Source organism: Panthera tigris, chromosome C2, assembly GCF_018350195.1.
Source record: "Panthera tigris isolate Pti1 chromosome C2, P.tigris_Pti1_mat1.1, whole genome shotgun sequence".
NCBI classification, from domain to species: domain Eukaryota; kingdom Metazoa; phylum Chordata; class Mammalia; order Carnivora; family Felidae; genus Panthera; species Panthera tigris.
In genome coordinates, this window is record NC_056668.1 from 33,816,733 (window position 1) to 33,960,911 (window position 144,179).

Consider the following 144,179-nt stretch of genomic DNA (forward strand, 5'->3'; position numbering starts at 1 on the left):
CTTTCACAAAGAAAATAGCAATAATAATAAAATATTAATACTCTTATTCCCATATATAATAGATTTCAAATATTCCCTTACACAGTAACATGAGTGGTTACAATTTAGAGTATATGCCACCTTAGTGAGATATCTAGCACCATCGTAAGAGATTTAAGATATTTTGGAACACACAATTTTTTAAGGATCTAAGAAAAAATAATAAAGAGAATACAAAATAAGATGTCACAAAATCTGGCTTGTCTATACATCTATATTTATTAGATATTTGGCTGTGAACAAGAAATATACATCCCTTAACTGAGTTTTGCCTTTTTAAAAATGCTATTAACCTCTACAAGGAACAAATGAGATAATATGAAGGAAAGTGTTTTGTGGATTATAAAATAGCCCATTATATTAGGTATTATTGTTATGACAGCAATCACTGAAAAGCACCTACTATAATAGAAAATTTTCTTTATATCAAGTATGTCATAAAAGAAAAAAATATATAATATGCTGAGCATGCTATCAAGTATTGTATATTGCTCAAGGGACATTTCTATGAGAACCTGGCATTGCTATTCTTTCGGTGTCAAATGCATCATTGTGGCTGCATTATACAGCATCATTATTTGGGGCATCCTTCACAAATTTCACATATAATGAATATGTATAATTTTCTTTTTTTGAAGCAAAAATAAAGAGTGTGGTTCTTATGATTGATAAGGATTATAATTTATTGTAGAAATAAATGCTTATCAAGGGCTGGGTGCCCTTGTTTCAATAAGCCTTAAAAGCCCAGCTCAAGTATATTTCTTAATGGCTGATAAACTGTACAAAAGCATACTGTACATGGGGAAAAATCTGGGGTTAGTCATAATGTGCAAATATACATGTACCGATCCTATTATGCAGATGGATTTTTTTTCCTAGTTCTCCTGGAATGCATCCAGAATATTATGTCTTATACACAAATCTAGGGCTCCAGCCCAGGGCAATCTTTTCATTGTCAAGAACCAGTGTCAAAACACTGACATCGTATCAGTAAAATGTAGACAACAAAGCTACATTTTAACCACTCAAAGAATGCCAGATTGACTACATAGATGTTACTTTTGTAAGATATTACTTAGAGTGAATGACTCATTTTCATATTCCAGACAAAATTTTAGAATTTAATTTTCAAGGGTTTGCATATGTAAACATTACATATATACAGGGACTTGTGAAGTGTATATGTATGTATCATTACATATATGAGCATATATATGCTTATATTTGTACAAATAACATGCATACATGTGTATATTAAACATTAAATATATTTATACATAATTATTATTACAGTTTTAGGTGGAAAATCTATCTTATTCTTACCTCTATCTAACTACACATACACAAAAATAAGGACTATTACTGGGTTTTGTTTTTTTTTTTTTGCCTTCATTTTCCTGCTGCTGCCTGTATTTACAAAAGTGACAAAGGATATATGACCTAATACTCTATTATATAAGAAGTAACATACCATCACATTGTTCTGCAACTTGCTTTCTCATTTAGTAACAGATTATTAATACTTACATTCCTCATAATTTTATATGGGTACATAAATTCTACTTATAGTGATCCATAATATATTTAACTAGCTCCTTCTTGACAGACAATAGCATATTAAGTATCATTTAATGTTCAAAAATTACTCCAATGGGAACCTTCAACATGGTATTTATTTCCTAAGAGTGCAAGTAGACATATTGGTCAACCTAGAAAACCAAGAAACCTAGGGTTTTTTTCTAGAACAACCTAGAATAAATGTATAAATTCCTAGAAACACACAACTTAGCAAAACTGAATGAGGAAGAAATACATCTGAATGACAAATGTCAAGTAAAAAATTGAATCAGTTTGCAAAAACCTCCCAACAAATAAAAGCCCAGGACTGGATGTCTTCATTGATAAATTCTACCAAACATTTAAAGAAGAATTAGAGGTTCCTGGGTGGCTCAGCTAGTTGAGTATCTGACTTCAGCTCAGGTCATGATCTCACTGTTCATGAAGTCAAGCCCCACATCAAGCTCTGTGCTGACAGGTCAGAGCCTGGAGCCTGTTCAAGTTCTGTGTCTTCCTCTCTGTTCCTCCCCAAAGACATTCTCTCTCTCTTTCTCTCTATCCCCAAAATAAATAAACATTAAAAAAATTAAAGAAGAATTGATATCAGTGCTTCACAAATTCTTCCAAAACTTGAAGTGAAGGAACCACTCTCAATCTCATTTTATGAGGCCAGAAATACTGTGATATTAAATCCAGCTAAGGACACTATAAGAAAACAAAACTACAGGTCAATGGATATAGATACAAAAATTCTCAACAAGATACTAGCAACCTAATTCAACAATACATTAAAGGGATCATATACTATGATCAAGGAGAATTCATTTTTGGTTTGCAAAGATGGTTTGATATACCCAAATCAATAAATGTGGTATGTCGCATTAATAGAGTAAAAGATAAAAGTCATATAATCATCTCATCTCAATAGATGAGAAAACGTATTTGATAAAATTAAACATCAATTTATGATAAAAGTCTCAACAAATTAGGTATAGAAGAAATGTATCTCAACATAATAAAGGCCATATGTGACAAGCCTATAGCTAACATCACACACTCAATCACTAAAGGTTTAAACCTTTTTCTCTAAGACAAGAATTTACATTCACACCACTCTTATTCAGCATAGCATTGGAACTCCTAGCCAGAGCATCAGGCAAGAAAAACAAATAAAATTGGAATGGAAAAAGTAAAATTTTCTCTATTTGTTCATGAAATGATTTTATATATAGGAATTGCTAAAGACTCCACTAAAAAACTATTTGATCCTTCCATTCCTGAAATCATTATTACACTACATGTTAACTAACTTGGATTTAAATTTTAAAAAATAAAATAAATAAAAATGTTTTAAAAAGCAAGCAAACTATTGATCTAATCAATGGGTACAGTAAAATTTCAAGATACAGAATCAACATATGAAAAACAATAATGTTTCTATACACTAATAGTGAACTATCAGAAAAAGGTAAAGAAAACAATCCTTTTTATAATAGCATAAAAATAATAAAAATACTTAGGAATAAATTTAAGATAGGAGGCGAGAGATCCCTATAGTGAAAACTACAAAACAATGAAGACAGAAATTGAAGACAAAAATAAATGGAAAGACTTCCTGTGTTCATAAATTGGAAGAATTAATATTGTTAAAATGCCCATACTATACAAAGCCATCTGTAGATTCAATGCAATCCTTATCAAGATTCCAGTGGGACATTTTACAGAAAAAAAAATTCCAAAATTTATATAGAACCACAAAAGACCCTAAATAGTCAAAGCAATCTTGACAAAGAACAAAGCTAGAGGCATCATACATCCTGATTTCAAATTATATTGCAAAATTAGTAATGAAAACAGTATGATGCTGGCATAGAAACAGAACATGGACCAACAGAACGGAGTTGAAAGCCAGAAATAAACCCATGCATATATGGTCAAATAACATTTATTTTTTTTTTTAATGTGAAATTTATTGCCAAATTGGTTTCCATACAACACCCAGTGCTCATCCCAACAGGTGCCCTCCTCAATGTCTATCACCAACTTTCCCCTCCCTCCCATCCCCCATCAACCCTCAGTTTATTCTGTTTTTAACAGTCTCTTATGATTTGGCTCCCTCCCTCTCTAACTCAACTAACATTTAATAAGCAAGCCAAGAGTACCCAGTGGAGAAAAGACAATTTCTTCTATAAATAATGCTGTGAAGATTGGATAGTCACATGCAAAAAAAAGGAAACTAGACACCATTCTTGTATTACAAAAATTAATTCAAAATAGATCAAAGATTGAAATGTAGGACTTGAAACCACAAAACATCTAGAAAAAAAAAACATAAGGAAGAATCTTCTTAACATGGGTTGTGGCAATGGTTGTTTGGATATAACGTCTAAAGCACGAGGAACAAAATAGGAAATTGCTACTGCACAGGAAAAGAAATAATTAACAAAATGAAAAGCAACCTACAGAAAAAGGGAAAATATTTATTAGCACACATGTGATAAGGGGTTAATATCCAAAATATGGAAGGAACTCATACAGCTTAATAGTAAATAATAATAATAATAATAATAATAATCCAAATTTTAAAAAAATGGATAAAGGACCTGAATAGACATTTTCCCAAAAAGATATACAGATGGCCAACAGGTATGTTGTTGGTGTTCTCAATATCAGTAATAATTAGGAAAATACAAATCCAAACCACAAATCTATCACCTCACACCTATTAGAATGGCTGTTATCAAAAAGCCAAGAGATAACAAATACTGAAGAGGATGTGGACAATAGGAAATTTTGTGCACCATTGGTGGGAATGTAAATTAGTACAACCATTATGGAAAATAGTATGGATGTCCCTTTAAAAATTAAAAATAGAAATATCATATAATCCAGAAATTCTACTTCTTGGTATATACCTAAAGGAAACAAAATCAATATCCCAAAAAGCTATTTGCACTCCCATATTCATTGCAGCATTATATACAATAGCCAGGACATGGAAACAACCTAAGTGTCCACTGGTGGATGAATGGATAAAGAAAATGTGCTATGTTCTTCATTCATAAAGGGAAAGAAGTCCTGCCATTTGTGACAAAATGGATGGAAACTGAGGGCATTAAGCTAAGTGAAATAAGTCAGAGAAAGACAAAATGTCTATATGATTTCACTTTTATGTGGAATATAAAAACAACAACAACAACAACAACAAAACCCTCATAAAAACAGAAATCAGATTTGCCACAGGTAGAGAGTGAGGAAGTGAGAGAAATGTGTGAAGGTGGTCAAATGGTATAAACTTTCAGTTATAAGTCCTGAGGATGTAATGTACAATATGCTGGCTATAGTTAACAATGCTGTATGTGTATTTGGAAGTTGCTTAAGAGAGTAAATCTTAAGTTTTTATCACAAGAAAAAAATTGTAACTATGTGAGGTGATGGGAAGTTAACTAAACCTACCGTCGTCTTCAATTCAATATATATAAACTCATCATGTTGTGTACCTAAAAGTAATAGTGTTATATGCCAATTATATCTTGATAAAATTAGAGAGCAGAAATAAAGTGAAATTAAAATGAAAAAAATGAATATACATATTTTCCATCATGAGATTTTCAAAACATATAGTTAATATTATTATAATTAAAAATGTTTTTTCCAAATCCCTATGTAAAGAGGTACCACAGAAATAACCTCCATGATACAACTTCATCTTAAATCTTCCATACCAGCAGAAAATTCTCTTAAAGATTTCTGAAAATTCATTTAATTTTTTTACGTATTTTCTTAAATTTTTATTTTAATTCCAATTATTTAACATACAGTGTTAGATTAGTTTCAGATGTATGATACAGTGATTCAACACTTCCATGCAATACCCCACGCTAATCACAAGTGCCCTCCTTCATCACCATCACCTATTTAACTCAGACCCCTACCCACCCTTTCTCTGGTAACCATCAGTTTGCTGTCTATAGTTAAGAGTATGTTTCCTGGTTTGTCTCTCTTACTCTTTTTCTCTTTTCTCATTTGTTTTGTTTCTTAAATTCCACATATGAGTGAAATTATATGGTATTTGTCTTTCTCTGACTGACTTATTTCGCTTAGCATTATACTCTCTAGTTCCAGCCTTGTCATTGCAAATGGCAAGATTTTATTCTTTTTTTATGGCTAAATAACATTCTATAATATATATATATATATATATATATATATATATATATATATATATATATATATATGCCACATCTTTATCCAGTCATCAATCGATGGATACTTGGGCTGCTTTCATATCTTGTCTATTGTAAATAATGTTGCTATAAACATATGGGCACATGTATACCTTTGAATTAGTGTTTTTGTATTCTTTGGGTAAATACCCGGTAGTGCAATTGCTGGACATAGGGTAGTTCTATTTTTAAATTCGGAGAAACTTCCAAACTCTTTTCCACAGTGGTTGAACCAATTTGCATTCCCACCAACAGTGCAAAAGGGTTCCCTTTTCTCCCCATCCTCACCAATACCTGTTTCTTGTGCTGTTGATTGTAATCATTCATACAGGTGTGAGATGATATCTCATTGTAGTTTCGATTTGTATCTCCTTGATAATAAGTAACGATGAGCATCTTTTCATGTGACCATCTATACGTCTTCTTTGGAAAAATATCTGTTCATGTCTTCTGTCCATTTTTTAATTGGATTGTTTTTAGGGTGTTGAGGTACTTATACCTCTTTATATATTTTAGATACTAACCCTTTATTGAATATGTCATTGACAACTATTTTCTCCCATTAGGTAGTTTGCCTTTTAGTTTTGTTGATGGTTTCCTTCACTGTTGAAAGGTTTTTATTTTGATATAGTCCCAATAGTTTATTTTTTGCTTTGTTTCCCTTGTCTTAAGGGATCTTTCTAGAAAATAAGTTACTACAGCTGATGTCAGAGAAGTTACTGCGTGTGGTCTCTTCTAGGATTTTTATAGTTTCAGGTCTCACATTCAGGTCTTTGATTCATTTTGAATTTATTTTTGTGTATGGTGTAAGAAAGTGGTCTAGTTTCCTTCTTTTACATGTTGCTGTCCTGTTTTCCCAACGCCATTTGTTGAAGAGACTATCTTTCTCCCCACTGACTATTCTTTCTTGCTTTGTCAAAGATGAATTGACCATATAATTATGGGTTTATTGCTGGGTTTCCTATGCTGTTCTAATGATATATGTGTCTATTTTTGTGCCAGTACCATACTGTTTTGATTACTACAGCTTTGTAATATAACCTGAAGTCCAAAATTGTGATGCCTTCAGCTTTGCTTTTCTTTTTCAATATTGTTTTGGCTTTTTTTGTGTGTGTGTGGTTCCATACAAATTTTAGGATTGTTTATTCTAGTTCTGTGAAAAGTGCTATGTTTTTTTTAAATATTGAAAGGAAATCTAATTCTAAAATCATTCACATATAAGTCACACATTATTAAAACATCAAGAAATATACGTAATTTTGTCTTCATTGACTCAGACCTCTATAATAGAATACCATAACCTGGGTGGCTTATACACAACAGAAATTTATTTCTCACAGTTCTGGATGCTGGAAGTCCATGATCAGAGTGCCAGCATGGTCAGGTTCTGGTGAGAGCCCTCTTCTAGGTTTCATACTGTCATGGCAAAGAGCAAGAGAGTTCTCTGGTTTCTCTTTTATAAAAGCACTAATCCAATTCATGAGGGTTCCACCCATATGACCTAATCACCTCCCAAAGGATCTACTTCCAAATACCATCACATTGGGTATTATGCTTCAACATGAATTTTAGAGGAACACAAACATTAAGTCTATAGCAAACCCACAAGTAAAATAACACTTAATTAGCTATCTTCAATACTTGAAATATATCTTTCAAATGTTTTTATTAATTAAAAAAAATTGTTGTTAAACTATAGAAATAGTTTCACACTTACTTGAGCATACATGGGTAAGCAGAAAAAAAAGAGATGTGAAAAAGTAAATTCAATGTCACTGGATAGTTCACAGAATCATAAGGAAATCTGAATATAACCAGATCTCCAAAAGTACAGAATTTTGAATTTTATAAACAGAAATGCTCATTTTCCAGTTCTTTAAATTTAAATACCACTCTGAGATTTTTATTCTAGAAAGAGAAAGTCATACCGCTTTAGATTTTATTTTGCTTATTAACATGTCAGTTCTCACCCTCATGCCCCCAGTGCTATGAAAAAGTAAACAACTAGGAAAGAGCGTAACCACCGTGAAAGAGTGGTTATATCACCAAAAGAAAAGCAAGTGCTGCTGATGACTGTTAATGTATTTTTAGAAAACCTTTTAAAATAGTAATTTGTAATTAATAATTTTACTTATATATAAATATACGAAAATGTTGCAACTTATATTTCAGACATGTATGATTTTCATTTTGGTTCATTTCTCAAAACAATGTTGTACAATTACTTCACCAAAAGTAAGGAATAATAAAAGCATTTTTCATCCTTTTTCTGGGAGGAAGTGCTTGCTTTCACATTTTTCAGGTATATGAAAGACAACCACAAGATAAATTTTCCCACCTTCTGTTGGCATTCAGGAAAATTTTTGTGCCATCTCTTTAAGTTTTTCACAACATGGTATCTGTTATTAAAACTTAAAAGATAATGTCTTTATATTTCCTAATATGTTATATCCACTTAAAACTTGTTTTTACTAAACATGTAAAACATCAGCAGCCATGGGGCGCCTGGGTGGCTCAGTCGGCTAAGCGTCCGACTTCAGCTCAGGTCACGATCTCACAGTTCATGGGTTCGAGCCCCGCTGTCGGGCTCTGTGCTGACAGCTCAGAGCCTGGAGCCTGTTTCAGACTCTGTGTCTCCCTCTCTCTCTGACCCTCCCCAGTTCATGCTCTATCTCTCTCTGTCTCAAAAATAAATAAACGTTAAAAAAAAAATTAAAAAAAAAAAAAACATCAGCAGCCAAACTGACACAATGACATTTGTTTTTAGAAAACAAGGTGGTAGGAAATTATAAATATATTGGCATAATATGCATATCCCAAATGTGATTCTAGAAATATATTAAAGAGTGATGATTATAAGAAGAATATTGAATAAAAACCATCAGAGTGACTTCTTATCAAATAATTCACCACTCTGGTGCATGGCTCTGTTTAAAAGCCATTGCTAAAAGGTTAATGGTTATAGACACAATTCAAACTATTTTATCATCATTTAATTCACCATTCTGAATACAGTACAAGACGCTGAGAATAAAATGGAGCAGAGACTACATTAAAAGCCTACATTTTTAATAAGCTTTATATAAAATAACTAATTAAATACATTAACTGCAAGGTTAATGTTAAGGCCCCACTGTCAAATGCTGGAAATATAGCTTATATGTTCTAATTAAAAACCCTTTCAGTCACAGTTATTTCTTTAATATAAAGTTTAATTTTATAGAGTAGTATAAGGAACTAAAATTAGAATTCTGATCTCGTACACATACACACAGGAGTCAATCATATACACCTTATTAGTAACTCGGGTTTCTCATAACTCTACACCATTAATACTAAGGCAACTTTATTGTGAAAATTCAACAACATGATCACAAAACTCATTTTCCCAAGAAAAAAAAATGGCTAGGATAAATATCAAGCTATACATTATGAAGCAACAATGTTTATGAAACAATAAAATCAGAAATTACTATTATGACTTTTATATGCAAAGACTTAATCCTTAAATATGTTATGACATCTCTGTATGTTAAGGTTTATTTACTAGCATTCTTGGCAGAAAGTGACTGGGGACCGTGCATTGTACTGGTGAGAAACCCAACTCAGACTAGCTGAAGCCAAAGACAAAGTGTGGTATCATGAACTAGTGGCCAGAATGTAGCTCAGTCTCACAAATACACAATCAGGTTCTGGAATGCCACTGATATTCGCCCTTTCATCTCCGATTCTCTCTGCTTTAGCTCTAGACCAGTTCCCTCTAACTAGAAAGTAAACATGACTTTTAGCAGTTCCTGAGTTTCAGATTTTATAGTTTGAATAATCTGTAAAAAGAATAATATGCTCTAGCTCCAAGTGTAGAAATCTCATAGAATGAATTCATTGCCCAGTATAAAGCCAATGGATATCCATCCTTTGGTCAATCAACTAACTACGCCTTGGGTGGGGCAGGGAGCATCTAACTCTGGCTAGGGAACAGATCATATTAAATTTGCAATGTCCACAATAATCATGTGATTGAGAAGGAAGCAATCCCTAATCTTAGTACAGCAATTACAAATAAATTAGGAAACTTGAATTAATCTGTTTCAGTTGCCCAGTTAAGGAACTTTTCTCTGGAAGATTCCCAACAATAGTCCCCTTGACATGTCTGACAAATTCCTATAATGAAGAATTTATTAATTTGTTAATTATTTTGTACAAAATGGAAGCAGGCCAACTTGAGTCCCAATTATGAGTTTACCTCATTTTCCACGTGTGAAATTTTACAAAAGTTTAACCTACATCATCTCAGTTTCATCATTATAGTTTGGGTTTATCATACCTTCCTGGCAGCAATGTTATAAGGGTTAAGTAGAATAATTGTAGCAGAACACCAAGCTGCTATATGGACAAAATTTCTAAAATTGTTAACTCGTATTTTGCCAAAAAGTCCTCTCATGTTCTGCTACAAACTACCTTCATCTTTTGTTCAGTCTCCTATTTCTGTCTTTGCGATCTGTGCAAACTACATCAAACTTCTTTTCTACATAAAAAGCCCTCACATATTGTTAATATGTTAATTTTTAATAGGTTCTCTTTAATCGTACTTGGTAGTTTTTAAATCGAATGCACAATTTTATGTGCATGTAAAATTTTATCCTGCTGTAGTTGAATTCTTATTCCAGTCTGTCAGGAATCTAACTGTGGATCATGGTGTGCAGAACACTAGCTGTCAGTCTCAGCTTTGTGTATTTGATAACCCTAACTTCCATATCATTATCACACTGATTAGTAATAAATATTTAAAAGTGTGGAACCAGGACAGACTCTGATCTTTTCACTGTAGAACTATATCAAGCTTACCATCAATCAATACTCTTTGGATAAATATATTTAATCAGAAATCCACCTCTTTGTTTTATATTCTAGCCCACAGCTTTTCATCTTGTCCAAAAGTTGTAAGAAAAGACTTAGCAGGGTTTTTATGCACCAAGATTTATAGGAAAACAAATGTAATGTTGGTAAATCTAACTCTGTCATGGCAGGCAAGTCCCTTAGCATCTCAGGAATTCAGTCTAAATAAAATCAATAATGTATTATTTGCCTAATAATCAGAATTACGGTGAATATCACAGAGCTCAAGAGCTAAAAAAGATAAGAGGTAGTATTATCAGGCAAATTCCATTTGTCTCAGATGAAATAACTACCAAAAAAAGTAAATAAGGCTGGTTTGCCCCAACTAGTACTCACTGAATTCATGTTGTATCCTAGCAATCATTCCTCGCTGGTCCATCTCTTCCCGCAACCTAATTCCTTCGAATTCTTTAGCAAATTTTGGAAGTTAATATTATTTCCTTTAGAAACGAAGTTATAAATAATACTTAAGTTCACAAGTTAGCCTTCAGAGGCCTAATTATCTGAAATGTTGATATTTCTACCTTTGCTTATCTTTCTCTTTACCTTTGCTGGATATTAAGATCCCCTGAGGAGCTTAAGATAATTCTAATGATCAAGCACTTGAATGCAAACCAATTGAGTCACAGTCTCTGTGGAGATAATTTTTAAAGTTCTCAAAATTGGTTCTAATGTACAGTCTGACTTGAAAACTACTAACACCATCATTTCCTAGACTCTAATGCCAGAAAGACAGGAAGAACATTCTTCCACAGCCTAAGATAAATTGATTTAATAGGAAAAGTCTATCATTGACTTTCAACCACCCTTTTTCCAAACTCTTTTTTCCCCCTTCCCTTGGTGGTATTATCTCAGGTATGCAGTCTTCATGCCTCTTCACAGCATGGCTTTTTTTTTTTTCCCTACAGGTAGTGCTTTTTTTCAGAGATATTTATTTTATTCTTCCTCCTCTACATTCAAAATTCTTATACTCTCTTAACCCCCAACGTATGTGCTTTGAAAGAAGCTTCTCTGTGAATTGGGTGTTAATTAAAGTAAGGAGTTTGGGTCAGAATATAAATCTATTGTGTCATTAAGAACACCCTTTAGTCCACCTGTCATTCTTTTAACAACTTTCTCCATGAAAAAAGATGGACATTTATTTAGATCCTTGTACAAGTTTCTTATCTCATTGCAGAAAAATACTTTCCAGACTGCTACAGGTCCACAGCCCCCTGTGTTATAGCATAACTAACGGTTAGCTACTTAAACATGGTCTGTAACCAGCAGCAGAGTCTCCAGCATATCTGAATCAGAATCTGAATTTTAACAAGAATTGCAGAGTCTCCAGCATATCTGAATCAGAATCTGAATTTTAACAAGATCCCCAAGAGATTCATATGTGCAATGAATTTTGAGGATCAGTGATCTACAGTATACCATAAAAAGTAAACAAGCTGATAAGAAAATCTGTACATACATTGCTGGCTGACATGCTAACAGAGGAATTATATTTCTTAAATGTACTAGACTAATGCATAATGTTAGGAATATGAACAGAGTACCATTTTGATACATGAAACATACCAACTGTTCTACTTATTGACTATGTGACATTTGGCTAGTAATTCAATCATTAGGAGCTTTATTTTCTGTCTTATAAAAGGAAGTTGACATTACTTCTAGTAGATTTTACTTCAAACTAGATATTAGTTCTAGTTTGCCATTTGCCCAGCAGGCTGATCTATGATCATGGACCTAAATTTCCAATGCCTTAATTCTCTCATTTATAAAAAGAGACTTTAAAGCAAACAAATTTCATATCATTTAATATTTACACTTTTTGAATCTTATACTGAAGCAATAATTTACCTCTTTAATGATATCAGTAGTTCTTTCAATATGTTAAATTATATTAAATTTGATATCAAAGAGTTAAAATTATATAAAATGGCTAGAAACCTATAAAATGATTCTCTTAATCCATAATTTTGGTATACTCCTTTTCTGTAGGAACATTATATCTACGTGATAGGAATGATATAGCCAAGTATTGAATGTATTGTTTTCATTGCTCTGTCATATCAATATTACACACTTATCAAAGCAGTGGGAAATCCCTCCCTTTTCCTTCATATTTTGACCTTAAAAACCTCTGTTCAGTGTCTTTGTTGACTTTTTTTTTTTCAATATACAACATATTCCTAGCTTTTGCTTTTCTGAGACTTTCCTACCAATGTTAGTGCCTCTTCTTATGTCTATGGAACACAAGATGGCTTTTCATAAGTTCTACCTTCATTTTCTCTGAGAAGAGACTTTTTCAACCTGCTGTATTACCTTGCTGTCATGGGGGAGGAAAAGTAATTGTCCCTCTATTCTTCTGAGTTCTTGGCTGAAACCTTTGTAATAAAAGCTTAGTAAGAGAAAAATAGTTTATTAACATGTATATTTCATGTATATATGGGACATACCCTGGGAAAAATGAATAAGTCTCTGAGGTGGCCTAAGATACTAGCTTAAATGCCATCTTCAGCTGAAGACAAAAGAAGTTGTAGCAAGGCCAGTTATGGTAAGGTTACCAGGAAAAGTAAGATTTTTCTGGTAAGGTAATGGTAAGTTTTCTTATGCAGATTTAAGCAGGGGCTTCTCCATTGTTAAGATTTTCTTATGATTTACAGTTGTCTTCTCTTCCTGGTACAGAGAGAGATAGGCTTACAAATGGAGATCTCCTTTATAAATGTACATCTCCCTACAAAAGGGTAATTTCTATTTTGTTTTCGGAACTTCTTCTATTGTCTGTTTTTCCTCAAAATAATACTTATGCCAAAAGGGCATATTTTGGGGGGGGGCATATTCTGGTACCCTTTACCGTATTTTTCCTATATTACCCACAGGCACTGTCTGCAGATTCTTTTCTAATCCCCAAGAATTAGCAACTATCATGAACTGAAAGCAATAATAGGGCTACATTTTTTTTTAGACTCTAGAAAACGGGGTGTTGGAGGAGACTTTGAATGACTTTAAACTGAAGTATGCTGTAGATATTTATTTTTACCAGGTATAGAGAGCAAGATGCAGTCACTCCTGTCAAACAGAGGCCTTTGTCAAGCAATGATGCAAGTAGTTAAGGATACTGCAGTTACCAGATATCGCCAAGACCAGCACCAGCTGACGATACCTCAGAACTAATAACTAGCAGAAGCAGAGTAGGTCTGCAAGGGCCCACAACTGATTAATTGCCTTTAATAAGGGTAGATTTTTGCAGCAAACTGTAGACTCCTCAGACACTGACCCCTCTATGTCTGAGCAACTCAGAAAGGCAGCTGTCACAGAAGTCTCAGCCTGATCCATCTCCGAAAAGAACTGAGATCCTTCATTACTTGAATATAATAAACAAGTGCCAAAAGCTGATCCAGACCAAACTGAGGCCTTATCTCAACTGCGCACCACAGACTGACTTCGTGTTTGGATCCTTAACTTCCTACCCCCTGTGTTATATTGTTTGTTCTGTGACTTGTCTTGTGTTCTGCTTCGTGTTCCACACAAGAACCCATGTTAACCGTGTAGTGAAATGTCATTGTGCTTGGAATCCTGAACATACTTTATAATTATGTTAACCTTGTTTTATGACTGAATAAAACGGACATAGTGGAAAGACACAACTCGTGTGTGCACCTTCATAGTGTGCTCATGACAACTCACAAGGTCTCTAAAATCTTCTCATCAGGATGCATAAGCCATGGATGCATGCTCATCATCCTATTGACCTAAGCAAGTCACATGACCAAGACCAAACAAAATGGAAGAAAGGACAAAATAATATCTAATAGGCTAGCATCTATGAGAGCCACAAAGGGTCGTGACTCTAAGAGTAAAAAGGAAATATAGCAGGATTAGTAATGCATATGGAAATAGTGAAAACTGAGTCTAAGGGATCTATTTTTACTACAATTCTAGACCATTTGTCATTAATGATATTTCATTACACTATGCATAAGTTTAGAAATTTGATGACTAATAGAAAATGTGAAACTCTTCTACTCTACTACATTTTTTAATGCACTTGATTTATTTTGTGTTTTCATTAGATCATAACAATTTATATTGCCCTGGTACTGCATTTCTCTGTTAAAAATAATGATGATGCATTTCTCTGTTAAAAATAATGATGATGTGTTAAAAATATATTAAGCATATATTTGTAATATTTGTATGTATCTAGCAGAATAATTCCAAGCATCATATTATATTTAGCTAATGATTGTAAGCTTGGCTTATGGCTTTTCTGTAAATATAAACTTCACTTATTATTTTTCCTTTTATTATTTGGTATGAATACAGCACATTTGGGAAATATTTCCAGTGCAATTTTGGACACTTTAAAATCTTTATCCTCTCTTGAGGGCAGCTCAATATCATCCAATTTTTTTTTTTTATATCTCATCATGTGGCACAAACCCCATACATATTAGAAGTTTAATAAATATTTGTTGAATGACTAAATAGATTAACGAATATCATCTAAATTCTTATGATAATGGAGAAAGAATATGGGGCTGAAAGTAATTAAGAGATGTGCCCTTGTTGCCTAAATCACAATGATGACAGGGAAATTGTAGTTCAGAATTTTTTCTACTACTACAGTGACCTAGATCTAGAATGAATGCTACCATAATGAATAATGAGTAAAGAGGTAAACATAGGAATAGGAAAGTCTACAGAATATATCATTAGTGAAAAATCTAGTATCACTTACAGCTTATTTTATATGTAATAGTCTTGAAAAGATCATCTCCTATATTGACTTAAATTTCTCAAGAAGTGTCATCACCTACCCTCTGCTAGTGGGAGAAACAGGAAAACCAGTGGCAAAATTTAGTCCAAGTCTGAAGGCCCAAGAACCTGGAGGCCAATGGTTCAAGTCCTATTTCAAGATTGAAGGCCTAAGAACTGGAGGGCTGCTAGTTAGTATAAGTCTCAGATTTCAAAGTTCCAAGAACCAGGAGCTTTGACATCCAGGGGCAGGAAAAGATAGAGAGAGAATTCACCTTTCTTTTGACTTTTTATTCTATTCCAGCCCTCAGTGGATTGGGTGCTGCCGCCCCCCACCCACCACTAGTAATGGGAGATATTCTTTACTCAGTCTACTGATGCAAATGCTAACCTCTTCCAAAAACACCCTTGCAGACACATGCAGAAGTAATGTTTTACCAGCCCTCTGGGCATCCCTTAGCCCAGTTAGGTAGACACATAAAATTAACCATCATACTTCCCAAACTACTAAAATCAGCCTCATGACACAGCCTCAGAGATGCTACCACAAGGTCATCTCCCTGAAAGTCTGAGCTGCAGCCTCATAGAGCTATACCTCCAAATTTCTAGTTTCCTTATTCACCGATTTAAGGCAAACTTCAAGTAGGAAATGTGAGTTTATTGGTTGAGATGAAGAGACAACGATAAATAATGTTAAATGAGAGAAAGTGCAAAACAAAAGACAAAAAACAAGCAAACAAACAAAAAAACAAGCCTTAGAGTTCTGTTCTCAGAGTGTTTACAGTTGCCTAAAGGTACTGATGTTCCTTATAAGGCACACATAAATTACTTATATTTTCCAAAAATTTTTTGATTGAGTAGATCACAACTTGTAACATAAACAATATTAGCCAAATGCAGGTGAAAATTCTGTTTTTAAAGTAATATGAGGCTTTAAAAATCTATAAACAAGAAATAATGTGTGTGTGTGTGTGTGTGTGTGTGTGTGTGTACACACATATACTTATATATATCTCCATCCAATTCCAACACCAATTCTGATGTGTGTGTTTGCTCCCACATCACGAAGCAATCCTCCAACATCAGTTGGATGTCCTACAAGCTAACTCAATTTTGACACTATCTACCTGGAGACAGGTACAAATCCCAGAGGTTAAGGACTCAGTCTTACAAGACTGATCCCTCAATCCTACTTCAGTTGCCAATCGCCAGTCCAGGTTGTCACTTGTGATTCTAACCAAACCACCTATAGATCAGAGGTGCCAATGAACTCCTTGAGTGTGATTAATTTGCTACAGCAACTCACAGAACTCAAACATTTTACTTAATGGATTACTGTTTATTATAAAAGGATAAATTGGGAACAAGACAGATAGAATTCTAAGATATATAGGGTAAGGAGTGTTGAAAGGGGTGTGTAGCTTCTATGCCCTCTCCAAGCAGGCCACTCTCCCAGATCCTTCACCTGCTCACAAGCCCAGAAGCTCTCCAAACCACATCTTTTTGGGTTTTTATGGAGGCTTCATTACATAGTCATGACTGATTTAATTCACTGGCCATTGCTGATTGAACTAAACCTTTCCACCCCTCTCCCCTCCCCAGAGTTGGGGATAAGAATGAAAGTTCCAATCCTCTAATCACATGGTTGGCTACAGTGTCAATCAACCCCCTTATTAAAATGACAAAAGATACTTTTACACCTCACACCATCCAGGAAATTCCTGGGGTTTTAAGTGTTATTTACCAGAAACAGTGGATGAAGACCAAATATATATTTCTTATTATCAATCACAATATGACAATATGATATATATAATATTGATAGGACATTAAAATATAATATATAATATTGACTCCATTTACATATTTGGCTATCTATTTCCATTATGACTGTGTTCTGCTAGGTCAGGAATCATGCTTTATTTATCTTTTCCTGAAACACTGACATGTAGCTGGCCTTCAAAAGATGTTTGATTAATGAGCAAATAACTAAAAAATAAGTTGCTTTAGGGCCATTGGCTGAGTATATTGACAAAGTATGTATAGTGAAAACTCCACACAAGTACTATATAAGGTTTTCCATGCTTCATAGTTCGGTTTTTCTTTAAGTGATTTTCCATTTACACAGCGTTGCTGCTACCATTCCCAAACTAGGAATTTGGGCCTAGTAATTTGTTCAGGGGAAAAAAGGACTAAGAAATAAATAGGAAAGGGATTGGTTCATGTGAGCACCTCTATGGGAAATGTGCTTTATTTTAACTATTAAATTGTAAATGTACTAGCTATTTATTACATTCTTGTATTCTTTTCCAGAACTATTTCTTATTTCGTGTGATTTTTTTCACCCAATTCTTCGAATGCTAAAACACGAGATACTGTGGATTTGATCTAGGTTTACTCCATGAACCACAGTGATTATTCTAAGAATACAGTAAAAAGTACATAAAAGAGCCAACAAAAACACTTTTTTATGATCCCTCTAAATGCTGGGAAAGTAGAGTCTTTATGTTTTCTGAGGTCAAGAAATGTAAAAACTGCATATTTCTGGATGTATTTATGGTCATATTTTTGGCATGTGAAGAGAACTTTCAAGAAAATGAAGCACAACAGACCAAAGACCCACGGTAAGAAACAGAAAAGAGAGAGAGAAAAAGTGTAGTGAAAAGGAAGGTTTCTAATATTATTTGATCACTTGGATATAGTGATGCCTGAATTTACCTACTCACTTCCAAGACTAGACCATTAAGTGACTTTACAAATTTCTTTTGGGATTAAGCTGGTTTGAGTTTATTTATGAGTCTTGATCATACCTTCTCTTGTTTCTTTTTATTAGTACTATTTTTTTAGAAGTAACAAAACTGGTATGACCTCACCTTCTAGAACACAGTTATTAACATTGAAGATTTTTTTAATCCATAACTCAAGGTTCACTCCAGACAGACTAAACATTATTTATTAACCACTAAATTTCCTTGGAATCTATAGGTAAAGGAAGCTTGATATCTTCTAGTCTACTCTTGGAACAAAGGCAACAATTTCACAGATACCTTCATGAGATGGATGGTCAGCTTATGTCTTTATCATCAAGTGGGAGCTCCCAACTACACAGTGTAGACCGCTAATGATAAAGAGAGCATAGAAACTTATGTGTATATCAACTCCAAATCTGCATTCTTATAATTTTTGATTTCAGAATAATACTAAGCATCTTCTTTCTAACATTTGAAAACTCTTCACATACTCAGACACAGCTCTTTTCTTTTTTCTTGTGTCTTCTTATTTCTGAGTTAAACTCACCTCATTTCCTCAACTACTCCTCTTAAATAAAATCTGGACTGTCTACTCTTTTCCTTTCTTTCCATGGATGCTCTCTGTTTTGATTAGGTCATTTCCCCCCTAAAATGTGTTACCTTGACTCAAAATCAATTTGCAAAATGCTTTTGTGCCTAGTTTAGCATGTAATGAAAACATTCCTAACCATGACTAGGATACAACATAATTATTGGTGCAGTCTCAGTCTGTGTTATATTTTAGAATGTTTTTGAGTACTATTGAGCTGTGGTGAACTAAAACGCACAGATCATTTGCACGCAAATTGCTGCAAACATTGAGCTTTACTCACATGATGATGTTAGAGAATTAAGTAACCCACATACTATTTGCTTCTCTGTATGTTTTCTTATTAAATAGTATAGGCCAGGGGCACCTGGGTGGCTCAGTCAGTTAAGTGTCCGACTTCAGCTCAGGTCATGATTTCACAATCTGTGAGTTTAAGCCTCGCATCAGGCTCTGTGCTGACAGCTCAGAGCCTGGAGCCTGCTTTGGATTCTGTGTTTCCCTCTCTCTCTGCCCCTCCCTTGCTCATGCTCTATCTCTCTCTCTGTCTCAAAAATAAATAAAAACATTAAAAAATTAGTAAAAAAATAAATAGTATAGGCCAAATAATCATAAAGTATTTAGCACTTTTAGTTTGAAGGCCTTTAGCAGAGTATTTTACAAAAACAATTTAATCTAATTGGACTGAAATACTTATCATTAACATACAGTATTCATACAAATGGCTAGTGAATTGCCTTTCATTCTTAACTAAACTGTGCAGTTCTGTTTATTTCATTAAGTGAATCAAATAAGTTAATACCTTTGTAGATCCCAAATATCATATTATATCATATTCTGAGAGCTAAAGTTTCATTAACATATTTTATATGTTTTCTGATTGTAAAATTTAAATATCTTATTTTACAAAATTTGGAAGGGACAACCAAAGAAGTAAATTGTTCATAATTAACAGAGTAGAATTTCCTATGTTTTAGCAATCAGTCACTAAGAGTTTAAGGACTTAAAAAAAAAAAAATATATATATATATATATATATATGTGTGTGTATATATATATATATATATATATATGTGTGTGTGTGTGTGTGTGTGTGTGTGTGTGTGTGTATATATATATATATAATTTCAAGTAAACCCAAGGGGGCTGTAAAACAAGACTTGTGGCTGCTCTTAGGGCCTGTTAGTATAATTCCAAAAATGTCTGGATAACAGATCTTTTTGTCTGTCTCGTTCTTGGGTGAAGTTCAGGAAAGTCCTTGGATCTTTTGTTAGTCAGTGGGAGCTGAGAGTGATAAATGCAGGCTGACTTCATGCCTGTGTGCACTGTACTTCGTGGTACTCTGTAGTCCTAATGTATATCTCATAATGCCAAGATTTATGAGGTGTACCTGGACCAGCTGAGGTAGTTCCTGGCACAAAACCAGATCCATCCTTCTGCTGAATTCCATCAACCTAATGCATACCAGGTTGAACCTGGATGATAGCAGTGGAGCGTCCAGATGGCCTGAAATCATCTTAATGTCTTAGACCATGATCCACAAGCTTGTATCTCATGGTCATGCTATGTCAGGGGCCAAAAATTGACACCTCCTTTGGAGAATGTTTCTGATCATGCTGCTGTGTCTCCTGACTGTGCTGACTTCCTTGTGACTCTTTATGTATTTAAACCTTATTTTATTTATACCTGTGGACTCTACATCTCTTCCATATATTAATATAAGCCCATGATGAACATTTTCTATGCAGTAGTCATGCATTTGTACCCTAAAAAGTGCAGCATGAAAGAGAAAGAAAAGAAGTCTTTGTTTCTCATACAAATATCAATCACTAACTCCATCATACAGAGATGGCAAATTATGGAATAAATAGAATATGATTTCTCTTTTTTTCTTTGTTTTAGATTTTACTTTTTATTTTAAGTAGTCTTTGTCTAGAATGGGGATTTCTGTTGTTTTTGGCCAGATGACAGGAAAATGTTTAAAATTTCTTAATAAAAGGACACAAAGCACTACACATTTGAAGTGCCAAGACCCTTCTAATACCAGAATATTCTGTGCTATTTGAAAGGCAATTAAGTATCGGAGAAATATATATTTCCCAGAATAAAGTTAAAAAACCTTGCACAAAAATGGCAGCCTTTGGGTGAGGTGTGGCTTCCCAAACATGCCATCTGGTAAGGCTTTGACTGATAGGGAATATGTTCTTGACTATCAAAGCTTATATATTTTTTATCATAAATAATGAATCAGATGAGTATACTACATTGCAACTACATTGTCACAACCTCTAAACCTCTCGGTCTCTCTGTTCTCTTTCTGGCTTCTAATGTTGTGTTTACATTTGAGACTAGCCTGATTCTTCTTCCTTTAGATTTTTTTTAAATGTTTATTCTAGTTGAATTGTATTTTATTTGTGCTTGAAATTCATATTTTATATCTGAACCTCAACTTTACCTTACACTTGGCAATCCCATTTTATATTCAGAATCTAGAATTTCATAAGTACAGAAATATTGTCTTTTACTATATATTTGAGTTTGTTTAACTTCTCTCTTCTTTTTTTTTTAATTTTTTTTTAACGTTTATTTATTTTTGAGACAGAGAGAGACAGAGCATGAACGGGGGAGGGGCAGAGAGAGAGAGAGACACAGAATTGGAAGCAGGCTCCAGGCTCTGAGCCATCAGCCCAGAGTCCGACGCGGGGCTCGAACTCACGGACCCCGTGAGTTGGATGCTTAACCGACTGAGCCACCCAGGCGCCCCTCAACTTCTCTCTTCTTTAGACATGAATACTAATTGTAAACTTGGGATTTCTGTTTTCCTTTAGAGATCTTTATCATCTCTTTTATTGTTATTTTTAATTCTTATCTTTTCCCCATCTTTGGTTTTTAATAACATTTCTCTGTTTTATTTCTTTTAATGTAAATATCAATTATGCTACTCATTTGTAGTTTTCTTACCCTTTTTTATCTCATCTATCTTCAATTTTATTTTTTCCCAATAGCTAGAACTTTCTCCAATTTTTTTGGCCCCATTCTCTTTGGTCTATGAGTCTAATTGACAACATAAAGTAGATGCTTTATAAATATTTTGCTGTTGTTACTCTTCAACTTGAATATTATTTTCTCCTTTTCTGATACATAACATGTTCAGAGATCTCACTCTTACTTATTTTCAGTGTCCTAGTACTTCAGCCACAAAGATCTCTCCTACTCAGGACAGATCTCCCACTCAGGAGAGTACTCAGGGTTTTGTCCATAAACAGGGTGAAATGTTTTCCTTTTCTAATTGTATATTTTGATATTAGAAAGTACTACCTAATGTAATAGCCTGGACAATTGGTAGACATGTACAACTCATCACTAAATTCCAAGTAGGAAGAGTTATTTAATATTGTGTAGTTGTTGGATTAAATAATATTGGTTTTTGTTTTTGTTTTTGGTTTTTTTTTTGGACTTTCTGGCTATCTTGAACAGTCTGATTTCCTTCTGTTAAAGTGAGAGAGGGAGAGGGAGAGAGAGGGAGAGAAAATATGAATGATAATCAAGATCTCTCAGCAACCAGCTTTCCAACAAATTTTCCCCACATACATTCTTTACACTACTCAATTTGTATGCTTTATGTAAAATTGCAAGGCCTATTCATTTATACCCTGGATCTGTAGTATTTCTAAGAGAGGATGGGAAAAATAATGTTATGGTTGTGTATAAATGGGGAAAAACAAAATGTAGGTCATAGATAGTAGCTCCCAATACTAAAGTGGCACTTTTCTAGTTGGTTATAGACCAGGAGTTTTTTACTTTTAAAGAAGTATCGAATTTGGTATCCATAGTTCTTTCAGATTTATTTTTTATGTGAATGTTTTTAGACAGGCTATTTACTTGCTTTATATATGAGCCCAACTTTCCCTATGGATGAAAATAGAGTCTGATTTCCATGTTTATGATGCCTACCTGCCTCTAGCAGGCATTTGAATTTACAGTCATAGGATAGATCTCGTGCCTACAAAAGAGGGCCAGCAAGTTTAATTATGATCCATCCATGATCAGCACACTCTGTACATTTGGATAAATTTTAGTTTGTAATTAGTGGAAGTGTCTCACAAATTTTAGCAATAGTGTGGCTCAAATATTATCCTATGGTTTGTCTTATGCTGAGGTACTATAGGTAATTCAGTTGGAAATTAATCTAATCATAAAATCAGAAACATATTTACACTTTTTTATACAATAAAATGATTTGATTCCTAGACAGAGCCTTCAAGAATATTCAGCCTAATCTCTTCCTTTTATAGATGCATTTCAAGAATTTGAGGGGTGCGTGGATGGCTCAGTCGGTTAAGCATCTGACTTCGGCTCAGGTCATGATCTCACACTCTGCAAGTTCGAGCTCCTCGTCAGGTTCTGTGCTGAGAGCTCGGAGCCTGAAGCTTACTTCAGATTTTGTGTCTCCCTCTCTCTGACCCTCCCCCGTTTATGCTCTGTCTCTCTCTGTCTCAAAAATAAATAAACATTAAAAAATAATTTTGAAATTACTTTGTGAAGGTTATATGGCTTATTTATGGTAGACTTCAAACTAGAAGCCAATATTCTTTCTACACTTCTTTGCACACTTTAGATATTTCATATTGAATTGTTATTTTGCCAATCTTGTCCAGGATGTCTACTTTTAAGTTCCTTTAACCTCTTTTTTTTCTTGTTCTAAGGGAATATGTGAAAACCATCATTTGAAAATTCATGTAATTCTGATAAAATAAAACAATTTTAGACAGTCTTTTTTTTTTTTTAATTTTTAGATTCAATTTCTAAAGCACCAATGACAACCACTTTTATTTACTTATTTTACCTAAAGGACCATACAATCAATAACTTTGTGATCATTAAGACTTTTTGTGGGGCTCCTGGGTGGCTCAGTCAGTTAAGTGGCCCACTTCGGTTTAGGTTATGATCTCACAGTCCGTGAGTTCGAGCCCCACGTCGGGCTCTGTGCTGACAGCTCAGAGCCTGGAGCCTGCTTCAGATTCTGTGTCTCCCTCTCTCTCTGACCCCCCCTCGTTCATGCTCTGTCTCTCTCTGTCTCAAAAATAAATAAACGTTAAAAACAAATAAACAAAAAAAGAATTTTTGTGGGTCATGAAATATACTTGTCTAAATCATATTAACTTTACTCTTAATTTATTTTTAACTCAGAGAATTTTGAATACTTGTTTGTTTGTTCTTTTCCTGATGTAGAAAGTCCTCACTATTTGTGTGTGATTTTCAAAACTTAGCCATTTACTTTATTACCTTAAGTGATCTACAGAATATTTGCAGCCACCCATGGTTAAATTTGTGAAGTTGGAGCCATAGGAATGAATCAATCTATATTGGTTTTTTGCTGTCCTTAATTTTTATAGAAACTTTACTGGGCTTCCCTTTAAGCATTGAAAATTAGCATTAGTTATAGACATTGTAAACTAATTTGTATTCCCAATACATCTTTGTTAACAGCAACACAGTAATTGAGATATTATCCCCATGAAATGAAAAATACACACACACACACACACGCACACACACACACACACACACACACACACACACGATAATTAAAAAGCAATCCTCGAGTTTTATAAGTTAATCCTTTCCTTTTATATGTGTATAAATGACATTGTTTTGTCTCCTAATGTTACTTACAGAGAAAATTATGGGCAATGACTGTATCTTGAAAAGGGACAATTTTGATGCTTTCAAGAGTAGAGGCACCTGAATGGCTCCGTAGGTTAAGCATCTGACTCTTGAGCTTTGCTTAGGTCACAATCTCACGGTTTGTGGGTTCATGCCTCACATCAGGTTCTGCAGAACCTGCTTGGGATTTTCTTCTCTCTACCACCCCTCTCTTCCCATCCTGTACTCTCTCTCTCTCTCAAAATAAGTAAATAAACTTAAAAAAAAGAGTACTCATCAACTTTATTTAGGGGTTTGATACTTGAATAATCTTTTAAGTCTATCTATTTATTTTGAGACACAGAGAGTGCACACAAGTGAGTGGGAGAGACGCAGGGAGAGAGAAAATCCCAAGCAGACTCCACACTGTCAGCACAGCCTGACCCAGGGCTTGATCCTTCAAACCATGAGATCATGACCTGAGCAGAAATCAAGAGTCAGACACCCAACCAACTGAGCCACCCAAGCACCATGAATTATCTTTCATATTTAGAGCTAGTGTCATTTGGCTAGCCCTTTGTTTACTGCTTAAATACCTTCTTTTAAGCAGATAGTTTCAATCTCTTTGTAAGCTCATTGAAGGTTATGTCTTATGTTCAATCTTTTAACACAGTAGTGAAAAACTCCACAATACATGCTCAAATATATACTTATTTTTATTGAGATTTGTATTTACGAAAATGACTTTAGAATTAATCAGCATACACTCTAGTTCCACTAAAGAGATATCTGGTTTATCCTAACTAACCTTAAAGAAGATGTTAGTATTTTATATCATATGGAAATACCCATTGACTATTCAATCATTATGATAATGAGTACCATAACTCTTAAATCTATACACATCCTAGGTCTACGAATATTTCAACATGGATTCAATTTTGAGTGGGTAAGATTTGGACAATATCCCTGAACTGTTTATCACATCTATCTTTTTCACTTATGACTTCCTTTCAGCTACTAGATGTATCAAGGTGACAAGATCAAATTCTTAAATACACGCCATGGTTGGTAGTAAAAGATGACTATCAGAAAATAGTCATCAGAAAAAGATGACTATTTATTAATACACAGTTTACACCAGGGGTCAGGATAGAAATTACAATAGTGGGCTCAAAGTACTCTATTTTAAATTTATTTACATTTAAATTTCTTTTTTATTCTTGTTATTTGCTAATGCTTATAAGTAATGAACTTTTAGTAAATTAGAAAAGGGAACTGGACTTCCCTGTGGCTCATTAAATCCATCCCACTTTATTTACAGGCAGCATTTAAATGCACTTTATCCTCAGTAGTATTCTCTCTAGTTCTAACTAGTTCAGACTGAACACCTAACAGCCCAGGGCTTATCTCATAGCAATTTCCGTTTCTGTCCTGGATTTGAATATCCTTGTAAAGGGGCCTAGCTATATATACACTTCTATTTTTTCAAAGCCCTATTACTATTCTTATTTTGCCTGATCCATGCATTTCAAGACAACCAGTAACTTGACAAACACATTCACGTGCTTGTATGGCCTCAAGGACATATTTAAAATTATATAAAGTAACCACTACAAAACAAAAACTTCTTTTTGTCCCAAAAGGTGGCTCCCTTTATCATACCAGACTTAATAATTAAGTGTCTATTGTGTGTGTGAGTGGCTCAGTCAGTTGAGCATCCAACTTTTGATTTCGGCTCAGGCCACAATCCCAGGGTCATACGCTCGAGCCCCGTGTTGGGCTCTGTGCTGAGTGTGGAGCCTGCTTGGGATTCTCTCTCTCTTTCCCTCTTCCCTTCTCCCCCACTTGTACTCTCCCCCCTCCCTAAAATTAAAATAATAATAATAACAATAAAAAATGTCTATTGCACTAACCAGGAACAGTATCTAAGAAATACAGAATTAGAATTTTTCATCTTCTTCTTTCTCTTATCCATTAGAATTTAGACACCAAAGAAATATTTAGCTTTCATAGCTTAATCTGCATATTAATACATCTTCAATTAAGAGTTTATTATCTTTTATGACACTGATTCTCACGGGGGAGGGGGGTTAAAACCCTTTGAGAGTTCTTGGATGGCTCAGTTAAGCTGCCAACTCATGATTTTAGCTCAAGTCATGATCTCAAGTTTCCTGAGATGGAGCCCTGCATTGGGCTCTGTTCTGACAGCACAGAGCCTATTTGGGATTCTTTCTTTTCCTCTCTCTCTGCTCTCCCCAACACACACTCACTCTATCTCAAAAATAAATTAACTTAAAAAAAAAAAAAAAAAAAAAAAAAACCTTTGAAAACTCGGAGGGATGTGAATTATTTTTGTCCCCTCAGAGCAAGCCTTTATTTCTGTCCTTACAAATACGACTCACTCTCTCTAGAGTTTGGGAACATGTCAATGTCATATATTCCAAAGTTTTTCTCCTTCAAGGAAGGTTTACCTATGTTAAATTTCTAAGTTTGAGTGATTTTATTTTTTTTTTCTTAAGGGAATATGTGACATGCCTTAGATATTTAAACACTTTAGCATGGAATACCTAGGGAAGGAATTAACTATAAGGATAAAGTGTCCTTTGAAAACAAGCAGAAGAAAACATTTCTCCTCCCAAAAATTAAAAAAAAAAATCATTTTATAACTAAAAAAAAAAGTGTGATTGATTTAGTATTTATGGATAATTTGGATTTTTTTAATATAAAAATAGGAAAAACTGTGAAAGTCTTAGAAACAGGTAAAAGAGATTATTGGGCTTTCTTTCAATAGAATGCTGGGCATTGTCTAGTGGAAAATCTCTGGGGATTTCTGTAGAATATGTACCTTTGAATGTCATTGACTGAACTGTTTTATAATTCTGTAGATATAGATGTTAACTTGTAGAAAACTGAAAACAGTAGAGATTTTTCTTGTTTATAGCAATAAAATTGTTCTCATTTGTGCAAATGAGGTTTAACTGGTAAAGGATATAAATCTCTGTGATTAAAATTTTTATTTTACTGATTTTAAACTCTTACTAGTTTCCTCATTAACTAAGGAGTTAAAAATATTTGACATATGTTCATTTTACATTTGTATAAAAATAACAGTTGACTTTTTTAAACATCACTGAAATACCACTGGAGTCTCCTTAGACATGACAGAGCAGAAGGGAACATCAAAGGAGAGCCTGTTTACTTGAACCGGGCAAATATGGACTTTATTTTTATGACCTCTTTTGTTTCCATAAAGTTCTGAGACCTGAAGGACAATCCTTGAGATTATGATAAAGGCCTAGTGATACCACTTATGAAATGTTCACTGACCTATAGTGGAAGGGATTTCATAGACTCCCTTGACTTAAATCAAATAGCTTTTATTGAAGACTTTCTTCAGATAATAATAATTTTTCCCTAAAATTGTTTTTCTTATCCACTATCAAAATTCATATTCCCAGTAGCAGATGAAGTTAAAATTAATATATAAGTTGTTTTGTTATTTTGCTTTCTCTCTCTTAAATTTGAGCTGCATGAACAAATTTTTATAATTTTCAAAATACTGTGGATAGGGTCTGGTAACATTTATCTGAGGAACAGGAGTAAGAGAGATAATGGCCATGGAAAAAATTGATAATTCCAGGCATATAAACATATTTATGAAACAATTATGCAATATTTTGCTACACAAATCTACTTAAAAAATATCTATTGAAATACAAAGCAACAGAGCTGTTATATGCATATTATTTTCCTTAGAAAAATTATCCCTTGTACCCTTTTTGGGATAATTCTTAGATTTAAATTTAGATATTAAGGAAGCATGTACCTTAATCCCAATAATTAAATATATTAAGTTATATGTAATGAGTATGATATTTTGAACTAAATTCTTGATTATTGACCTTTCTCACATTTTATGTGGATTATCTTTCATATTAGCATTATATCAAAATCTGGAAAAATGGATTTGTGATTTGAAAGCAAGAAAAAAAAATTTGTAATTTAGGATCAATAACTTATGTATCCACTCAATATATTTGTATTGAGCTCTGCCTGTAGGGCAGGTCAAAGGTGAGGAAGAAATTAGAAAAGCATGTAGTCTAAACTTCAGGATCTTTTTTTTTTGTAATGTTTATTTATTTTTTGGAGACAAAGAGACAGAGTGCAAGCAGGGGAGGGGCAGAGAGAGAGGGAGACAGAGAATCTGAAGCAGGCTCCAGGCTCTGAGCTGTCAGCACAGAGCCCAAAGCAAGGCTCGAACCCACGAAGCACAGGATCATGACCTGGGCTGAAGTTGGACGCTTAACCAAATGAGCCACCCAGGTGTCCCTAAACTTCAGCATCTTACAAGTTGGTGGTTGTAAAGGCCAGTGTAGACTGCCCCTAGGTGGGCCACTTTGGCCTAAAAATTATTTTGAGTTAAAAGTAATCAAAACTTGGTAGATGCAGGAAAAGCTTTCTGCCTCCCCCTCAATGCCTAAATTTAGATTGGAAAGGAGAGCCTATAACAGGAAAAGCCTATTAACAAAGACTTCCCTTTACTTAAGGAATTTATCTGTATAATAGGGGAACCTTGTTTTTCCTTTCATCTTCCTGCTAAAGGTCTTTCTTCCCTTTGTATCCTCAGGCCCTACCCCTCTCCTTAGCTCATTTAAGACTTTCCGTTGCCCCACTGTCTTTGGAATTTCCATATCTGTGTAGATTCCTGTATATGTGCTATTAAGTTTAATTTTCTCCTGTTAATGTGCTTCATGTCAATTTCATTCTAAGTTCAGCTAGAAGGATCATAAGTCAGAGGAAGGTCTTCCTTCCTACATAGCCAAGGCAGATACGTATGCTCGTCTTCCTTCCTACATAGCCAAGGCAGATACGTATGCTCACAACTATGTTTCAAATCAAACTGTGGTTGGTACTTAGAAGAGTGGTAAACAGAGTCCCATAAGACTTACAAGGCTAAAAGTACTATAAGATGGAAGAAATTAATTCCAAGTGGGATCATGGGTAGAGATTTCAAGGAGTAAGTAGTATTTTATTTGAGCTGCGAAGATAGGTATGAATTTACAGAGCAGAGATGCAGAGAGAAGATGGATAAATAAGCACTACCCAAGCAGGGACACAATACAGAGACAGAGCCATAACAATACATGGAGAATAGTGATAAAAGTAAGAAGTTCCGGATGGCTGGAGGGTTGTATACATACATAATAAAGGAGAGATGTGGTATGTGGTGTGATAAGTGGCTAGAAATTTAGACTGTGGTGTACCCTGCATGCCAAAATCGCGAATGGTGATGAAATTAGTGCCCAGTGAGGAGCCACTAATACGTTGTTGTATTGCAAAATAATATAGCAAAACCTCACATTTGCGTACCTCAGAGGTTTATCAAAAATATATTATTCTCACGTAAACGAATGTCTAGCCTAATAACTTGAAAATAGTATGTAACAAAACTAGTACTAGAGCACAGATCTTCACTCTGTATCAATTCAAATCTAAAATTGTGAATGTTGTCTTAAGTATCAGGAAGTTCCTACCTTTTGAGAAACGTGATTTTTTTTTAAAGCATGAAACTCAGAAGTCAAAATAATTCGTGAAAGTTTCTTCAAGCAACCAGCATGTATTTTTAGTATATATTTTCTGAATTTTAAAAATACTACTTTAGGGCTTTATCTTTTAATGTGCAGAAATTCAACACCCTTGGTAAAATTATGCAATATATAAGTACATGTTATTCGCAAAACATATCTAAACCTATGTTTTAGTTTTTAGTTTCACGAAAGGAAAAGTTACCAAAAAGGCATCCCTTAGAGTTTCTTAAACATTTCATTTTTTCTACAAAGCCTATATTCCACATAGCTTTAAACATAATAAAAACCCCTCAAGGTAGAGTTTATAGCAATTTATGTCACACTGAAAAGTCAAGTGAACTGCCGATTTGAATCATGGAGATTTCTCTCCTACTATGAAATGGTCAGTATTACAAAGTCTGCTATTATATATTTATGATGCTATTTGACCTCTACATACAAACATCTATTATCCAACAATAATATTCAATTTGCAAAACTAGCCCCAGTTCTTTGAAAGGGCTCAGTTCAGGAGAGCGTTAGACACCCGGTGTTGGTTTTTATAGAGGGTCTGGTAGTGACCAGACAGGTACCCTCCATTTTTCTCTTTTAACAGTCGGGTTGCTGATCTCACAAATCATATTTCGGTTGGAAATGAAAGGTGCGCCTCTGCCAGCATTTTGTTAGAAATAATGACACACTTTACTACCTGTAAGTGCTGACCGAGTGGTTCTGCCTTTTCTTCCCAAGGTGACTGTAACACAGATTGATGAAAGATTCTGCAGGACGACAAAGGTTAAAGATGCAGACCCGGAGCTAGAAGCCAGTGCTGACACTGATGGAGTGGACTGCAATGAGAATGCCCACATTATTGTCCTATCCTCTGATAACCAATGTAATATGAAAACTGACTACAGAAGAAAGGAACAAATTAAATCCATTAATCAAGCATATCTCTGCTAAACAGTTGTTCTAAAGAGATGAACAAATGAAAAATTTACTGTTTGTTTTCATGCTTTCAAGGATTGGGGAAGAAAATTAATTATAAGGTACTGGCCACACTATTAGTTAAGTTTTTTTCTTGAGGAAACTATTTATTGCATTGTCAAAGGACAAATGAACCTCATTAGGGAGATTAGTTTCGGTTGGTAGTTTTGCATTAGGACAAACTAATAATACACACTTCAAAAGATACCCTAAGTAAAATTATGGAAATTGAAAATCCATTTTTTAACTTCTTAATTTATGAACTGGTCGAAAATGACCACTCTATTACCTATCATGCAACCAGAAGGAAATCCGATGTAGCCCCACTTTTCACCCTGAGTGAATAGTGCCTGAAGGAGAACTATTTCAGTGTGGGTTTTGTAAGTGTGGTGATGATGACCTTACGTATTCAGGGCTTATAACTCGGCCATGGCATCTTACTCTTACGTTGAAGCATGTCAAGCACAGCTCCACACCAAAAGCAATTTTTGATAAGCTCCTTTGAAAGCCTTTTCTTTTCAAAATGTTTTAAGTGCCCTGGATAAATAGCAAGCTGACGTCTGGTATTCTGAATTTCCCTTTCAGTCCACACAGGGCAAGGCAGGAAAAGGAAAATACTACTTTGCCATCAATCCTGTCTGGCCAGTGGACTGAGGCTCCTGAGCTGGCCACAACAAGTGCAGTTCAGCTTCAATGTTCATTTCATCCCTGGCCTTTCTGTCGAGGCAGCTAACAAGGGGGCCAATTACTGAGCTGTGTAAGGGGCAGTGCTAGACTGCAGACACCTGTCTTCCACAACCTGGAGTGAGACCAGACTCATTCCACAGAGTGTATAAATCAGCTATGAAATAAAAATGACTTTTTTGGATTCAACTGACCTGGACTGGATTCAGACTGCTGACCCAGAAAGAAAAGGCTTCACATATCCCATTACCAATCCGGTGAGCCATTGAAGACATCCCTATCCTATTCTGACTTGCTTTTATTTATAGAAGTCTTGCTTTGTTTATGGGAATGTAAGCCAAATGGGCATTTACTTACTGTTTTTGTTTGCTTTGTTGGTTTAACTTCTTTAATTTAACAGTAGCTTTAGGGGCATGGCAGTTGACCGAATCAGGTCAAAACTGTAGCAAAGTTCACTGCTTCAATTCCTAAGCCCTATTATTGAGAAATGATGAAGGCAGAGTTGTAAAATGTTTTTCTTAATATAAAACTAAAGGGTTTTCTTCAGATATCTCATAATATCAAAAAAAAAAAAAAGAAAAGAGAAAAGTTCTGGCTTTTTTTTTTAAGAAAAATTATGTAACTCTGTAACAGTGATTCACATTGCCTAGGGAGCCTTCAGAATTAGCTAAGGATATTCTTTTTTCCAAAGTAAGGGTGCCACATGAGAAGAGTCCAGGGTAGGGCTTGAAGCTTACACATAATAGGGGGCCCTTTTAAAGAAAAATAATATAATTTGCAAATATGAAACTAGATCTCTTAGTTTGGGTTTCCCAAAAGCAAACTTCCAAAGGAGAACATAGGCAGGATTAATTTATGTGGGAAGGGACCAATGCGCACAATGAGGAAGTGAGATAATGACATGGAGAAGGGTGAAAGCCAATAAAAAGAACATAAATCATAGAGTCATCGCTTTGAGCAGTGGGGCTCAACCTCGCTGTGGGATTTTAGGTCACACCTCAGAATGCCACATCAATGAGCGAGGAAGCTGGGGTGGGTACCTCTCCTCTTCCTCTTTGATTGAAAATTATTCTTGACGGTAAGTAACTCCTTGGCATTTTGGACCTTCTCTTATGCTTGTGATGTCCATGGGCTATGCACACTCACACAACCAGAGGAAGTCCATAGGGCTTAAGGTGGCAACCATGGAAGTGTACAGGAACTACCCAGTTGACTTCTGGAGTAAGTTTGGGGTCAGGAATACAAGAAGGGTACTAATAGCTCCTTCCATGTTAAGTATGAAAGCACATATTTAATTAAATAATAAGAATCATAGTAAATCAGGGGTGCCTGTGGCTCAGTCAGTTAAGCATCTGACTTCGGCTCAAGTCATGATCTCGAAGTTCGTTGAGTTTAAGCCCCACGCCGGGCCTGTGCTGACAGCTTGGAGCCTGGAGCCTGCTTCAGATTCTGTGTCTCCCTCTCTCTCTCTGCTCCTCCCCTGCTCACACTCTGTCTCTGTCTCTCTCTCTCTCTCAAAAATAAACATTAAAAAAACCCAAAAAATAATCATAGTAAATCACAAATTTAAAAAGGTAACCACTACGGTCATTCCAGCGCTACCCACCATGAGATTAAGTATGACACAGGAGAGGTCAAAATGGAGTGTGATAACAATCTTAATTGACTGCTGTGAAACCACCTTATTGTTGCAATAATATAACAATAATAATAATAATAATAAATGAATAAACACATTGTTTCTAGGGTCTTTCCTAGTGTCTCAAAAGTGCTCAGCTTTAAGTGAGGACCCTGGAAATTTAGATTTAAGTAAGTTATTGGTAAATTGCCTATGGCTGCTATTACTGAGATTTTCTTATATCCCTCTCTATTTTTTTTTTTAATCTTTATTTATTTTTGAGAGAGACAGAAAAAGTGCCAGCGGGAGAGGAACACAGAGAGAGGGAGACACAGAATCTGAAGCAGGCCCAGGCTCTGAGCTGTCAGCACGGACCCTGATGCGGGGCTCTAAATCATGTACTTGAGATCATGACTTGAGCCCAAGTCGGCTGCTTAACCAACAGAGCCATCCAGGCACCCCTCTTATATCCCTGTTATGTGTATGTAGTTCAGAAATTATGTCAGGCACCACTTGTCAAAGTATTTTTGAATGAGAACGAGAATACAAAACTTGACAAAATAACGAAAAATTCCTATTTCAATACAAGCAAACATTTGTGACAATTGATAAACTATTTATAGCCTTGTTTCTCAGCCATGGCACTACTGATATTTTGAGCTGGATAATTCTTTTGTGTGCGTGGTGGACAGGTGTCCCAGGCATTTTAGTATGTTTAGCAGCATCCCTGACCTTTACCTTGAATACAGTAGTATGTCTCCCTCAATTGAAACAAACAAAAATGTCTCCAGACATTGCCAAAATGTCCCCAGGGCCAAATAACCCCCAGCTGAGAACCACTGATATAGAGGACAGAAAAAGTTAAAAACACCTAGAGATTTATCAAATAAAAAAATATCTGGGGTTTGTTTCAATTTGGTTCACTTGCCCACACATCTTAAATCTACCTCTATGCTACCATAAGAATAAAACAATCCTCTTATTCAATTTTTTAATATTCAAATTAGGATATCATTTGCACACGCATGAATGAGAAAAGACTGAACCATAAGCTTGCGTGGAAGTTATAATTGAAGGTTATTAAAAAAAATAAAGACACTTTAAGGAGATACCTAGCTATCCCAGAGTGTTGAATATCCCAGAAAAGCAAGAATATCCCTGTTTTTATTTTGTTGTTGTTGTTGTTGTTTTTAAGTTCATTTATTTATTTTGAGAGAGAGAGAGAGAGAGAGAGAGCACAAACCAGGAAGGGCAGAGAGAGAATCCCAAACAGGATGTGCGATGTCAGTGCAGAGCCCAACACAGCACTCAATCTCACGAATCATGAGATCATGACCTGAGCTGAGATCAAGAGTCAGACACTTGACTGAATGAGCCACCGAGGCACCCCGAATATCTCCTGTTTTTAAATAATTAAATAATTCTAGGGTAGAAGCCAAATATTTTATTAGTTATTTAAAATTTTTATGTAAAAATGGTGGGCTTAGGGTACTATTCAATTCCTCTCTGGTATAATATCAAATGAAAACTTTCTTTATGTAGAAGAAATATTTATGATCTATGATACATGTATAAAAAGTGTTTATCTCAAAATATACGTCAATAAAGAATAGTGTTATTGAAAAACATAAATATATGGTAAAAATTCCGTTAAATTACCATATGCTATATGTTAAATTACCAATTACTACCATATGCTATAAAACTTTGCCAAGTTCTTAAAGGTAAATAAGTAAGGTTGACCTTTCAACAACACAGGGTTAGGATTGCCCACCCCCATTGTGGTTGAAAATAAATACACTTATAACTTATGACTCCCCCCAAACTTAACCACTAATAAGCCTATTGACTAGTAGACTTACTGATAACATGAACAGCTGATTAACACATATTTTGTGTGTTATATGTGTTATACACTGTGTTCTTACAATTAAGTAAGTGGGGGGAAAGAAAATATTACTAAGAGAATCATAAGAAAGAGAAAATATATTGACAGCACTGTATTATATTTTTCAAAAAAAATCTGCATATAAGTAGACCTACGCAATTCAAATCTGTGTTGTTCAAGGATCAACTGTGTAAGCAGGATAAACATTTTGCCCTCAAGAATTGGCAATCAAGTAAAGGAAGGAATATAAGTTCATGAATAATTATGACACAATTACAAACAATAAATGTAACAATGTAATGCCAAATATTGCTATTCCTTCCAAATAGTATCCTAGTAATGATAGAAAATGTTAAGAGGTGCACACACACTCACACACACACACATGCACACACACACACACACACACACACACACACACACACAAAGTTCTGTAGGTAAATAATTTGGAAAATACTGGATGGCACACTCCTAGATGCATCCATATTATCATATAAAAGCCTCTGGAAGGTTTGTCAGAAGAAACATTGATTAGAGTTTGCTTAACCCAACATTTTACAAACTAATTTGTACAGAGCACAATTCTTTCACAAGATTAAAGTTTGTTGAGCCATCAAATAAGAAAAGATGTATTAGAGAATTTAATTTCCACTGAAAAGATGAAAACAAGTATAATAATGAAAATGCAATTTGCCATGGACACTGTAAGATGAAGAAAATGTTCCCATAAAGGAATGTCAACAGAGACCACAGAAGGTATAGGAAATACCCAAGATTAAAAAAATTCAGGTTATATCGAATGAGCCTGAGGGAAGCTATTCCTCCAAATGTAAAATCTCAGCAGTATAGGGCAAGTGTCTCTGAAATTTTAGTTCCAGGTCAGTGAATTTCAGGGAAAGGTATCTGGACTTTATTCTGTAGGCCATGTAGAGACACAGATGCTTTGTGAAAACAACATGATCGGAGTAGTAGCTTAAAATTGGATGATGGAAAATTAAATTAACATAGAAGGCAAGTTACAAAGTCCAAGAGAGTTTAAAGACATTTATTTTAGAACCATGTCTTGTGAAATATAAGCAAGGCATAGTTCCTGCTGGACCCTTCACTTGGTGATAAAGGACACAACCCTTGGCCTGATAGTTAAGGCCCTTCACAAGGCCTTCAAAAGGCCTTCACTGATCCCTTTTTGCTTATTTAGTAGCTACCCTCCCTGGTCTTATCTCACACCTCCCATCTCATATAATCTATACTCCAGTCTAGATGAATTACTCAGTGTTCAGGTAGTTCATCTACAAATCAGAAATGAAATTAGGAAAAGAGATTTAGATATAGAAGTAATCCACTTGAGATAGAAATCAGTTATGTTACATAAAATCACTTTTGCAAAAAAGTTACCCATAAAACACATATGAATAATTTATAATACTTACAGTAATTATAGCAGGTATTGTTCAATTATTGTTTTTACAGTAGATAAGTTCGGGTCCTGGCTAGCTCAGTGACTAGCTGAATTTGGCTGGTCATCTAACTGCTAGTTGTGTACTTCTGGAAAGGACTTAACCCTTCTATGTCATAGCTTTCTTGATTCTTAAATGGAGGTTACGATAGAACTTATCTCCAGGGTTTTCATGAGGATTAAAGAGGTAATTGATACACATGCTTAGTACAAGTTTTGGCATATATCCTAAGTATTCAATAAATGTTAGCTCTTATTATCATTACAATAGTATTAAGTATTACTTGAGTATCACCACTTTCATCTGGAAAATGAGTCCATTGATACATTGAGCTCCTCACAGAAATGTTATGAATCTCAGATTATCTAGGGCCCCTGGGTGGCTCAGTCGGTTAAGCCTCCGACTTCGGCTCAGGTCACGATCTCGCGGTATGTGAGTTCGAGCCCCGCGTCGGGCTCTGTGCTGACTGCTCAGAGCCTGGAGCCTGTTTCAGATTCTGTGTCTCCCTCTCTCTCTGACCCTCCTCCGTTCATGCTCTGTCTCTCTCTGTCTCAAAAATAAATAAACGTTAAAAAAAAATTAAAAAAAATGAATCTCAGATTATCTACTTATCAACTCTATGTGAAAGTGTTATTTATACTCTAAAGTGCTCCCTAAGTAGAAAATATTATGAGTATAACTTGAGTAGTTTTTACTTCTATCTACAGTGACTCAATGAATCCAACCACTTTCCAAAATCTTCTCTCCTGATTAATCAGGATTGTTTGGCATGAAAATTGGATTTTCAAATCTAGGTTTTGCTAAAAGGCACTTCTTTATTCTTATTGCTTAAAAGGTAACACTGAGTTGAAGGAAAATCTACAGAAGCCGGGCTTCCTCTAGGGATGTCATATAAAACACATGTTTAATCCAAGAATTACTCTTATTACCTTTTCCCATCTTATCTGTGCTTCTTATTTGGAGCCCCCTTATTCGTTTAGCCTTTTCCATGGAGACATGAAAGCTGATGGCTCTGAGACCACGTTCTCAGGACTTTAGGACCGGAGAAAAAAGGGAATTTCCCTACCAACTACTATACTTGGAAAACTCCAGGCGAAGGAATTTGATTGTATCTTGTGTCACATTCTTTTTCATGTGTCAGTCCATTAATTCAGGAAATATTATATAAAAACTTATTATGTTCCAGGTCACGTTCTCAGTCTAGGTATAAAGGAATGAACAATACAAAGTCTGTCTATCTGTATGTCTCCCTTTTTCTCTTTCTCTGTGTGTGTATGATTTTAAATTACATTGGGGGAATCAGAGAACCATCAAGAAAAAAAATGTATTTAGTTAAGTAAAGGTTCAATGAAGGGCTTAATACAGAACAGTATGACACAAAGAGGGCATTTCAGACAGCTAGAAAAAATGGCAGCACTACACTGGGCCAATTTAGTCAGTTTCCTTCCTTCCTTCCTTCCTTCCTTCCTTCCTTCCTTCCTTCCTTCCTTTCTTTCTTTCTTTAAACATTTTATGTATATATGTATGTATGTATGTATGTATTTTTTAGAGGGGGGAAGGGGAAGAGATATTGAGAGAGAGAGAGAGAGAGAGAGAGAGAGAGAATCACAAGCAGGCTCCACACTCAGCACAGAGCTGATGTGGGGCTTAATCCCATGCCCCTGGGATCGTTACCTGAGCCAAATCAAGAGTTTGGCATTCAACTGACTGAGCCACCCAGGTGCCCCTGGTCAGTGTTTCCTAGTCAGGGTTAACATAAAGTTAGGTGTCATCTGGGTGCTCAGTTATGTGTCCGACTTCGACTTCAGCTCAAGTCATGATCTCACAGTTTGTGGATTTGAGCCCCACATCAGGCTCTCTGCTGCCAGCACAGAGACTGCTTCAGATCCTCTGTTTCCTTTCCTCTGCCTCTCATAGACTTGTGTGTACTCTCTCTCTCTCTCAAAAATAAATAAAAACATTTAAAAAAAAAAGAAACAAAGGTGAGGAAGAAGCAGTTCACTCAAAGGAAAAGTGTGTGCTTATTTCCTATTTTATTATCCCCAAAGACATGATGATGAGCAAATGAAAAAAGATGTCCTTTACATCCTCTTGTTCAGTCTTTTCACTGCCATAGGTATGTTTATGTTTCAGACAAGGCATAATAAAAACACAGGATCACATTACAAATGGCTTCCTAGCCATCTTGGCTACTTCAGCCACAGAAGATGCTACTTAGTCATTTGACCATTTAGTAGTTTATGAAGAAACCCTAAAGGTTCCAAGCCTTTCATTCAGGAAGGAATGAAATTATTAAGCAACAATCCTGAGAAATTATTTTACATTGTGAATTAAAAATCTATTCCTAAAAATGTATGAAAAACTGTTACATAATAATGTATAAGTTGGAACATACCTATTGCACAACTAAACATTTTAAAAACTGATCCTTGAGATGGTGTTTGAGAGAAGAAACAAAGTGTAATGGCCAAGCTAAATTCAAATTTAGATATCACCAGTTATTTTGTACACATTTTTTGGGCTGCTAATACACTTTCCATTTAAATTTTCATTATTGATATGTGTTTTGTCTTTGTATTGATGGAGTTGCAAAAGTCTTGAGGTCAGAGGAAGAATATAAAGAGAGGTTGTTTACCATTCTCTCCACAGTACTGCTTCTGATACTTGCACACAACCTTATTAAAGCACTTTTTGTACATTACTTTAATGTCTTTGTTTATGGTTCTGTATCCCCTACCAACCTGGATGTTTATTAGGGCTGGTACTATTCAGAGTTCTTTTTTCATCTGGGATTCTTCTTCTTAGAGAACGTTTCACCTTAGAGAAACAAAATGCATGAGGCAAACTGATCCCTTATTTCACTTCTCAGCATAATGTTGGAAGAGTCATAAAATTGTTTCCCTTCATCGGGGGTGCAATGTGGCAATACAGGGGTGGTCGTGCAGACTCAGCTCAACCTTTCCAGCAATTTAATTGGATGCCATTGGGCGCTGTCTCCATGGAGCATTTCCCATAAGAAAAGGATTCTTTTCTGTGACCTCCAATGTAGTGAAAACTATTTGGCTCAATTTCATCTTTTCCAGAAGAACAGATCCAAAGAGAAATTACAAAAGAAATGTAATAGCATTTTTACTCCTTTCTGCTGGAGGGGTTTGCAATGTGACTGCTTTAAAACTTACTATTTTGCAAAAGCCAATTTTCTTCAAGAGGCCGTTGGCACTCAAAATCAGCAGCACAATAAACTTGCCCGAATCAGACTATATGTTGAATGATGAAAAAAATCGCTGCAATTTTATAAAGCAGAATGACTTGCTTTGTTATATTATTTATTTATTTTACTATATAATACATGTTAGAATTGAGATGAAATGGGTGTTTCTGGTTTAAGTTCAATGCTTACTTGACAATTTGGTGAACCCAAAAGTAGATACTCTATTGTACTCTCAGAGTAGGTAGCCTCACAAGGGTTGACTACTCAGACATCTGAGCCTGACAAGCCTGGAGTCAATCCTCAGCTCTGTCACTTACTAGCTGTGTAAAATTAGGTAGCTTCTTTGTGCCTTGTTCTTTTTCTGTAAAATAAGAATTATATATATATATATATATATATATATATATATATATATATATACACACATACATACATATATGTATATGTATATGTATCTATATATATATGTTACTAGACATATTCATAATATATGCTCGTATGTGTATACATGTGTGATGATATCTCAACCCCAATTATATATTCACTAACTGGTAAACATTTACCAGACTGGTCCACAGAACCACTGGAACCACTGGACTTTAGCTACTGTTGGATATTGATGAAGAAGACATTTGTCACCCATCCTCCACATATCCCCATTAAAGGAGGGCCATAATGATCATAATGACACTTCAGATCTTAATGGCAACTCAAATCCTGTGTGCAATAATCCTCAGAATATCTAAGCATTTCTCTTTCCTCAGTGAACCGTCACCTGAGAGCAATCCCCTTCCTGGCTGCCACACTTACCAATCGCCATGTTATGAACTAGTTCCTTACCTTTACCTGAAGTAACTGCTTATGAAGGTGTGATGAAAATGTGCTTCATTTTTTGTTTCCCTAAAATCCAAAACCTTGACTACCTCTCCTTACTTCTCACTCCTTTTCCTTTCTTGATTATAAGCTTGTGTATATTTCAGGCTTCTAGTCCTTAACCCCTCCCCCACATTTTGCTCCCAAACCTGACCTCTCAGTGACACCACTGTGTTCCCCTGTTCATGGTTCCAGTCCAAATAAACACCACCATCAAGTGTATATCCCATAGGAACGCAGCAAAAATGCCCAGTTTTCCCTCTTCAAACTCTGTAACTCTTCCCCTCTACTGTTGAACTTATTAATAGTCCTCTGTGGTATCAATAAACGTTCACTTCTAGACTTTCCAAGCCACTTGCATAGCTGTGCTTAAATGTGTTTTACAAAAGACATTTTCACCTATGTTCTTATTTTCTCACTATCATTTTCTAAATGGACTTTTTTTTTAGATTACCACCACCATTTATGTTGTTGTTGCTGTTGTTGTTGTTATTGTTGTTCTGGATGCCAAGACAAAAACTAGCCGGTAATTCAGAATACTGTGAGGCATTAGAAAAATATATGACATTTAACTTTAACTGAATGTTCATTCTGCTCAAATATTTTAAGCCCTAGAATACTCCCCTAAGTACTGTTTCATACTTTTATGATTTTCTACATCTTTCTAGATGACATAATAGTCACATAACATACAGATATAGCATTCTGATATCTTCCTTTCAAATTGAATTCTTTATCATTATGTCATGCCCTTTAAATTTAGCTGTGAGTTAGGGCAGGGCACTATAATGGTAAGACTCTATCAACTTCTGGTGCACCTCTGTTCCTAAAGCATTACCTTTCTTCTTAGGCTTCTTTTTTTTTAAATTTATTTATTTGTTTTGAGACAGGGGGAGGTAGAGAGAGGGGGAGAGAGAGAATCCCAAGCTGACATTACAGAGCCCAACATGGGTCTCGATCTCATGAATCATGAGATCATGACCTGAGCTGAAATCAAGAGTTGAATGGACGCCTAACTGACTGAGCCACCCAGGTGCCCCTCTTCTTAGGCTTACAGATCTTTATCTCCTCATTACTGCAAGAATGCAGGATACTGAATTTTTCTCTTCAGAGGTTTTTAGATCAGATCCTTAACATTTCACCTCACACAGTTTCAAAATCTGGGAAAGGTCTTGAGGTATAAAATGGGTATGTGTTTAAGGTCTCTCACATCCCACTTCAGCGACATATGAAGGCCAAAGATCCTACTGGTTCTCTATTCCTCAGCTGTGTTTTTTGACCAGGACTATTCCCAGGTTCTCAGTCTCTAAGTAGCTCCATATTAATGTGTACCAGCAAAAACTAACCCTAAATCCCTAATGTCAACACACCCCTACCTTTAATGCTATCTTCCTCTCTTGCTATCAAACTCCTTACCCAAGTGGGTGGGCCTTTTGTTCCTAATTCCGCTTGTCCTTTTAGACTCAGAAAATTTCTGATGTAAGGAACTATATATTCAAGGCCCTTAAATCTCCAAATATGTCATTTCAGCAACTCATACCACCATTAAAATATTTGGTGATTTGGCTCTTGATCCAGGAGGGGCTCTTGGCTTGGCCCATGCTCTTGTCTACAATCCATGCCTAGCACCAGCAAATGCTTACACGGAAAAATAATAGCTGCCAATTGTCAGTTCACATATGAACATTTCTCCCTTCTCTGGAGCTTTCATTCACTTTAGTCTTTCCACGGCTTCCACTGCTCTTGGCTTTAAAAATACAATTTTTGGAACTTATCCAGGCTTCTTTAGTAGTTGTCGGAGAAAGCAATGCCCTGCCAAGACCAACTATACCTAACTCAAAAACAAGAGTTCAGTTTTGTTTTAATGTTCAATTTGTCCCTCTTGGCCTCTAGTTTTCTTTCCTGTAAGTTGAAATTTCTATCTGATCCTACTAAATACAATCTTCAGTACCCATGAAAAAATATTTTCCTCCCAGCAAGGCTCACCTTGAGTTTTCCTATCTCAAATATGGAATCAGTTATTCTACTAAGAGTCCTGCTTCTTTTAGTGAAGAATGGCATTAGAGCAGTAGAGGCCAAAATCTTAGCACAAGGTTGTATTTCAAATTGTTTCATGGGATAGCTGGGAAAGTGCTACCAGAAACTCAATGGTTGTGAAAAAAAATTATCCTTGAAATACTATTTAATGTTATTTCTAATTTGATTACAAATATTACTATAATAAATTTATTGACATACTTCCTTCCTTCCATACTTTCAATAAAACCTAATGTACTACTTTATGATATTATAATATATCGTTTAACTTATTACCAAGTCTCCCCTTTTTTTCTTCCTGTATATTATTTATTTATTTTTTTTAGTTCTTGAATTAAATGTCCAGAGGTTAAGGCAAGGAAGTCAGTAGATAACGACCATCAAACTCATTTTAATATCAATTACCCAGAAAATATAAGAAAAACTGTTAGCCTTTTTTCTGAAAGCAAATAAAACAGACAAACACATTCACTACCCTAAGTCATATATATATTTCAGATTAAGTCACAAACAATTAGTAGAGGGCAAGGAAAAGTACAAAGCAAACCAATATCACATTTTGGTTTTATTTTTTGTTTGCCTAAAACTCATCTTCTCTGTGTGAAAAGCTGCCATTTATATGGTCACTTGCTCTTATCTGAAAGGATAATAAGTATTCTTTTATCTCCCCAAGAGCGTCAAGTGATTGTAGACCTGACTAGGTTCTTACATTAAGCTCCCTCAAGTGCCAGGAGATTGGAATGCTATCTTCCTAGATCTTTATATTTCAAAAAAATGAAGTAGAGACCTGAGAGACATCTCTAGATCATAAAAGCCAGAGACAGCAGGCATTTATCTAGTCCTTGGAAAAATGAATTTACATTCCAAAAGTTAGTGTGAGATCAAAACACCTTCTCATCAAAGGAACAAAGGTGTTTTTCCCTTCTTTCAGGAATCTATATTTTTGGGAAAATACACACACACACACACACACACACACACACACACATATTCATACTATGTGTATATATGTATATAGATGTATGTTTGCATATATATATTTATACGCATATATATGTATGTATACATACACACCTGTTTTTGTCCTTTACCAATTAAGTATCTGGCCACTTGTGTAGAAGATTTTTCCAGCTGACATTCATCATGTCATTAGAGGTAAGTTCTGGGGCAAGAAGGGATGAAACACTTATTATTTGCTATACGGTAATTAGTTAGAAATGTTTCTCTGATCCAGGCCATACTCAGGAATGTATGAAAGACAATTGTACTTTTAGTTGCTAACATATTTTATTTGTAGCTCAAAAGTTACATTATATTTAGGTACCTACAATATCAGAACATGTACAAAGGTATGGGCATGGTCTGTGGCACTATATTCTGATATAACTGATCCAATGAAAGTTTTCTCCATTAATTATCACCCTAAACACTCAGCTCATAAGCTCATCTTTAGAACTCCTAATGCCATTAGATTTGTGTGTATGTGGTGTGTGTGTATCCAATATAAAGCAAATTACATATATATATGTGTATATAGTCTATATATATGTGTATATATACATATATGTATATATAGACTATATATATATATAGTCTTCATAGCGCTACCTATTTAGCATCCTCACAGCTTTAATAATTAAAAAAATATTTTACAACATGTCACTTGGGCTCTCTTTCCCCCAAAGGTTTGTAGACAGATACAATGCTACTATCTTCCACTTACTTCATAGTTCAGACACTACGAAAATTATAGCCATTAGTCAACCTAAATGATTTCACTGTTTGTAGTCCTGAAGATGAATAATCTTAAAATATTTGCATAACCCTGTTTTTGAAACTCCATCTCATTTCTAAACTAAGAAAGGTATCTTCTCCTAAAGAAAATTATAGTGGGAGGAGAAGAGTCAGTCAATATATTAGTTACAGTGCCTTGAGACTATCACAATGTATTAAATAGAGTAACACCAGAAATAAAGACACTTATAGTTATCGATTTCTCATGTATGGATAAGTCAAACACTTAGCTGTTTTACCCACCCTGGCATCACGTTGACATTTATATATCTATTTAATAAGACCAGAGATGTCTTCTTGTATACTTTATAAAATTTTTTACTGTCAATTGAAGAAATTGAGGACATGCTACATCAAAATATGATGCTTTGATATACTGATCATTTTGATCTGAAGGTGCTTAAAAACAACAAATACAGGGACAAACTTTGTCCAAACGCCCCTTATCTGCTTAAAGAAGGATCCTGCAAAACAAAAACAAAAACAACAAAAACAAACCTCAATTGTAATAAGTCCCTTCCCAAGGAGTTTAATCAACCAAGGGAAGTTTGACTCTTTTTACGGTAGAGAGAAGTCAACATCACTCCCAAATTGTCACAAACTATCATCTGCCCATCTATTTTTCTAAGGGCCCATTCATGTTTCCTAAAAATAACTTACACTCCCCTAAGTTGCCTACATTGCCCCTTCCCTTCCTCTAGTAATATTAAAAATAAATAAATTCATAGACTTTTTCTTGTTAATATGCCTGCTGTCGGTTTATTTCATAGACTCAGCTGTGTAAGGTAGGAAGGTAGAAAGCCTTGCCTTCCCTTGAACAATGAATAATAGTATTAATCTTTTACTTTTATACACAAAATGTTCAAAGTTTCTCTGTGATGATGAGATAAAGCTTTCCATGCCTTCCTTATCAAGATTTGATCTAATTTTCTGCCACCCTGATCCTTGTTCTCAGCAAAAATATTCTCAGATCCAGTTTGATTTGATACTCCTTGTCACCTAAATGTACCACAGGAATTGCTATATAATTATTTTCTTATCTAATTTCCCCCATCAATGATGGCCCCCTCCAATTTCTTACACATTAATCTTCCTATTTTAGAAATAAATTAGAGTCAACATTTGAGGTTTTGTAAGTCAAGTACCCATTTCCTTTTCACCTTATGGACAAACTTATATTTTCCTCAGGGAATTATATATTCCTAACTCTCCACTCACTGTGGCACTAAATGGCACTGTTGTCACCCCCCCCACGCCCCCCCCCCCCCACCGTCTTAAGAGAGGAAAGCAGCAGTGGACTCTCCCTTTTGCAACCAAGGTGCTAAACTCTTTTGACTATAGGTCAGTGAAGGTCACAGAATTCAAGTTAGTCCAATCAGACATATTCCTAGAATTTTAGCTGGGTAACCTAGAGAAAATGATTTATCTACTGTGCTTGGTAGTTCTGTGAATTTACACCTGAAGCTATAAGGGATAGAATGTGAAAAAAGCTTGGCTGATACTGCTGGGTAGGAAACATTTTTCTCTATCCATCAACACTCTTCTAGGTGGTCTAAGATCCAAATTAACATGAAACAGATTAACAGAAGAAAATCAAACAAAAGTTTAATAACATGTATATCTCCCATATAACATGGGAGAGACCCAGGAAATCTGATTAACTCCCCAAAATGGCTTAAGTTATCACCTGAAGTATCATCTTCAAGTAAAGACAAAAGAATATACGGGGGAAAGAAGATGAAGAAGATGTGGGAGGCAAGGAGTCAGTTACAACAGGTTACCAGAAAAAGCACAGGAAATAAGAGTAAGGTTTTTATGTAGATTTAATTTCAAACCTTTTCCATTGATAAATTCTTAAAGATTTAAAGTCCTTCCCAGCTTCCTGGTACAGCTGGAGGAGACAAGTTTACCAATGGAGATTTCCCTTATGCATGTAAATGTCTCCTCCAAAAGGGTAACGTTTACTAGATTTTCAGAGCTCTTTTGTGTCTCCAGTTTCTTATATATAATCAGCCTAAATTATAAATATGCCAGAGAAGTATATCTTCATGTGGCAAAACTTGCCCCCTTTACAGTACAATGACAGTTGAAGAAGTATGCAGAGAAAGACCTGTGAGAGAACAAGATTAGATGAGAAAAGATGAGGGAAAGAAAATGGATTTTCAAGACATTGTGAGAGCCCTAGAATCTAGCCTTGCTTGAAGCAATTTTCTTGCTTAAATATTTCCCCTGCATTTTTTCACTCAAGGGAGCCATCACATCCCACATCTCTTCGCCCTAAACCAGATGTCTAGGAGGAATCATCCTGAATGATACACAGACATAGCACATTTATGTCATATTAAGGATGATATATATTTTATCTTTATAAAATCAGAATTGCAGTTTTAAAATATAATTTCTTTTAGAGATTGTTTTTTTTAATTTTTTTTAATTAATTTATTTTTTAGAGACAGAGAGAGGCAGAGTATGAGCAGGGGAGGGGTAGAGAGAGAGGGAGACAGAATTCGAAGCAGGCTGCAGGCTCTGAGCTGTCAGCACAGAGCCGGACGCGGGCCGGAACCCACAAACCTCGAGATCATGACCTGAGCTGAAGTCGGATGCTCAACTGACTGAGCCACCCAAGTGCCCCTTAGAGATTGTTTTAAAACATAAATACATAATATTCCACTGAAATGGTTTATTTGTGAAAAAAGTAGACATTGATAGATTATATTTTCTTTTTCTTTCATGTTTCAAATTTTTTATTATAAAATTCATCTAATCCAAAAGGGCATAACATGTGCTAATTGTTTACTATTAAAAGTAATATTTAGGTGAGGCTGAGTGGCTCAGGTGGTTAAGTGTCTGACTCTTGCTTTTGACTCAGGTCATGATCTCACAGCTTCAGGAGTTCAAGCCCTGTGTCAGGCTCGGCACTGGCAGTGTGGAGCCTGCTGAAGATTTTCTCTCCCTCCCTCTCCCTCTGCCTTTCCCACACTTATACTATCTCTGTCTCTTTCAAAATAAATAAATAAACCTTAAAAAAGTAATATTTAGTTCAAAATTAATTTGGGGGTAATTTTACTTTCTTCAAGCAATATCATTTGTTTAGCATTCTTCATAATTACATTAAACATCACAATTCTAGGTAAAACACTGAGAAAATATCCTTAAAGGAAATTATTTTATACTACTGAATAAACGTATAGGTTATTAACAAAGAAAAAAATGTTTGGTATAAGTAGGATAATTAAAAAACAAAAATATATTTTCTATAAATTCTTCATTTTTTCCTCAAAATAATTTCATTATGGAAATTATGTAAGAATATAGAAACCCAATTGCTATTTCAATAATTCCATTTTCACTGTTTCTTAACAGTTTAATATAAGATTTTACATAGAATCTTGCTATATCTGATTTTCAGTCCTATAGCCTGTTAGGTTAACCGCATATGTAACTATTTACCTTAATATTGGTAGTGACTGTGCCACAGGTATGATTATTTGACAAATTATCTAGTTAAGCATTGTCTTAGGTTCTGACAGAATTATTAAAACATTAGGAAGAGGTTCCTCTTTTAACATACTAGAGTAGGGGCAAAAAGACAGATTATCCAATTATACTCTGATTCATACAACTTTCATCATTCTAATACATATTGGCATTGAGGCAGGTGTATAGATAAGATACTATTAGTGATAGGAAGTCACATAACTTTTAGGTGCCATTGTAAATATTTCATATTCTAACAATAAGACTTTTCCTTATGTGCATTAATTTCTTTCTCTGTACCTGAGGCAAAATTTTCATTGATTCCTAAATAACAGATATGAGAAAATACAGTATAATGAGCAAAAAGCCTAGACGGGACCAAGTTTGACTAATGAAGTTTCTGTAAAAGATGTATTTTCTTTACTGGCCCAATTCTGCATGCTAAAATATTACTTCCATTCTATGTTAGGGCCCACGAGAATGAATCACCTCCTATAACAATATCAGTAAGGAAATTTTTTTAGGACTTACAGAGACAACTAAAACAGTAATATACGATGTTTAAATCTACATTAAATCATAAAAACAAATGTAATTTACTACACAATTAGGGCATAAATATATAGAAAAGTAGGCAAAATATTTACAGGTAGCTTTATCTTAAAATCTCATTAATTATGCAAGTATATTCTTACCACAGTATTCTTAGAATACAGTAGGTTCTTTGCTGAGGTATCAGGATATAACAGAAGCAGGAAAGTAAATATATCTTTTTGGAATGTCAATTCAAGGACATCATTCTGTTCAATTAGGGAACACATTTCTGGAATATAAACTCTTATAGAAAAATGTTAAATACTAATATCAGTAATTATTTTAAGCTATTATTAATTTCACATGGGATTTTCAACTTTTATTTTATTTATGTTTTAAGTACATAATATATTTATATAACACAAATTTCAAGAGATTTTAAAAAACTTGAGTCCTACCTCTGCCATTTGTCTCAAACTATATTTTATTTTATTTTTTTAATGTTCAACTATTTTTGAGAGAAACAGACATAGTGCGAGCAGCGGAGGGGCAGAGAGAGAGAGGGAGACACAGAATCCGAAGCAGGCTCCAGGCTCTGAGCTGTCAGCACAGAGCCTGATACGGGGCTCGAACCTATGAACTGTGAGATCATGACTTGAGCCAAAGCTGGATGCTTAACTGACTAAGCCACCCATGTGCCCCACAAACTATATTTTCAATGATGTTTCTATAGTGAACAATCTTAGAAGGCAGAGATAGTGTCTCCTTTAGAGAAAAGAAGGAGCATGTTTAAGCCATGATAAAATATTTGCTTTTCCAAATCACAGGGCTCCTGAAGCACCACAGTCTTATGCTACCAATAACACATACCATGTGTTACAAGTATGTAAGCCCTTTGCATCACTTTTAGAGGATTTGGAGGCCAGAGAATATGACAGAAATGTGCTGACACACATGTTGCTTGCCCTGACTTGAGATATAAATTCCTTTATCCCTGACCTAAAAACTGTCTTCTCTCAGCACTGATGAAATTGGAACAGACCAACTTATTAGCTTGTTAGTAGGCTAAAATCTCAGAGTTTTCATAGTTCTTGACAATTCTTCAATAAGGACAAAATGTTAGTAGACATGGTTTACTGCATAAGGAAAGATAAGGGCCCCGATGTCAGGTGCAGGTAAAAAAGAAGACACTCCATGATCCAGTTGTGAATGTTCTTGTCTGACCTGTGAGGGAGGAGGTTGAGGAGTAAGTCTCTCACTGCCCTAATCCTGCAATGAAAGTTCAGAAGCTGAGTTATGAGAGGTAGGCTTGAAAGGGTGTCTTGGTTGTTTTCTCTGGGCTAGGAAAGAAAAGGTGTCTTAATGATAACAATTCAGCATGTTCCAAGCCCCACCTAAATTGAAATGTGATTGTGGAGGCTGAGTCTCCACTGAAATAAATAGAATCAGCAATGAGGGCCTTGATAGACAGTCTAAGATTTGGGTTGATCAAATTTTAGGCATTCGTTTGACTGCACCATGAGTAAGCATCCTTTCAAAACCACAACAGCAAAATTACTGCAGAGTCCTGCTTATGAGGGCAGAACTGCTCTCTCCCTAAACACATCCTCATTTCTCCCTCTCTCTCTACTTTGACTTAGCTGCTTTAAAGGGAAAGATAATCACACTGAGAATGAGGTCTTCCTGCCACAACGAGAAATAAAGGCCATACACATCCATTCATGTATGCTTGGAAATTTTGAGGAGAGGAGAAATTCAAACTTTTATAGCTCTTTTGGAAACCATTTCTATTCTATCTAATCCCATAAGAGAATAAGAGGTGCCAATTTAGATAGGGAAAGAGAAGATACTATGACCTTGAGCGTACAGCCATTTGGTCAATTTAATTTACTGTTGTGGCTACACTAAAAACTCCAACAATTAAACACCATGGTATTAATGTTAGCTAATGCAAACATTTATTGTGTAAAAATATTTGCTAAATTAACGACCTCAGTTAAATTCACTTATTCAGTGACTATTTTCTGAGCTTCTATAATAGCTGGAGTTATGAGGGTATAGCATATGTTTTAATACCTGTTACCCAGTAGACACTTATGTGATTTGCTGAACTGATTTGAAGTGAGCTGAAGCAAATTTCATTAAAAGCTTACGATGTATTGGGTAGTCGGCAACTGACAGAAATTAAACACCATACTGAATGTATATTGAAGTTCTATGGAAGAGGAACTCAAAAATCTGTAAATATTTAATTACAAAGACCAATAATTATTGAGGAAATGAGACTTGGTTCTAGGAGGGCATTTGCTACTCTTTAGAACAAGAGAAATTGGAGAAAGGGAATTTAAATGATACCACCTGCATCCTCAACCACCTAATATTTCAATTTTCTACCTTCAGTCACCAACCTGACATGCATCCTGTGATCTGAAAGCCACTTGATTTAGGTGATGTAATACTACGTTTAGGCATACCTCATTTTATTGTTCTTCACTTTATTGCACTTGACAGTTACTGCATTTTTTTATAAGTTGAAGGTGTGTGGCAACTCTGTGTAGAGCGAGTCTATTGGTGCCACTTTTCCATGAACCACGTCCGCTGCACTTGATGTCTGTCACATTTTGGTACTTCTCCCAATATTTTAATTTTTTTCACTGTGTTTGTTATGCTGCTCTGTGACCAGTGATTATGACTCATGAAAAACTCACATGGCAATTAGCATTTTTTTGAAAACAAGTACTTTTTAATTAAGGTATGGGCATTGTTTTTTGAGACATAATGTTATTACACACATTATAGATTGCAGTACAGTGTAAACATAACTTTCATATGCACCAGAAAACCAAATAATTTGTTTGACTTGCTTGATTGTGATATTTGCTTTCTCGCCATGGTCAGGAAATGAACCCACATTATCTCTGAGGTATGACTGTATTGTAATGATACCAGGGTTTAGAGTAAATGACCTCAGAAACTTTTCACAGTACTCACGAGCAGTTTTCATGAAACCTCCTGGAGAAAGTGAGGTCTGTGTGAGGCAACATAAACAGATATCCACTTTTTCCTAAAATATTTGATTCATAGGAACTAGAATTTTCAGAAAACTCATATGTAAAGTGGGGCGTGAATTCAAATAAGTAATGGGATACAAGGGAAAATTTTAAAACTACAAATCAAATGTCTACTAGTGATACAAAATCAGGATATTTTGTCCCTTATACATCGAGTTGCCCAAGTCACAGATATTTTGAATTAGTCAAGATAATAGAGGCCAAAACTTATTCTAGATGTTATTTGATGATTTAATTAAAGAAAATAAACTTTTCTGGAATTCCTTAAGTATCTAGGGGGGAAAAACTGAAGAATTTGCTTTATTTGTCTACTGAAGTATACTCTAAGCACCGGTGTTGGCTAGAATTAAGATATAATTAGGTCTGCAAAGGTTTAACAGTGGAATCACTCATCCGCAATAGTTAGCCTCAACCTTGGGAGAGGGTGTAGGTCAGTTCTTAATTTAAGCAGAGTGGGTTGCTCATCCCTAATGTGTTAGAACATTAGTATGCTCCTAAAGTTAAATTTTGGGTTTATTTATTGGGGAGAGCTTTAAGAGGTGATGTTGTGGAATGCAATGTGAACTTTCCAGGTTTCTGCTCACCTCAAAGTCCACTGGGACATTCTTAGAGTATAAGTGAATTTTCCAGTTATGCTACATTGACCAGACACTATAAAAATTGAAGATTAACTCGAGTCAATTGTAGCATAAGAAACTTTACATTAAGTTAATAAGTAATAAAAATAAGTTTAACTTCTAATCTTTTCTGTTTGAGGCAAGAATTCTCAGTCTGTATGAATTTTTCTTAAATATTAAAAATTAGTATACCCATGGAACTCAAGTTAATTTTTCATTATATCATCTAATATATGATTGCTTGATAACTCTATTAATTGATAGAGAACTCCATATTGAGGATTAGATAAATGTTTTTAATATATTTTCAAAATATTTAAACACATATATTTGAGACCTGATTTTTATTTCTCAGTGTCACTTAATAGATGGCACCTTCAGGTTGCCTGGTGGCTTAGTCGGTTGGGCATCTGACTTTGGCTTGGGTCATGATGTCATGACTTGTGAGTTCGAGCCCCGCGACCAGCTCTGTGCTGGCAGCACAGAGCCTGGAGCCTGCTTTGGATTCTGAGTATTTGTCTGTCTCTGGCCCTCCCCTGCTCTCTCTGTCTCTCAAAAGTAAATAAATATTTAAAAAAGAAATAATAGATGGCACCTTAGCCTCCATTATAAATCAGATAATTAATGTAAACAATTAGTGCTTAGAAATCATTAAGCAAATTCTGACACATAGGTAAATATTTTATATAAGCTTATAATAATATCTCATTACCTTAATCACAACATCAACCATCCCACTCATCCAGTCAGACCATACTAATCTCCCTTAGAAATAGTAGTACAATTATCTTAATATGTTGAATTTCCTATCTTCTTCAATAGATTCCAAGTTCCTTGAAGACAATGATCATCACATTCAACTTGTACAATGTTGGGACTCCAGTACATAGTACCTACAGGCTTTGGAGCCAAAGAGGTGTTCAATACCTCTTTGATGAATTCAGTTAAGCAGAGAAATGGAAGCTGCCCAACCGGAGGACTAAGAGACAAATTATGTTTCTAGTGAAATCCTCTTCTAAGCCAAGACCATTTGTGCTGATAGCTATTAACTACTGCTTCTCAACTTTGGGCTATTGTGTACTCTGGTATTAAGTCAGAGCTAAGTATTTCCATAAATCACAACTTTGAGAATCCCATTCTTGAGTCATACACATTTGAATCTGGTCTGATTAACATTTAGACATCATTTTGTATGTTAATCTATCACCTGCCAATATTACACAAATTTTATGTGGTATAGAAAAAGAACATCTGACTTGAACTTCTCTAAAGTAGAAAGATAGTATTGACTGATTGATAGAGATCATAGTATTTCTGAATCATTTTGCTTTGAAGGACAGTATTTAAAAATTGTTGGGGTGCCTGTGTGGCTCAGTCTGTTAAGCATCCGACTTTGGCTCAGGTCACGATTTTGCGGTCCCCACGTTGGGCTCTGGTACTGACAGCTTAGAGCCTGGAGTCTGTTTCCGATTCTGTGTCTCCCTCTCTCTCTGACCCTCCCCCTGTCATGGTCTGTCTCTCTGTGTCTCAAAAATAAACAAAACGTTAAAAAAATTGTTAATCACACTCTCAAACACTAATTAGGAAAAAAGAACTGGTTTTCTTTGGATGACTCACTTATTTTATCATATTATAAATCTTACTTTCATTATTTGCAATTCACTTCCAACTCCATTTCACTTCATTAAGTTATAAGTATATACTAGATGCATATGAAATACATCAATCTAGATGTGATAAAATAACTGTTTTCTGATAATAATATATTTTACTGGAGGTTCTAATTATCACAACAATGACGATCGTCTTACATATATGTTTACATTAATATACTGTACACCTTAAATTTACACAATGTTATGTTGTATGTCAAATATATTTCCAAAACAAACATCAAAAAATTATTGTAACCTGATATAACTGAACAAAATCCCCACTGACTTCTAAAAAAAAAAAATTTAACATTTATTCATTTTAGAGAAACAGAGAGCAAGCAGGGGAGGAGCAGAGAGAGAGGGAGACACAGAATCTGAGGCAGGCTTCAGGCTCTGAGCTTGTCAGCACAGAGCCCCATGAGGTGCTGGAACTCATGAACCCTGAGACCATGACCTGAGACAATGTTGGACACTCAACCGACTGAGCCACCCAGGTGCCCCTGCTGCTGACTTTTTTATAGTCAATATTTCATGCCCTTTTACTCTCATGAATCTCTCATAATTGGTAAAATAATGCATACCATCTTCTTCTGGAAGCACTTATTTTATTAAACCTAATTAGTGCACTCTCTCTGGTAGTTTAGATAGAAAGGAGAGTTCAAATGAGTAAGTACTTCCATTACTCATTCTTATCTCTGTCAGAGATTGCTTTAGGTGCCTCCAGGTATTCCCGAACTTTGTGTCTCTAGGTAATCCCAAAACAAATGAGGAGAAAATAAGAGAAAGAAGGCAATCATTCAATCAACCAACAAATAGTTCTTGAACTCCAAATCTGTGCCTAGAAATATTCTAGACAGTAGGAATACATCAGTGAGCATACAGACAAAACTTCGCCTTCATGAAGCTTTTTCCCTATGCTGTACTGGTCAGTAGAATGTTCTATGATGATGGAAATTCTATATACCTGCACATTCAATATATTAGCTAGCCACTAGCTACATATGTTTATTGAGCATTTAATATTGTGGCTAGTTTGACTAAATGTTAAATTTCTAATTGTATTTAATTTTAAGAAATTTAAACTTAAACCTGTAGCTAGTATACTGTATAGTATGATTCTATAGTATTTGTATGTGTGTTTGCAGGAGGGTATAAAGCAAGACGAGTTGGGTGGACAGGGCATAAAAAATTAAAATTAATGAGACTTTCTTCAGACTTCTTAGTCCTTTTCAAAACATAAAGTCTGGTGAAAATGATCCTGAAATCCACAAGATATATGAGTCTCTGAAATACATAATTAAGCTGCAAAATGGTCTTTTTACTGATAGGCAAGCATGTTGATGTCACAATTAATGCCTGAACACCAGCTAATGTCCACATAGGGAAGAATAATTACAAAAAAATCATTAATTAGGGTCTATTTACTATCCCATTGTCAAAACTAATTGCCTGGAGTAAGATGTTCTCCCTTGATTGATGGCTTTATAACTACAAGGCCAAATCTATGAGGGCTACTGTTTCCCAGGAAAAGAGCTTAAGGTTCTAGTAGGAGTTAATACCAGGTAACAGCCATGTCTTGTGCTTTGGCTGTTCATGCCAGACCTTAGTGTTAATTTCAAGACGGTTAATTGAATTTGAGGCATCCAACAGATGATCCAAATACCACTTCTTCTAAAAGATGCAACCCTTTTCAAACACAGAATCTTCTCCTCTTGATGTATTGCTTTTATTCTGGAAACTTCAGCCAACATGTAACGTGGAGTAACAGGAAAACACATAAGTCCCTCTTTGATTGCTATGTGTGTCCATGACCTTATTCAATGATCTATCTTAATTTAACATTAGATTCTGGTTTGATTTTGTTTGGTGGTTTTTGTGTTTTGTTTTGTTTTTTTTGTGGAATCCAGGATGCACATATTTACTGGGGCCTTGGATGATGAGGTGGCATCTAAAGGGCAAAATAGTTTAGCAGCAAAGTGGGATGCTTTCCCTGGTCTCTCTGAATGTATTTCCTGTACTGTTCCTCTGAACTTCCTAAGCTTATTCATTCCTCTTCCAAGCTTATTCATTCCATGGAACAACTTGAGGATTCAGTCGTATATAAACCAACTGTAAATCTTTCCCAGTCCAGGAATTTAATATAAACTCATTGAAAAATGAGTGAGTGAATGATTGAATCCAATGAGGAAATAAAAGCACATTTGAATCTCACACATTTTGTATTTCTACAAAAAAAAATTGAAGCTTATCTCATAACTTCATATAATTTTGTTCTCATCAACATATTAGAAAAACAAACAGAGCCCTAATTCAGTGGTTAAAAATGGCATTCCCCTGGCCAAAAGTAGGATGGTGAAGTAGAAAGAAGGAGGAACTTATTCTTGCCTCATCCCTCAAACACATATAATAATCAATCATTCTGATAATTATCAATCATTCTGAACACCCAAGAAATCGATCCGAGGACTGAGTGAACAAACTGCACAACTAGAGGGAGACAAGGGGCCACATTATGGAAGGTAGGAGGTATGGTGATGTGATTTGGGGGAGAAAGGAGTCAAAGGAGCTGCGGAGGGGAGGGCGCTCTGATCATAGAGAGAGGAGAGAGAGAGAGAGAAAGCAGCACACAGGAGACTGCACAAGAAAAGGACTTCTCCAAAACCATTCACTGGGAAAATGAGAAGGACTGATTATGACAAGTTTTTACAAGCAGTGTAGCTGAAAGTCTGAAGTTATACATACAGTCAGTTATAACATTCTTTATTTCACCATGATATCTTTACTTATAAATACATCAATACAACAAAAAAGTAGCAAAATAAGTCCAAATGTTAACAGGTATTAAATATGTTATATGTGTGTTTATTAAATATTTTCTCTACTATAATATGTATTTGGATATTTTCATAGTTAAGATTTTAAAGAAAAATAGGAACCAATGTCTTTCTTTTTTTTTTAAATTTTTTAACGTTTATTTATTTTTGAGACAGAGAGAGACAGAGCATGAACGGGGGAGGGCCAGAGAGAGAGGGAGACACAGAATTTGAAACAGGCTCCAGGCTCTGAGAGGTCAGCACAGAGCCCGACGCGGGACTCGAACTCATGAACTGCGAGATCATGACCTGAACCGAAGTTGGACGCTTAACCGACTGAGCCACCCAGGCGCCCCAGCAATGTCTTTCTTTTAAAGCATATTCTAATCAAAAGAAGAGTTATAATAATTAAAGAAGCAAAATATTATTACTCTATATTCATAGTAAAATTAGAATATAGATATAATTAAAGAAATTATTTCATCTGTAGATGAAAACTGTTCTTTTTATTTTATTTTCTCATAGAAATTCACTTTATTGTAACTACTTTCAGAATCACACTACAATTAAATGTGCTTCTAATATGCATCGTTCAGATGCTGAAGAATCCATTTCTCCCATTTTTTTTAATAGAATAGAATATTTGTTGTGAGACTTATTTTTAAAATGTTAATTTTGGGACACCTGGATAGGTTAAGCATCAGACTTTGGCTCAGGTCATGATCTCATGGTTCCTGAGTTCAAGCCCCACATTGGACTCTGTGCTGACAGCTCAGATCCTGGAACCTGCTTTGGATTCTGTGTCTCCCTCTCTCTCTGCCCACCCTCCCGCCCCTCGCTCACAATCTCTCTCTCTCTCTCTCTCTCTCTCAAAAAAGAAATTAACATTAAAATGTGTTTTAATGTTAATTTTGCTTTAGTTAGAGACTCTTTAAGAAACAAACAGCATTACTGGTATGTGAGTGGTGAACAGTTTGGCTGGTCCTGTAACTCCCAACTAATATATTACATCTCCCATTTTCTGTGGTTGCCTCCGTAATCTCAGCATGATCCTACTTAGCATATAAAAATAGATGGTGACTATACTTATCATGGCAAACATTGTATAATGTATAGAATTGCCAAATCACTATGTTGTACACCTGAAACTAATATAGAATTATATGTCAACTATTCTTCAATAATGATAATTTAAAAAAGCTATCAGGGGGTGCCTGGGTGGCCCAGTTGGTTAAGCGTCCAACTTCAGCTCAGGCAATGATCTCATGGTTGGTGAGTTTAAGCCCCACGTCAGGTTCTGTGCTGACAGCTCAGAGCCTGGAGCCTGCCTTGGATTCTGTGTCTTCCTCTCTCTCTGCCCCTCCTTCACTCATACTCTGTCTCTCTATTTCTCAAAAATAAGTAAACATTTAAAAATTTTAAAATAAAATAAAATAAAAATAAAAAGCAATCAGAACATGAAGTTAAGGTAGACTACTTGCAAAGTTTACAATATGTTAAACAGTGAGAGAATTACTTTGGTTATCTAGATATAATTTTTTTTAAAAAAGCAATAACTGAGAAGAACACCATTTTTGTCAAAAGCTAGTATTATGGTTACAAAGAATGACTTTACACAAAGAGATTTAAGTGTGTGCCGTATTTAACATCATCACTTCAGTCCTCCAAATCAGTACTTTCAGTAAGAGATCTGAATTCATACTCACATTAGAGATCATTAAAAATAATAATCAAGTTTAAAAAGACAAAATCCTCTAGTATTCTACAAAAACATTAATGCAGTCAGTAATTAATAACACTTTTATTCTTCATGTGCTTTTAGCAGAAGCAGTTTATGCATATGACAGGGAAAGGAATTTTATTTATGCACATTTCTCAGTATGATGAAACTAAATTATCAACCCAGCATCTAATACTTAACTTGAATTTTCCTTTCCAGATAGCATGATGGAATTTTAATAGTATCTTAGTAGCTATGTTTCAAGCTTTGCAGAAGTCCTAAATACCATTTCAATTGATGGAGAAGTATCAATGACTTGATAATATGAAATATCTATTCTTATATTATCTTGCTGACTATTCTACACTATGTTAAATTCTGCTTTTCTGAGTGGGATCCACATCCCTTCTGCAGTGCAATCTAACAATTAAATACCCCAAGTGCTTCAATTCTTAGCAAACATTAATATTTTTCCCTCCACTGGCAGAAACAATTACAAATGCAAAGCCTTTATTCAACTATTATTTATTCTCTCAGTCATACATACATTCACTGAACATTTCAATATTATACAAGATTCTAAGGATGTAAAAATAAATAGTCAAGGCATTCTCCCTAAAGGAACTATATAAAGGGAGATGCAAACTATTAATTTTAATACAAAATTGTAAGACCTATCTAGAGGTAAGTTGAGTCTCTTCTCTATTGCATTTCCCCAGGTATAGGACCATCTCCATGTGCAGAAACATTCAATATTTTTAGAGTCCAATTTGTCTATGACATTTGTTAGTATTGTTTCCAAGTCATGGCATCAAAACTGTGTTTAGAGATGAGTAGTTCATGTTACAAAAACAATAACCAAAATGTACATCTCCATCCCTACTTCCTCTAATTCTGATCCCACTGATTTTACACAGGTTCCCTGTTTTTCATTTTCTGTCCCTTCTGGGGGCACAGCAATAGTGGTAATTTTTCATGTACCTTAATTTGTTATATAATTTTCTGGGTGTGGAGGATATGTTTTCACCCATCTTCTTGCTGTCATGTTCCTTCTCCTCCCCCACACTGTCTTGTACCCAAAGCTATCATCTTTTTTTTTAATAATGTTTGCCTTATACGTGTCCATATTCAAGGCAGCTAAAAATTTATGCATTACATTAACATCTACTGCAACCTTAAAAAAAACAAGTTACGGAAGGCAAAGAGACTGAAGTTATTTTATGATAATGTAGGGGTAGGGTGACATATGTTTGGGTCATCAACCATTTCTCAACATGTACATATAGAGTTACAGTAGCAGAAAAGCACAGACAACTGATATTTCCTGCGAAATTCAAAAAATTTGTCCCTATGAGCTAAGGATGAGTATACCAGGTTGTACAGCAAAGAAAAGACACTTCCAGAAAATAATATGACTCTTTTTTTTTTTTTTGGTAAAGTAAGACAGAATGTGTTGTGTATTGGGAATGGCATATAATTTGTTATTGTTGGATTACAAGGTTTGTTGAAGAGAGTTTCAGAAATTAACCCAGACAGATAGCAAGTACCCACTAATGGAAGACTTATACAATGAAAATTCTGGATTTTAAATTATATATGAAAATATACAGTGAATAATTTTAAGCAGAAAACTTACATGACTTAAATTTGAATTTAGAAAGATCATCCTCTCTTAACTGTAAGAGATGAATAGTCAAGAGTAGTTAAAAATCTCTGAAGACAGAATTACCTAGCATCTCAAGATGAACAAAACCTAGAAGAATATGATTTATTTCATTTATCTTCTTACAATGTACCTGTTAGAAAAACATGGATATATGATTGTGTGTGTTCCAATAGGGAAAAAAATCCACACCAAAAACAATGCAATGATTGTCAATGATTTTTTTTTTTCATTTGTTTGTTTGGTGGTAATTTCCCAATAAATCTAACACCCTGACTTTAGACTTTATCTATAGCACATTATCAGGCATTCTTTACCTGACAGACATCTAACCAGCAATCTGCCAGCACAGACTGGACTAATGATTAATGAAATGTTCCCTACCTATTCTAAAATCTTTCCACTCTTAATATGTCCTTGAAGTTTCATTTAATGAGTGTAATGGATAAAATATAACTTATAGGTAAAAATGCTAAGCCATAATTTATCTTTATTTTTGTTTTTCAATAACTACTTTACTTATCTATTTAGTTAGCTTTTATACTCTATCATTCCACAACATATAGGAAACCAACATAAAGAAAAGCATAGTCAACTACGAAGTCAAAGTAAAAATTGGTATGGAGGAAAGGAAGTGCTATGGGATGAGAGAAATCCTAGTAAACAAATGTGCAAGACCTAAAGGCCAACAAGGTTTCTAGAATTAACCCATACTTTGGATCGTAGCTCCTCGTTGACCAAAGAGAAAGGAAAATATTCTCAGTTATAAAATGCTCATTGTCAATATAACACATTTCAACTTCTCAAAGAAGAAAAGCTTTTCCTAATACATAGTTCTAAAAATAATCTCTCAGAGACAACTAGAATTAGGAATTGCTCAACTCATTTATTGGTCTTAGATAAATAACTGGTTTTATTTTCAACTCATAACCTTCAAAAAAGGTGCTTATGGCCAGTCAATTTCTCTCAGAGAGGATAAATTTACATGTTAAAGGGTAAATATTTAGACTCTAACAGTTTGTCAATTCTTCCATTTGCAAGATAAGGTAGAGCTCACAAGTTTTATTTGCACCATATGTCTATATTTAACAAAACAAATTCTATTTCAGTAACATATTATCTATGAAGACAGACTAACCCATACAAATCTTTAAAATGTTTACTATAACAATACTATTTCCCAGGATAATTTTAATTATTTATTGTATGAATAAACCTGAAAACTAAAAAATGTTATCAAATATTTTGTTACTATCAAAAAGTAAAGGGGAAGAAAGCATTTTTTTATTACACATGAGAAAATATTAAATGGATGTAAATGAAAGTGAAAGTCTTATACATGTTCTTCATACTAATGATCTCTTTTCTATCTTCCATTATAATAATATTGCTAATTGAAAAATAAAAGATTATTTAAGAATCACAAAACAAACACAAGCAATACAATAGCATGGGAAACAACAAATGTTAGAGATTCTAAGTAAAGAAAATACAATGAGAAATTCTTCGCCTCATTGTAGAGATATATCATTTGATTGTGGAGAGCTTCTCATTTTTTTACATCTGTATAAATCTATAGATACTATAGACATACTACATACTGCCAAAGGTATCTGTAGATATAGCTGATACAGATATAGATTGATATAGATATATGTGCATAGATAGAGATAGAGATGTAATCTATCAAAGTTATAGATTTAAAAGAAATTTAAAGAAGATTCTGGTAAAATGACACTTTAAATTAGCATCCTTCTACTGCCAAATCCAAACTGTTGCCTTTTCTGAATCAAGCTAAGGCTGGCCTGAGAAGGCAGGTAGGGCAAAAAGGTATGAGTGAAGCATCAGGGTTCTGGTTTGAGTTCTGAAGGAGAGAAATGTTACTGAACTCCAAGGTATAAAGATATATTACAAATCTTTAGTAATCAAAATTACTGTGTGGTAGTGGCACAAAACTAGACACAAAAATCAATGAAACAGAATAGAGAGCCCAGAAATAAACCCATGGTTATATGGTTAATTAATCTTCGACAAAGGAGGCAAGAATATACAATGATAAAAATGCTCTTCAACAAATGGTGTTGGGAAAACTGGATAGCTACATGCAAAAGAATAAAATTGGACCACTTTTTTACACCATACACAAAAACAAACTGAAAATGAATTCACAGCTTAAATGTGAGACCTGAAATCATAAAATATCCTCAAAGAGAGCACAGGTAGTAATTTCTCTGACACCAGCAGTAGCCACATTTTTCTGCATATGACTCCTAAGGGAAGGGAAACAAAAGTAAAAATAAATTTTTGGAACTCCGTCAAAATAAACAGCTTCTGCACAGCAAAGGCAACAGTCAACAAAACAAAAAGACAACCTACTGAAAGGGAGAAAATATGTGCAAATGATATGTCTCATAAGGGATTAGTAACCAAAATATATAAAGAATTTATACGATTTGACCAAAACAAACGAACAAACAGTCCAATTAAAACATTGGCAGAAGACATGAACAGGCATTTCTCCAAAAAAGACATACAGATGTCCAACAGACGCGTGAAAAGATGCTTAGCACTTGTCAGAATGCCTAAAATCAACAACACAAGATGCTACAAATATTGGTGAGTATGTGGAGAAAAAGGAATCTTCATATGCTGTTGGTGGGAATGCAAACTGGTGAAGACACTGTAGAACAGTTTGGAGTTTCCTCAAAAAATTAAGAATAAAACTACCACATGATCCAGTAGTTCTACTACTGGGTATTTACTTTCAAAAGAGAACTACTCACTAATTCAAAAAGGTATGCACCTCTATGTTTATTTACAATAGCCAAATTATGGAAGCAACTCAAGTGTCAGCCAATGGGTGAATAAACAAAGAAGATGTGGTACGTACATACACACACACACACACACACACACACACACACACACACACACACACAGAGGAATATTACTCAGACAACAAAAAGAATGAAATCTTACCATTTGTAACAGCATGGATGAATCTAGATGCTAAGTGAAATAAGTGAGTCAGAGAAAGACAAAACCATATGATTCACTCATGTGGAATTAAAAAAAAAACAACAAATGAACAAAGAAAAAAAGAGACAATAAAACAGACTCTTACATATAGAGAATAAACTAGCAATTACTAGACGGGAGGGGGGTGGGGAATGGGTGAAAAAGGTGATGGGGATTAAAGAGTACACTTATCATGATGACCACTGAGTAATGTATAGAATTGTTGAATGACTATATTGTATAATTGAAGCTAACACTGTATGTTAATCATACAAGAATTATAAATAGATAGACAAAAGTTTAAAAAAAAGGAAATGCATATGTAATTTTGTTATAAATTGCCAAATTGCCCACTGCAAGGGTTTTATCATCTGCATTACTACCAACAGTTAAAGAAAGTGCCACAGTCTTGCCAGCAGAATGTGTTGCTAAATTCCTATTTTTTGTCAACCTGAGAGAAAAGAAATGATATCTCACTGTAATTTTATATGCTTTTCTCTTATTTTGAGTACACTGAAATAGTTTTGTATAAAGAAAAGAAATACATTAAGAATATAACCAAAAGGGGGCGCCTGGGTGGCGCAGTCGGTTAAGCATCCGACTTCGGCCAGGTCACGATCTCGCGGTCCGTGAGTTCGAGCCCCGCGTCGGGCTCTGGGCTGATGGCTCGGAGCCTGGAGCCTGTTTCCGATTCTGTGTCTCCCTCTCTCTCTGCCCCTCCCCCGTTCATGCTCTGTCTCTCTCTGTCCCAAAAATAAATAAAAAACGTTGAAAAAAAAAAATTAAAAAAAAAAAAAAAAAAAAAGAATATAACCAAAAAAGATCGAAAGTCTGTGCAAATGGAGTCAAAATGCAGGATGACAAGTCTCGTTGTCTTAGAATTATGCCTCAAAATGATAACAAAATAGCATTAAAGTCCAGATTAAAACCAATATCACTAGATCTCATGTTATGGTTCTTCTATTACACTGGAGTTGGATTGTATTTAATATTGATTAAAAGAAGATGCCTCAGCGCAGTAGGTAGCACGTCAGTCTCATATTGCTTAAAAGAAATTTGAAATTCAGAAAAGAAATAACCAAATAGAAATCATAAATTTTAACTCAGAGGATAGATACATGAGGTAAAATATAGGTAAATAAGAGACTTTAAAGAATACAAAGAAAAAATATGGAGGAAAGAGATAGAGAGACCTGGTTCTATAGATTGAAAAAATTCATAGAGTTCTAGTTGTGATTAATTTAAGAAAGAAAAATACATATATATACCGTGATAAAATTCCTGAACTATAAGTTAGATGAGAATGTATTACAAACAGAAAGAATCTGCTATGTAAAAAGGAAAAAAAATTCCACCCACACGTTCTGAGTAAACAATAAAGAAATGACTTTAATAAATTAATAAAATAATGAAATGAATAAGCACAGAAATCTTAATAGAGACAAAGATAAGGAAGAGATAAAAGACTGGAAGGAAACAGACCCCTCTTATAACCTGAGAATTAATTTTAAATGGATGAAATAAAATCTCTGTATATTTAATATAAGTGCTGAAATATCCTTAAAGTGGAAGAGACATGTAACAATAAAAATGCTTATGTTAGTTTACAAAAAAAATGTATTAAATCTAGGACAGCAAAACTTAGAGAAAAGAGATCAAAAGTAATCTAACTTCTTATCTGTTGGGGAAGAGGTAAAGCAGAAAGAATTGATACATGCAAATATTGTGAAGGTCTTAGAAGGTGATGAGAAGGGAAGCAGAAGGGAAAGAGTTGAGAAAGAAAGAATATTGCCAGGATCAATGGTTGGAATTTTATTTTCATACAAGAGTAAAGAGGACTGTGTTTGATTATGAACTTTGGAAAATATCCATTAATAATGGGAAAAAATAGAGGAAAATTCCCAAATTAACATGGAGGCATAAAAAGAAGAATTATATTATTATATCTTATAAAATAAGGAGAAGAAAAAGACAACAACCAACTCAAATGAAACCTAAATATAAATTTAAGTGGAAGGAATACCAAGTATATAGGTCATTATGCTGAATTCTCCATTAAAAGTTGAAAATCATTAGATGTCTGGGTGGCTCAGTCAGTTAAGCATTGAACTCTTGACTTTGGCTCAGGTTATGATTTCATGGTTCATGAGTTTAGGCCCTGCATGGGGCCCTACACTGACAGCACAGAGCCTGCTTGGGATTCTCTCTCCCCATCTTTCTCTCTCTGCCCTTCTCTTGCTTGTCTGTGTAAACTCTCTCTCCATCAAAATAAATTTAAAAATTTTAAGAAAACAAAAAAAAAGTTGGGGTACCTAGGTGGCTCAGTTGGTTAAGCATTGAACTTTGGCTCAGTTCATGATCTCACAGTTTGTGAGTTTGAGCCCCACGCTGGGCTCTGTGCTGACAGCTCAGAACCTAGAGCCTGCTTCAGATTCTGTCTCCCTCTCTTTCTGCCCCTCCCTCTCTCTCTGCCCCTCCCTCTCTCTCTCTCTCCTTCTCAAAAGTAAACATAAAAAAATAGAAAAACCCAAAAAAAGTAGAAAATCCAATAGATTTTATTAATAATCTGAAAATCAATAGATAGACAAAGGGATATTGAGTTAACATAAATGCAAAGCACATATGAAAATATGAATACCAGACAATATGGAATTTAACATCAATTAACGAAAATATGCAAAGATAGATATTAACAACAATTTGATAGTATGGATATTCTGTTAATTATAAAACAATAAGTTTTAAAGAAATACTAATATGAAAGTAATCTCAATTATCTATATATGAATGATATGTTTTTTTGTGGATTAAGATAATTTCTAATGCCATAATTATACTTTTACTAAATATTGAGCATATTCCTGGAGCACTTCCCTGTATGAGTTTGGTGAAGTACATTTAAGGAATACAAATTCAAGAAATACAAAGTTAAAAACTGAAATATTTGAAATATCAAAATGATATAGATATTAACAATAAAAAGTAATAACATGTAAAGGTGTATGATTATCTCTCATTAATAGTCAAAAACTTTTTGAAACAAGGAAGGAAGGGAAACATATATAAAGCATAGACAGAGAAAAAAGGAAGCATGTATTAACATACATTATTCCTGGAATCAGGAAAATACTGATTGGTGAGAAAAGAAGAACATGTATGTAATAGAAAGGAGAGTTGTTAAAAAGTCCTTGATTATATGGTATAATCCCATTCCTGTAAAACGATGTGTATGTGGGGATGCAGAAAGAAAACAGAAAAGTCTACGCAGTTAAATATCAACCCTTTCTATCAGCATTGGGAAAGCTGAGAATATTCGTACAAGAATATTCATAAGACTTAGGTCACGACATTGGCAGTGGAGAGACAAAATTAGGCTTTTCTTTGTAATGTTTTCATACTGTTTTACCCTCTTTCATCTGTGTTTTGAATAGAACCCCCTTTAAAGTAAAAGATACCATAACGCACATCTGACCATTTTTAAAATTATCTTGACAGAACTACAAACATTTGAATAGTCAAGAATAGTCCAGGACTAAAGTAAAAATAGTAGTTTCCCAAAGAAAATCATGGATTCTTTTTAATAACTTAATGCTACATAACAATAATTATCGTGTTAATTACTACAAAAAACAATTGTCATACTGATATATTAATACAATTTAATTATACAGTCAAAGAAGAGGCTTTTTTAAATATTGCCTTATAGTTTAGGAAGTCATCACTTAGCCACAAGCTTATTTTAAAATCTCCTCAAAATAAACAAATCCACCTAACATTATTGGCAAATAAGCTGTGTGTATATTTAGGACAACATGTATAATTTTGATGATATAAGAAAACAATGCTTAATTTTCTTAACTCCAAATGAGCAGTTTAAAATACCAGCAAAACATTCAAGCTAGTGAATCTGACTCTGATATATACCTTTGCAGGAAAATATAGACAGTTTAATCTTGTATATGGTTTCTGACAACCAGTACTTGAGAAGCATAAAGGAACATTTCTGGAACATCCCTGTAGAATCTTGTTATTGTCCTCTTCTCACTTGTTGAGGAACTTACATGTTCCATTTCCTTGCAGAAGATTTATGTGTGTGCATGTGCTATACACATATCAACATAGATCATACAGGAAGAAGTGTTTTGAAATTGCCATAGGAGTTAAATGCTTTCCTGGAAATAAAATTTTTCTTTGTGTTTTTGGACAAGTATCCTATGTGACAGCTGAAAATTATTTTTGAACTCATATAAAAAATTCCCCACTAGAGAAATATCTGATCTGACACCAAGGGGCAGTTGACAAGCTAACCACTCTGCTGCCCAAATCAAAATCCTTGGAGGGATTGCCTCGCATTGGTGCATCTTGCTATCTATTAGCATGATATTTATGTTTAGTGGGAAAGAGGTTGTGTCTACATTGAGGCAAAATGCTGGTCTTCTCAGCTGATGAAAAGTAAGGTAGTGTAGTAGAAAGAGCAGAGCTCTAGAAACCAAAGATCTGGCATGACCAGTAAGCTGTCTGTGGCTTTGGCACAGCCATTTAGCCTCGTTGTACTTACTTCCTTTAGTGTAGGAATATTTTGTAATTTATCAGTATTTTACTGACTGATCTTTGCTTACAAGAAAAGTTACGTTCCTAAGGATATTAATGGTAGCACCAAGCCAATCAATTTAGGAAATGGTGCTGATTCAATGAACATCATGGTACTAAACGTTGTGTGAAATCATGCATTAGATAAACCAGTGTAAATGGTTGAATTCCAAATATCCAAAACCTGTTTAACTACAGACAATTTTATTTTTATTTTCTGCTCAGTGTTTTGACACTTCACAGAATACAATTCGGGAAATAATGGGCTAAATGATATTTAATGTCCCTTCCAGGTATAAAAGTATATAATTTATTAAATAAATCATTCTGAGTAGAAAAGTTGTACCACCCTTATTTTTGCATTACAAACTTGGCACAATTTTTCCATATTTAGCAACATTCTTGCATAATATATACTAAGCAATGTTGGGACTTTCTTGTAACAGAAACAACAACGAAAGAACTGTTTTTTTCCTTGAAACTTTTTTCTTACTCATCTGGTCACCAATTTTATATAACATTTATGTTTCATACAAAAACACATTTCTCAGTATAACATATTAGTATGGGGACCAAAAGTATGTGTTATATTTCATTAAGTAGTGATTTAATGCACTTTTTCAAAATGCATATAAATTATCTGTCTAAATCAGCTGCTGACAATTCTAGAACTATATATAGTGCTGTTACCCACCCATCCAACTGAAAACTGTGGAAAATTTTTTTTCTATAAAAGCTTACCAAGTAGTTCTCACAGGTGTACTGAATATGTACGAATCCAAAATTAATTATTTTCCTGCCTTCTTGAAAGATGCCTGAGCCCAGAAGATACTGCTATAAAAGGAACTCACTTCATTTACGCCAACTTTAAAATAACCTGGCTGTGGCAAAGCATGACCAGACAGCTGCATGCAGCCACAGTCCTACAGTCACTTTACTTTTAATGATCTATTTTGGTTATATAATGAGTATCACTCAGCTCCCCCAGACATGTGCTACCTTGAGCAGCTTCTAAGGTTTTGAGAGTTTGAGCAAAGATATAGTAGGAGGCAGAAAAGGGAAATTGGTTCTGATAATTGCCACCTTTAGTGGCAAAAAAAAAAAAAAAAAAAAAAAGGAATTGTAGGCATCACTGAGCTGACACTACTCTGCAGAATGTTGGCTCACCCGAACTTAGGCCAGCACATAGCACCTCTTCAGTGTACAGGTTTTCCTTCTGTTTTCTGCTCTGTTAGGTTTTTATTTAAATGCAGAGATTTGACTGGAACATCGGAGAATTGCTTTCCATGGAGTGGATATCCAATTATTGTGACAATAGTCAGCAAAGAAAAATTAATTTCATGTGAAAAGTGACAAAGCTCAAACAAAATGTGACCTTGAATACAGATGTATTCATATTGGGTAAAGAAACTGCTCTTTCTTCTCGGTCACCCAGATAGCTTAGTTACACAGGCAGATGTGTTTTCTTATAAGTTTGTTTTACATTTTCAATATTTAAGGAGTGCCTGGGTAGCACAGTTGGTTAAGACTCCGACTCTTGGTTTCAGCTCAGGTAATGAGCTCATGGTTTTGTGAGCCCTAGCCCTGCGTTGAGTTCTCTGCTGGCAAGGCGGAGCTTGCTTGAGATTCTCTCTCTTTCCCAGTCTATCTGCCCCTCCCACTTGCACTGTCTCTGTCCCTTTTAAATAAATAAACTTAAAAAAATAGATTTTCAATATTTAAAAAACACTTGGGTATATTATTTTTCATAACAAACCTGAAAATGTTTTATTAAAATATGCAAAAATTTAAAGATGTTATTAGAATCTTAGAACTTACTGTATATATCCCAAACCATTTAAAAGTAGGGAACAGAAAATATATCATCATAAGATAGATATGAACATTGCTTGTTCTAGGAAGAGAAAGAAAGAAAGCTGGTGCACATGCAAAGAGATGGAGGAGGGGGTAAAATCATATGAATGACTCTTAGTAATGTTTGGAGGTTTGCTTTTTGTTCTCATGCCATTAACCCACTGTAGGTTTTATAGACACAGTAGCATGATATGATTCATCAGGTGAAAAGTCATTTGGTCTGCCATCTAGAAAATGGATGTTAGGGCAGGATGGGGTGATGATGTCTTGCACTAGTACAGAAATACTAGAAATGCAAAAAGTAATGAAATTCAGAATACATTTTAGGGGTGCTTTAAGATCAGTTGATGGATTAGATATTGGGGAGTAGAGAGTCATTCTATCGATCAATTATGACACCTTGAACCACTTCCTGTTAGATTCAGGGACAATACGATGTTGAGGGGAAATTACTGGGCTGAAAACCTAGAGGCACTTAAAATATTCCTGGCTCTTCCACTGCTAAGTTGTGAAGGCTCCCTATGTCTCTTTATTCCTCTGTAAAATGCCCTTCACTTTGCCTTCCTATTTGCGAATGCTGTGAATGTTACATGCAGCAATCTACGTTACTGCTCATTGTTCTCACGCAACTCCTTTCTCTGTCTTAATTGCATTATGCTACACTTGTTCCTATTGAATGTCAGTTCCATTTGTTTTTCATAACTTCCCCAATTTATCAAAGTCAACAATCCAATCTTATCCTCCCAAGGTGTTGACCTTCCTTTTTTCCCCTTGTTATTCCCATGTGTACTCCTAATGAGGTAAATTTTCTACTCTATCATTTAGATTCTGGATTCTTCTTTTGTTATCTATCTATCCTCACTCTTTACTCACTTTTCCCATGGCCTGATGATAATCAAGCCTTTAAAACCTCTTGCTTCCTATTAGTACCAACTGTAAAATGGTTTTAGCTTTTAACACAGAAGATAAAGTTATGCTTACTAAAGATACATTCCAATCAAAATTCTCCACAAATACTATATCTAACATTCCTAGATTCAGGATAGGATTAATTAAACTTCATTGCAGAAATGTAAGGCTTCATACTGTAAATTCTGCCCATATGAACATGTATTTCGCATTGTGATAAATCTTTCAGATGTAGAAGGTAAATGTATAAGTTTGTAATGTCAGGTTCTACAGATAACCAGCATAGATGGGAGGGCTCAAAAATCACATATGTAAAATATGTACTGAAATAAATAGAAACAATTAGTATTATATAGTTAAATAAACATATAATTAACAAACAATATTATTACATATATGTATTTAATATGTATATATAATTAAAATATCTTTCACCATATCACTCCTGATGTTGGTTTGATTTTTACTCTTTGCTTACTTTTATTTCATGCCTTTTTTCGATAAAAATAGAAGATAAATGAAAAGCATTAGAAAGTCTATTTTTTTGCAGTAGACTTAGTGTACTTATTCTCATTTCTGTTATATACAACTTAAATATATGTATGACCTATATTAGTAATATACTCTAATGTATAATGCCCTTTGCTTATATTTAATCATGACCTTTAAACAATAAGTATTTTAATCCTGCAAACTCCAATCTGCAGAGAATAAATGTCTAATTACATGGGGAAAATAATTAAAAATACAACTGACCTTTCCCCGTGATTGCATATTGTATGTTTTTAATTAGAAAAAAAATTAATATAAACCTATGAACACAGATAATTATTTTAAAATATCAGTGTGTGTCCAACTTAATATGGTTTACTTTTCTGGATCAATGACTGCTTTCTATTCATTAATGCTAATATATCAAACTTTATAAAAATATGACATTTTATAGCAGTAAGCAATTCTTTTATTTGTCATTTCAGAATTAAAAATGGAAGAGTCAGCCCTGAATGCTAAAAGAAATCTACTAACCCAACTGAAAATACACTAACAGCATGAAGTAATGCAGTACAGAATGTGATTTTTCTAATGTCTCTTACATACACTATATGAAAGTTTATTTCCAGGATTTCTGAATATTTCTCAGCTAATCTATGTCCTAAATAATACATATGTAAAATAGTTTATATACATGTGTATGTGCCCTTGACTGCAGCTTGACTGCAGTAATCACTTAACTATGCATATGTATACCAGATCATCATATCGTACAACATACATGTGTACAATTTTTATTTAAATAACAAAAGATAAAAAGAAAATTTTTACCCTAATAGAAAATGTATATTATTTAAAATAGCAAATATAAATTCTTCCAATGTTAGATTCAATTTTTTATATTTCTTTTGGGCAAATAAGATCATATGGTAAGTATATACAATGTGACCAAAAACAGGAATTCCTTATCTAATAAGTATCTTTAGCATGACTAAAGACAGTGATTCTTCATATTTTTCCATCTTTGAGACAATATGTTTATTTTCTTTCCCTTGTGTTTCCACTCTCTAGAAATAGAAGCCTTAGAATTTATCAGTGGAGTAAAATAGGTAGCAATAGTGCATTATAACATGACCACAATAAACCACAATGGAGAGGAAATATGGTCTAAAAATTCTAAGAATGCAATTTAAATTATTTTTATTATATCTAATATATGTCATCCGTCACTAATATGGGGAATATGCTCCAAATAACAGCATGTTGGTTACTCTACCCACAGTTCAGAAGCACTTTGGGACAATTCCTATGATAGGAATTTCCTTACATACATAATAATAAATGTCTAAATATTGTGACAGGTTTTATAAATTATTTTGGCTATATAAAACTGTGTCTGTCACTCTCAAAATACCAACAAATGAAACATATATTTTAATCAAGTAAAGACTTCATCATTAATAGCTTTGAAATAAATACTTGAAAAATGTGTTTTTAAAAATAGGCATCCAGCAAGAAGTCAATTGGTTCTAGAAAGTGTAATGGATGTCTTTATAAAAGTCATTCATTTAAAAAAAGAAATGCCATTAAAAGTTTAATGTATTGATCATAAAAAAACAATTATGGAAGAAAATTATTTGGATAACATAATCTTATGTGTCCTTCTATATTCATCATCATTTGAGTCACTTATCTGAAAATAGAACTTCGTTGCAGTAACAAATATTAAAGAAAAAAAGTATTGAGTTTTCATGGTTTGTAATTCAAACTCTGATCTCTTTTTAAAATTATATTGGTGACAGTTGTAGATTACTCACAGTCATGTTTGACATGCTAATTAGAAAAATATCTGCATAATTTTAGTAAAATATTATGAAAAACAGGAAGGTCAAAAAGTTGATAGAATGTTCTAGATCTGTACTGTCCAATAGGACAGTCACTATCATGACTATTGAAATAAAAATTAAAATAACTAAAATTAAATTAAATTAAAGATTCAGTCCCTCAGTTACACTACCAACCCTTCAAGTGATCAATAGCCACTTTGTTACAGACTACAGTAATGGGCAGTGCAGATAAGGAATTTCTCCCTCATTGCAGAATATTCTATTGGGCAGCATCAAATCAGACTTTCTACGTAACTATAGTTTTCAAGTAAAATTCAGTTCATTTCCATATTTTCTGTGAACATCTAGACACCAGATGAGATAATATGATGTCCTCTTAAAGGTGAAAACAGTTGTAAGTTATTCAGCTTGGATATAAAACCTATTCAGAAAGTCGAGAGACAGGTAACCATGCTAACCCTAAATATCAGTGATTTCTAAACTTGGCAAAGTAAAAAAAGTTACCAATTGGTAACACTACTCCATGTGTGACACTGAGTTTGAAATGTAGGGGAACATTTATAGGGAATTATTAACAAAAGCCTTGTGACCAATGTCTTTTGCCAGTTGTGATATGGAACAGGAATCACGAAGTTTCAGTGATGAATGGTTCTATGAACAAACACAAATATAATATGACTCAATATTTCTTCAACTCTAGATCAAACTGCTGATTAAACACTTTTATCAAGTACACCAACAGTCCATAGACTACTATGCCAATGCATGTGGGAGTACACTTTTCGTGAAATTCCAAGAATTAGCCACTCAATTAGCAAATATATAAACTCTGACTTTTTAGGGTGAGAAGAAAGGATAAATCAGACCATTTAGTTTTGAGACCCCTTAACAACACTGAATCATTTATTCCATTAACCAATTAACATGTTAAAAATGTTGGAAGGAGTTGCAGACTGTCACATACATGTCCTCAATATAAGATGAATTTAGCACAAAATTTTGTTAATCAAAGGAGTGTCAGAAAAAAAATCTACTTATTTATAGCCTTGTCTTTTTAAACTAATATCATGTGGGTTTTGTTTGTTTCATTTTTTGTTTGTTTGTTTGTGGAGGAGGTCTCCTTTAATGGAGCTGTGATGGTAAAGTGCATGTTGAATGCTTTTGGTTTTTAAAAAAGTTATAGGTATTCATTCATTAACATTGTTATATATATATGACATAGGACTCCCCAAAATAAATAAAAGTTAGGAGGTCTGAAGTTGAGAAGAGGAATAAGAGAGGGTGCAGAAATAGATTGGATCTGGATGGAAGCTATAATTCTATTGCCATGGTCAGACTGGAGATGAAAGCCAGCAGCTATCGAGTGGTCTGGAACGTGTGGTCATTCCAAGACTAGGCAAAGGTCGAGAAAAAGATTAAAGATGAGGAAAGCTTAAGGGAAAAATTCAGTAATGATCAGAAATGCAGGTAGTCAAGCACCAAGGAGTAGTGACAGTGGCAATAGGTGTGAGCAGACAAAGGAACAATTCCAGTAGAGAAATGAACGCAATAACGTCAGCTATTTTAATTCAATTTCCTTTCATAAAGTCTCTATTTCATTGATGTCTTCATTACCTCTAACCTCAATTTGTGTGCAATTCAACACATTCCCACTTGCTCTTCCATCCCTCCAACTATAGTCATGACACTAATCTCCTAAACAGTGTCCAGTGGAAAAGGACAGAATGACTGCATCTGACAAGTAAGATTTATCTGAACTATTCAATCTTGTTATTGATACAAATTCTCCCTGGTTCAAATTCTCCACTGTAGTAGCAGTGATCATCTTAGGGTCCTCCAGTCATACCAGCCTTAAGCTACCAGCCTGAAGTCGTTGTACATTCCATATTGTATCTACCTGAGATTTTCTCTTTGTTTCTCCTCTCTGGATTTCCAAAATTATTCCTAAAAGAAAGCAAAAAATCTCCTTTCTCCATAAGCCAATTACAGTGCTATTTACATGGTAGCATTTCTAAACCAATATCTTTAACCTTTGGAACAAAGATCTAAGAGGAGGAACTGAATTATTGAAAGGAATTACAAATCCATAATATATAGACTATATATAGACGATATAAATAAACACCACACAAAATTATACAAAAATATTTAAAATACACATATATTTTATGTATATGTAGGTATGACTTCTTTATTTTATTTATTTTATTATTCTTTAATGCTTTTTTTAAAACATTTTTATCTACTTTTGAGAGAGAGAGAGAGAGAGAGAGAGAGCATGAGTGGGGGAGGAGCAGAGAGGGAGGGAGACACAGAATCCAAAGCAGGCTCCTGTCAGCACAGAGCCTGACGTGAGACTCAAACTCACAAACCGTGAGATTATGACCTGAGCCAAAATCGGACGCTTCACCAACTGAGCCACCCATGCATGCCTAGGTACAACTTCTTTAAAACATATTTTATAGTCATTTTTAGTTAAGAACATTTTTTATGCAAAATATAGTGGTTTCTTAACTCCTTCTCTCATCTAACTATTCAAATTTCAAGGATATAAATTCTACTATTCTTTAACAATTAATGTTGGCTAAAATTTTGTTTTTAAATTCAGGCTGGTGATTCTGGGATAAAATACCAATGAAACATCTTTTCTTCTATAGATAAAACATCATTTCTGAGGTTAGATTCCTTGGGCAAGATATAAGGAACTTCTTTTAACTTCATGTATTAAACAATCTATAGCCTTAATCATTTTATGAAAAATATTTTCTTGAGGAAAGGAATATCTGACAAAAAACTTGGACATCCAAAATTATATCAAACTTTATTGGTCTATAAAGCATATTATGAAACTCCAAGGATGACTTAGGCAATAAATACTAATATTTGCTCTATTTTCAAGTTTATGTTATTGTGTACCCACATCTATCCATTATCCCATTTTATTTTAAATAAGAGGCATCATTTTAGTTTTATCTTACCAAGGCCTACACATACACTGACAAGTGAAGAAAATCAGAAAAATATAAACCATTCTAAATCCCTTTGAGTGGCAAAAGGTTACCATTATTTATCTGGTCTTTAAAATACAGTATGTAGGGGGTATTTGTATTTCAAAAAATACAAATGACATTAGCTGAGAATGTTTTGTGAGACGAAAGTAATAGTTTAACGTACACTAGTCCAGTATTTTAATGGATAAAATGAAAGATGTAATAACAGATATCTACATCCTCAACATTTCTTTCTGATGTCTATGAATGGTGCCAAAATCCAATATCCAACGAAATTCATCATGATTGAGACATTTTTTAAAATTTGACTTGTTGACAAAATATAATCAACCAGATCAATTTGGATCACATTTTTGAGAAGAAAGCCTCAATTCTACCTAAGGGTAGAGTCTACACTTAGATGACTTCAGATATGGAATGCAGAAATGGAATGATCTTACAGGCAATAAAGAATGATAATTTATTCAAGTCATCTTGACTTAGATTAAAACTCTTGGGCAAGGCTGAACTTGCCTCTAGAAGGGTGCTTCAATCTGCAAGGAGAAAACACCTAAGATCTTTTCAACTGGGAGAATGATAGTAGAATTAACATGAGACATCTTTCCATTTTGAAGAAGAGGGCATAACCTGTTGTCTGACCACTCTCCAAAGCAAGTACTTCCATCCTTTATTCACTAATGAAAATGCTTTCTACTATGTACCTCACTTCTGAATAACTCCTCTAAAGAAATGAGCATCAAATAAAAGCGACAACATGTGAAAACGAAAAGAAGGTCTGGCTCAGCTGAAAGATGTTTTTTTTTTTCTATCTTTTAGATGGATTAAAAAATATATATATCGAATATCGGTGCCTAGAATCTCTTAACTAGAATATTAGATTCCAATCTTTATCAAAATACAAGTTTGGTCCAACAGCGCTAGTGAATTCGCTAGTTGGTTATCAAGATAGCTATCTTTATTTAATGATTTCTTTTAAGTTTTTAAAAAAATTTTCCCTAGTGAGAACACAAAATTTTCTTGAAAATTTGTGCCAGTGCACCAACATAGCCAAAGTGATTAATAAATCATTAATCTGAATGAAAAATCAAGTAACACAGATTTACAAAATAAAAGACATTTTGGTTCACATTCTTCTTATAACAGGATTTTAGTAAACACTTATGTAGTGACTTAGCAATGACAAGCAAAAAATTTTATTTGAAAAAAGAACACGTCATCAATCCCTGTATCTGAATGATAATTTAGCAGGATATAAAGATCACAGAAAAGTCCTGGCAAACTAGAAACCTTTTGTTTGATTGTTTTTTTTCCAATGAAATGGTTGGCACTAGGTTAAACATTAAATTCATTTGCTTGAATGAGAAAGAATGAAATATGGCCTTTTGTAGCAACGTGAATGGAACTGGAGAGTGTGATGCTAAGTGAAATAAGCCATACAGAGAAAGACAGATATCATATGGTTTCACTCTTATGTGGATCCTGAGAAACTTAACAGAAACCCACGGGGGAGGGGAAGGAAAAAAAAAAAAAAGAGGTTAGAGTGGGAGAGAGCCAAAGCATAAGAGACTGTTAAAAACTGAGAACAAACTGAGGGCTGATGAGGGGTGGGAGGGAGGGGAGGGTGGGGGATGGGTATTGAGGAGGGCACCTTTTGGGATGAGCACTGGGTGTTGTATGGAAACCAATTTGACAATAAATTTCGTATATTGGAAAAAAAAAGGAAAAAAAAATAAATAAACATTAAAAAAAATAAATTCATTTGCTTGAAAATCTGATGTTGAAAAAGATTTCTAATATGCATTAGTTTGATCTCTTTCTTGAGTCTCAAGGCAGTAGTGATGAGCTGTGAACTCTAGAGTTGGGTAGATTTGGGGTTCAAATTAAGGCTTCACCACTTAGTCTGTTTGAACTTACATACTATACTTTTAATTCTTACTCAGCACAAGTTTAAAGTAAATACTTTTGGTGAGCTAGGAGTGTGTAGTGAGGAGTAGTAGGGTGTGGGGTATGAATTGGTAGAGTAGTGACAGAAGAATAGTAGTATCTTCCATCTCCAATTTGTACCTGCCAATATTGCTTGTATACTGCTTCCCAGTCTTATGAAAACAGGAAAGGGAATGCAGAATCAAGTGTGGAAATTGTGTTAATCACATATCACTTCTGCTCATCTTCCACTGATTAAAATTTAATTCAGTGGCCACACCTAACTGCAAGGGAGGCTGAGAGGCTCTGGCTGTGTGGCTAGGAAGAAGAGAAAATTAATTTATTGAATAGGCAGAAGTCTCTGCCACAAGGTAATATAATGCTACCTGCCACATAGAGCTGTATTGCAGATTAAATGACATAATATAAAGTCCAGTATTCACCATGTAGGGGTTAACAAAATGTTTGCTATCATTATTAATGTCAGTGTTACCATTCTGAACTTCATTTCTCATTATAGAGCTTTAAGGTTGTGAAAGAGATTGTAAATTGGTTAAATATTTATTCTTTCCTGAAGATAGACTGAAGTTTCCTTTCTAACACTCTGATATAACTTTCTTATTTTGATAGAATGAAAAGAGAATAAACTTTGGAGTTGTACTAACTAGAGACTAAACCTCTACTTTCTCTGAGCAACTACAATGTAATAAATGGTTATGGAATATCTACAGAGTTGACCGTCTAGCATGCTCTAAGAACATAAAGAAAATTAGTTTTGTCAAATAAATATTAAACAATGGCAACAAAATTTTTAAATGAGTCCAATTACAGTAACAAATTCAGAAAGCAAATATGGTTATGATGAAATATATCAGGGGACGTCAAATAAGAGGATTATTGTGTAGGTGAGAAATGATGGGGACTTGAAGTGCAGCTAAAAAACAAAAGAAAAAAAAACACATTTGAATAGCATTTTACAGGTGAAATAACAAAGAGTACTTGGTTAATTGAAAGTTGGAGAAATAAGGAAAAATTCAAAGGCCTTTTTGGGATTTATCACCTGTTGGAGGTACAATAGTACCTGAGCAGAGAACACATGAGAAAAAGTAGGTTCAGCAGTGAAGGTAGGTAGTAATTTAACTCTTTGGTATATAAGTCAGAGTGCCCTATATGAATTACACTGAAAATTCCTTATTGGTATTTAAAAACTGTCTGGAAACAGAAGGAACTCATAGTTAAATATTTCAAAAATAATGAACATAAATGTGAATTACTGGTGAAAGGTGATCAGAAAAGGCAAAGAAAGGAAGCCTGGAACGTGACTAGGAGAACTCACTAGATATGAGACAAGAGCTGGGAGCAGGCTGTGATACACAGAATGACAGTGAGAAGGACAGGGGAACAACCCACAGAATTCTCAGGGGCTTTTTTCATACTAATTTTTAGTTTGGTTAGGTATTTTGGAAATGTCAGCTTGTCCAAAGACCAAATCAACTGGATATCTGGACTGTAATTGGTTGAGAAATAAAAATGATTCAAGGAAATTGAGACTAGCTGCAGAAAAATCATTCCAAAACATTCTTGTAGGGAGAAAGAAAGAAGGACACAAGTCAGGTAATGTAACAAGGGAACAGGTCAGAGACTAATTTTGAGGTTAGAGGTTACCTCCAGATGTTTGAAAATTGAGATAAAGAATGTCAGTGGGAAAGAGAGTTACATTACAATAAGAAAAAAAAAAGACAATTTTCATAAGCTTAAAAAGGATTTGAAATACCGCTTCCCCCAAGACAAGGTAAAGCCAGAGACGCTCCATGGAGGATGAAAGGGAAGATAAGAAATGATGACTCTGTCTCTCAGTGAATAATGAACACAGTTTTGTGTGGCAGGTGAAGAGAGTCATTTTCAAGGTGAAGATTTTATTTATTTATTCAAAAAATACCTATGAACCCAAAGTTCCAAACACTAAGATAGGAACTGGAAACACAAAATTGAATTAGACATGTTTCCTAACCTCAAAGTGCTTACATTTTAATAAGGAAGACAAAAAAGGAAACCACTGATTAGGGAACTGTGTAATAAGTACCATAGTAGAGGTGGGAACAGGAGCTTCTTAGAGAAGGAATGCTAACAGAATGCATGGGGAGAAGAGAAAGAAGAAATTCTTCCTAAGGAAAGAAAGCTGAAAGGTGAGTCTTAAGGGTGAGGAGGCTTTATGTAGGCAAAGAATTGGGAAGTGTGTTCTTGGTAGAAAAAGCAGCAAGACTGAAGGCAAAGTTAGAAAACAGCATGCGGAATTCAAAAAATGGAATTTGTTTATAAGGCTGGAGCTTAGAACTTGAGTGAGGAATGTATAAGTAAGATTAGAGGCACTCAGAAGCCAAATTTAAAAGCACATTTGTTGTTCAAGTTGTATTTTCAAATGAGTTTTGGGGAACTATTTAACACTGAAATGTAAAGGTAGTTTCATTAGATTTGCAGTTGAGAAAGAACACTCAGATTCAAAGAAGAGAATGTCCTCCTGGAGGAAGCAAATAGTTAAGGCATTATTGCTTAAACTGATCTAAGGCAATAGAGATGGAAAATAGATGAAAACTACAGGAGCTCTTTAGGACTTAGAGCTTGAATGATCAGGCTTGGGAAAGAAAAGAAACGTTTCAATATGAAGCATGGGTCTTCGGTTGATTCTACCAATAATGAGATAGACACTAGAGAAGACTGAATTGGAGAGAAGGATGATGTAACATTGGACTTTTGTTAACACATCTAATTCAGCAAAGATTTATATAAGCACATGTTCTTTTCCAGGAGCAATGCTAAATGCTGATATATTGGGCCTGAGGCATCTATGGAACATTCAAGTGGAGATTTTAGGAAGTGAATCACTCATAGTTCACCCAGAGGAGAACCAGTAGGAGATATATATATATATCCTATAGGATATCATAGCTACCTATATCTTATATATATGAATATATATATATATATATATATCACATATATATCTATATCTGCTGTATATATAGATATATACAGATATAGATATCACAGTACATATATGGAGAGGGAAGGAGAGAGAGAAAGAAAGAGAGGAAGATTCATTATAAGAAATTGGTTTAAATCATTGTAAGGACTGGGGTGGCAAAGAAAAGCCAAAATCCATAGAATGTCCTTTCTCTCCCTCTTCCTTCCCCCTTCTCCCTTCTCTTTCTCTCTTCCTGTCTCTCAGTCTCCTGTCTAACCAATTAAGTAGGGCCCACGCAAATTACCCAAAATATTATCCTTTACCCAAAGTCAGCTGATTTGGGACTTTAATTACATCCACAAAATCCCTTCAAAGTAACAACTAGATTAGTGTTTGAATACAAAAGCCTAGCTAAGTTGCCACATCAAAAAAGCCATTATTGTTTGTAAATCAGAAGGGAGGTGTGGCTAGGGACATATATGTCGATATTATCAGATTGCAGGTGGTAGTTTAAAGCATAAAGAGACATGATTTATCACAGAATTAAAATATAGTATAGTACTAGCAAAGCATAACAGTACAGCCTATTATTAAAACCCTCATATTATCACCTCATGCCATACACACACACACACACACACACACACACACACACACAGAGCACAGCACAGAAGGTACAAAATCTTTAAATAAGGGAGTCATCAGGCACCTGGGTGGCTCAGTTGGTTAAACGTCCAACTTAGGCCCAGATCATGATCAGGGACTTCATGGGTTGAAGCCCCATGTCAGGCTCTGTTCTGAGCCTGCTTCAGATTCTGTGTGTGTCTGTCATTCTCTCTGCCCCTCCCCTGCTTGCACTCTCTCTGTCTCCCAAAAATAAATAAATATTAATTTTTTTTTAAATAAAGGAGTCATTTCTGGAAACACGTGTGGAGTAGACAGGGGTATGATATCCGATGTGCCTCCTCTGTTTAATTTATCATTGCCAGCTCCTCAAGAGGCATGGGTGCATTGACCAATACTTTTAGGGCCACTGATGTAGATCTCCTTCTGAGGTCACTAGGAAAAAACACACTCAGGTTTTAATACTTTGTCTTTCCTCTTGCTGTCTTCCAAATGAGATCCCTTTTAATCTCTCTCTTCTCTCATAATACCTCATTTTTTTAACTTAATTTCACTGTATATAAGGACAGATGCATGGTACAGAGAGAAAGGAGTACAAAGGAAAAAAAGGAATCCTACCAGGAGAGTAAGAGATGAAGCACTCTGAAGAGGGGTATTGGTGAAGTGGGGAAGGGAAGTGAGAACAATATGAACTGAGAGATGAATTAAAGGTAAGGAACTTCATGTGGAAGACTTCTAGAAAGTGAGAAAAGATGCTATTAAAAAAATGAGAATCATGGGGCACCTGGGTGGCTCAGTCAGTTAAGTGACTTCAGCTCAGGTCATGATCTCATGGCTCATGAGTGCAAGCCCCAAATCGGTCTCTGTGCTGACAGCTTGGAGCCTGGAGCCTGCTTCAGATTCTGTGTCTCCCTTTCTGTCCCTCCCCCACTCATGCTCTGTCTCTGTCTCTCTCAAAAATAAATAAACATTAATCAATATTTTTAAAAAAATGAGAATCTGAGCAAGGATGATTTCTAAGGTTTGAGTAACTTAAGCTTATCTATATGTTGAAGAAGAGAATCTTTTGAAAGCCAGATGGTGTATGGGTACAAGGATGGAATAGGATGGAGGAAAACAATGATCTGAGCAAGACAGTGGAGAACCAGGAGTTGGACACCTCCAACTAGCCCCTTGATAGTGGGGTTAGAGGGAAATAAAAAGCCTCAGATTGAGAGGTTACATGGATACCAATGTTGTAGGAACAAAACCATTTACCAGTATAGGTGTGAAAGTAGAAGTAAAGTAAAAGAATTTAAGAAGTTGTCTTGGCAATAGGCACAAAAGTCATAATTTAGTCTTAATGGTAATATTAGATTAGAGTCAAAAGATAAATAGAAAGGACATAGGGGAAAAATGGACCATAGTTTTCCATCTAATATCTGGGTATGAAGCTATATTGCTATTAATTCAACTCCTGGCACCATGTTTTTGGCCCGTTGTATCAGTTTTGAGTTTCAGTGGCAAAGAAATGTAGCATGTTGCCATTATCAGAGCAGCAGAGGGTAGTTGAAAGTGAAGATTTCCTGATCTGGGAGCCCTTATCTTATTGGGTTTTTATTGTCAGCGCAGGGAAATGTAATTGAACAATTTATTCTTCTGTACTAGGTTTGCATATGTCCTAAGTGCTCCCTGAATATCCTTTAGGTCACTTATCTCAGGGAGACTCTTGAACGTTAAGGAAACAAGTCAGTAAGTAAATTGCATGTATATTTAGATTTCACAGGGGAAATTTTTCTGATTCTAAATTTTTGAAAAAAGAAGGAAATGAGACAGGTAAATAAGAAGAAGAATGAAAGAGTAAAGGACTGAGTATGGACATACCATGCAACTCCTTATCTTGGTAAACGTGTAAAATAAAAACCACTATACAACATAACAACATTGCATTAATTTCCTAGGGCTGCCATAACAAACCAGGTGGATTAAAGCAACAGAACTTTATTTTCACAAACTTTTAGAGGCTAGAAGTCCAAAATCCAGGTGTCAACAGGGCTATGATCTGTCTGAAGACTCTAAGGAAAGAATCCTTTGTTGCCTCTTCCAAGTTGTGGTTGTCTTCAATCCTTGGTATTCCTTGGCTTATAGCTACATCACTCTAATTTCTTTTGTTGTTGTTTCTTTCAAGTTTTTATTTAAATTCCAGTTGGTTAACATACGTGTAATATTAGTTTCAGGACTAAAACTTGTTGATTTGTCACTTACGTACAAAATCCAGGGCTCAACACAACAAGTGCCCTCCTTAATACCCATCACCCATTTAACCCGTCCCCTCACCCATCTCCCCTCCAGCAACCCTCAGTTTGTTCTCTATAGTTAAGAGTCTCTTATAGTTTGCCTCCCTCTCTGTTTTCCTCCATTCCCCTATGGTCATCTATTTTGTTTCTTAAATTCTATATATGAGTGAAATCATGTGGTATTTGTCTTTCTCTGACTAACTTGTTTCACTTAGCATAATACACTCTAGCTCAATCCATGTTATTGCAAGTGGCAAGATTTCATTCTTTTTGTACATCACTCCAATTTTTGTCTCTATCTTCACAAAAGGGTGGCCATCCTCCCTTTCCATGTTTCTGTTTCCAAATGTCCCTCTCCTTTATCTTATAAGGACACAAGTCACTGGATGTTGGACCCACCCTAATCCAATATGGTCCCATCTTAGCTTGATTACATACACAAAGATTCTATCTCCAAATAAGGTCCTGAGGCTTAGGACTTGAACAGATCTTTTGGGGGAAGCGATTAAATTCACTACAACAATAAATATTTATCAAAGAAAAAAATGCTCTTAAATCATTTCAGTTCAGTTAAAAAAATAATTGAACTAGTATTTCTTTCTAGTCTGGTCCCAATAACTTAGTCCCCTCATCTATAAAATGTGGGGACAATACTAACTTCTACCCTCTCAGAATTTTGTGTGGATTTTGTTGGTAGATGTCTAGTGTGTAGAATAGCTCTTTGCTATTGTAAGCATTTTGTAGGTGTGAGATGGACAGCCTTGGAATAGTTGTTAGACCCTTCCACAACAATGATCCTGCCAAGACTTCAGCCTGAAGAAATGAAAAGATCAGCTAAATCTTATTGTCCAGACAGTGTGGGAAGGAGCCAGTCTATTAGTGAGACAGCACTAATTAAAGTATTTTTATCATGTTTTCCCTATTGTTTATGCAGCTGACTCTATAATTGGACCACTTACTCTATTAGACAATGACCTTGGGCATTGTGGTTGGTTTTAGCAGCCCATTCTCAATTTTCTAACAGAAGCAGGTGAACTCTCTTAATTGGTATGCCCAGGGAGAAATATAAACATGTCAGATGAATAACCATCAAGTAATACACAGGGTTGGGTGACATTCACTTTCTCCTCTGCTAACTGCCTTTAAGGTAAACTTGATAACAAAGCAGGACAACTTTTCGTTGCCTATACAGTGGTAAGATTAGCTCATTTAAGAACTAAAATCAGGGAGGAAGGTTGCCTACAGTGAACATTATAGTCCAGCAATTCTCACCAAGTAAGCACAATTAATAGACAATTCCAATCTGTAGAAAACAATAGATGTACTACCTGAAGATTATTTTCTTTGCCATATGTCAGTCAAAAGTCTCATTCATTTTTAACTATCACAGAAATAAATTTAATGAATCACTAGCCATCAGCCCAATTAAGTGGTGATGTTATTTTGCAAGCACTTAAGTTGAAAAATTCTATTTGATCACCACTTTAATCTGCATTATGTGGACTCGATTTTTTTTCTCCTTAAATTAAAGGTGAATGGAAAAAAAAAATATGCCTACACTAATGTATAATCCCATAGATCTATCTAACCAGACAATGAGTCTCAATATTATGAGAAATCCCCTTTCTATAAGAGCTTCACCATGTAGAAAGAATTAACAAGGAGCTGTAATAAAAACAGAAAATCCTAGTTCTGTGTAATTTGGGGTTAGCTTGGCACGGTGCCCTAGAATCCATTGACAGCAGCCAGATATTTGAATCCTTCATTTTCATAATGTATCTGGGAGGGAATGAGAAAAAAGGAGGAGGCCAGAATTAGTCCCAATATATTAACTAGGAAAAGGGAAAGCTGTTTGTTTTTTTTTTAAGTCTGGCTTTATCTAATGATACATACTTATGTATTTATTTAAAATAAATTAAAAATCTTTCTCTAGTTTTCTATCTTAGCATGAAACATTTTCATCACAGAAACTTGAATTACTGCTTCTCAAAGTTGGTGGTTCATTAACATCACCAGGGGGTGATCTTAAGGCCTTGTAAGGCCAAAGCTGGACCTAGACCAAATAAATCATAACTGGGTGGGGAATGCCTTTGCTGCATGGGTATTTTTCAAAATCTCCCTGAAGTGTTCCCATCCGTAAGGTTGTGAACCACTGACTTACATGGCTAGAATTTAATATTTTAGGTGCTCCATTTTGTTCATCTTCCCATCTGTTCCTCGTCATTTCCCCAATTTGTAGAAATCATTGCTCAATGTTAATGAGGTTCTTATGTTGAAAAAGCACTTTGGCTTCTTCATTTTCCCTTTCCTTTGGGATTTCCAACACTTGGTTGTGTGGGTATTAACTTGTTGACCTTTCTGAGGTACAACCACATTAGGTTAGTTCTATGATAGCATTAATAACAAAAGCGTGTATTATGGATCCTATTTTTGTGTAATTGTCTAGAAAGCAACACAAATACAGTTAATGTCGTTTAGAATCTTGCACTGATAATAATTGAGATGCAACCAAACACATTAGCTTTAGGAAGGGTTCAAGTATATATGCTCATCAGGAGCAACTAAGGATATCTAACCATAATTACACCAATTTTTCCTAAAGTATGCCCCTTCTTTTTGCTTAAATACCTCTTTAGATGTCAGATTACTGCTCTAGAGATCCGACTACTGCTTATCTTTCAAGAATTGTGAGTACTTTAGTAGGGTCAGAGGCCTAGAATAACTCTGCAACCCCAAACACAAAAGAACTGTGTATAATTCTGTCTCTTAAAGAACAAAGGCCTGACGTATAGTGTGCATTATAAATAAAATGCACTTCTGGAACAGTGTAATTTCAATATTTATTCGTTTATTTCTACACCAGAATTGGAAAAAAAAAAAAAAAACTTCTGTGCATAGCCAATAGCAACATATATATTTCTCACATTATTGCTTCCAAGATGTCTCAAACAATGTTTTTCTCTAGAAAGCATTCATTTACAAATCTGGCAGATTTTGTTTGTTATCTCTAAGATATTCTTAGTAACCTTTAAAACTGGGAAGCAAATACATTTATTATGACAGTACTATTTGCCTATCCAGCGTTGTAAAAAAGTAATAATAATAAGCATTTACAACTTAAAATGAAGTAGCATAAACTTTAAAGGCATTGACTAGTAGTTTAACCATGAATACTACAAAATTTACCATGGGGCAAAGGCCACATCAGAGCAGACCTGAAGATAATTTCATTTTGTGGCACTTCACCAGATCAAAGCATTTATTTGATTTCTTTCATGTATTACATTACTGATATCAGAGTTACAGAATCAATTGTATAGCTGGCCCCACAGACCACTTTGTTAAATTTATGAGTACCTGGTTAGGCTCAACCGTCAGAAAATCAATTTCCTTCTATTCTCTTTCTTATTAGTGTATATGTTTTGTTTTGCTTTGTTTTTGTTCTGTTTGAGATTGCCTAACCCATTTGAGAAAGCAATTTAAATAGTCTATTCTTGCATATTCTATCAACTTCCAATCAAGCCCCTCCATGGCATACAGGATTTTGCTTCCACACAAAACAAAAGTAACAACAACAACAATAAAAATTTGTTTCCTTTGTAATCATTTTTCCATTAAATTAACCTGGCAGAGGTCACTCACACACTGGCTGAAACAGTGGGGTTATTTTCACACTAACTCACACTGTAGAAGGGAGAATATTTGAATAGGACTTGGATAGGATTCCCATGAATATGGGAATAGAATGTCAGCAAATGCTCAGAACTTCTGGGTATTTAAGTCAACTGTCATGGGTTCCTTATTGTGGTGCCTGTCCTGCCTGTCAGCCAATAAATATGTATTAGATACCCACAACATCCCAAAAGTAATTAAAAATTTAACAGATTTCTTCATCTCCTGGGCCTACAGTTAGTTCACCATAAAATCATAATCATCAAAATTCATTCTAATTCACTTGGTTCTCTGATATATTCAATTCATTCCTATAAATATTTATAGCATGCTGCTTTCTACTGTTGAAAAGTTTACAGTCTTGTATGAAGGCTAACACAAGCACATATAACTAGCTACCCCAATGAGCTAAGTGCCAAGAGACAAGCATGAATGAAGAACTATGGCTCAAAGTACAGGCAGAGATACTATTTATCAGAAGTCCACGTGTCAGAATAAGTACCAATGTAAGTCAGGAAAATTTTTAAAAATAATTGAGTAACATAAGTATATGGAGACTTTTTCGGCCTACAAGGTGGTAAGGTAACATGACATGTCAACAATGAAGTATCTTCCACTTATGGTTATGGTGGAGTAACTGACACACAAGACTAACCTTCCCTCTGCCCTCTCTAAGCAACGCAAATGTAAACAAAATATATGAAACTATATTTTCAGATGTTACACAACAGGCAACACAGAACTGAGTGAAGGCAAACTATGAAGGTGATTCCACTATTCTCCCATCATTCTGCATGGAAGCACTTTATACACCAGGTGGGGGAGGGAAGCCCAAAGACAGAAAGAAAGTCTCACGGAAAAAAGAGGGGTACAGAAGAGGAGCTCCAGAATTCTGCATACAGGACCCCTTGTATCAGTACCAGAACACTAAACTGCATATGCAAAAAGTCTTAAAGGATAGAAATAATTGATTTCTTGGTAAGGGTATGGATTACACAACTGTATTTGTTACAACTTATCCAATTCCACACTTAAGATTGGTCCATTTCACTTTCTGTAAATTATACCTTAACTTTTTAAACAGTAGTGACATGACTTGGCTCACCTTTTAACAAGATCACTGGTGGCTTCTTTGTCCATATTTAATCAAGGAGGGGCACATGGAAGCAAGAAGAACTTGGAGCTTATTGTAGTAAGTTGAATGAGAGATAGCTGGACCTTGACCATGGTGGTGTTAGTGGACATGGTAAAACTTGTCACAGCTCTGTTTAGATTTGAAGCTAGAACTATCAGTTTTACTGATGAGTTGGAAATGGAGAGAAAGACAAAAGAGTGAAGAATGACTCCAATTATTTTGGCTGGAACGAATAGAATGGTGAAATAACCATGTACTGATATAGGGAAGAGTATGGGCAAAGCACGTTGGAGAAAAAAAATTAGGAGTTCAGTTCTAGATGTGTTAGAAAAGCTGGATGAAACCACCAAGGGGTTGCTTGTAGAATGAGAAGAGAACTGTTCATGGTCTGATCCCTAGGACACTCTCACAGCGAAAAGCCAGGAAGCTGAGAAGAAGCCGGGAGAAAAAAGTGAGACTGAGTGGTGAGGAAGAATAAAATGCAGAAGGGTGGGATTTCCTGGAAGCCATGTTCAACCTCTCCCTTTCAGACAGATCCTTAGACTTGGAAGCGTATTCCAAACCTTTCTATTAAGGCAAAATAAAGCAAGCACTCCCCCCGCCCCATACTCCAGTTATAAACCTAGCTGTCTTGTTGCTAAAGTCAAAGTTTTAAAAAGAGTTGTTTCTTCTCTCTTCTTCCACTTTTTCACTCACTCCTCAATTCCCTCCAGAATGGGTTCACAGCCACTAGTGCTCTGAAGGAGACTCTCACTAAGGTCATCGATAAACTATAGCACTCTAAATCCCAAGTTTGTGTTTTCTCCCTAGATCTGATCTGAGCTGATTTCTTGGGAGTATTTGATATGCTCTACATCTTGCAACACTCTAATTTTCAAGACATCACATCTTCCTGCTTTTCTTCCAAACTTTCTGGCTTCTTCTTAGACTCCTTTTTGGACTCATCTTCTAGCCTTTGAATGTTGGAATCCCTCAAAGCTCAATCATAGGTTCTTTAATCAATCTATTTTTACTCCTTAAACAATCTAATTCATGACAGGTGGCATAAGAGAATGATTAAGAATATGAATGCATTTTCCCACCTGCCTGGATGCAAATCTTAGCTTTGACACTTATGAGCTTTATAATCATGGCAAGAGCTTCACCTCTTTTTATCTCAGTTTTACTATTTATTTTAAAAAGGGGATTATAGGGATGCTTGGGTGACTTAGTCAGTTGAGTGCCTGACTCTTGATTTCATGCTTTGGTCATGATCGCAGGGTCATGGGATTGAGCAGGCGTTGGGCTCCACACTGAGCATGGAACCTGCTTTGGATTCTCTTTCTCCCTCTCTGAAATAAAATAAGTTTAAAAAAATTAAATGGTGATTAAAATGGTATTTATTTCATTGAGTTATCACAAACATTAAATGAGTATATATCTGTAAATCACTAATACAAAAGAACATAGATTTCAGTACCACATGTGAGCAGATGTTTCACACTTGCTTTTCAATGGTCTAGACATTTTGTTTCTCCTAGAAACCAACACACACAACCTTTTTTTCCTTTTTAATCTCAACTTAAATCTCTCAAAATTATCTCAAACTCAACAGAGTCCAAAACAGAACTCATGATGTATTCTCCGAAGTCTTTTGTTCTCTCAGCTCAGAAAACCAGGCAAAATTCTTGACACCATCCTTTCCCTCATCAAAACCTTCACACCCATATCCAATCGATCCCCACATGTATATATTCCTTGAATATGCCTCCTTCTTTCCAGTAAGTTCTACACTCACTAGCCTATTCTAAATTACCTTTATGTCTACTCTCTCCTATGGTAATAGATTCTGAACTGGGCACCCTGCATTTAAACTTTTTCCTAGTCTCCATGCTGTAGGCAGAACAATCTTTTGCTTATATTCCCCAAACTGATAACAAAGTGCTTCATTGAATTATTATAATTCAGGGAAAAGACTAAAACTCTTAACATGACTTACAAATCCTTCTACAGTTCATTTCTTCATGATCTTATTCCTACTAATCTTTCCACCTTTAGCTCTTCTTTTGCTTTCCGTAAATTCTTCAAATAATACGTGTTTCATTCTGCAACAGGGCATTTACTCATGCCCTTTCCTCCTCCATTCCACTTATTTAACTTTTACTCTGCATTCGGAGCTTGGCACAATAGTCATTTTCTTAGTGAGGCCTTGCTTGATCTCCAGATGTGGTAAAATCTACTAAAATTCACACATATTTGTCCATATATACTTCTCCTTATCCACATATAAATGTGGCAATTTTACATTTTTAAATAACAATTGGGCTAATGAAAACTTCATTACAATAGGAACAGAGTCTACATTTGCTTATTATCATTGTAAGCCTAGGGACTAGGGTGGTTCTTAGCAGTTAGAATGTGGTCAGTACATATTTGTTGAATGCATAATAGGGTAACAATACTTACTAGTAGGAGAAAAACAGTTTCTAATGAGCTGTGAAAGAAAATTAAGCAATTAAGTGTAAAGAACCATCAGCACAAGCACAGAGATAAAATATGTATTGTCATTAGCCAGAGAATATTATTGAAGAATAATCATCTCATAGTGGTAAGATTGCCTAGCAAACATCAGCCTTTCTAGAAAACAAGTATTATTCCAGATGCCCTCTTAGGAAAGTCAAAGAAGCAGAGCTCTAATATGCTTGGTGATCTTTAGACTTGAAACACAGTGCATGCAATCTTTCTTTATAAGTACCACAAAACCAAATTAACTCACAAAAGGTTAGGAAAAAAAAATAGGCAAAAAGACTGTAACAGGCATATTGGAGCCAATTAGAAACACAGAATGGAATGGGTTCAGCCATTAAGACGTTTCACTCCAGTGATCAGCTTGGTCTGCAGACACCTGTAGGTCGTTCAGTATTTCTCTATGGGCTCTCTGCATATGAACAAGGAGCTTAACAGGAAACAGACAACAGGAGATGGGACTATCCTTTATCAGTCTCAGAGATAATAATGTCTCGCTCAGCATGCAGCTGATTAGAAGTAGATGCTGAGCAGCAGAAAATATGGTAAATTGAGTAGCATTCCAACTCTCTCCTGAATCAGTAGTTCTACCTCTGACTTCATTATATAGTTCAAATTAATGTTAAAAGGACACAAAGTAGACATAGTTGATAGCAGATCAAATTTATGTAATACTAAGACTCTTTCTTCACCCCAGATATCTTCCTTGTTAAATGACCTTTGAATCTGAAATTTCTCTCATAGAGCCATTGATTAAGTACTATTCCGGAAATAAATTTAACCTACTTTCAAAAATAATGTTGCCTCGGTGAGTAAGAAGATGCTTAGCTATCACAGATTGGTTTATCTAATGTTAAAAACAAGCAAACAACAAAAACAAAAACAAAGGATAACAGATCCAAAATGGAGTCACTTATGCTAAGCGCCATGTCACCAAACTGAGACTTTACAGTTTTGGCTCTCCCAGAAATGGAATCTTAAACCAGTCAACCAGGAATGTTCTGTTAAGCAAAATTAAGTAATCTGCCTGGTGGATTTTTCCCCTAAAGGAAAGTAATCTTGTAATAACTAACCCACTTTTTTCACCTAATAAACTTCCTTGTTCCCTCTTCCTTCTGCCTATAAGTCTTTTATTTTGAACAGCAACTCTGAGAGATCTGTTCTATCTACTAGATCAGATGCTGCCCAATTCAGATTGATTTTTTTCCCAAATAAATTTAAAAATTTTATATGTCTCAGTTTACCTTTTAACACTTCTAGTGTCGAAAGGGAAAACTGACCCCTGGCAGGCTCCAGGAGCAGCAAGCAAGCAGGCATAGATACCTATTAAGTCCCTTGATCTCACTGCTTTCTCAGTGCCTCTGGAAGTAGTAGGTAAGTCCCTCTCAGATTCTAGGTGTAGTTTTTGTGTTATGTACTTTCAGACTTTATTTGAGAATTTCATTTTTCATACTGGGTCTGGAAACCAGCTGGAGTTCAACTTCGAAACTGAATTATGTCCAGAGTCCAATAGTTCTTACTTAGAGACCATAACTGGGCACAGAGTCAAAGGGGGTCTGACTTAAAAAACAAAACTGGGTCCAGTGTGAGGCCTCAAGTGACTAAAATTTTAATCTGAACAAGAAGTCTAACCTTATCAAATCTTGAATTACAGTGGCCATAGTAGAGAATTCTTAACCTAGGTAATCTTATCTATTTACCTTAGTTAGAGGGAAAAAAAAAAAAAAAAAAAACAGTCTCAGTCAAGTACCCATCATAAAAGGTAGAAGGAAGGTGACTGAGTGGCTCAGTCAGTTAAGCATCCAACTCTTGATTTCAGCTCAGGTCATGATCTCACTGGCAGAGCCCAGAGGGAGCCTGCTTGGGATTCTCTTTCTCCCTCTCTCTCTGTGCCTCCTCTGCTTGTTCTTTCTCTCTCTCTTTCTCTATAAATAAATAAACTTGAAAAAGTAAAGAGTAGAGGGAAATTATTTTTCCCCATCTACAATAACCAGCGACTAGGATGAGACTGACTGAGACATCTCATGCATTCCACAGACTGTAGACAGGATCCTAAGAAAGCTAGCAGAAGCCAGCAAATGAGAATGCTTACCAAAGTCAGCTCCCCCAGATATCAGTCTGTGTTGCCTGATTAAGAGGGGAACATAAAATTTAATGTGGTCCTTTCCTTTCCAAATTCAGATTGACAAGCAACAACAACAAAAAAACTAATAATCAGATCTTTGAATTGGGACTCATGAATTTGCTTTCAAGTACCTATCGGTTGTAGATCCTTTCTCTTCTAGTCAGTTATTATTACCTTCTTGTCTCATTTTGTGTCCTGACTGCTTCGCTTGGCAACTATCAGGTTGGGCCTCTAAAAATAAATCTGGAAAGATGTATGAATTGCACTCCATTTACACTTAAGATTCTACTGACTATTGCCAGCTCTCAGGGGAATTGTCTAAGTCCTCCTTCCTTTGGTTATCTTTGGTAATGACACTATATCTTACGAGGATGGTGTCTTTTGCATCCTCTTTAAAGATGCCTCTTGTAGCCATGGGGTTGCTCAATGTTGCCAGGATTATTTACTGTTTGCCCTAGTTGAAACTGGATAAGATATAAAAAAAAGATATATCTATCTATATCTATCTATATATAATTTATATATATAAATAATTTATATATATAAATAATTTATATATATAATTTATATATATAAATTTTATATATATAAAATCTTTATATATATAAAATAATCTATATATATATAGATATATCTATTAGATATATCTATATCTAATAGATATATCTAATAGATATAGATAAATATATCTATAGCTATCTATATCTATATCTATATCTATACCTATACCTATATCTATATCTATATCTATATCTATATCTATAGCTATAGCTATATCTATATCTATATTTAAGTAACTCTATGGTAAAGAGTTGGCCCAATTGGAATCTGATGTTAGGTGCCTGATAGAAACGTTTTTAAAGTCTGCTTTCCTAGGATACATGAAACAATGTATTTGGGGGGGAGGGGCATTCTGAAGCCTTTGTAGAAGAATTTACTAAAACATTCCAAAGGCACACAGCTCTAAATCTAGAACACAGAAATTGTTTGATTTCCAACTTAGTTGAAGAACTTCTCCCTGATATAAAGAGGTAAACTGAAGGTAATGTAGTTAGATGTATGGGTCAGCCTTGATATAATTCAGCTTGTAACCCAATTCTCTGAGGAATTAAGAACAACTGTAATTTTCGTACAAATAAAGTCTCCATGAGAACATAAATGCAACTCCAAAACCAATTCAAAGCCCACCTATCCTTTTTACCAATTGCCAAACCTTCTTTATTTGTCTCAAATGGTTTGGAAGATATTGTAAAAGATAGGGAATTAGAAAATAAAAGTTCTTGGTTTAACCTGCATTCTTTCTGCACCAAAACAAGGCAATTCTTGTCAGAGGAGGAAAAACAAGGAAAAAAAAAAGAAAGAAAAAGAAAAAGTTAGTTTGAAAACTAGGCCTATGAAAAATAGTAAAAGTGTCTTCCACAAATATTAGTAAATTCTTTATCCGTCTGGGCAGATAACCTTAACTTATCCCATCTGCCAGAAACTTAATTTGGATCCATCATTTTTATAAGCTAGTGAGTTTTGCATCATTGTATCTTTCCCATGGCTAAAATTTTTAAACAAAAACTCAGATCTCTGTTTGTATTTATCTCTATGCTTATGTACGTCTATATATGTATGTTACAGATGTGTGATTTTGTTCTACCTCTGGATGGTATTGCCAAAATTATTTTGTGAAGAACTCTATTTAATTGCCTTAAAGACAAAGAGGTGTCATTTAAATCAAGTATACACTTAGAAATATAGGAAATAACCAAAATATTTCAAGTTCATATGATCTAGAATACTGTTCAGTAAATAAAAGCTAATCTAAATTTGTTAATTTAATTAAAATAGGCGTGTCTTTAGGGTTATCAGCATTAAATATGCTTTTTTAATTCTAGGTTTACTAAAGGTCAAATAAGTTCACATTATCTGTGTTATAGAATTTTCCAGAAAAAAAAAATTTTAGATGATAGTTGACTGTTTAACATCTCATGAAATTTCCATAAGTAATCTAAACATAATTGTTAGAGAACAAGTAAATTAAATCGATGTAAGTAAGATAAAAGTTTACAAACTTTTCAACATTAATTATACCTTATGACATTTCTACTTAAAAATATCTCCATGGCACAAAAACAGACACTCAGATCATGGAACAGAATAGAGAACCCAGAAATGGACCCACAAACGTATGGCCAACTAATCTTTGATAAAGCAGGAAAGACTATCCAATGGACTAAAGACAATCTCTTCAGCAAGTGGTGCTGGGAAAACTGGACAGCAATGTGCAGAAAAATGAACCTGGACCATTTTCTTACACCATACACAAAAATAAACTCAAAATAGATGAAAGACCTAAATGTAAGACAGGAAGCCATCAAAATCCTTGAGGAGAAAGCAGGCAAAAACCTCTTTGATCTTGCCCGCAGCAACTTTTTACTCAACACGTCTCTGGAAGCAAGGGAAACAAAAGCAAAAATGAACTACTGGGTCATTGAAATAAAAAACTTCTGCACAGTGAAGGAAACCATCAGCAAAACTAAAAGGCAACCGACAGAATAGGAGAAGATATTTGCAAACGACATATCAGATAAAGGGTTAAAGTATACAAAATCTATAAAGAACTTATCAAACTTAACACCCAAAAAACAAATAATCCAGTGAAGAAATGGGCAAAAGACATGAAAAAACACTTCTCTAAAGAAGACATCCAGATGGCCAACCGACACATGAAAAAATGCTCAACATCACTCATCATCAGGGAAATACCAATCAAAACCACAATGATATACCACCTCACACCTTTCGGAATGGCTAACATTAACAACTCAGGCAACAACAGATGTTGGCGAGGATGCGGAGAAAGAGGATCTCTTTTGCATTGTTGGTGGCAATGCAAGCTGGTGCAGCCACTCTGGAAAACAGTATGGAGGTTCCTCAAAAAACTAAAAATAGAACTACCCTACAACCCAGCAATTGCACTACTAGTTATTTATCCAAGGGATAAAAGTGTGCTGTTTCGAAGGGATACATGCATCCCAATGTTTATAGCAGCACTGTCAACAATAGCCAAAGTATGGAAAGAGACCAAATGTCCATCGATGGATGAATGGATAAAGAAGATGTGGTATATATATACAATGGAGTATTACTTGGCAATCAAAAGGAATGAAATCATGTCTTTTGCAACTACGTGGATGGAACTAGAAGGTATTATGCTAAGTAAAATTAGTCAGTCAGAGAAAGACAAAAATCACATGACTTCACTCATATGATGACTTTAATACACAGAACAGATGAACATAAGGGAAAGGAAGCAAAAATAATATAACAACAGGGAGGGGAACAAAACATAAGAGACTCTTAAATATGGAGAACAAACAGAGGGTTACCAGAGGGGTTGTGGGAGGCGGGATGAGCTAACTGGGTAAGAGGCATTAAGGAATCTACTCCTGAAATTGTTGTTGCACTATATGGTAACTAATTTGGATGTAAATTAAAAAAAAAAATAAAATACAAAAAAAAATATTTTTTTGAAGTAAACTCAATGCCTTCTCTATTGTGTCAGGCTCCCTAACTCTGAGGGTCCATTCCCCTGCCTCTGGCTAACAACTCCAAACCCATAGGGTCTTGCATCCAAACTTAGTACAAAGGGACACAGGGCAAAGAAAGATAACTAGAATAAAACCACCTGTATAGTCCACAAACACTTAATCGCTTGAAAGCCTAAGGTTAAACTGAGAGAAGTTAAATGATGGATATTCACTGAATATCTAGATCATTTCCAAATCAGACAAAATACTGAAATATTAATTACTGACCACAAATTTATCAATTTATCTTCTTATTACAAATGCACTAAAGATACCTGGTATTATTAATAAACATGTCTTATGTCACATTGAAAAATTTACTGTGAGAAAGAATGTACTTCTAGAAATTATGAAATGTATTTATAAAGTTGTCAATCTACAGTATGCTGATATAGCAGACAATCCACAATTGATTACTTCTTCATTTTTTTTTTCATTATGAATAAAATATTCTAAAAGCTAAATATTCTTGGGGCACTTGGGTGGCTCTTGATTTTAGCTGAAGTCATGATCCCAGGGTTATGGGATCAAGCCCCACATTGAGCTCCAAGCTGAGTGTGTAGCTTACTTAAGATTCTCTCTCTCCCTCTCTCTCTGCCCCACCCCTGCTCACTCTCACTCTCTCTCTCTTTCTCAAACAAAATTAAAACAATTCTAATTAACATACACAATTAAAACTATTAAAAATAATCAGTGAGGGGCACCTGGGTGGCTCTGTCAGTTAAGCTTCCAACTCTTAATTTTGGCTCAGGTCACCATCTCACAGTTCCTAAGATGGAGCCCTCCATTGGGCTCCATGATGATAGCACAGAGCCTGCTTGGGATTCTCTCCACCTCTCTCTTCCCCTCCCCTGATCTCTCTCTCTCTCTCTGTCTCTGTCAAAATAAATAAATAAATTTTAAAAAGTATTAAGAGTGAAAGGAAACAACTGTGTGTGAAAAGTAGAAAACAAAATAAATGACTAAGTTGTTCCAGAATGAGAAAAAAACAAAAGCATCACAAAATCTTAATGGATATAAAATAGTTGTAGAAGATTTGTGGAAAAGGAATCTTTGAAATGAAATTTTATGTGTGGTTAAGCTAAAACTGGAACTAATTTATCTAAGTTTTTAAAGAATGAATTTTAATATCAAAAGAACACTGGTGAAAAATTAGAATTGGATTTCTGTCTGTTAAAAGTACAGTTCTTGGACTATTGGTATGCTTTTGATTAGAGATTGTGAAAGGTGTGTGTGTGTGTGTGTGTGTGTGTGTGTGTGTGTGTGTGTATGTGTGTGTATGTGGTTAACCTTTTGGGTTAAGCAAAGATCTTGTTTCTTACCAAAAGAATTTTCTGTGCCTCCTATTGTCAGATCTTTGATTACTTAAGAAAACCCCAATCTTCTCGATGTTAAAATAGTTTTGTTCACAGTTATGTAACCTTCTATATTGCTTTTAAAATATTCTATTGCAGTTTGTTAAATACATAATTAAGTATTATTTCGTAATGATATGTGATCTTATTTAGTCAAATGTTTAGAACTTTTGACATGCTGGTAACTTCCCAAAATCAAATTCTAATTGGAGTCTTTTTGACCTCAAAGTAACTGAGATTTCCCAGAAGGCTCCTAAAAATTTTTCAAAAAAATTATCTTTCACCTTGTAAAAGAGACATGTTAAACTAATTAGATTTATTTGATATGTTAAATTACATGGGAACCATTGTCAAATAAGTGATAAACCTTCTTAGGATATATTTTATGTATGTTATTAACATAAATGTCTTAGATATTGTATAAAAATCCCTAACAATCTAATATATCCTGGTACAAAGTTATCAGTCATAATGCCAGCTATTATTCTTAAAATATTCTATGTCACAGAAATAATCCAATTTCTTTGTCAATTCCATCATAATGAACTCTCATCACATCGTTAACTATGAACATTTTAAACCCATCTGTCATTTACAGACTTATTTTATCCTAATGCTTTAAAAAAGTGAGATTCATGGAAAGGACCCTACCAAGTACTCTTGACCAATGACAGTGCTGCATATTTTACAACTAAAGAAGGCTCCACCTGATATCTGGTAAATGCTGGAGACCTCAAAATCAAATTGACTCAGAAAAGAATTAGCCATTATAAAGGTAGACAGCTTCTTCCCAAGATGTAAGATCAAAAACATTTCTTCCCATTCCTCCTTCCCTCTCTGACCATCCTTTTCCTAATTCTTACACCAGTAAAGTCTTTATGATTATTCTGTTCACCATTTTGCCTAGCTGTGTCATGGAAAAATAATGCTATCATTCACATATCTCAGGCCATTGCAAAGTAACTAATCCAACCTCCTAATAACTGTTATATTTGCTATGTTAGTAACATTCCATTTTTTTCTGGAATAAACTAACTCTGTTCTCTATTGTGTTAGAGTCCCTAACTTGAAGGTCAATTTCCCTGTCTTTGGCTAACAATCCCAAATCCAGAGAAGCATGCATCCAGGCTCTGTACAAAGAAAGGGACACAAGCTAAGATAACTAAAATGAAACCATCTGGGTAGGTTAACAGATCCTTAAATTTTACTGGCCTCTATGTCTCACCTTTTTACTTCCAAGCCATACACTCAAATGGGAATTACCAGGAGGTATTGATAATTCAAAATTTACTTCCTTAGGGGCTCCTGGGTCTCTCAGTCAGTTAAGTGTCTAACTTGATTTTGGCTCAGGTCATTACCTCACAGTTGGTGAGTTCAAGCCCTGTGTCAGGCTCTGCACTAACAGTGCAGAGCCTGCTTGGTATTTCTCTCTCTCCCTCTCTCTCTCTGCTCCTTCCCTGCTCTCTATCCTTCTCTCTCTCTCAATAAAAAAATAAACATTAAAAAAATTTCCTTCCTTAACATAATAGAGAACCGAGAAAAGGAATCACAAATATATGGCTAGCTACTCTTTAACAAAGCAGGAGACAGTATCCAATAGAAAAAAAGACAGTCTCTTTAGCAAATGGTACTGGGAGAACTGGACAGCAACATGCAAAAGAATGAAACTGGAACACTTTCTTACACCATACACGAAAATAAATTCAAAACAGATGAAAGATTTAAAAGTGAGACAGGAAACATTCAAAATCCTACAGAAGAAAATAGGCAGCAACAACTTTGACCTCAGCCACAGAGACTTCTTGCTTGACATGTCCCCAGAGGGAGGGGAAATAAAAGCAAAAATGGACTATAGGGGCCTCATCAAGATAAAAAGCTCTCCATAGCAAAGGAAACAATCAATAAAACTAAAAGGCAACCAACAGAATGGGAGAAGATATTTGAAAGTGACATATCAGATAAAGGGTATCAAAAATCATAAAGAACTTACCAAACTCAACACCCAAAAAATAATCCAGTGAAGAAGTGGGCAGAAGACATGAATAGACACGTTTCCAAAGAAGACATCCAGATGGCAAACAGACACATGAAAAGATGCTCAACATCGCTCTTCATCAGGGAAATACAAATCAAAACCGCAATGCGATATCACCTCACACTGGTCAGAACAGCTAAAATTAACAACTCAGAAAGCAACAGATGTTGGTGAGGATGTGGAGAAAGGAGAACCCTATTGCACTGTTAATGGGAATGCAAACGATGAAGTGACTCTGAAAACAGTATGGAGATTCCTCAAAAAATTAAAAATAGAATTACCCTATACTGATTCGAAGGGGCACATATACCCCAATGTTTATAGCAGCACTATCAACAATAAAGAGCCTAAATGTCCATCAAATGATGAATGGATTAAGAATATATACATACACATATACAACCCTAGACTCTCTGGTCAAAGTTGTTCTTGATAATAGGATGATCCTCAATTATCTTTTAGCTAAGCAAATAGGTATTTTGCTGTAGCCAACATCACTAGCTATATTTGGAACAATACTTCAGGGGAAGGTGAAACTCAGCTACAGAAGATCACTGAACAAGCCAACTGGCTTAAGAAAGTGGCTTCTACAAAAGGCCATATTCATTCTTTCTCATTGCCAAGGAGTATTCCATTGTGTATATAAACCACAATTTATTTATCCATTCATCAGGTGATGGACATTTAGGCTCTTTCCATAATTTAGCTATTGTTGAAAGTGCTGCTATAAACACTGGGGTACAAGTGCCCCTATGCTGTAGAGTGTTATGCTCTTCATAAGAGACCATACAGAGAAAGACAGATACCATTTGTTTTCACTCTTAAGTGGATCCTGAGAAACTTAACAGTACCATGGGGGAGGGGAAGGAAAAACAAAAAAGTTAGAAAGAGAGGGAGCCAAACCAGAAGAGACTCCTAAAAACTGAGAATAAACTGAAGGTTGATAGGGGGTGGAATGGAGGGGAGGGTGGGTGATGGGCATTGAGGAGGGCACCTATTGGGATGAGCACTGGGTATTCTATGCAAACCAATTTGTCAATAAATTTCATATTAAAAAAATAAAACAAATAAAATAAAATAAATAAAAAATTAAAAAAAGAAAGAAAGTGGCTCCTTCAACAGGGATTTATTTGATTCTGATTTGTTTGGGCTCCAATGTGTATACAGACAATGGGAATTATCATACTTATCACAGTACACCACAGTCCTGGTACATTATAATCTCCCAAAAGCTTTAGGTGCATATTCATACCCACTAACCACCAAACAAATGACCTTTCTAAAAACAAAACATAGGCAAAGGATAAAAGATCGACTTAAAGAATGTGACCCCAGTGTAGTGCCTTACGAATACCACACAGAGATTGAGCAAAAACTGAAAGAACTCCAGAATTGTAGCTGATAGTAATGTGAATGCCTTATATTTCTGATTATGTCCCTCAGTTAGGCTAAGTCTTATCAACATGGGGGAACTACTTACAAAAAAAAAAAAAAAAAAAAAGACAGCAGGCAAAAAATGGAGTTGCTTATGCTAAGCCCCATATCACCAACCTTAGATTTAACTTTGTTAACTTGGTTTCAGCTCTCCCAGAAATGGAATCCTAAACCAGTGGATCAGGAATCACCTGACCAGCACTAGTTAGGTAATCTGAGTGATAGACTCCTGCCATTCCTCTAAACAAAAGTAACATTGCAAAATCCAATCCACATTTTGACCTAGTATAAATTCCTTGTCTTGCTCCCTTCTGCCTATAAAGGTCTCGTTTTGTACAGATCCTCGGAGCTCCTTACTATCTGCTAACTCAAATAAACTCTAAAAACATTTAATATGTCTCCGTTTGTTTTTCAACACTAATAAAGACCCTTTGTAACACAAAGCAGAGTCATGACATTTACAATTGCATGAGTTTCAGGAATTAGCTTTGGTTGTAAGCAATAAGAAGAAAGCACTGGAAGTAGAGTTACTTGATCATATAAGATCATGGAAAAGTGAGATAATATCAGTGAGTTAAAGACATCTTACAAAGAACACAAGTGAAGTTTGGCTGCAATGGATAAGCAATTTCTCACATTTTAATAATCATAGGAAGTAGTGGTAAGGTAACTACCTTGAATCAGCTTGTTCATACTAAATTGTCCCAAATAATAACTTCTACTCATCCTGTTTGCTTATTTATATTTGGGCTTCCAGAAGAAACCCTACTCTTTCTATGAATATTCTTTTCTCACTGCTAAATCACTGAGTATATCTGAAGTTTCCTGTGCTCCAGAAATAATCCTTGACACAACTGATTTCATAATCTCTTTTCTAAATAATTGTAATTCTCCTACATATTTCCGCCGATTTCAAATTAAGATGGTATCTCTGGTGAACAGTTTCTGTAAGCTTCAAAAATGACTCCCAAAAATCCTTACCTGGTGTCCACCTCAACCTCAATGAAGTGCGCTGTGCCCCTTTGCCTCATAAATCAAAGGATCTACATGAATGATTTTGTTATTTTGTTATTTTGTTATTGTGCCTCCACAACTGGTTTCCTATTATAGATATTGTTATGTATTATTCGAGCACATATTTACAGTTCTGTGTGGGTAAAAGGCATTTCTACGTAGAATTCTGCTTTCGTGTGCTGTTATATAATTCACTTATCTAAATGAAGGCTCTGTGACCATTCAGAATTCAAGAATAGACTTTGTCCCCTAATGAACAGGATGGAATTAGAACACATCTTTTCACAACCACTGACTGAGATTAATTTGACAAATACCCATTATACCATCCAACAGCTTGCTCAGTTACTTCTATTTACTTTAATTTATTTAGCAAAAGACCCTGATCTATCAAGTTAAATGCCTTGATCATTCATCAGTTCACAGATAGGGAAGTGTCCCAGTCTATATCCAGATTATCAATCTGTGAAAGGTGAACATTTGGGTAACTCATTTAACTGAGCAAGGTCTAAAGCCTCTAATATTTTAAGTTATTGGAGGCCATGACTGAGCCATAATCTTCCTCCTGTCAAATATTACAAACTTAGAAGCAGACATTTGTTTCGATGAACTAAGTGAGCTCTAAATAAATGTATTTTCCTTGGCAGTTCATTCCTGACTAGGTATTTATTCAGGAAATCTTCATTCTATTATTATATTGGATATGCTTTGGTTTGTGCACAGAAATTATATTGTTTTGACAGCTCTATTATTTTTACTGGTTGGCTTGCAGCAATTTATCTTACAGTACATGAGGAATTTATTTTTTTAATTGGCTCTGCCTTTCTTTATGAATGTGTTTATGAGGCACTATAGCAGTTCAACATTTTAATGTTTCAGTATTTTCCAACAATTTGGTAATCTTGTAAACAGCAGTGTTTCTGAAGGGCCTCTAAGCAGTTTTGAAAACAGAATTAAAAAGAAAAAGCTAGGAAATTTAGTTTCATCTTTAATACTTTCCTGACAGGACCATTCTCATATTGGCCTTGTCCACATACGGAGGAGGTAGTTATCTGGGCTCAAAGGTAAAGCTAAATATAAAAACTCTGATTGGAATTAAGACATTTTAAATCCCTTTAAATTTCATTAGAAACTGACAAAAGAGTTACTATTAAAGAAGCAAAATATCAGTTTTATATTGCTGGTATTATCCTAAGAGCCTGCACAAATGATGTAGCTTAGCACATCAAAGACCAAAGTTCTGACATCCCAAAATTTTACTTTTATCTCAGAATTCTTAACTTAGAAAACTGGAAGTGAACTAATTTTGACCATTGAACTCAAATTTAAATGTTTAATTTCACAGGTAGGACTGTTTTTAGGCCCATCAGTTTTTTATGGAACTTGATACTTCATCAGTTAAAATATATTTTTTAATCACACCCATCTAATAAAGATCTCTAAAATGTATTACAATTATAAATTAGATAACTTAAGCATTTATTGACTACAGATTTGTTCCACATAGCTGAAAAACAACCAAACAGGTGGTTAGATTTTAATGCAATTTAGTAACACATAAAGTTTCATCCCAAAAGCCAACTACTTATAACAATCACATGCAACTTATTATATTAATCTATATATTTACTCATTCAGCAAATATTTAATAAGTACTTTATATGTGAAAATACTGTGCTAGGGGTTTTCGGAGAATCAAAGATGAATCTAATATCTTAAGTATATGTTTTCATTGTTGATTTATGTGAACATTAAAAAGGAAATATGAAGTGGAAAACCATAATTGTGACAATTTGTGGGGATGTCAATAAATCACTTTGGAAATCCCCTGGGGAAAAAGAGAGAGAACTTCCGGGAAATAGGGTAAGGGATCACACATGAGAAATGATGGGAAAGGCAATCCAGGAGGAAGAAAGAGCCTGAGCAAATCCTATCTGATCTCTAACCCACTGTACTTATGGCCTTAGCTGACATTTCTAACAGAAGAACACAAAGTTCTGAAGGAGAAAATGGAGTAGTGCATGGTGGCATGAAGCACAAAGGGAGTTTCCCACTAGCTGGATATTAGAATCACCTACCCTGAGCCCTACCTCACACCAATTAAATCAGATTTTTTGGTAATGAGACCTGGCTTAGACTTACCTACAATCCAAGTGTCCATCAACAGATGAATGGAGAAAGATGTGGTGTATCTATAGACACACACAATACAATATGGGTCAGCCATAAAAAAGAATGAGATATTGCCATTTGCAACAACATGGATGGACCTAGAGGGTATTATGCTAAGTGAAATAAGTCGGACAGAGAAAGACAAATACTACACGATTATACTCATATATGGAATCTAAAGAGGAAAACAAAGAAGCAAAAAAAAGGCAGAAATAAACTTATTAACAGAGAACAAATTGATGGTTGCTGGAGAGGCAGGGATGGGAAGATGGGTGAAATGGTGAAGGATAGTGGGAGATACAGGCTTCCAGTTATGGAATGAATAAATCATGAAATTAAAGGTCAGAGAATATAGTCAGTAGTATTATAATATCATCACATGTTTACAGACAGTAGCTACTAGCTACACTTGTGCGGAGCCCAGCATAACATATAGACTTCCAGAATCACTATGTTGTACACCTGAAACCAATGTAACATTGTGTATCAACTATGCTTCAATAAAATAAAATAAAGCAATGTAACATAACATAACATAACATAACATAACATAACATAACATAACACAACAAAATAAAACACCCAGATGATTCAATATGCAATCAATACTGAGAAACATCAAGTACATCCATTGTAGCAGACAACACTACCTGGCCATGAAATGAAGTAACCATAGGTCTAAATATACTTGGGACATTCCTCCCACTGAGTTTTGTTTGACCTACAATAACCATTTTTGTCTTTGGAAATTCAGCTCTTGCATCACTACTTCTTCTCTCCCTCACCGCCATTATATTGTGAACCCATGTTTTCTTCTTCTGTACTGAAAACTTCATCACCAAGATAATAGCCTCCATCTCCATCCTTGATGCTGCCATAATTCTGAAAATGCCAGGATTATCTTGGCTTCTAAATTCCTTGTGTTATTCATCTCCAGTCACCTTTTCCTGCACTTGGTCTCACGATGACCCCTTGAACTCTGCATCCTCACTTGTTCCCCCTCTGGAGCCATTAATTCACTAATCCTAGTTTCCCGCAAAAACTGGCCTTTTTGCTCACTTTCTCAAGTTTCACTGCAATAATGTTTAACTATAATCATATACTACAATGAGCCTTCTATGTCCACCTACCATCATCTCATTTCTATCTTGACTTTTCTTCATGTCCAGCTAAGATATCATGTATATCATTACAATCACTACCTAATAAACATCCTCAGTTTTCCTACACCCTCTTTCCTTCTTATTACAAATAATAATAATAATAATAATAATAATAATAATAATAACAGCCTTCAATTAACCCAACAATTTGTCTTCTTCATAATTGTACACCAAAAGTTAAACATCACGGGAGAAGATTCACATAACTAGTGGCGTTGGGATCATAATTCATGATCTCTAACCTCATCTAGACTTTCAACATTGTCCACTTGTGTTTTTGTTTTTGTTTGTTTGTTTATGATGTTTCCCTGGAAATATTTTTCACATTCTCTGTAGCATATATTCCATGAGCTCATGTTCAGACTTGCCGACTTCCCTGTCCACCTCCACAGAAAACCTTGCCTCATATTTCATAAGTAATCTGTGCACTGGCCCCTATCCCCCTTCTTGTCATCATCAATCATCAACCGCTCTGTACTGGATGTTTTTATTAGCATAAATAGGGTGACCCCAATTCCTCTCCATTTTATCTTTTTTTTTTTTAGTTAAATTCTTCAAACAATTTTCCTCAATTCCCTCAATCTCATTCTTTCCTGAACTCAAGTCATTCAAGTTTTTACCAATTACTTTTACTTTGTTAAGTCCAAGGATCAGTTCTCAGTTAGCATCTTAACTTAACTATGAGCAATGCTTGACATTATCCATCACCTCTTCGTTTGGTTTCAAGGGCACTATGCTTAGCTGGTTTCTTCCGTTTATTTAAAAAAAAAAAATCACTGTTCCTTCTCAGTCTGCTTTATTGGTTGGTGCTCATTTCCCTGACCTCAAGAACTTGAAGTGTCCTAAATCTTTTTGTCTGCCCTCACTTCCTCAGTGATCTCATCCAATCTTACAACTCTAAGCACCATTAATATGCTACTTTATAAATTTCTGTTTTCTGCCTAGAAATGTCCTCTAAACCTATATTTAAATATGGCCATTCATGTCTTCACCTGAATAACTAATAAATATCTCATACTTGAGAAGAGAATACATACAATCCTCACATTCTCTCTTGACCTGTACCCCCCAAACCTTTATCTCACTAATGAAATCTCCATTCTTTCAGATGTTCATTCTAAAATTTTAGAGTCATTTTTGTCTCTTATTTTTTCTCACAACTCACACTCCATTAGTTGGTAAATATTATAGGTTCTACCTTCAAAATATATCCAGAATCTCATTACATATACTCTCAAAATATATCCAGAATCATATATCTCATTAAATTCACTACTACCACCCTGGATCAAACTTGGATTATTTTAATCATTTAGTTCATTTGTACCTCTAGTCAAAAATCCCTTCTACTTTTCTTCTTAGTGGCCTATTAATTCCATGCCTGCCCACTTCATTCTACTTTTAATATAGCAGCCAGAGGGTTTCTGTTAAATATAATTAAAATCATGTTGTTCTTCTGTACAAATGCTTCTAATGTCTTCCTATGTCAGTTGGAACAAAAGCTACTCCCTATGCTGGAACCACAGATTCCTCTTATACACTCTAGGCACATTCGACATAAGACACTTTGTATTTTCCCTTCCCTCAGTCTGGAATGTCCATTCCCCAGATATCTACATCATGCTTTACCTCCTTCAGATCTCAACTTCTCTGTGAGAACTTTTCACCTTTTTTTTTTTTTTATGATGATCCTATTCAAAGGTTCAAAAACTAGAATTCTCTCTCCCTGTTCCCAGCTTTATTTCTTCCCATAGCCTTTATCCCCCAAAATACTACATATTTTACTTATTTATTTGGAGTTTTTTATGTCTCCCCACCTCATAATATATATTCTATAATTGAAGAAAAAAATTTCTAGTTCATTTTGTGCATTCCTATATCTCAGTATTTAATACAATACATGATATATGGCAGACATTCAATGAAAACTGTTAAATGATGATACAAATAGATGTTATCAAACAGAAAAAAATCACCATGTTATCTTTTTGTCCTCAAATCTGAAAATTTTATTTTCATCTGACCCCATTCTCTTTTTCTTGCCTAGTCTTAGGATAGAGGAGTTCCCTCACCTTTTATCAAAATACATGTCTCCATATGCACGGAGGACCCCTCTATCTTTCCAAGAAGTTTGCTGTGTTGTTACCCTCATTTTATATTTTCTGGAACATCCCTTTTAGGCTTCTAATATCCTCTACTTTATCCCATATTTCAAAAACATTTTCTTTAGTCACACCTCCTTCCACTTACTGTCTTAGTTTTCTATACTCAACATAAAACTTCCTGAAATAACTGACTGTACATTCTTTTTCATTTCTCATTCTCATTCATTTTTCAAGCATCTCCATTCTTAATTCTGCCCCCCAAATTTCACTATATTCTTTCTAGCTGAAGTCACCAATGAACACCGGTGAACAATTTTCAGTAATAATAACAGTAACTTCAACATTTATTGAGGTCTTATCATATGCTCAGTTTATTCTATATATTAAGGTTACTGAACATATAACAATTAACATAATATATTTCTTTTAGGCCTGCCAGTGACCCTTGTGAACTGGGCATTATGGCATCACTGTTTATCAATGGGAAACTAGAACAAAGAGGCTACATGACTAGCTTTACATCAAACCTGAACCCCATTAATGTGAAACCCAGGGTATGCATTCAGATAGTTTCACTTCAGACACTCACAAAAACTAAACTCTACAACTTTCTCTCAGTTTATTGATAGATTTCACTTCCAGGAGCTTTTCAGTATACTTCACTGATTCTTTTGGGACGGTTTGAGCTGTAAATGTTGGAGGTCCTCAAAAATCAGTCCTGGAATCTCTTCTTTTCACCATCTCTGTACATCTTACTAGACGAACTTATTTATGTCCGATAAGTTGCATTATTATCAGTCTGCCAATCTATCAACGTAGATATTCTGCCAAAACCTCTCCTCCAAACTAACTTGACAGTTACACCTAACTCTCTCATAGATTTTCAAACAAATTTGCAAAATTCACATCATGATCCCTGCCCACTCTTCAAACCTAGTTTACCTCCGATGTCCCCCATCTCATGTACTAGCACCTCTATCCACTCAAATTCTCCAGCCAGAAACTTAATCTTTTTTGACATCTCCTCCTCCCTTATTTCTCTCATTCAACCTGTTAATAAAGCTTCTTGATTCTAATCCAAAAAAAAAAAATGTGTTAAGTCCTTTCATTCTCTCCGTCTCCACTATCACAATTCTAGTCATGGTCTCGTTCAAGTACAAATAAAATACCTTCCTATCTATCATTCTTATTTCCACTGCTACTTTCTGCCAAACCATTCTCTGCACGAACTCACTCTCTTGCTTAAAATTGTCTGATAGGTCTCCATTTTCCTTAGTATGAGATGTTTAAAAAATGTCTAGTGGGCTTAACAGCTTTTTACAACTGGTCTCTGCCTACCCCTCTAAAGTCATCTAACCCCATTCTCTTCACCCACTATATTGAGTACAGTTATACAGTTATTATTTTTATTATTACAGTTCTATATTTTTATTTATTACAGTTCTATAAATATTCCATTAGTCTATATCTGAAGCTATTACTGAAACTAAACCTTGAAACTGAAGCTGTTACTCTTTGTTTATCTGAGTAACTACCTTTGTGCATAGAAAAGAGTCCCTAGGATTCTTCTCTGAAAGAAAGATTGGCCCTGAATTGTGATGAGGAATAACTGGGTAAGGAATTTCATGGAGACAGACAAGAATAAGCCTTATAAGCTTTCTTTATCAAGAAATAAAGCTACTTGCTATTAGCATTCAAATACATAATAAATGTAGAGTATCTATAGAGTACAGATAGAACCAATTTTAATTGAAGATTAGCTGGGATTTGGAAACCTGTGAATAAAATAAGTGATACTGTATACATTAAATTCCTTAAATAACATTTCCATTCTATCCTTATAGTTTATCAACCAATTTAACCACTGTATAAAGTAATAAGAAAAGGTACCAATTCTCTGTTTAACTTCCTAATTTGATAAATGCTCACTTAAAAGATGGATGTGAGGAAAATATAGATGGAAAATGTAATTAGATGAATCCATAATTTTTAAATTTAAGTGTATATATTGGTGTTGTAATTGTATGTAGATTATGTTCTCATTTTAAAAGGTTATGAAGATTTTTTTAAATTTTTGTTAATGTTTATTTATTTTTGAGACAGAGAAAGACAGAGCATGAATGGGGGAGGGGCAGAGAGAGAGGGAGACACAGAATCGGAAGCAGGCTCCAGGCTCTGAGCCATCAGCCCAGAGCCCGACGCGGGGCTCGAACCCACAGATCGCGAGATTGTGACCTGCGCAGAAGTCGCATGGTTAATCGACTGAGCCACCCAGGTGCTCCTGAAGATTTTAATATTGAGGGAGAAGACAGATAATATTTTATTTTTAATACAGGAATATATACTTCATTAGGAATAATAGCCATATCCTTATAGATGAGATATATCAGACACAGAAGAGAAGTACCAACACTTGGTTTATGAAAACAAACAAGATTTACTGGGAAAATGTTTAAATTCTAAGTTTATATTAATAAAAATAAATTGTAAATAGTAGAGCAGATGTTATAAAGAACATACCCTAAGGCTCAGAATAGAAACAAGTAGGTACCCAGAAGATGATAAATAAAAAGCCATGAAAATGATAATATTTCCTTGTCCACTCTTACCTCACTTGGTGTCCAGCATATAGAATTGAAAGATAGAAAAGTATAATTTTGTTTTTAATTTTTTTAACATTTATTTATTTTTGAGACAGAGAGAGACAGAGAATGAACAGGGGAGGGTCAGAGAGAGGGAGACACAGAATCCAAAACAGGCTCCAGGCTCTGAGCTGTCAGCACAGAGCCCGATGCGGGGCTCGAACTCACGGACCATGAGATCATGACCTGAGCTGAAGTCGGACGCTTAATTGACTGAGCCACCCAGGCACCCCTAGAAAAGTATAATTTTTAAAATGACAGGTTTATCAGGCATCTAGTAGGATTGCTAAATTTATAATTTAAAGGCAAATCACAACTTTAAAATAGGTTAAAAATACTCCAATAAGCCAAAATGATTTCTAACAATGAATTAAAGTTGAACTGGGATATCATCTAGAAGGTAAGATAAAGATAATCTTGCTAAAAGTATGTTTTAAAAATAAAAGTTGTACAAAGAAGAAAAATCCTTACATGTTTTCTAATATAAGTTTATAAGGGGCTTAGCAAAGAAATAAAATAAAATAATAAAATAAGATAAAATAAAATAATAAAATGGAAGCCCCTAGTACTGCTAAATTAAAATAAAAAGCAACTCTCCTAAAAGTAAAAATTATTAGCAATATTAATAAAATATGTTTATGATTTAGGAGAAGTATGTACAGAAAATTTTATTAAGATCAAAGAATGTTTTATTAAGATAAAAGAATGTTTGGGGTTATTTTACATTTGTTTCTAACAGCAGATCATATATTCATTAATTTGTTCTCTCACTCATGCATTCAATATACATTTATCAACACAATCTAGTGCCAGGTATTTCTAGATGATAAGGTCGCAGAGGTAGAAAACTAAATTCATACCTTCAACAACTCATAGCCTAGTATGTAATAGAATCCAAAATGGGGATAAAAATAGTTTTAAAATATTGTAATAGGTATATCATAAATTAGAACCATTCCAGCATCAGCAGAGGAGATAACTTTTGAAATTCAAAGTTTGATAATTGTTCTTATACTCGTAACTCTTTGCATATTGAAAATATGATTGAAAAGGATGCATCTCCCTATGAAAGCACCAAACAATTGTATAGATCTCTATTGAAATTTCTTCTTCATGCAGTATGTTTGTATGCATCAGAAATATATGTAGAAATAGACTGTAGATAGCATAAGAAAATTTCTCAAAACTCTTCTTTCCTAAAGTTACAAATCTCATACTCAGCAACTTGCTTCCATCTGGCTTCTCCTCTCCTCCCTCTTCCCCTACTCTAAATAAACCTGTTTTGTGGCCATCCAATCACTTTATCCTGTAGATGATTTAGATTTGTTATTTTCTCATTTTTACCTCTTCTCTGATGAGAAAAAGAAAAGAAAAATCCATACTTGAAGAAGTTTGGGTTGAGGTGAGAGAGGGTGAGACATAAAGAATTTATATATAGATACTTTGTCTCTTCACATGTTGTTTTATTGGTAGACATAGGTTAGTTTAGGAAGTGATATTTAAAAGCTCCAACATAGCTTGTATGTCTAATTTGTCCTGATACTGTTGTGTTACTGTAAAAAATGCTGGGTAGGGGTGCCTGAGTGGCTGAGTGGGCTGAACGTTGAACGCTTGATTCCAGTTCAGGTCATGATCCCAGGGTCGTGGGATCAAGCCCCGCCTAGGGCTCTGAGCTGAGTGTGGAGCCTCCTTGCAATTCTCTCTCTCCTTCTGACCCTCTCCTGCCTTCGTGCATACTTTCTCTTCCTATAAAACTAAAAAAGAAAAACTCCTGGGCCAGCCATCATCATCACAGTTCTAGGGTCCAATTCACCAACGCAGAGCTGTCACAATTTATAGGAAAGATGGTCAGACCAAAGATTTTGATCATCATCAGGGAGCTAATCTCCCTTTCTCTCAGCTTGGAAAGGAGGATGAGAATGGAGCTATTGTACTTCCTCTGAAGCTTCATTTGCAGTCAAGCACAGCTTTATTACTTATGCTTCTTTGGGGATGCTTCCTCGAAGTGTCAAAGCCTTAACATAGTTAACTAATTTCTGCAAGAATCTCCAAAATCCTTAGCATATACCATCTTTCCTTCTTCAACAAAATCCATTCTAATCAATCTATTTCGTACCACCATTCTCCTCACCACTAAATGATGTGCTATTTATTGCTACTTGATTTGTATTGTGTTTCCCTGGCTTACAAAGCCCTTCATACTCATCCACTTCATATAGTTATCTTAAATGTAGCACTTGCTATATCGTAATTTAATTAAATATAATTATTTGCAATTTGTCTCCTCCCTGGTGTATGAGTTCCTTTTGTATTCTGCTTCTCTAGAAAGTACTTCACCCTCCCTTGTGACATGAAAGAATCCTTGTCATTGAAGAGTATCTCAAAATGCCTTTTACCTCCAACTTTATTTAAAGACTTTCTAGTACCCTTAGCCTGGCCTCTCATGTTTATAATAATGGTGCTATGCAGTGTGGGGTCTAAAACTGTCTACTATTCTGCAGTACTAATGATTCCTGGCTAGTCATTCCCTTAGGAAAATATAATAATTAATAATGGTGACTGGAGAGCCTGATTCCCAGCATACACATTGGCAGACACATTTTCCATAATTATTTCTAATTACCCAATTAATTAAATAGTAAAGGCATAAACTTTTATTTCTTCAGAGTCCTGCAAAATGGTATATCTCAAGACTGATTCTTTTCTCTTCCTCACTGCAAGCATTGTTTTGCTCCATTTCAGATTCAACCTAATCTGCTGGGTTTTATCATTGTGGTAGTCTGAAAAAATTGCCACCCCCAAAAGATACATCAAATCCCTGGAATCTGTGAACATTACTTTATTTGGAAGAAAGGTCTGTTCAGATGTGGTCAAGTCAAGAATCTTGAGAGGAGGTAACTCTTAATTACTCAAGAGGGCCCTAAATCCAATGGAAAGAGTACTTATAACAGAAACACAGAGGAGGATTTAAGACAGAAGAGGAAGGGGATACAGAAGGAAGGCAATGTGAAAACAGAGAGAATAAGAGAGTGATGCAGTCTCTAGGTATGTTCACAGCCTCCAGAAGCTGGAAGAGCTTCCAGCTTCTGGAGGGATCTTGGCCTTGCTGACATCTTGTTGTGAGAGCATACATTTGTTGGTCTATGCCACCAAGTCAGTGATCATCTGTTACAGCAGCCACTGGAAACTAATCTACTATTCAAAGTTACAACTTAAAAAAAATAAAAAGTTACAACCTTCAGCCTCCCCACCCCATACACACTTTATCACTTTCCTGTTTTGTGTTTCTTCATGGCATTCACCACATTCTAAAATACATATTCTAATATATTTGACTCATCTATCTTATTCACCTTCTGTCTCTCTATCTAGTATATAATGAAGTTACAGGTAAGCATTTTCCTTAAGGAAATTCTGTGGTCAAATTATAGTAATACCAAAAGGCATATTATACTTCCCAAATAATAAAAAGAACAGGCAATTATTACATCGGCTTGCTTTCATGTAAGTGAGGTGCCATAATTTCATTATTAGGCCCTAATCCCACCAAAAGTCTGTCTTTCAAATAATACACTTAACATTAGTGAGAACAAATAGAACAAACTGAAAGGAAGATTTTTCGGTTGGTAAGGGAAACAAATAGTTATATGGGAAAGAAGAATGTAAAAGTGATATTTAGAATCTAAGTTACTCAGCTTACTACTGTCAAATTTGGTATTTCATGTAATGGAAAGAGATATAAGCTGTTGTGGCTTTCAATTGGGAATGATCTACCAAAAATCCCCTAATGAAGCAAGAAAACACAAAATATAGTAACAAGTATACCATACAATGATAAAGAGAGTTCAGGCTTAAAGAATTTTATTGATTAATAATAGAAATATATTCTATTTCTGTAAGCTATCCAATTAAACAATATGAGATATTAATGATACAAAATAAAAACATTTAGAAGGATACTTGACGGACTTAAGTTTTATGTACCTATGTAAGAACCATAGTGCACTTTGTGAAAACTCTCTATGCTGATTACTGAAAATACAATGTAAAATATCTTTCTATCTAATCAGAATAATTCTATCTATTAAGAAGTGGAAACAAAAAGAAACAAATTGTTTAATGTATGGAAATAAAGAAATATAACTTAAGATATAGCAGTGATGAGTATTATAAAATGTACAGTACAATGTTATTTTTAGCTGTTGATATTATAATCTTATATCACTCATATAAGGGAGCCAATAAAAAAAGGAGAAAATATTATTTTATAATTTGTTATTGTGTATGTCCTTAAAGAAGTGCAATGATGAATATCATACTCAAAATGATCAATAAAATATGGGTATTTAAAAAGAAATCTTGATCACCACACACATACACACACACTAACATTCATCTAAATTTAAGGGGAGCCTGGGTGGCTCAGTCAGTAGGCATCCAACTTCAGCTCAGGTCATGATCTCAGGATTTGTGAGTTGGAGCCCTGCTTGGGGCTTTGGGCTGACAGCTCAGAGCTCAGAGCCTGGAGCCTGCTTCAAATTCTGTCTCCCTCTCTCTCTGCCCCTCCTCTGCTAACACTCTGTCTCTCTCTCTCAAAAATAAGTAAACATTAAAACATTAACTTTAAATAATATTCAAAACACTACTTATAAAATTCTGTGTGTATGAGAAATAATTAATTGAATATCAATTGTAATATTCAGCAAGCAGTATTATAATCAATATACAGCACAATACATGACAAATAATTGTATACAATTCTCTCCCCCAAAAAAGGTAAAATTTTCTGTTTCACTCATTATTACTCTAGAAACTTTTGAAACTTTATTAAGGCAGGAATAAGTGTGAGGTATATGTGTGACACATACACACATACCCTTCCAGTTGATATTAAAGGCACTTGAAAGAGTTTTGTTATTTTCAATACATTTCTGGCTTTATAGTTTTAAATCTAGGACAGTTGAGCAAGTACTATAATATCCCCTACCACTTTTAAAGAATCATAAGTGCAAATGAATTCTTGGTAAACTCCACATTATCATGTTAAAATCCAACTTCATTTTTATCTTTTATTACAAAGGAAATGTAGATTTATATTCCAAGATTCACTGAAGCCATCAGCCTATTTTTAGATTTTCTAATCAAAACTAATACATTGATAAAGCGTGTCCCTCACAAAATAAGAGTTACTGCTGCAAATTCTACTGTTCGAGATATTTGATTTCATGAATATGTATGACTCATCAAAACTTTAACATGTACATTTCAAGGCATTTATCTGAAACTCTACAGAAACTGATAACAAAAGGGTATAGAATAATACTGATTTTTTAAAGAAGACATTTGAAACTATTATAACATGGTAACAATTCCATGAATAAAACTATGTAGACCTTATGAATAACAAAATAAGCCACTATTTGTAATTGGATACTTATGCCAAAGTTTCATTCATAGGATAGAATTTATTTAGCTGTAATAAACATGTAAATGTAATATGTTCATTACTTTCTAATATCTGTCAGCCATTGTTAAAGATCTAGAAAGGCTTGAGTGATTATTATACAACACAGCTGTCTATAGCTTGGGCTTCTAGCTTACAGATTGACATACCTACCATATACTTCCATTGAAACACTTAATTGAATTTAAAGTCAAGATAAGTGAACCCACCATGTTCCCTATAGCTCTAACCTCTTCTTCATCCATATTTATCAATATTTATGGATCATATGCTATTTGCTAGACATTGTTCTAGGTACTTGTGATTCATCATGAACAAAACAGATGCCTTCATCACACAAAAATACCTGCCTTCATAGAATTTACATTCTAGAAATCTATCTACTGCCACAAACATCTGAATACCAAATGTGATTCTGCTATTATCTCACCCTAGTACCCAGTCAATAACCAAATTCTTTCCATGCTACCATGGAAAGAATTGTCTTAAATAACCCCAATATTCTGTATTTGGCATTACCCAAGTATATGCTAGAATAACTTTTGTCCACAACTATTGGTATCTCTCTTAACTTTTCTTTCAGCTGTCTTCCTTCCTTTCACTCACTCTCCACATATCAAAAGATACTTTTAAAAAGAACTAAACCTGTTGCTCACCTGCATAAATTCTTCAATGTAATGAGAATTCCATTTCTAGCTGAACAAAGAGAGAGTAGGTCTCTTTGCCTGTGAAAACAACAAAGGGAAAAAAATGATGGATTAAAAATGAATATTTATATATGGAATATCAAAGAATAGTAAATGCAAGACACTCTTGAAGAAATAAATGCGGCAAAAATGAGAAATGCCTCAAAGAACAAAGAGTGATGGTAGCTTTCATTCCAAAGGTAAGCACTTGGTCTGGGCACCAACATGGACTAAGAGAAACCAGATAAATTTTATCAACACTATTGTCAGGTGTTGTAAAGTGGAAAAGCCCCAAATGCAAAAGTAATCATTATTAAAGTCATAATTTCTTCTACTCACTTTTCCAGTCTCAGAAATTTGTTGAGACCCTTGAGAAAGGTCTGGAAAACAGAGTAAATTCATACCACTCCATATATCATGTGGTGCTTGGATTCCAGGTCCCTACTCTCATAAAATACATTTGGTAAACCAAAACCATCTAAACTATGGTCTCATTATACCGCCAACTCAAATACTGACGGCATCAGAACAATCAGAACCACAGTGGTAGCAACACCAGAGACTCAGCATGGAGTGTAGGTAAATAAACTCAATCTAATTCAAGATGTAGTCTGGAAACAGTTGAAATCAATTCTTGGAAGAATCTGAAAAATCGATCTCTTATCATAATTGCTGCATGGAAGAAATAGCTTACACTTTTGGAGTTAAAGGTGGTGGTAAAATCTGCTTCAAGATTTACTGGATTTTTATCAAAATTTTCAGAGTATATATTTTTTAAAAGATATGGTGTACATATACAAAGAAGCAAGAAATAATATTCACAATTTTAAAAATTCTAATAGAAGTGGATCTACAAATGAACCTTTTATTGGTCATAGGAAAGACTTCAATACATTCATTACACATATGTTTAAGAAATGTATATAATTGGTTAAGAATTGGAAAAAGAGAAATGCAACTTCCAAGGAAAATAAAAAGTAAATTCTAGAACAGCAACAACAAAATTTTGAAACATCAAATATATTGAGTTGGCACTTCAGAAGGATCATTGAACATGCAGACAGTGTTCAGAAAGAAACATAGTTTGAGATGATTAGTGATCTAATTTTCAGGCTTAAGGAGAGAGGAAAAGGTGAGCAAATTAAAATCAAAGTAAATAGGAGTAAATAAAGTAATGGTAATAAAAGTAGATATCAATTAAATAAGTAACAGTCAAACAATGGAGAAAAACAACAGGGAAACTAATGAGCTCCTAGGGAGACTAGACACTATCAATATCATAGGCACATTACTTCAGACTTTACACACCATAAAAGGATAATGATGGAATATTATGAACAACTTGAGATCAATAGGTTTAATAACTTAAATGAGACAGACACATTCTCATAAAAGTAAAGCTCAAAAAAACTTGACTACACACCAAGGAGTCCATAAGAGGAAGTGTGAATCAGAAATGGTGACCGAACTCTGACTGCAGTCCTTTTGCAGACCTAGGAGCACTCATGCACAATGGCCTCTGACAGACCAGGAGCCATGTTACCTTCTCATTACAAGGTTGACTTGTTACGTTTTTGCAGATACATAATCTAATTTAAAAAAATGTCTGTCTTTTGCTGCTATGTGGTATAATCCATACAGAGCTCTTGTACCCCTGTGGATGTCACAATGGAGAAACATCCAAATCATAGAAGCTGTGACAGAGATTTTTTTTTAATTGCTGAAACTTAATGAAACAGTATTCTCAAAAAAAATAAATCTGAAACAAAATCTTAATAATCCTTTTTTATCTAAGAAATCAAATACGCAGTTTCCTCCCCATGCTCCTACATGTATAGTATGACGTTTCTATCAGCACAAGAGGAGTAATCAAGCTTTCTTACCATCTCTCCCAGAGTGGGACAAAAGAAAGAGGAGTGTGGGGCTTAAAAGCTACCCACTGCCAAATATCAACAATGGATTCAGATTTTTTCTTATAGCCATTTACAAAACACATCTTTTTTTTTTAAGTTTTTATTTACATTCCAGTTACTTAACATACAGTGCAATATTAGTTTCAGGTGCACAATTCAGCAATTCAACACTTTCATTCAGCACCAGGTGCTCATCACAAGTGCCCTCCTTAATCCCCATCACCTATTTCACCCATCCCCCCCATTCACCCTTCCCTCTGGTAACAGTTTATTCTCTATAGATAAGAGTATATTTCTTGGTTTGCCTCTCTCGCTCTCTCTCTCTCTCTCTCTCTCTCTCTTTCTCTCTTCTCCCTCCCCCTCCCATGTTTGTTTGTTTTAACACTCACATCTTTTATTTAACTTAATGGTGAATCTTTGAATGCTCCCCCTAAGATTGGGTGGGAACAACTTATGCAATATTTTATTTGAACACATTACTAGTGGAATGTTGTAAGAAAAATAAATTATAAATATAAATATCAGAAAGGAAGCTTTCAGAGATACTGCATATGTTTAATAACTTAATCTAGCTGGTGGGTATACACATATGTAAAAGTCTTTAAGCTATATACCTATGGTTTGAGTATTTTCTTATCTATAAGTTATTCCTTTGAGAAATAAAATAAAACTAAGACATTCAAAAAAAAAGCAAATAATTAGAATTTATCATGTGATGAATTCTAAAATTTTAGTATGTTTGAAGAGCTGTTACAATCTAGACCCTGGTTACAATCACTCAAATTCTCAATTTTTTTTTCATGTCTAGCCACTATCTGCCTCATATTCTCTGTTATATGAGAAACAAATTAAATATTTTAAATTCCCAGCATTATATTTTCTATCATACATAAATCATCATATTACCCTCTCTCCCTTTAAGCTTTCATATACTCAGACTTTCACTTTAAACTCTATCCCTTCATCCTTCATCTAACTAACTTCTATATATATATTTAATATCTCAATGAATTGTCTATGACTATTTATACCTGAAGTGATTAAAAGCATACATAATTTAAGAAATATTGCCATCTCTTCTGTTAGCTATTATCTAAAGCATATTTTTCAGACTTGATGTTCATACAAACATAAGATAAACATGTATTTATATATTTATGTTATAATAATAGTCCCTGTAGTAATCTTTGAGAGATATTATCTCCCCAGATTTGGAGTATAAGTAAACCCAGGACACCCATGTATGGTTATATAGGTTGTACACTGCACAAACCTAAAAGTGCTATTTATTAGAGGTTAGCTCACAGTCTGCACAAACCTAAGTGGCATTTTTGAGTATACCATGAAATTGTTAAAACCAAAGAAGATACAAAAAAAAGTGATATTTCTCTTCATTCAATAAAGAGCTAGCAAGTTTGCACAACACAAAATATAGCCATAATATTCAAAAACAATAAAATGTTCTGTAATGTACTTGGAAAAACAAAAATTGCATATGATTATGTTATTGCTTTCTTTTAATTAAAGGTGAATCCTTTCTTTGAAAAAAGTCAGATCTATGATTATATGACTTTTCTTCTCAAAGAGTGGTTTATATTATTTGATTTCTTAAGAGTAGAGATAATAAATTTCACTGTCCTAAGCAAAATGTAAAACATGCGAAGGCAATAAAAGATCTGGAGTCATTCTTATAAAAAAAAAAGGAGTTAAAGAGCTAAAATGACAGCATGATGAAGAAGAAACTTCAGAGAATAAAAGTTTGTTGTATGTCCTGGTACACTTCATCATAACTTATTATATTATACTTTCCTTCTATAAAGACCTACAAAACTCACAAAGTGGATTTATGTGTTTGCAATCCTTGTTAAAAATCTGTGAAATTCCTGAGTCCTAGGCCTATGTAAATGGAGGGAGGTAGGTGAGAAACAGAGTCTGTATATTTGGATATATTGACATATGAAGAGCTGCCATTATTTGATTGGTATGGGAGAATATACATTTTAGATATTTGTCACTATCATTGCTCATTCATTGGGTGTTTCAGTGAGATGTTCTTCCTATTCAATTGCTCCTACAATGACAAAACTCTAGAAGAAAACACATCTGCTTTCAGACAAAGTTTCTCTCCATACACTTGAAAACTCTTAAGAATCCTATTACCTTTCTATTATCATACAGTTGGAAGTATTCCCACTTGAAACAGCACTTATTGAATATATGGGGTATGAGAAAGTGAAAAGTATCCACTGACATCCATTAGTTGCTTGATATATCAGCTAGAACTTGGAGTTGGCCTGGTACACAAAAGTATGCATTATTGAAGATTAGAGAAGAAATAAATGAGATATAAACTAAAATAAATAAATAAATAAATAGATAAATAAATAAATAAATAAAACAACCCCCCCCCAAAAAAAAAAACAACAAGAACAAAAGCAGTAGAACAGATCAATGAAACCAGGAGCTGAGTCGTTGAAATAAATCAATAAAATTAATAAACCTTTAGTCAGAATTATCAAGAAAAAAGCTAAGAACTCAAATAAAATCACAAGTGAGAGAGGAAAATAACAACCAACACCAAAGAAATGCAAACAATTATAGGAGAATACTATGAAAAAAAATATATGTCAACAAGTTGGATAACCTAGAAGAAATGGACAATTCCTAGAAACATATAACCTACCAAAAGTGAAACAGGAAGAAATAGAAAATTTGAATCAACCAATTACTAGCAAAGAGATTGGACCAGTAATCAAAAAACTCTCAACAAATAAAAATCCAGGACCAGATGTCTTCACAGGTAAATTCTACCAAACTTTTAAGGAAGAGTTCTTCTCAAACTTTTCCAAAAATTAGAAAAGGAAGTAAAACTTCCAAATCCATTCTATGAGGCCAGCATTACTCTGATACTAAAACTAGATAAAGATATCACAGAAAAAAAGAGAACTATAGACCAATATCTGTTGTGAACATAAATACAAAATCCTCAACAAAATACTAGCAAACTAAATCCAACAATAAAGAAAGGATAAGACCTATATGGTCCTTTCAATAGACACAGAAAAAGCATTTGACAAAGTATGACATCCATTCATGGAAAAAAAAAAAACCCTCAACAAAGTAGGTTTAGAGGGAACATACTTCAACGTAATAAAGGTTATATGTGAAAAACACACTGCTAACATTGCCCTTAATGGGGAAAAACAGAACTCTTCTGCTTGCAAGGTCAGGAACAAGACAAGGATGTCCACTCTCACCACTTTTATTCAACATAGTACTGGAAGTCCTAACCACAGCAATCAGACAACACAAATATATAAAGTGCATACAAATTCGCAAGGAAGTAGTAAAATCTTCACTACTTGCAGATGAAATAATAGTATACATAAAAAACCCAAAAGACACCACCAAGAAACTTCTAGAACTTATAAACAAATTCAATAAAGCTGCAAGATACAAAATCAACATACAGAAATCTGTTGCATTTCTGTACACCAATGATGAAGCAGGAAAAGAGAAATTAAGATAAGATTCCCATTTACAGTTACACTAAAAACAATTAGATGCCTCGGAATAAACCTACCCAAAGAGGTGAAAGTCCTATACTCTGAAAACTAAAGCATTGATGAAAGAAATTGAAGATAACACAAAGACATGGAAAGCAAACCATGCTTATGGATTGGAAGAACAAATATTGTTAAATGTCTATACTACCCAAAGAATCTACACATTTGATGCAATCGCTGTCAAAATACCAACATCATTTTCACAGAACTAGATCAAACAATCGTAAATTCATATGAAACCATAAAAGATCCTGAACAGGTAAAGCAATCTTGAAAAAGAAAAGCAACCCTAGAGGTATCACAATTCCAGACTTCAAGTTATATTACAAGGCTGTAGTAATCAAACAGAATGATACTGGCACAAAAATAGATATGTAGATATGTAGATCAATAGAACAGAATTTAAAAAATACATAAATAAAGGCACAATTACCTATATGGTCAACTAATCTTCAACAAATCAGGAAAGAATATCCAATGAGACAAAGACAGTCTCTCCAATAAATGGTGTTGGGAAAACTGGACAGCAACATGCAGAAGAATGAAACTGGACTGCTTTCCTACACCATACACAAAAATAAATTCAAAATGCATTAAAGACCGAAGTGGGAGACCTGAAACCATAAAAATCTTAGAAGAGAGCACAGGCAGTACCTTTTCCAGCATCAGCCTTAGCAACTTTTTGCTAGATATGTCATCTGATGCAAGGGAAGCAAATGCAAAAATAAACTATTGGGACTTCATCAAAATAAAAAGGTTCTGCACAATGCAGGAAACCATCAACAAAAGGAAAAGGCAACCTAGTGAATGGGAGAAGATATTTGCCAATGGCATATCCAATAAAGGGTTGGTATCTAAAACGTATAGAGAACTTATGAAACTAGACACCAAAAAAACAAACAAATAATCCAGTAACAATGGCCAGAAAACATGAACAGACATTTCTCCAAAGAAGATATACGGATGGCCAACAGACACATGAAAAGATGATCATCACTTATCATCAGGAAAATGCAAATCAAAACTACAATGAGATATCACCTCCATCTCTCAGAACGCCTAATATCAACAACACAAGAAACGACAAGTGTTGGTGATGATGTGAAGAAAAAGGAGCCCTCTTCCATGGCTGATGGAAATGCAAACTATTACAGCCACTCTGGACAAAAAGTTAAACATAGAACTATACTATGATCCAGCAATTGCCTACTTGGTATTTAACCAAAGAATACAAAAACAGTATTTCAAAGGGATACATGCACCCTTATCTTTACAGCAGTATAATATACACTAACCAAAAATATGGAAACAGCCCAAGTGACCCTCAATTGACAAATGGATAGAGAAGTTATATATATATATGTATATATATATATCTGTTCATGTCTTCTGCCCATAGTTAACTGGATTATTTGTCTGTTTTTTGTGTCAATTACACATAAGTGAAATTATATGGTATTTCTCTTTCTCTGACTTACTTGTTTAGCATTATACTCTAGTTCCATCCATGTTGTATATACTATATATACATATACACTAAACAAATAAGTCAGAGAAAGAGAAATACCATATAATTTCACTTATGTGGAATTTAAGAAACAAAATAAACGAGCAAAGGAAAAAAAAGGAGAGACACACACAAACCAAGAAACAGATTTTTCAATATAGAGAACAAACTGATGGTTCCCAGGGGAAAGGTAGATGGGGGGTATGGTGAAATAGGTGATGGGGATTAAGTAATGTGCTTGTGATGAGCACAGGGTGCTGTATGGAAGTGCTGAATCACTAAATTATACACATGAAACTAATATCACACTGTATGTTAGCCAACTGAAATTAAAATGAACTTAAAAAAAGGCTTTAAGATTAATAGTCACTAAAATGCCTTTTCATTAAAAAAAACAAACAAACAGGTTTTAGTGTTCTCCTGTTTGACAAAAACAATTTAAGGCAACATCAACATCAGACAAGAATACTCTAACTGTGATGGATGATGACAAAGAAACAAATCATGAACATTGTCCAGGATGCAAAAGTGACCAGCCATCTCCCTCTACCTGCATAATAAGAATAACTATTGCCTCTTTACTAATGACAACATTAGCCTCATTCTAGTCCTGTTTCTTTTAGGTAAGATTTATGAACATACACAATGTTGCTCAATCCAGAGCCAATTTTTGCTTTCTCAATCTAAAATTACTTAACATGAACTTAAATCATGTAATAAGTAGCTTCTAACACACTATTACGGAAATGTCCCTATTGTTTTCTCTGGGGTGTTTGGTTTTTCATTGCAACAAGCAATAAATCAAATTTGTTCAGCTATTGGAGTATTCTTGGTCATCTTTGGCCGAGGGACATAGAAAGGTCTGAGGGGAGCTCTATGGGATCTTTAAAATAGTTTCTGAAATTCTATCAACTGTTGTTGAAACTTCCCATTTCTTTCTTTCTTTCTTTCTTTCTTTCTTTCTTTCTTTCTTTCTTTCCAATATACATTGCTAAATTAAAAAAAATACTGTTTATTTACTTTTGAGAGAGAGACACACACACAGAGTGTGAGTGGGGGAGGGAAAGAGAGAGAAAGAGGTAGACACAGAATCTGAAACAGGTTCCAGGCTCTGAGCTTTCAGCATAGACAGAGACAGAGACAGAGACAGAGTACAAGGTGGGGAGGGGCAGAGAGAGAAGGAGACACAGAATCCAAAGCAGGCTCAGGCTCTGGGCTGTCAGCACAGAGCCCTACGCAGGGATTGAACTGACAAACCATAAGATCATGACCTGAGCTGAAGTCGGACGCTCAACCGACTGAGCCACCCAGGAGCCCCTCTTTTCATATCTTAATACTATGAACAGATATATGTGTGTGAAATATACATGCAAATGAACTTCTATACTTTGTAATATATAAGTAACCTTTTTATTGAATGAGTTGAACTCAGCGGGATTCAGAGAAAACAAATAAAAATGCATTCTTTTAATTCTTTTAAAGCTGTCCTCTTAATCACAGTCTGCATGATTGTTCATTGTTCTTCTCTGCCTACATAAGAAATTTTAGACAAGGCCAACTTTTCCTGGATACATTTAGGTTTTTTTTTTTTTTTAATCTTGTTGCTTTCATTCACAACAACAATCTCAATTAAATAATAAAATATCCAGCTAATATAAAGCCTCTCTCTCATCCAGTATTTTACTGATTTCAACACAGAAGTCAGGACTAGGTAGAGTATTAAGCCTGAGTCCTCCTTTCTCCCAGAACTTGGTCTTCTCCTTCTCATCCTCCTTATACTAGCATGTCTGGGATCCTCTAACATTGGACTAGATGTAAGAAGAAAAGGTATATGTTGTCTGGCATTTGTGGAATTGGCACCAGTTCCCTCTCAGGGTGGCACATTGCCCAGTACTGACTCTTTTCTTCCTATTTGGTGAACAGACTTAATAAAAACTAGCAAATGATGGAATAGTACCTCAGGGTTGGCAATAATGGAAGCTGTTACCACACCTAAGACTGAACAGTAAAATAAATGTTTACCAAAGCCAGAGAAAGAATTATAGCTATAGGAAAAACAGCTATTAGCAGAAGCTGTGATCATCAGTAGAGAAATTCAACCACTACTAGAATAGTGGCAAGGCTTAGAAAGAACCAGGGGAATAAATACCCTAGACTCATTTGACAGATACCCTCTGATCTCCTGCCAGCAAGTCTAATTAACTGAATCCAATCAGAAGCCAGAGGGCAAAGAAGCCAGCTAGTAGATTCTGTTATATAGCCTCTCAGGGCACATAGGAAGGCGAAGAATGATGAGAAGTTAATCCAAAGGGACAAATAATGAATATCCAACGTATCTCCTCAGGCCAATGAATCTAGCCCCAGTTGATGCAATAAGCCATAAGAAAATCCAACAGAAACAATCAAATATTAAAACTATTATAGAAGTTCAGCAAGCTTTCTGGACACATAATGAGCTTGAAATCAATGATATTTCTTTACCAGCAAAAGCCAAGTAGAAACTATGATAGAAAATAAGGCATCATTCCCACTATCAACACAATGATTAAATATTTGGGAATCAATTCAGTCAAAAAATGCATAAGAACTTTCGGGAGAAAATTTATAACTTCTATTAAAAGACACAAAAGAAGGTTTAAATATATGGAAGATATTACGTATCCATATGTATACGGCAGCCCTTAAATTCCTCTCCAATCTACAAATTCAATGATATTCTAAATCAAGGAGAAATATGTTTTTCAAACCTGACAAACTAATTCTAATATTCACATTGAATATGTTTACATACAAATAGGGTAATCGTGATAAAGAACAAAGATATATGACTCTTCTAGCCAGTTAAAATACATAGTTACAAAGTTTCGCACAAAACCTGGGTGCAGGACCAGTGAGAAACAGGTAAATAAATAAATAAATAAATAAATAAATAAATAAATAAATACGATGTGCATGTGGTACTTGATACACAATAACATGGCACCACAATCGGAAGAATTAATATTGTTAAAATACCTGTACAATTCAAATCCATCTACAGATTCAGTGTAATCCTTATCAAAATTTCAATGAGATTATTTACAGATAGAAAAAAATCTTAAAATTCATATAGAATGGTAACATACCCCAAATAGCCAAAGAAATATTGAGAAAGAAAAACAAAGCCAGAAACATCACACTTCCAGAGTTCACACTATACTACACATCTAGAGTAATCAAAACAGTATGTTGCTGGCAGAAATACAGATACACAGACCAAAAGAACAGCATAGAGAATTCAGAAATAAACCCACATATACATGGTCAACAAATATATGACAAGGGAGCCAAGAATATCCAATAAGGAAAATGCAGTCTTTTCAATAAATTATAACAGGAAAACTTTTGCATACGTGAAATTAGACCCCTATCTTATACACCTCACAAAAAATTTACTTGAAAGGATTAAAGATTTAAATGTAAGACCTGAAACCATAAAACTCCTATTAGACAATATAGAGAAAACACTACTTGACATTGGTCATGGCAAAAATATTTGCATATGACACTCAAAGCACAAGCAACAAAAGCAATACTCAATGGAATAGGCTACATCGATTTAAAAAAGATTCTGCCTGGCAAAAGAAGCAATCAACAGAATGAAGAGGCAACCTAAAAAAATGGGAGAAATATTTTGCAAGCTATATATCACATAAGGGATTAGTATCCAAAATATATGAGGAACTCAAACAACTTAAAAGCAAATAATAACAATAAGACTAATTTGATTGAAAATTGGCAGAGGACCTGAATAGACATTTTTCAAAGACATACAAATGTCCAACAGATACATGAAAAGATGCTCAATGTTACTAATCAAATGTAAACCATAATGAGACATAACTGTTAGAATGGCTATTATTAAAAAGATAAGAAGTAACAAGTGTTAGAGAGGATTTCAGGGAAAGGGAACACTTATGTACTGTTGATAGGAATATAAAATGGTACAGCCACTATGGAAAACACTATAGAGTTTCCTCAAAAAATTAAAAATGAAAACAGAACTACCTTATGATCCAGTAATCCCCCTTCTGGGTATACATCCGAAGGAAATGAAGTAACTATCTCAGAGAGATATCTGCCCTCCCATATTCATTGCAGCATTATTCATACTAGCCAAGATATGGAAGCAACTTAAGTGTCTATCAACAGATGAATGGACAAAGAAAATGTAGCATATGTAACAATGGAATAGGGGCGCCTGGGTGGCTCAGTCGGTTAGCGACTGACATTAGCTCAGGTCATGATCTCACGGTTCGTGAGTTCCAGCCCCACGTCCGGCTCTGTGCTGACAGCTCAGAACCTGAAGCCTGCTTTGGATTCTGTGTCTCCCTCTCTCTGTGCCCCTCTCCTGCTCACGCTCTATATCTCACTCTCTCTCTTTCTCAAAAATAAACATTAAAAAAAAATTTTAATGGAATATTATTTGAACATTAAAAAAAAAGAAAACTCTGTTATTTGCAACAACATGGATGAAACTTGAGGGCATTATGCTAAGTGAAATAGGTCAGAAAGAAGACAAATACTGCATTTATAGGTGGAATAAAAAACAAAACAAATCAAAACAAAACAACACAAATTCATAGAAACAGCATAGAATGATGGTTGCCAGGGTTGAGGTGTTGGTTAAAAGTTGTAAACTTCCAGTTTTCAGATAAATAATTTCTGGAGGTGCCTGAGTGGCTCAGTTGGTTAAGCATCCAAATCTTGACTTTTGGCTCAGGTCATGATCTCACAGTTGTGAGATAGAGCACCTCATCGGGCTCTGCCCTGACAGCACTGATGGAACCTGATTCGGATTCTCTCCCTCTCCCTCTCTCTGCCCTTCCCCCCACTTGAACTCTCTCTGTCTCTCTCTCTCTCTCCCCCAACCCTCTTTCTCTCAAAAATAACCAAACATGAAAAAAAACACAAACATTTTTTAAAAAGATAATTTCTGGGTACCTTAAATACAGCATGGTGACTAGAGTTAACAATACTATATTGTATCTGTGTTATATAATTGAAAGTTGAGGACAAGTAAATTTGAAATGTTCTCACCAAAAAAACTGTAATTATGTGAGATGGAAATGTTAACTAACCTTACTGTGATAATTATTTTGCAATAAAATGTGCATCAAATCATGTTGTATACCTTTACAATTACATAATGTTGTGTGTCAATTTTATCTCAAAAAAGCTGAGGAAGGAGAACATGGCCACAAAATCGTGGCAAAAGGATAGACATTTGTTTCGTGATACTGCAGGGAAAATTGTCTCTCTATATGTAAAGTTAAATCTGGGTCCCTAACTTACAAATAGATAAACATGTCTTCCAGATTAAGAAACCAATTACAGAAAAGAAAATATAAAGCTAATTTAGCTACTGAGGAAGATATTTATGATCTTATGGACATCAATATTTAACATATTCAAGCAAAAACCACAAACTGAGAATATAGACTGACCACATCAAAATTAAGGACGATTTAATAGAGGGCAGTTGGAAGAATATATTTATAACATCTAAAACTGATAAATGGGAGCCTGGGAGGTTCAGTCGATTAAGCATCCGACTTAAACTCAGGTCATGATCTCACAGTCAGTGAGTTCGAGCCCCGCATCGGGCTCTGTGCTGATAGCTCAGAGCCTGGAGCCTGCTTCAGATTCTGTGTCTCCCTCTCTCTCTGTTCCTCCCCCATTCATGCTCTTTCTCTGTTTCTCAAAGATAAATAAATGTTTAAAAAATAAATACATACATAAAATAAAATAAAATAAAATAAAATAAAATAAAATAAAATAAAACTGATAAATGATTTAAAAAGAAAATATACAAATAATTGCAATTCCCCAAGAAAAAGAAAGAAAATTTGGTAGGAAAATGAACAAAAGATTTGAAAAGGCAACTCACAGAATAACCCAAACATCTGATGAGCAAATGTAAAGTTGCTCAAACTTGCTATTAATGAAATAATTACAAATTGTAACAACGAGATAGAATTTCATATTCATCAGAATGCTGAATTCAGAATATGGGTTAATTCCAATTGCTGGCAAGGATGCGGGTAGACAGGAACTTTCACGCCCTGCTGGCAGTGTATACTGCAACAGCCATTCTGGAAAGCCATCTGGGAATATTTAGCAAAATTACGTATGCGTGTTTCCTATGACACAGAAATCTCAGTCTTAGTATATATTCGAAAAAGTACATGCACAAATCAGTGTAGTGATATTTATAGAGAGACTTATCTTAGCACTTTTTACGGTAATAGGAAACATGGGCATCCTAGGTTTCCATTACCAGGGAATTGGTCAGTAAAATGTAGGGGACATGGACCATAAAGCAGCATTAAGATGCAGTGAGCCACATGTGCAAATAGCAACAAAGATGGCTGAAAAACAGAGCATTGCACAAGGCAGGAAATTGATCAGGGTCACCACACACACACACATCCACATGTGTGTGCACACACAGATCGACACACAAAAGTAGTTATTTACTACATTGTTTCAATGAGATGGAATATGATTTTAGGTCAGATATATATGTTTGAAAATAAATATCACAAAATATCTATGGAAGACTTAATCAGCTCTATGTGTGTATACATATATATGCATGTGTGTGTGTGTGTCTGTGTGTGTTTCTAAAAGTTTAAAAAACATGTTTTTAAAAGTCATAGCTAAGGTCATCCTCTTACTTCAGGCTGCTATAAGAAAGTACTATACAGAATGGGAGGTTTATAAAAAACAGAGATTTATTTCTCACAGTTCTGGAGTCTAGATGTCCCAGATCAGGGTACCAGCATAGTCAGGTTCTGGTAAGAACCCTCTTCCAGATTACAAACTGCAACTTTATTTTTATTCACATTTAGTGGGAAAAGAATGAGGAGGGGGACCTGGGTAGCTCAGTCAGCTAAGTGTCTGACTCTTGATTTCGATTCAGGTCATGATCTCAAGGTTAGTGAAATGGAGCCCACTGTTGGGCTCTGCACTGAGCATAGTGCCTGTTTAGGATTCTCTCTCTCACTGTCTCTCTGCCCCACTTCACTCACGTACTTGCATGCGCACTCTCTCTCTCTCTCTCAAGATAAACAAACCTTAAAAAGAAAAGAAAAGAAAAAGAAAAGAAAAGAACAAGACGATTCCCTGGAATCCTTTTTACAAAGGTTCTGTTCCCATTCATGAGGGCTCCACCCTCAGACTTAATTACTTCCCAAAGGCACCACCTCCTAATACCATCCCATTGGTGATTAGGATTCCAACATATGAATTTGGGGGAGCAAGGATACAAACATTCATTCCACTGCATCATCACAATAGAGAAAGATTTTAAACAAAACATTTTTATCTATCTTCATGATTCAATTATAAAATGGCAGGATTTAAGTTTTCTGATATTAAAATATTAGAAAAGGAAGCTTGGAATATTTCCCTAATTACAACTATAGTGATTGCATGGTTCTGATACTTATTTGGGGAGGACTATTGAAAAAAATGCAGAGAACTGCTTCATAGCCAAGTAGTGACAGTATCAATTATCCTTCACATGAGTTAAATTCTTCTCCATGCCTTCTGTGAATTTGCAGATTAAAGCTGGAGTCAGAAGAGTGTTCTCAGAACACATAAGGGACAGTAAAATGAATTTTGCCCTTAAAATTTTTGATGGAAAAAAAAAGGAAATTTAATCAGCCACTTTACATTTACATTATTGATTACCAGCAGGATTTTGACTGTCATGGGTAAATGTCAGGAACACTAATTAGATTATTTCACAATTTGTGTGGAAATTAACAGCAGACATTATTGCATAGAAAATGCAAACTCAGAAGAAAGCAGTTTTGTTCTTTTAAGTCTTTTCTTTCCTCATAAGGCTGCTTTCTTTTCCTATATCTTTTATATCCGTAGGATGATGGGATCAAACTGGGCATCGCTCAGAATATAGATTGGTGCTCGGATGTTCTGTAAGTTTAAGTATGCAGACGGTGTGATTCTTATCCCTGATATACCAAGGGTCTGCATAGCCACGTGGAAAGATTAATTACGGCTCACATCAATTTTGGCCTCTAGATGTCATGTAAAGAACATAACATCAGAGAGGAAGCTGCAGAATTTTGATTATAGCTTTCTGAAGGCTGTATGAGTGGGAGTAGGAGGAAAAAGGGACTCTTGTATTCCTTTACAGGGTGTGCATTCTTTTACTTGGCAGTCAAAGGCAGGTAGGCTGAAAACCAGGTTTTGGAAGTGCTGCTAGGAAATGTTACTCACTTCAATTAGTCAACTGGTGGGATTAAAAGAAGAGAGCTGAGGATTTCTAAGAGGTGTGCTCCCTATGACCCATCTCTAAGACTGAAAGTGGTATTGTTGATAGCATTCAGAATATTCAAGACAATGCAGCAATTAATCCTCTATTGTGTGTTTAAGAGAAAAACCAGAAAGCAACAAGAACTGGCATTTCTGGGCCCTTTAATGATCCTTCCCAGAAAACCAAATAAATAGGAAGGCAGCAGATTTGAATGAACCTTAATTAAATTATTATATATGTTTAATTGCAGTATTTTAGTATGACACCAGACAAATGATTTGTGCTTCATTTTTGTGCAAGCTGCCTCGCAGCAGGAAAATAAAATGTTTCAGCCTGTTTCACAAAACCGAGCAACAAGGGAACTAGATGAATCACAGAAAAAATCCATCACAAAAATTGTATAATACGGATTAGAAAAGAAGACCATATCTGTTCGTCCCTATGTTTCTTACAATCTTCAGTTAATTCATCACAGTGGAGCTCCCTGGATATTTAAGGACAATGGGAAATGTCCACAAGCCCTCCTCTTATTTCCATTTGCAGTCCTCGAGTGCAGTGGGCTGCAAACAAGAAGCCATTTAAATGCCTCCGGAGGAGAACAGATATGCTGCAAGTAGGCAAGCTTGCTGTAAGATGAGCAAGGAAACACAAAGCAGACACAGTGAGGATAGGGAAATCATGCAGAAGAACCAAAAGGAAGGGAGAGGGGCAGAATATAAGAAAATGAGAATCTGCTTAAACCCATGTATGGTAATAAGCTCAGACACTGGAAAAACTTCACAGCTGAAAGTGAAACAGCACATCTGATTTCAGAAGCAGAACAGTGGAATAATGAATAGTGTTGAACCTTGTGGTCCTTAAAACTAGGTTCAGATTCATCCCCAGGAAAACTCCAGTGATTGAAAAAGTACTGGATTCCCCTTGAGTAGCTAACATTGAATTTCTTCTTTTTCCCCGGAGCTGCCAAAATAGAAGAATCAACTCAGAGTAATTGCTGGACTTGGTTTCATAATTATAGGTCTTGTTTGTGCATCTGAATTAAGCAACTTTTTGTCAAAGAAAGTTTCACTGAGTGCATGACAAAGGACATTATTATTATTTATAAAATTAAATTATGCTTTTATTCTAAAAGAAAAACCACAGCATTTTCAAATCATTGTAGTTCTAATCTCAAGAATTTCTTAAGCCAGAAGCCAAATATTCTTGATCATCAATATCACCACTGATTATTTTGATGTTTTCCTACAGAAGAAACCATTTTAAAAGAGGTTGCCAGGACCAGATCAAAGAGTTATTAGCATCTGAAACTTGCGGGTCTATAGATCGAAGACAAATGGAGGGGAGAATTTCTCTTTGAAAATAGCATCTGTCACCTGGTTCATTACAAAACATCCCCCAACATATCAGTAAGGTGTATATGAAAACAAGGACACAAAATATAGAGCTGACAATAGCCTACACCATAATTATTGGTTAATCTACTGGTAGGACCTATACAAGTTTGCATTTATCAAGATTTTGTAGGAAGTGGGATACATTTAGTTTGTACATCTGTGAGCTGTCCAGGCTAAGGTACCAAGAGTATCACCTAATTGGAAATAAAAGGAGGATTCTGTGTCTACCTTTCTTACTGCCACTGGATCAGCAACTCAAATACACAAAACAGGGAATTAGACACAGGACTCACATCTTCTTATCGAATATCTGTGTGCGTCTATTAAATTATTTGCTACTTGAATGTCCCTCTACTCTCTGTCTCACCATCAATATTTGCATTAGACCTTTGGGCCCATTCTCATTCTGGCTTTTTGTTCTTGTTTGTCATTTACCACAAGAAGCACGGAATTCCCATGCAACACGTCACACCAAGTGACCTATCTCAAGTGTTGAGAAGCCCTGAAGAAAGTAGAATACTAAATTGGTGGAAGAAAAGAGAGACAGACACAGACACAGACACAAAGACACAGAAACAGAGAGAGAATGAGAGAGGAGTACTTCTTAAAAGTAGGCACGTAGAAAGTCAAGAGATACATCCGAAGTCCTTGGTGCTCAAAGGACAGGACAGAGGAAGTATTTGAGCAACAGAATAACAAGAAAGACCAAGGATCAATAAATCAAAATAGACTCTCTTTTCCCATCTTCATGTTCTATTTCAATCTGCACTTGCTTGGGGATAAATAAGCCATTTTCTGTTCTCTGTAGTTAATTTTGTGTTCAGTGGAGTATGTAAGTATGCGTCTTAACTCTTATAAATAATAGTGCATGTGCTGAATACAGGGAGAAAAGTGGCTTAAAGGAAAGTGAGACGAGACTCTTTTTGAAATCAATAATTCTGTTTTTCCAAGTTTTTTAAGCCACAAGCCAAAACCTAAAAAGAAAATGTGTAATATCTAATGGCAACAATAGGTATCCTTAAATCAGTGCTTATCAGTAAATTTTTTCCAGTCCTTTACCACATAATAAATAACCAAAAATAAATTATATATCACTCTTTGAATTGTCAAATGCTATACAGCTCTCTTTTTAAATTTCTTAATGCCAAGCGTTGTCATTTCCAATAGCATTTTTAATCATAGCACTATGATGGGTTGCTCCACAAATATAATTACTGATTATTTTTTCTTAACTAAGAAATGGAGGGGAAAGAAAATTTTCATAGTGTTAACACTAGTTATTAGAAATAGAACATTTTTTCCCTTAACAATAGATGCCAGTCAAGCTTACACCATACTTTACAGATATTCATCCAAGTGTTGAATCACTATACTGTACACCTGAAACTAATATTATACCATATGTTCACTAACTGGAGTTTAAATAACAACTTTCTAAAAAGATTTTAAAAATCATTGAAATGCAGGTCCAGAAAGGACTTCAAATGACAAATTCCTCCCTTCACAGTGCATGCATCTCAAAGACAAATAAATTAGGCCTCCACTTCCCTCCTTGTCCCCTCGTCTGGGGTTGGTTATAACAATAATTCCCACCGGATAATCACTGTTATTGCGACTTTACTGTCATACCTGATTACATACACACATACTCAATGTTTTTTTCTGTATTAACCATTCTGAAGCAGACTTGTTCATAGCACATCTTTACTCATCTTTCTAAAGAATAACATTCTCTAGAGCTCCGAATAGCTCAATTTCTTGTCTTAAAACAATAACGATCATGTTATCATTTCTAGTGATTAACCCAAATTCAAGATACTATCATTTCAGCCTCTATCATTCTACACACACACACACACACACACACACACACACACACACACACATACACGCACAAACACACACACCCAGCATTATTAGCTACCATCTAGATAAGCTTTCACAAGCTTAGAAAGTAATAGTAAGCTCCCAGGGCCATCTCATTTCTAGAATAGATCAATGCCTTTAGTTTTCCTGTTAAAATTCTTTTCCCAACCAAATAAATCCCATTATTTCTTGGGCCTCCTGTGGATATTGTATGTCAGTTTTCATTTGCTGGATCTTGCTGGGCATGTATGCTAGGAATAAAAAAGAACAATTCCTGGATAAACATCATAAAAAGTAAAATTTCCTAATATATCAGAATTAGTATATTCTGTGGATTTCTGTTCTATACAGGGTAATACTAGCTTCTGTAATATATAAACTCCCAAATCTTAATGGCTTAACATAATAGCATTTTATTTCTCTCTCATGTAACATTTCAATACTTGTGTTCCTTGTACAATATGGATTTCCATATGGTGATTCAGAAAACCTAACTATTTCTATTTGATGACTCCCAAGGATTCCCATATGACAGCAATGATCCAGAATCCCTGAAAATCCCCATGACCCTATCGGTGGATCCATGAAGTAAAACTAGTTTTATGATAATAATAAAATGTCATATGTCTTTTTTATTCTAATCCCATAAGTAAATAATTGCATTTTCCGGAACTATATAACGTGTGATACCACAGCCACTGGAATGAAGAATTAAAGACTTTTCAAAATGTAAACAATGCCCATTTGCTCACTATATTTTTGTTTTGGAAAATATATTTTGTCATAAAATCGATTATTTATATAATGTTTTTTTACTTTTAAATGTATTAAAATAAATACTTCTAAATTTTTTCTCAATGTTCATTCTAATACAGTAAATATTGATGGATATAATTTAAAAACATGGGGGCACCTAGGTGGCTCATTTGGTTAAGCATCTGCCTCTTGCTTTCAGCTCAAGTCATGATCTCACAGTTCATGGGATTGAGTCCCACGTGGGGCTCCACACTCTTAGTGAGAAGCCTGCTTGGGATTCTCTTTCACTCTGCTCCTCCCCTGCGCTCTCTTTCTCTTTATCTCTCTCTCTCAAAATAAAATAAATTTAAAAAATAATTCATAAATATGAATGTTCCTGAGATCTTCAATATTGTTTAAGGCTGTAATGGGAACTTGAGATAAAAAATGTTGAGAACTACTACAGGAGGGCATCATATATTTTCCTTTCATGTGTAGTTGGGGAAAGAGAGTGAGGTAGTCACAACCATATCTTAAATCTCTTTACTCTAAAGTGGAATACATCAATTCCGTTGCTATCCTTTGTTGAGTACTAACACATGACCCATGCATAAAAGGAGCAAAGGCTCTGGGAAATGTAGTCAATGTCCATCAGCCACCTCAGAGCTACAATTCTATGCTATGGAAACAGGAACAGAAATCTTTAGTGGACAGATAACTGTCCCTTCCACAATTTCCAATAGTAACACTAATGATTCTCTTGGAAAGATATATCTAAATAGAAAGTTAAACATAAACATGTCTTAGTTGAGTTTCTTCCATTCCTTTTTATTTACTTTTTTTTCCAAATAGAAGTATAATTAACATACAATATTGTATTAGTTTCAAGTATACAACATAGTAATTCAACATTTACACACATTACAAAAGGATCATGATAGTAACTCCATTTACTATCTGTCACCATACAGTTAATAAAATATTATCTATATTCTCTATGCCATATATTACATCCCTATGACTTATTTATTTTTTGACTGGAAATTAACTGGATCAATCTCTTGATCTCCTTCACCCATTTTGTTAATCCCCCAACCCTTCTCACCTCTGGCAAATATCAGTCTGTTTTCCATACCTATGAGTCTGGATTTGTTTTCTTTTGTTTGTTTGTTCTGTTTGTTTTTTAGATCCCATATACCAATGATATCATATGGTACTTATCTTTTTCTGTCTTATTTCAATTAGTGTAATACCTTCAAGATCCATCCATGTTGTTACAAAGATGAGATCTCATTCTTTTTATGGCTGAGTAATATTGCATTGTAAATATACACCACATATTCTTTATGCATTTTTCTACTGATGGGCACTTAGGTTGCTTCCGTATCTTGGCCATTGTACATAAAGCTGCAATGAACATAGGAGTGCACATATCGTTTTGACTTCATGCTTTAATTTTCTTCACATAAATACCCAGATGCAAAACTGCTGGATCACACAGTGGTTCTATTTTTAACTTTTTTGAGGAACCATCATACTGTTTTACATAGTGGCTACACCAATTTCTATTCTTACTAACAGTATAGGAGGGTTGCCTTTACTCCACATCCTTGCCAACACTTGCCATCTCTTCTTTTGATTTTGTTTTTGTTTTTGTTGGTTTATTTTAGCTTTGTTTTGTTTTTGATAATGGCCATCTGACAGGTGTGAGGTTATATCTCATTGTGGTTTTGATTTTAATTTCCTTGATGATTAGTGATGTTGAGCATCTTTTCAAGTGTCTGTTGGCCATCTGTATGTCTTTGAGAAAATGTCTATTCAGATTTGCCCACTTTTTAATTGGATTGCCTGGGTTTGTTTTTTTGTGTTTTTTTTTGTGCGTGGTTTTTTTTTTTTTTTTTTTTGCTATTGAGTTGTATGAATACTTAATATACTTAGGATATTAGTCCCTTATCAATAAGATTTCCAAATATTTTCTCCCATTCAGTAAGTTGTCTTTTTATTTTGTTAGTAGTTTCTTTCTCTGTGAAAACACTTTTTAGTTTTGCATAGTCTCATTTGTTTGTATTTATTTTTATTGACCTTGCCTGTAAAGTCAGGTCAGAAAAATATTACTAAAACTAATGTCAGGGAATTTATTGCCAATATTTTCTTCTAGAAGTTTTATGGTTTCAGGTGTTACATTTAAGTCTTTAATATGTTTTGAGTTATTTTTTGTACGTGGTATAAGATAGTGGTCCAGTTTTTCCAATATCATCTATTGAAGAGACTGTCCTTTCCTCATTGTGTATTCTTGATTCCTTTGTTGTAAATTAATTGACTATATATACATGGACTTTTTTCTGGGTTTCTATTCTGTTCCATTGATTTATGGCTCTGTTTTTGTGACAGTATCATACTGTTTTGATTACTATAGCTCTGTGGTATACTTTGAAATCAAGGACTGTGATGGCTCCAACTTTGTTTTTCTTTTCATGAGATTGCTTGGCTGTTTAGAAACTTTTGTGATTTCATGCAAATTTTAGATTCCTTTGGTTCTAGTTCTGTGAAAAATGCCTTGGTATTATGGTAGAGTTTGAATTCAATCTATAGATTGCTTTGGGTAGTATAGACATTTTAACAATATTAGTTTTTCTTTCTTTTTTTTTTTAATTGAACCCTCCTTAAAGCAGTCCTTTTTTTTTTCTTAATGTGAATTTGTTTTTGAGTGAGAGAGAGAGAGGGAGGGGGAGGGGCAGAGAGAGAGGGAGACACAGAATCAGAAGCAGGCTCCAGGCCCTGAGAGACATGGGGCACAACCTCGTGAACATGAGGTCATGACTTGAGCCGAAGTCAGATGCTCAACTGACTGAGCACCCCCACAATATTACTTTTTCTAATCTATGAGCGTAGTATATATTTCCATTTATCTGTGTCTTCTTAAATTTATTTAATCAGTGTCTTACTTCTCTTTGGTTTCAGTGTAGAGGTCATTCACCTGCTTGGTTAAATTTATTCCTAGGTATTTTATACTGTTTGATGAAATTATGAATGGGGTTGTTTTCTTAACTTCTTTCTGATAGGTCACTATTAGTATATAGAAACACAACAGATTTCCGTGTATTAATTTTGTAACCTGCAACTTTGATTTATTTATTAGTTCCAATAATTTTTTTGTGGATTCTTTAGGGTTTTCTATATATAGTAGCATGTCATCTGCAACTTGTGACAGTTCTACTTTTTCCTTTCCAATTTAAATGCATTGCATTTCTTTTTCTTTCCTGATTGTTATGGCTAGAGCTTCTAGTACTATGTTTAATAAAAGTGGTGAAGGTGGGATTCCTGTCTTCTTCCTGATCTTAGAGGAAAAGCTTTCAACTTTTTGCCATTGTGTATGATGTTAGCTGTGTGTTTGCCATATATGGCGTTTATTATTATTGTTCCCTCCATATCTACTTTGTTGAGAGTTTTTATCATAAATAGACGTTGATTTTTCAAGGGATTTTTTTTTGTCATCTGTTGAGATGATCATATGATTTTTATCCTTCATTTTGTGATGTAGTATATCATGTTGATTGATTTTTGGATGTTGAACCCATCTTTACATCCATGGAATAAAACCTACTTGACCACAGAGTATGATCCTTTCACTGAATTGTTGAATTCAGTTTGATAAAATCTTGTTGAAGAGCTTTGTATCTATTTTCATGAGGTATATTGGCCCATAATTTTCTTTGTTTGTGGTATTTTTTTCTGGTTTTTGTATCAGAGAATACTGCTAGCCTCATAAAATGATTTAAAAATTCCTTCCTCTTCAATGTTTCCCTCCTTTTCCCTCAAAATTTGATAAGGGAAGACATTAAATCTTCTTTGAATGTTTGATGAAATTCACCAGTGACACCATCTGGTCCTTGACTTTTGTTTGTTGGAGGTTTTTTTTGTTTGTTTGCTTTTGTTTTTTTTAATGTTTATTTATTTTTGAGAGAGGGACAGAGTGCAAGAGAAGAGGAGCAGAGAAAGACATAGAATCCAAAGCAGACTCCAGGCTCTGAACTCTCCAGCACAGAGCCTGACATGGGGCTCAAACTCACCAATCATGAGATCATGACCTGAGCCAAAGTCAGACACTTAACCACTGAGCCACTCAGACGCCACTGTTGGAGGTTTTTTTAATTAGTGATTCAATCTCATTACTATTCATCAGTCTTTTTAGATTTTCTACTTCTTCATGATTCAGTTTCAGAAGATTGGGTATTTCTAGGAATGTATCCATTTCTTCTAGGTTGTCCAACTAGTTGGAATGTAATTGTTTATACTATTCCATTATGATCCTTTGTATTTCTGTGGTATCGGCTATAAATTCTCTTTCGTTTTTTTTAAGTTTATTTATTTTTGAGAGACAGAGAGAGGAGAGAGAGCCACCAGGGAAGGGGCAAAGAGAGAGGTAGAGAGAGAATCCCAAGCAAGAGAGTGGATCTGCACTGTCAGTGTAGAGACATGGGACTCAAACCATGAAATCATTACCTGAGCTGAAATCAAGAGCCCCATGCTTAACTGACTGAGTCACCCAGGCACCCTTGTAACCTCTCTTTCATTTCTGATTTTATTTGGGCCCTTTTGCTTTTTTCTTCATAAGCCTTGTTAAAGGTCTGTCAATTTTCTTTTTTCAAAGAGCCAGCCCTAGTTTAATGGTTTTATTTTCTATATTTTAGCCTTTATTTATTTCTCTTTTATAAATTTTTTTTAATGCTTATTTATTTTTGAAGGAGAGAAACAGCATGAGCAGGGGAGGGGCAGAGAGAGAGGGAGACACAGAATTTGAAGCAGGCTCCAGGCTGTCAACACAGAGCCTGATGCAGGGCTCGAACCCACAAGCTGTGAGATCATGACCTGAACTGAAGTCAGACACCCAACCGACTGAGGCACCTAGGCACCCCATTGCCTCTATTTATTTCTATTGTGACCTTTACTATTCCCTTACTTCTACTAATTTAAGCTTCATTTATTCTTCTTTTTTCTATTTTATGCATAAAATTATTTACTTGAAAAAATTTTTTGTTTCTTGAGGTAAGTCTATACTGTAATGAATTTCTCTTTTAAATTTACCTTTGCTGCATCCCATAAATTTTAGAATGCCATGTTTCCATTCATTTGTCTCAAAATATTTTTTTAATTTCCCCTTTGATTTTTTCATTGTTTACTTGCCATTGTAAGGTGGTTAGAATGAGTGTGCAAAAGTGGCACCTTCCGGTGCCAGCAAGGTAGAAAGAGATTGTAAGATGATGTCCACCACTGTTGTTGCCCCTGGAGAGAGTTCCAATAAACTCTGCCCCTCTGGCAGACATTATAAGTTTAGCAAGTAAATCTCCTTCACCTATAGTTATAGGCTCTTTTCAAACTGGTTTTTTGTGCTGGTCAAGTGGGTTTGCATGTGAGCCTTTTATTTATTTATTTATTTGTAATTTTTTTTAACTTTTATTTATTTTTGAGAAACAGACAGAGCGTGAGTGGGAGAGTGGCCGAGAGAGACAGGGTGACACAGAATCCAAAGCAGGCTCCAGGCTCTGAGATGTTAGCACAGAACCATGAGATCATGACCTGAGCTGAATTCTGATGCTTAACCAATGGAGCCACCCAGACACCCCTTATGTGAGCCTGTTAAAAGAGCAGAATTGTTCCTTACAACCCTTTGTTTCCCCAAATGTATCTCTATTGGTTTTCAAAGCCAGATGTTTGGGGGCTTATCTCTCCATGGCAGGACCTGAGTGTTCGGTTGCCTGGTGTGAAGTACTAAACCTTTTCTTATTTCATTAGGGAGAAGATATATACATATCTTTGTTTTATTAGTCTTTGTTTCTTGAGATCCCTTATAATTGCCAGTGTTGCATGGAGTGGTGGGATTTTTGGTGGGATGTGTGTGTGTGTGTGTGTGTGTGTGTGTGTATACACACAAAATATACACACACATATATTTCTTGTGTCCCTGGAAGGACATATCATCATCTTGAACCACCTTCAAGTTTGCTCCATTCCTTGTTCTTTTAATTCTTATAAAGTAGATTAATCATTCTTCATTCATTTACATAGCCCTCTTCCAAGAGCATTATAAGGAAACCCAACAAACATAAACAGTGAATAATCGGTAAAAATTAATAAAGGCAAAGAAAAGAGTGAAATATGAATATACCAGACTGTTTAGGGCTCATCATGGAAAACTGTGCAGTTTGTACACTGGATAAAGTTGACAGCTGCAGATCACCTGGAAGCTGAAGTCCAGCGGCTCTTCTTAACAAATCATTCAACTGGCATCTGACTGTTTCCCAATAAAAGAGATACTTTTTATTTAATTTTAAAAAGCTTGAATTCACTTAACAGGTTGCTTTGTTCTGTTTCATTTTTTAAAAATAATTTGCAAAAATGGTGCAATATAGGCCATCAACAGCCCTCTCTATGAGAACAGACATTTAGTATGCTTTTATTGTCATATCCTCAGCACCTTGATTAGCCTCTGATGCATAATAAAAACTCAATAGATACTTGTTAAATGAATACACAAAAGCATTGAACCATGGATCAATATGTAACTAGAAAGATGCTTATAATGGCATAGTTTTGTACTCTGTCCTTGACTCTGAGCCAGTTAACATTTTTATTAATGCCTTAGATATAGAAAGAAAAATTATGCTGATTACGTTTTCAAATGATCCAAATCTGAGAGGATTAACTAATGCAATTGATATTATCAAGGTTCAAAAATAAAAATGGCAGGGTAAATGATGAGCCCAAACTAACACAAATCAATTTAACCAAAATAACTACCCTGCAAGTGGGCTCAAAGAATCAAATTTATGACTATATTCTTGGGAAATCTTGACAAAAAGTAGTTTATATGAAAAATGCCTAAGAGTTTTTGTTGACTAATATTATGAAAGGAATTAGCAAAATGACTCAGTGCTAAAATAGTGAATGATTAAAGAAAATAAGATGTCAAAACTTAAAGACATAGTACATTAACCAAATGCTGGATGTATCATTCAACATATTAAGTATATGTCAGTTTGGGATGCCACATTTTTAAAGCTTGTATTGGGATAAGCAGAGTTCGTCCTGCAGAATGATTGACCTTCAAGGAGAATGAAGGGGAAAAATGCCTAAGTCTTACTTGATATTCTTCTCCAGATATTTGAAGGACTTTCCTGTCTTACATTGAATTTCTCGAGAAAGCAGGACTAGAATTTATTTTGGGAAGGTAAAGGGAATATAAGAAAATATAAGAAAAATATAATGAAAGGTATGTCACAATTAAAGCAATCAAAAATCTAAATAGGCTATGCCTAAGGCATTGTGCTCTCCCCTCCATAATATTCACAAAGTTTCCAAGTGATAGTGACATGTGTATGAACAGTCCTCTTTATCCGGGATCATATATAACTTTGAAGACTTCTTTCTTGGCCAAGATGCTATGCTGTACCATGATTCTAATTCTAGTATGGAATAGCAAGGATAAGTAGGGAAAAAAGGAACTTAGTCTCTTTGTCCATTTATTGATCCAGAAAAATGTTCATGGATTAGTCCATGTAAACCATTGAGCACCTTTCACCCTCGTCTCACCTAAACACGAGGAGCTACAAATATATACACAGCTGCCTTCACTGATCTCTCTCACTCACTCTCTCTTTCTCTCTTCAGGCATATTCAAATGCTGTTATCAACTGTTGGTGGGCTGCTGGACCACCCATCAGGTACTCCTTTGCTTTACTGTCCCACTCTCCATTAATTGTTAGCATAGTCATGAGGTCATTTTGTCTACAGAAAAGGCATCACATAAATACATTCATTAAAGAATCCTTCTTTACCCAATAGCAATATTGAAGTTATCTTGTGCAGAGGATTTCTAAAGAAAACATGTTTGTTTGTTTTCTGTCACCTTTAATCATTACCCTGTTCGAGAGACAATTTTAAAAAATTAGTAAATGGAAGCTGAATCCAATGTATATTTGTTTCCTACACTAAAAGTTATTTTGTTTTGTGTCTGTTTTGCTCAATGCCCATATATTGGTTTACCTAAAAGGTGGGCTAACACAATAAAATGGGGAAAAAAGTGGATTGCAAATACCCAGTTCATATAAGCTACATACCTGCATGCAGATACTATTATCAAATGTGAAAATACTAGAAACAACA